Genomic DNA, 121,896 nt, shown 5'->3' with positions numbered 1-121,896 from the left:
CAGGAGGCCATAATAGATTATCACAATGGTCCCTTGTGGCCTTACAATCTATGAAGCTTTCGTTAGCAACCTGTCTTTCCTTTGCTAGACAACTGATTCTGCAGGAATGGAATACAACTGTCTTTAGCTTGTTGACACTATCCTTTGTAAAAATCCCTCCTTTAGTAAGCATCTATCCCCTCCAGTCTGAGACTCTGCTCTCACATGTCCCTCAATTTGGAAGCATCCTCATTCTAATCCCCCATGTTATCTGTGTTTCACACTAATTTGGAGTTCCGTTTCTTTTACTGGTGAATATTATTATTTTTCAGTAACAGAGTCATGAAGCGGAGGTTATAGAGAGATCCCGACACTTAAAAAAAAATGAATCCCAAAGTATTATATATGTTTTCTCCTTTCTGATCTGTGTCACACATTGAGCCATGGCAGACCGAAAAACATGCTCTGACAAGATCCAAAACATCCTGCCAGGGAACAAAATAGAAACCTTCATTGATATGGAGGATGTTCATGAATATGCTACAGTTTTGAAAGGTAGCTTTTCTTTTCCCATGTTGGGCTTGTTTTTTCCTGTCCCATCCATATGGTAAGCAGATCAGTGCAATTGCACAGAGCATTTGATCATGAGAGCATACTTTTTCATCACATGGAAACTCCAATCTGTTAGTGCTTCAAAGCCAGCATGCATTAAGGGAAGGGTTGTGAATTAGAAATCTCTATGGTGTGTGATTCTAGTGCTCATACAACTGGACAAAAAAGGAGCCTGTCAAGAGTGCTTCAGAAGAGCCACAAGCTATTTTAAGCAAAAAAAAAAAAAAAAAAACCCACCACACACACACACACACACACACACACACACACACACAGGACCTAGTGGATTTACTCCAAATTGTGGGCACTCGTGAATCAGCTTGTCTGCAGCCCATAGTGGATCCATCAGTTAGTTAGTCTGATGGCTTCTCATCATTTTTTATAAGGAGATTAAGTAAATGAGGAACAATATGTGGTATCTATGGCAGAGCAGAAGGGACTGATCAGCCTTCCCCTGTAGGGGTTTCAAACTCACTTGTTGACATTGAGCTGTAAAAGACTGATAAGGAGGCAGTGAATACTTTAGCTCCGTGCACTATAAAAGCTATAGTATGATTTCTACCTAAAATAACATCCTCTGGGCAACAAGCTCTTAGTGAACCACAGGGTTTTATTTTATTCTTTTTAAGTGACGATTATGGAGAATGTTCTATCACCCCTACTTGGCTCAGATTTTTTTAATTGTACAATGTTCAAGCTGATTTCTAGATATCATAACATGGTTCCCATTATAAAAGTGAACATGTTTAGGGAAAAATTGTCACTTCATCATCTCCTCTCTGGGGTAGGATGACACAGCTGCTCTGTTTTACCCCCTGCCAACATTGCTTAGATGTGTAAACCATCCCATGATGGAGTCTAACTTGCTACATCTCTTCCTGGGTGTATTCAGAACTAATACTACCATTACACCATCTTTATACCTATATAATTGTTAAAATCAATGACAAAATTGACCTAACTGAGTAGAGAACCAGGAGAGGTATTTACTGGTTTGTTTGTTTTTCCTCCTAGTGGTCCTGGAGACATTAAGCAACTCCGGGATAGTGAACTGGGTTATCTTCCAGCTTATACATTAGCAGAATTGTTAACCAAGTACCAACTGAAGAAACTATCTTTAAATTGCACAGTGGTGGTGTTGTCATGATCGTCATCATGTTAGCACCAGGGTATCAGACACAAGGTGGATGAGATAATATCTTTTATTGGAAGAGCTCTGTATGAGCTCGAAAGCTTGTCTCTCTCACCAACAGAAGCTGGTCCAATACAAGGTATTACCTCACCCACATTGTCTCTAAATTACACTGAGTTACCCCTCTGAAGGCAATAGGGTTACTTAGATGTGACCAAGTACCTACACTGAGGATAAAGGGTTACATAGATATAACTGAGGAGCAACAGTTGACTTACTAATTTTTTTTTTAAAGCCACAGATTGCTGATGCATGAGCCAGTAAGAACCAGGTTGACCTCCAAGTCTCAAAGAGGCTGCAAGGCTGGCAGGTAGAGACAAATCCCCATCTTATTTGTTGACTGAGCAAACTTTGTCTAGAAAGATTTGAGACACGGTAAACACAGAAATTTGTAATGCCAGTTTTATAGAAACACTTTCCAAAGTATAATACTTATAATTAGCCTTAGACTTTTTTCTTGAGAGACTGTATTTGGTCAAATCCATTATACATCACCTCCCCTCCCACCCCTTTCACCTGCACAGAAGAACCTCAGGAACGCAGAGGATGATGTTCCTATTCAAAGGGATAGATAGGAAGTTTGCTATATACCCCAGTTATCCTTTACTAGAAGATTCATATCTAAAACACTCTCTGCCCATGAATACCTGCTGGAGAGGTAGTGGCTGGGTTTAAAGCAGCTGGTCTTTAAGACTGTGAGATTCTAAAAAGGAACTAAGCGAGAAGAACCCAGATCAACCGGGAAGCACAGCTGGAGGCAAGCATGAGAGGCCGATGCCACAGCAGGGGATAGGCAATAATGTTGAGTTTGAAGTCTGTTCTGCCAATGGGGGGGGGGGATTAAGCCATTTTCAGTCTTGAGTATTAGGAACAGACTAAAGGAAGCCATTTTAGTCAAAGAGCAGCTGTAATTATTTTGCTTCTGATTGCAGTTGAGTTATGCTAACATTTAAGAAATCCTGATTATCCTCAAGTGAGGAATTTCAAACTTATTAGGACCAGATCCTCAGCTGGCAGAAGTCACTAAAGCTCCACCAAAATTTAGCTGAGCTACACCAATTGACAAGTTCAGGATTTAGCCTCTCATCTCTTCTACCTCTCCACACAGATTAAGAGGAGTCAAGTTTTCCTCCCACATTGTATCCTACTAAAGGTATCAGATACAAACAATAAGGGCTAAATTCCATTTTTGATAATAGCATTGCTGCAAGCAGAATTTGGCCTTTAGACATTGCACTTAGAAAAAAGGGTGCTGACAAGTTGAAAACTTTTATAACAGGCTTCCACACCCTATCCCATTGCAAAATTTTTAATTCAAGACATAATTAAATAAGCACTACACTAATAACTGGATAGAAAAGGCCAATGTTTCTCTTACATAATTAAATGATCAACACTAACCTCAGCCATGCTTAACTAGAAAATATTACCAATGACCTCATCAAAAAGGCAAACCATGATCCATCAGGAATAAGTCTATTCCAAAAGAATATAATATTGTACCTACTCTAAGAAAGAGAACCAAACATGAACAAAGAAAGCTCATTCCTAAATGGGAACAACAATCTTCTCCAGTTAAATAGACAGGAAAGTAAGAAGCTTGACTGTTTCACTGTGGTGCTATCCACCTTTCTTTAAGCAAAAACGGGAGATCTGATCTGTCTTCTCAAACTCTATCCTAATTCAGCAAAAATCATTTTTATAAATAAAGGCATGGGTCGAACCTCTCCAGTCTTTACTTTTTGCTTTATGGGCATTGACATGGCAGTTCAAATCACTCACTCATTGCATCCGATAAAGTGAGCTGTAGCTCACGAAAGTTTATGCTCAGATAAATTTGTTAGTCTCTAAAATGCCACAAGTACTCCTTTTCTTTTTGCAAATACAGACTAACACGGCTGCTACTCTGAAACCTGTCATTCAGTTCAACCACTACAGCACAAAATCAGGAGGCCTCATATCTGTGACAGCCCTATTTAGATGTCTTCACAGTTTTTCTGGCTTTTTAAAAATAAATAAAGAAGAGAAGAACTTGTAAAGTTCAAAAGTAGTTTGACCCTCTTACAATTCCTATTTATTCTTTTTTTCATAATCAAAACAAATAGGATTCCTGGTTGAATTAAAAAAGGTAAAATTCAGAAATAACCTTTTCTAAACAAGTATAATGACTGAACTCACTGCCACCACACAGTACAGCAAAGATCTTAATAGCAGTCAAAAGGATTGCACATTTCTATGCATAATTAAAGATTAGCCACTACCCTCTCCCACTTTTAATCCCTCCCAGCAGTACAAGTAGGGTGGTATGGTACAGTATGCCTACCAGCAAGATCTTTATAGCTGGTACGGCATACCAGAAAGACACAGGAGGAGCAGAACATGGGGTTGGTGGGTAGACCCCAACAAATAGCTCATCCGGTGCAGCTATACTGCCCCCAGCCCTTCCATGCAGGGTCTCCTCCATCTGTACAGCAGCCCTGCTGGAGGACAGGGCTGGGAGCAATAAAGCTGCACTGGAGGAGCTGCCAGCACGGGGCCGCCCAATGGCTCCACGTTCTGCTCCTTTCCACATGGCTCTCCTGGGAACCACAGTGGGGAAAGGAACAGAATGTGGGGCCGCCAGGCAGCTCCATGCCGGCAGCTCCTCTGGCATGACTGTATTGCCCCCAGCACAACCCTCAGCCCTGTCCTCCCCTGGGGCTGCTGCTGTACAGACAGAGGAGACCCTGCGAGGAAGGGCTGGGGTGGTAGAGCTGCACCGGAGGAGCTGCCAGCATGTGGCCACCCAGCAGCCCCACGTTCTGCTCCTTTCACCACTTCAGTTCCAAAGTCTCTGGCACAGAGCCCTCCCCTCCCTAAGTAAGGGGGGGTGGATTCATAGATACTAAGGTCAGAAGGGACCATTCTGATCATCTAGTCCGACCTCCTGCACAGCGCAGGCCACAGAATCTCACCCACCCACTCCGATGAAAAACCTCACCCATGTCTGAGCTATTGAAGTCCTTAAATCATGGTTCAAAGACTTCAAGGAGCAGAGAAGCCTCCCTCAAGTCAACCATGCCCCATTCTACAGAGGAAGGCGAAAAACCTCCAGGGCCTCTCCAATCTGCCCTGGAGGAAAATTCCTTCCCGACCCCAAATATGGCAATCAGCTAAACCCTGAGCATATGGGCAAGATTCACCAGCCAGATACCCAGGAAAGAATTTTCTATAGTAACTCGGATCCCATCCATTTAATATCCCATCTCAGGGGATTTGGCCTATTTACCCTGAATATTTAAAGATCAATTACTTACCAAAATCCCATTATCCCATCATACCATCTCCTCCATAAACTTATCGAGTAGAATCTTAAAACCAGATAGATCTTTTGCCCCCACTGCTTCCCTTGGAAGGTTATTCCAAAACTTCACTCCTCTGATGGTTAAAAACCTTCGTCTGATTTCAAGTCTAAACTTCCTGGTGGCCTGTTTATACCCATTTGTTCTTGTGTCCACATTGGTGCTGAGCTGAAATAATTCCTCTCCCTCTCTGGTATTTATCCCTCTGATATATTTATAGAGAGCAATCATATCTCCCCTCAACCTTCTTTTAGTTAGGCTAAACAAGCCAAGCTCCTTAAGTCTCCTTTCAGAAGACAAGTTTTCCATTCCTCAGATCATCCTAGTAGCCCTTCTCTGTACCTGCTCCAGTTTGAATTCATCCTTTTTAAACATGGGAGACCAGAACTGCACACAGTATTCTAGGTGAGGTCTCACTAGTGTCTTATATAACGGTACTAAAACCTCCTTATCCCTACTGGAAATGCCTCTCCTGATGCATCCCAAAACCGCATTAGCTTTTTTCACAGCCATATCACATTGGCAGCTTATAGTCATCCTATGATCAACCAATACTCCAAGGTCCTTCTCCTCTTCTGTTACTTCTAATTGATGCGTCCCCAACTTATAACTAAAATTCTTGTTATTAATCCCTAAATGCATAACCTTACACTTCTCACTATTAAATTTCATCCTATTACTATTACTCCAGGTTACAAGGTAATCCAGATCCTCCTGTATAATATCCCGATCCTTCTCCGAATTGGCAATACCTCCCAGCTTTGTATCATCTGCAAACTTTATTAGCACACTCCCACTTTTTGTGCCAAGGTCAGTAATAAAAAGATTAAATAAGATTGGTCCCAAAACCGATCCCTGAGGAACTCCACTGGTAACCTCCCTCCAACCTGACAGTTCGCCTTTCAGTAGGACCCGTTGCAGTCTCCCCTTTAACCAATTCCTTATCCACCTTTTGATGTTCATATTGATCCCCATCTTCTCCAATTTAACTAATAATTCCCCACGTGGCACGGTATCAAATGCCTTACTGAAATCTAGGTAAATTAGATCCACTGCATTTCCTTTATCTAAAAAATCTGTTATTTTTTCAAAAAAGGAGATTAGGTTGGTTTGGCACGATCTACCTTTTGTAAAACCATGTTGTATTTTGTCCCATTTACCATTGACTTCAATGTCCTTAACTAATTTCTCCTTCAAAATTTTTTCCAGGACCTTGCATACTACAGATGTCAAACTAACTGGCCTGTAGTTACCCGGATCACTTTTTTTTCCTTTCTTAAAAATAGGAACTATATTAGCAATTCTCCAATCATTCGGTACTACTCCTGAGTTTACAGATTCATTAAAAATTCTTGCTAATGGGCTTGCAATTTCAGGTGCCAATTCCTTTAATATTCTTGGATGAAGATTATTTGGGCCCCCCGATTTAGTCCCATTAAGCTGTTTCAGTTTTGCTTCTACCTCAGATATGGTAATATCTACCTCTATATCCTCATTGCCATTTGTCATGCTACCATTATCCCCAAGATCCTCTTTAGCCTTATTAAAAACTGAGGCAAAGTATTTGTTTCGATATTGGGCCATGCCTAGATTATTTTTAACCTCCACTCCATCCTCAGTGTTAAGCGGCCCCACTTCTTCTTTCTTAGTTTTCTTCTTATTTATATGGCTATAGAACCTTTTACTATTGGTTTTAATTCCCTTTGCAAGGTCCAACTCTACTCGACTTTTAGCCTGTCTCACTTGATCCCTACATGTTCTGACCTCAATTAGGTAGCTTTCCTTGCTGATCCCTCCCATCTTCCACTCCCTGTATGCTTTCTGCTTCTTCTTAATCACCTCTCTAAGATGCTTGCTCATTCAGCTTGGTCTACAACTCCTTCCTATGAATTTTTTCCCCTTTCTTAGGATACAAGCTTCCGATAGCTTCTGCAGTTTTGATTTAAAGTAATCCCAGGCCTCCTCTACCTTTAGATCCATAAGTTCTTCAGTCCAATCCACTTCCCTAACTAATTTCCTTAATTTTTGAAAGTCAGCCCTTTTGAAATCAAAAACCCTAGTTGCAGATTTATTTTTGTTAATCCTTCCATTTAGTTTGAACTGAATTAGCTCATGATCACTTGAGCCAAGATTGTCCCCTACAACCATTTCTTCTATGAGGTCCTCGCTACTCACCAAAATTAAATCTAAAATGGCATCCCCTCTAGTCGGTTCAGCAACTACTTGATGAAGGAATCTATCAGCTATCGCATCTAGGAAAATCTGAGCCCTATTATTATTACTAGCACTGGTCCTCCAGTCTATATCTGGGAAGTTAAAGTCTCCCATGATCACGCAGTTTCCATTAGTATTTACTTGATTAAAGACATTAAAAAGGGCTCTATCCATATCCAAATTAGATCCCGGAGGTCTATAGCACACCCCAAGCACTATGGTAGGAGAGGCTTTACTAGTTTTCTTCCCCAATGTAATTTTTGCCCAGATGGACTCTGTCTTATCCATTGCATCGCTTCTTATTTCTTTACATTCTACCTCATCATTGATATACAATGCTACTCCACCCCCTTTACCTTTGTTTCTGTCTTTCCTAAACAGCACATACCCTTCAATACCTGTAGTCCAGTCATGACTACTATTCCACCATGTTTCTGTTATCCCTATAATATCTGGTTTCACTTCCTGCACCAGTAGCTCTAGTTCCTCCATTTTGTTACCTAGACTCCTCGCATTGGTGTACAAACATCTTAATTTTTGCTATTTGGCCTTGCTCACACTTTGTACCCTATTAGGCACAGTCATTCTACAGCCAGTATAACCTATTAGACTAGTATCCACACCACCCTCGCTCCTTATATACCTTCTCCTACCCACGGTTGTATCCTTTCTTACTTGGATCATGGGAAGGGGACAGGGAGAGCATGGGGGCCCCAGGCTGGAGCCAGGGTGGGGAGGAGTTACATGGAAGGACATCTGAGGAGACGTGCCCCCCATTTGCTGCTGCCCCACCCTGTACCAGTAAGAAATTGATTCCACTTGCACCACTGATCCCTCCTTAAAACCCACTTTTGACACCTGAAAGAAACTAGCCATTGGAATGGAAGCAAGAGTACAGCGATGCATATTTTTTTCACAAAACAAGCGTGTGTACAGGTGCTCAGGTAGATCAGGGCTGGGTATTATGTAGGAAGCTAAATAGGATAGTATAATTTTGATTTTTCGTCTTCTTCCTTCACTCTTCCTCTGTTGCTTGTCTTAGGCCCAGATCCTGCTGTGAACTCCACTGCAACTGCTCAGAGCCACTGATGTCAATGGGGCTCCATACTGGCCCCTGCAGAGCTTACTGGAGCACTAGAAGTCAGAGTAAGCTTGTGGGGGCAGAAAATTCATCTTTGGACAGCACTGAACACAATGTTGATACTACAAGAATATTAATAGTTAATAAGCTATGATTACATTAGCTAGAACAAATACAAAAAGGAATATAAATCCTCATACTTCAGAGCATAAACTGACTGCCTGGGGTTAGGAAGAAGTTTCCTCTTTGGCCATATTACTGGACAGTTGCCCATTATGGGGCTTTTATGGCTTCCTTTGAAACATCTAGTACTGCCCACTGTCAGGTACAGGATGGTGGGTTGAATGGACTACTGGTCTGATGAGTTATTTAATTCCTATGCAATACCTTTTATAAGAAGGTCTCTGCTTGTCTCATTGTGCTACTATGAATTGCTTTCATATAGCACAGGGCATTTTAACACTAGAGACAGAAAAGTCCTTACCAATATACTCAGACACAAATTGATCTATGAACTCAGAATGCTTTTGTTTACAGCCAAGCACTGACCTTTGCATTTAAAAGATGCAGTATAAACATAAATCCTTGTCTCTCCCTAGCATGCTGTAATCTACCATCCAACCAGCACAAAGTCCACTTCCTTTATGATCAGCAATGCTTTAATGTTAAGGTATTCTGATAGGATTGTCTAGCTTCTAAATGCTAGTACCTTGATCTAGCTACGTATTTTGATCCCTACAATTTATTTTTAAATTCCTCGACACAAGTTGACATGAATGTTTGTTTACATCTTCACTTGAATATACACTGCTATTCACGCTGATGAATATTTGGTCTCTTTAAACCTCAGACAGTTTATGAAAATTAAGTTTGGGGTGAATTCAGAAGAAGCAATATCCAGATAAACATGTTATTTCAAAAGGAAAACAAAGACACAAAGGAGCCGATTGCCTATTCTGTTGCACCAATTTGGTACTGGTGTAGATTCATAGAAATCAGAGTTGCAATACTGTAAAACTGCCAAAATGGAATGGAGAACTAAGTTCTATGGGTGAAACCCTGGCCCCATTGAAGTCAATTAATGAATTACAGAGAAATATACCAACAAAAATTACCATTTTAAAGAGCAACTCCCTATCCACTTCAGTGTTCATTCTTGCACTGCTTTTGATTTTTCAAATCAAACAGCATCGCTGGGTATCATGGAGATGCTTGAGTCAGCAGTGTTTGATGTCTGTAGTAAAACTGAGAGGCCACTTACAGTTTAAAACACCATACAATCCGTTCCATACTTGCCTATGACTATATTTTTCAAATCAGTAGATTTTTATAACTAAAGCTAAAAATATTTTCTAAGTACCTGTTCAGCATTTATTATTTTTAACTGCTAGTCTCTCAGGACAAAAACCTCCCACCAAATCAGATGTAAGAAATAGGCCATTCTGTTCTTCTGAGTCTGCTATTTTAGCAACTGGACCTCAGGCATCTTGCCCATTATTGTACAGCCCTTTTAATAATTACTACTAGTTAGTGCCCACTATATTCATGTAAAGATAACATGGGCATATCCTTGTCCCATTTCCTAATCCCCACTATCACATGCAGAACTCCCCTCTGCATCTACTTCAGGGCTGCCCACACTAGGCAATGTCCCTGAATAAATTTCCCCTTGTGCAATCCACCCTGAAATGTTACTCAGGATCTTTCAGAACTAGTCTGAAATTACCACAGTTAAACCCAATAAAGAGAAGTGCCAAATACTACACTTAGGAAGGAAAAAACAAATACTCAACTACAAGAAGAGGAGTAATTGACTAGGTAATAGTATTGCTGAAAAAGATCTGGGGGTTATAATGGTTCACAAACTGAACATGAGTCATCAGTTTGATGCAGCTGTGAAAGGCTCATATTCTGGGGTTTAACAACAAGAAAGTCAATCATCCTGCTTTACTGGGCATTAGCGAGGCCTCAGTTGGGGTATAATATGTAAGAGTATTCTACATTGTAGAATATTCAACGAGCTGACTGAGGAGATATCTGAGCCATTGGAGATTATCTTCAAAAAGTCATGGAAGATGGAGAGGAAAAGGGCAACTATAATGTCAATCTATAAAAAGAGGAATAAGGACAACCTGGGGAATTATAGATCAGTCATCTTAACTTCAGTACCCAGAAAGATAATGGAGCAAATAATCAATTTGCAAACACCTAAAAGATACTTGTCACCTTATTAACAGTCAGCATGGATTTGTCAATAGCAAATCATGTCAAACCAATGAAATAGCTTTCTTTGACAGGTTACCAAGCCTGTGGGGGAGGGAGGGAAATTCGGTAGGATATGGTATATCTTGACATTAGTAAGGCTTTTGATACTGTCTTGAGTGACCTTCTCGTAAACTAGAGAAATACAACCTAGACAGAGCTACTACAAGGCTGGTGAATAACTGGTTGGAAAACTGTTCCTAGAGACTAATTATCAGTAATTCACAGTCAAGCTGGAAGAGCATATCGAGTGGGATCCCACAAGGATCAGTTCTGGGTCTAGTTTTGTTCCATATCTTCATCAATGATTTAGAGATTAGCATAGAGAGTACACTTAAAGCTAAGAGGGGTTGCAAGTGCTTTGGGGGAAGGATTAAAATTCAAAATGATCTGGACAAATGGTCTGAAGTAAATAGGATTAAATTAAATAAGGACAAATGCAAAGTACTCTACTTAGGAAAGAGCAATCAGTTGCAACATACAAAATGGGAAATGACTGCCTCAGAAGGAGCAGTGTGGAAAGGGATATGGGGGTTATAGAGGATCACAAGCTAAACATGAGTCAAAAGTGTAACACTGTTGGGGGAAAAAAAAAAACCCCAAACAGATATTCTGGGATGTATTAGCAGAGTGTTGTAAGCAAGACAAGTAGTAATTCTTCTACTCTATGCTGATTAGGCCTCAACTGGAGTATTGTGTCCAGTTCTGGGTGCTACATTTCAGGAAATGTGGACAAATAGGAGAAAGTCCAGAGAAGAACAAAAATGATTAAAGGTCTAGAAAACATGACCTATGAAGGAAAATTGAAAAAAAAATGATTCATTTAGTCTGGAGAAGAGAAGACTGGGGAGTAGAAGGCATGATAATTTTCAAGTAAAAAGTTGTTATAAGAAGGAGGGAGAAAATTTGTTCTCCTTAAGCTCCGAGGATAGGACAAGCAGCAATAGGCTTAAAATTGCAATAAGGGCAGTTTAGGCTGGACATTTGGAAAAGCTTCCTGTCAGGGTGGTTAAGCAATGGAATAAATTGCTTAGAGATGTTGTGGAATTTCTGTCATTGGAGATTTTTAATAGCAGTTTATACGGTCACCTGTCAGGGATGGTCTAGATCAGAAGTTTAACATTTTTCTTTGAGGCCCCCTCAACATGCTATAAGAACTCCAGGGCCTACCAGGGGGTGGGTGGCAGAGGAGAGAGAGGGAGAAGGCAGCTCTCACCATGCCTCAATGGGTCACAGATGAGAATACCAGATTCAGGACAAACTGTTGAGAAATAGGGTAGACTTACCACATACTGGTGGTTATTCTATCATTAGATATACCAAGCCAGTAACAAAAGTAAACTTCTTGTTAACCACTGTGGTGAGACGGAAGTCAGAGATGCAGTCTCCTTAGGCATTCCAGCCCTTATCTCACCACTCAGACATTGGACTCTATGATGAGTCATTACTGAAAATTTATTTCACTACATTTAGGGGCCTTCTAATCTCAAGAGATCAGCCACACAGCCAGGCCAATATATAACTCGGCTCTTACCAATAATCACACTCCTGTCAATCCTTTAGTAACCAAAATGTAAAGGTTTATTAATAAAAAATGTTTAATAAATATAATCATATAATACAATAATGGCAACGTTTTAATCATGTTTGTATAAAATCACTGCTAGACTACTGGCTTGTAAAGTCTCTCTGGTAATTTTCAAGGGATTGGAAGGTCCTCAGTCCAATATACTCCTCTTAGTTGTAAATCCACAATCCAGAGAATCGGGGCAGGAAAAAGGCGACATTGAGCCATTTCAGGGTCTTTTATACCCTTTGCCATGTGCCTGGAAATTTGTTTCAAAACAAGCTCACAACCCATTTTGTGGAAAGTTACTGGCACAAGATGGAATCTGTGGTCACACGAGCATATCACATGTTCTTACATGGCTCTGACTCTCACAGGTGGTAGCCTCTGGCCCTTTGGAGGCTTAGACATCTGCAGGAAGAGCCATCTGGGTCTCTTCAGTGGCCCATTTGAGAGCTAAGGGTCTCTAATAGGCCATCCAGCTTGAATGGTCCATTCACAATGGGCAGGCTAGACTGTATGTAAGCTGCCTTGTGGGCGTTTATCTAAGGAACAAACATTTGACATGCAAATATATAGCCAATATTCATGACTTCAGATACTATGATGATACATGGATTTAAACAGGATGATCTTATTGAGCAAATCATAACTTTTCCATTGACATCTTACATGACAGTTTGTACAAGATTTGTTGCAATTGTCTAACAATGGCAATATTATTTATAGAAATGGTCTCTGTTTGAATCCTATAGCATCACAGAGGTCTCAGGGCTCTAGGCTTCAGCTAGCGGTGGGGGCAGCTTCAGGGCTCTGGGCATGGTAGTTTGACTTGTTGTGGGCAGGGCAAGGCCCAGCAGAGTTCAGGCCAGCTACACATAGCAGGACCCAGGGAGGGAGAACCACCCCCGACTCAACCCAGCAGGCCACCCAGCCTGTCTGGGTTTGGGGGACATGAAATCAAAAATTATAATTCAAGTGTGGGGAGCACTCGGCTCAAAAAGTTTGAAAGCCACTCAGGCTACAGAGACGGGGTAGCTCAGGGCTGTGTGCAGGGAGCCCCACCCTCTCCCCGCAGTCACTGCTTCTTGAGAACTCAGCCAGGTCCCCCCCCACCCAGGGGGCTCTTACTGGCTGTGCAAGCTGTCAAAGGGATATGGGAACTGAAGAGCAGCTACAGCCCTAGGTATCAGCAGGAGGAGGAGATGGGGGGGGAGGGGAAGGAGTGCTGTGGCTGCCCTTTCCATAGCACTAGCCAGACCAGCAGCTTCTCCGCACTGTCCAGCTCCATCTTCCCACCTCTGCTTGGTATAGTCCACAAACTTTGTAAGGTTTCAGAGTAGCAGCCGTGTTAGTCTGTATTCGCAAAAAGAAAAGGAGTACTTGTGGCACCTTAGAGACTAACACATTTATTAGAGCATAAGCTTTCATGAGCTACAGAAGTGAGCTGTAGCTCACGAAAGCTTATGCTCTAATAAATGTGTTAGTCTCTAAACTTTGTAAGTGTACTCTCTATACCATTATCTAAAGCGGACATTGGAGGTTAAGAACACGTTGGACACAAACCTGCCAAGGATGGTCTAGATCAGGGGTCTCAAACACGCGGCCTACAGGGTTATTTTCTGCAGCCCACCAGCTTCCCGCAGGCCCCCCCCCCCGGCATTTAGCTAGAAAGGCTCCTGCCCGGCACGCACTGGGGGCAGGGCAGGCTCCCTGCCTGCCTGCCCGCCCTGCCCCCGTGCCACTCTGGGAAGCAGCTGGAGGCCCCCAGGGGTCTGTGTGTTGCCCTGGCCGCTCCTCCAGGTACCTCCCCCAAAGCTCCCATTGGCCACAGTTCCCCATTCCCGGCCAATGGGAGCTTTGGGGGAGGGACCTGGAGGAGCGGCCAGGGCAACACGCAAACCCCTGCTTCTCCCTCCCCTCCCCCCCCCCGCCCACAAGGTACCTGCCGCTTCCCAGAGCTGCACAGGGGCAGGGCAGGTAGGGAGCCTGCCCTATCCCCAGTGTGCGCTGGGCCAGACCCACCCCCCAAATTCCTCCTGCAGTTGAACCCCCTGCCCCGAGCCCCCTGCCACACCCTGACCCCCTGCCCTGAGCCCCGACTCACCCCTCCTGCACCCCAACCCCTGCCCTGAGCCCCCGACACACCCTACACCCTCAGGGGCAGGGAGGAGGTGGAGTTGGGGTGGGGATTTCAGGGAAGGGGTTGGAATAGGGCAGGGAAGGGGGGGGAAGAGGCAGGGCCTCACAGAAGGGGTGGAGTGGGGTCAGAGCTGGGCGGGGGGGGGGGGGGTCAGTGGTGTGGCCCTCGGGCTAATATACTAGTCCTCATTTGGCCCTTGTGGGCATTTGAGTTTGAGACCCCTGGTCTAGATTTACTTGGTCCTGCCTCAGCACAGTGTGCTGGACTTGACCTCTCAAGATCCTTTCCAGACTTACATTTCTCCGATTTGAGGAGCAGGCTCTGTGCATGAAGTTTTTTACATTCCTTTAGTAAAAGGCTGTTTAAAATTAAATTGATACAATTTCCCCTTTCTTGTATCTGAAAATCTCAAATAGTCTATTCAATGTTATTTCCTTCGGAATGTTGTATGGTGTATCTCAAAGTTCCCCTTAAACTCCACTTCTCCAGAGATCACAAACCTAGTTTCTGTAATATTTTTGAGTAACTAAGATGCTCTACTTTATCCTCCTCTTTCAGTTTTACAGTTTTATTCATTTCAGTGATATTTATTTTAATACTGGACTACAATTGCTCAGAACATTTCAAATATGGCCTTGCTAGTCCCTTATATTGCTGTGATGAAGTCATTTCTTCAACATAACATAGAGGCCCCGTCTTAAGGTGTCTGTTTGCTATGTCTACGGTTTTTAGATGTCTGCAAAACATTTCAGGGAGTTAAGCAATGCAGAAACCAGCTTTTTCTTCCAAGTTTTGAAGGAAATAACCATTTAAAGTGAAAAGAAAAAGGAGTACTTGTGGCACCTTAGAGACTAACAAATTTATTAGAGCATAAGCTTTCGTGAGCTACAGCTCACTTCATCGGATGCATTTGGTGGAAAAAACAGAGGAGAGATTTATATACACACACACAGAGAACATGAAACAATGGGTTTATCATACACACTGTAAGGAGAGTGATCACTTAAGATAAGCCATCACCCACAGCAGGGGGGGGGGGGAAGGAGGAAAACCTTCCATGGTGACAAGCAGGTAGGCTAATTCCAGCAGTTAACAAGAATATCAGAGGAACAGTGGGGGGTGGGGTGGGGGGGAGAAATACCATGGGGAAATAGTTTTACTTTGTGTAATGACTCATCCATTCCCAGTCTCTATTCAAGCCTAAGTTAATTGTATCCAGTTTGCAAATTAATTCCAATTCAGCAGTCTCTCGTTGGAGTCTGTCAAGAATTATAACATTCAAAAACCAGTTGGAGAACACTTCAATCTCTCTGGTCACTCGATCACAGACCTAAGAGTGGCTATACTTCAACAAAAAAGCTTCAAAAACAGACTCCAACGAGAGACTGCTGAATTGGAATTAATTTGCAAACTGGATACAATTAACTTAGGCTTGAATAGAGACTGGGAATGGATGAGTCATTACACAAAGTAAAACTATTTCCCCATGGTATTTCTCCCCCCCACCCCACCCCCCACTGTTCCTCTGATATTCTTGTTAACTGCTGGAATTAGCCTACCTGCTTGTCACCATGAAAGGTTTTCCTCCTTCCCCCCCCTGCTGTTGGTGATGGCTTATCTTAAGTGATCACTCTCCTTACAGTGTGTATGATAAACCCATTGTTTCATGTTCTCTGTGTGTGTGTATATAAATCTCTCCTCTGTTTTTTCCACCAAATGCATCCGATGAAGTGAGCTGTAGCTCACGAAAGCTTATGCTCTAATAAATTTGTTAGTCTTTAAGGTGCCACAAGTACTCCTTTTCTTTTTGCGAATACAGACTAACACGGCTGCTACTCTGAAACCTGTTATTTAAAGTGAATTCCTTTTTGTAATCTTACATTTCTCCTTCTCACTGCTGTTAATCTGAGGGAGAATTTAAGTTTTATCACTCTTCCTTGCAAAGGAAAAAGACTTACTAAGGGTCAGATCTTGCTACTGTTACTCACATTGAGTAGCTCAGGAGTAAGGAACTACTCACATATATAAATCAGACTACTACTGTTGCAGTAAGGTAATACTTGGCAAGAATAAGAGGGTTGAGTCTGGCCCTACGACACCATCATATATTATTTATATTGTGGTAGCACCTAAAGACCAAAAACAGTTTGTATATGTATAACAGGCACTGTATAAACATTTAAATAAGTTCATGCCCCAAAGTGTGTAGTCATCTAGTCCAAACCTTGCTAGTATAGTACAGCATTATTTTACAAATCTTAAGTCTCTCCCCTCCATAAGAACATCCTGTAAGTCTTAAATGCGTCATTCTTCATTATTTGAATCTCTTCAAACAAGGAATTATTCTGGCACAAGTACATTATCACAAAATTATTCTGCCAGATATAATTCATCCCTGAAATTAATTGGGCATGAGGCTATTTTAGTTTAAAAAGAAACTGTGCTTGTGTTACATAAATACCTAAATACAACAAATTCTTTAAAACTGCCCATCGTACAGCCTGTATATACATTGCTGTAGCATAGCAACTACTGTTGCATTGTAAAGAATCTGTGAAAACCGACTTACATTTGAATACATTGCTCCATCTTCATGCAGGAGATATTTCTCAACAGCAATCAAGTGTTCGAATTCAGATGTCCAACAAGGAAGTTGTAATTTCCTTGTGCTCTAAAGGGACAAAAAGCATAGTAATAAGCATGTAACTTCCTTAACTGTTCCTATAATATATCATGATAAATTTCTATAGAGAACTTTCCGATTATGGACTTTTCGACCAGGAAGTCAAATTTTCACAAAGGTCTCCTTATTTCCATATTGTATTCAAGATTACACAGAGAGAGCCAATATAAATTTCAATTCAAGGTATGATATTATTTATTCATTCAGCCACATATTGGAAAAACAAATTGTTTCACCTTGCATTATTGAATGGGTTTTAGATAAACGTGTTTTCTAAGTTAACTAATGTATTCTCCCAAATATGCATAGGGAATTCATGAAGGTAGCATGCATTAATGCAAATAGAAGCTGGGTGTATAATTCTTTGACGAATCAGGAAAATAGACATTAGGTATCTCAGAGCCTCCACCTTCTGGAAGAACTTGTATGTATAACACTATCCTTTCTGAAGGATATGATAGATCACAGGATTCTAATAAGATCTCCTACATTCAGCATAGTTTATTCTAGTATCAGGTTAACTAACTATGTTTCATTTTACAAGTTTTGAAAGAAAATTTGAGTTTAAATTCATCTATTCTTTTCAGCAATGCTAGAAATAGGGGTGCTGCTGCACTCCCAGCTTAAAGTAGTAACAACAGACACCAAATACATGTTTTTTTATCATCAGCACCCCCTCTATAAAATTTGTTCCAGCACCCCTGATTCTTTTTACATAAAAAACTAATGGGCTATTCTCTTCAGTCATATTTGAAAACCCACTAATTAAGCAACATATTTTGGAGAAGTTAACACAATGGACCCAGATCCTTACCTGATGTAACCTGGTATTACTCAATTGAAGTCTAGGAAGCTACATCGATTTCCACCCTTGAGAATCTGGCCCAGTAGCATGGATGACAGAATGCAATGCTATTATGTAGATCAGTGGTATGATTTCTAATTCTGTCCCTTATACTTACTAAAATTGTGTCTTGGAAGAGGAAATCATTCACTTCTAGTCTAACAAAATATGACTGATCTAGATAACAATGTAGGACTATCACAGAAACTGTTTCTTGCTCTCCCAACCAAACCCCTCCCACTGAAAGTACAACTATTACCTAGCCCAGAATAATCAGAATTTCTAATGTTAGTGTTACATTTGTCAGCCTAATCAAGCAAACTATGATTTCTTTAGCTTTCCTTTTCAATGTAGTATCACTGCTGTTTTCAGTTTTACATTATAGCCAATCCTTTCAATTTGATTAAGGAGACTTCACATTTAATAATAATTCTTAGCATTCACATGGTGATTGACATCTTCAAACTACTGAGCTGACATTACGGAATTAATCCCCACAATACCCCCATGTGAAATTTCCCTTCACTTTTATACTGAAATAGTATTTAAAAAAAACAAAACAAAAACAACCCACAATTGGAGCTATGTTAATTGTATTAATAGGAGGCCCTACAAGGAAAACTGTACAGAATGACTGCATAAGACATACTTGATAAGTATTTAGTATACATTTTGGGTCAAACCCAGCACTATCGTATGCTGTGTTAATGGGGATTAGAGCCCCTCTTTCCCCTTCAACATCATAGCAGGATTCTAATCTACTGTTAAGGAAGAACCAAGGATTACAGTGGTGGCCAACTCCATGATTTTGAAAAAGAGCAATCTGCTATTTTAGGGGTATTGTCCACTACCATTCAGGTAGGTCTGGATCTAAAACTCATTGGGTGAAGTCCTGCCCCCATTAAAGTCAATGGAAGTTTTGCCATTGATTTCAGGGAGGGCAGGATTTCAGTCACTGAAGTCAACAGGAATCTTTTCATTGACTTCAGTACGCTTTGATTAGAACCTCTGGGGTACATCTACATTTGGGAGGTGTGATTTCCAGCTCTGGTAGACTACCTGCACTAGCTCTCCTTGAGCTAGCATGCTAAAAACAGCACTGTACCTAGGATGGCATGGGCAGAGGCTCAGGCTAACCACCTAACAATATACCCACCTGGACTGGTTTCCTGCAGCACACATTCGTAGAGGCCTAGGTTGCCTTCTTTGAAGGAGCAGCAGCAGCAGACGCTCCCACCCCCAATGGAATTACTTACTGGAGACCATCCTGCTCTGCTCCAGCAGGAGGATTTAAGTGTCACCAGCACTGCTCAGCTCTACCAACCATCTGTGCATAAAGTTCTCATAAGGACAGTTTTCCCCTATGGAAGAGACATAGTTGACTCTTCATGGCTTGGCATTAGTTAAAATAAAAGGTCTACCTAGGTTTCACACTACTGTGACTCAAGTTTTACATGAAACTTTAGAGGTTAGTAATTCAGTTACTTGAATTTCTAGTGCTTTTTCTTAAGCTTTTCAACTAAAATAAAGCATTTCACTGCATAATAGATACAAAGCCACATTTTCTTACATGTTCACTACCATTAGAAAAGTGTGTTTGCAGATCTTTTTAGCCATTAAGTATATATTTCAAACTCAGTACTGTTACCAGATGTGTGGCTATTTAAAGCCTAGAACATCTTTACAATATCGCCAACTTTAAAAGGTTCACTTCCTGCAGGAGCACCTGCTCATGTCTGGATGTGGGATTAGCTATTGCCCCATCTGGCACCCCCTCCTCTCAAATTACTAACACATGATCCCTCACACACTCTCTTCATGATTCATCCCTCTAGCTAGGTCACTATGTAGGTAGTCCTCCTCTTCCATCATAACAGAGTTCCACACATCACAGTCTAAAGCCCTTAAAACAGGTCTTCAGCCCCAACTCTGGGCCCCACTGTCTGTTTACCCTCTTCGCTCAGGGCTTTGAGTGTCTCTACACTGGGTCCAAGCCCAGCAACCTATAACCAGCCAAGGCCTGCAAACTTGCTACTGTTTCCCTGGGATTCTTCCTACCCAGCCTTTCTTCCTCATAGCTTCTCTGAGATGATCCTTCTTTCAGGCTCAGAATCCTCAGGTTTCCATTTCTGTTTCTTCCTCGCTGTTCCTAGAGAGTAACTGTAGACTCCCTATCTATCCACACCTCTCTTTTACTACAAAACTTCCTATCTTTATAATAACCCAGCCTGCGCCTGCCCAGCTAGGCTTCATGTTCAGCTAAGCCTGGCTCTCCCTGCAGGTGCAGTAAATAACATAATTGACCTGCATTCACAGGTCTGCATTCAGGGCCTGTGTGGCGAATACCTCATCCCACCAACTGATAAAACACAATTATAAATTAAATGGATTCACCTGAAATTTATGAACTGGCATGCCTAGGGACTCTTTGTAATTGTTAATGCCAGTTTGTTCTCAAGAGCTTCGAGTCATTCATTGAGATATGCTATCCACATTCTTCACTGCAAAATCACAAACAGAAATTTTTGGTCTGACTTTCAGAGGGGTTAATTTTATTGAACTATTTTTTATTTATTTTATTAAACTATTTTTATTGAAGTGCAGGTGCTCAGATCCCTTGAAAATCACAGCCCTGCTGTATACTCCAAGTAATGTAATCTTGCCACATTTATGTTCTGAAATCAGTTTGGTACACACCAACATCTCTTTGTACAGTAGTCCTTTTCCAGTCCTTCCTGGAAAGCCACTCCTTTTTGTCACCTAGTAACTTTTTAATAGTCAACATCAAGCTCAGAGTTTCAGAGCTAGGTACTTGATTTTTCAGTAGGACTACGATGCAACATTTTTCTTATGCATTTTCCTAATTAAGTTACAGACTGAAGCTACAATATTTTGGAAGTGTTCTGAATGTGAGAAGTTACAATAATATTTTCTATATTTAAAAATGGAAGTAGCTGAATGCAAGATAACACCTGGTACAGATAAACCAAGTCAAGTACTGGAACAGATTTGGCATCTAAACCTAATGACAAGAGAAACACTTCTAAAGAGTGACCTTCAAGATAATGAAGATACAGCGGAGTATGTGCCTAGATTGATCTCTCTCATGCAAGAACTCAACAGTTCCCTCAGCCAACAGCTACAACACAATACAGAGATCCTACAAGACACTTGCCAGCTATTGAATACTCTTCAAAACAAACACAAGCAATTGGTTTCAAGTCAAGGCAAGTAAAGATGAGTTTAACCATAAAGAGAATTTATTTAATATATAGTAAGCCAAATTGCCCTCTGATGCTCATGTGAAGTCACATTTTACATTAATTCATTAATATTTGTTCTTTCAGTAGAATATATTTTACTTTTTTTTTCTCTCCATGTATTTTTCTAAAGAGAGAGTGATTTAAAAAAGGTTTCCAATTAGAATACGGAAACTTTATATTAATTCAGTTGAATTCATCTATATTGTTTTGCATTATTATTTGTATTTTAAAAAAAAAAAGTAAGGACCAATTCTTGGCTTTTCTGCCCTCTGATCCTGCATAACTCAAGCAAACCAGAAAGTCTTCCTCCAATCTTTCCTGAGGAAACTAAATTACTCTAGATTTTCCCCTTCTTAATGTACTGTTAAACTGGTCTGCTAATAGTATTTAATTACACAAATTTACATTTAATGGGTCAATTATGTGCTTTCGTGTGGGATTCACATTAAAAATTGTATCCTGAACAAAGGATAGCATGCTTTTGCAAACCAAAAGTCTCCCCAAAATCCCACCACATCAAGAATATTTAGCAAAATATAGCAGAAAAATACAATTTCTGCATTTAATAATATTTTAGTTTAGCACAGCAGGATTAAGAGACTGAGAGATACAATTTCCTGTCTCAGATCTTCAGCTATGCCCGTACTTATGAGTCTTAACTCTATGGTTTTCATAAGATATCCAAGATCATACAAGAGCTTTCTAGTGAGAAAAGACCTGCTTGCAATTTGGTTTTCCCAACTATGTATATGTGATCTGTATTAGCTACTTTTCATTCATTCAGAACTCTGATTCTCTTTTTCCAAAAAGATTCTTTTCCATAGTCTCTCTCTTTCATATAAAATAATGAGTTAGTAAAGAAGTTGGGAGACATTTAAACATAGACTGCCACTGTATTCTGAAACTGGGTTATCTCAGGTCAGAAAAACAAGGAAAGCACAGTCCTTAAAGTGATCACATGCTTTTAAAAAATGCACAGAAGGAAATTTCAAGGTTAACATTGTAACAACATGTGGAAAGGCTTTTTTAACACAATGTTGGTGAATACTCTAAAATTACTATGCATTGATATGGTTCAGCTTTTAAACACATACAGGTCAGGAAATTCAAAAGGTACATAGGATAGGCAAACCTCAGTTTTCATGGTGTCCTTCTCCCTTCCCCCTCCCCCCACTCAGTCTTTTGCAAGTAGTAAGTGTTGCAGATGGTGTTTCATCTCTATCACTTTTTTATTTGTATTGACTTGCACTGAATTTAACCTCAGAAACAAGCCTGTGAGTATCACACCACAGTAGTGAACAGAAATATGCTGAGAAATGCTCCCAGAGATCTGTAATGCATCTAATAAAAGAAGAGAGACAGTTCCAAAACTCTCCAATTGCTACAGAGTTGACAACAAAAGGCTTGAGGGTTGTTGTAAAAGTAATGCAAAGAAAGATGTTCAAGGATTTTAGATGTAAGAATTTCCAGGAAAGGGCGTAAGACAAGACAAATCAGGAAAATAAAATAATCCATTTTTCTTATAAGGTCACATTGTGACAGATATGGCAATTTCCTGTCATATGCTTGGGAGGCCTTACTGAATTAAGTTTATGTATCTTTGGAATCCATTGTGTTACATGCATGGTTTTTGTGTTATTGTGGGCTGGGATAGTATGTAATCTCTTGAGGGGCAGAGCTGTGAACAATGTTATATTGAACAATGTGCCTGAGAATGTACTTTTGGGACAAAAAAAAGTGTTAAGTGGTTTTCCTGGTGAATTCCTAATGGGAGGTGAATGCAAATTCCTCACCTCTGGTTATTTGAAAATACCCAGCCCTTTGAAGCTATGTCCTGAGGAGTGGGCCATTGTCTACTGACTGTCTTGTATACGAGGCCAAGATCTAAGGCCCAAGGTTTAACTGGGGAATACCTAATGGGAGCTGAATGCAAATCCCCCATCTCCAGTTATGCCAGAAAAAATCCAATAAACCAAAACCCAGCCTTTTGAAACTATGCCCTGAAGAATGGGCCATTGTCTGCTGATCACCTCATACATGAAGCCAGAAAGGCCCAAACTGTGTAAAGGAAAGACTGAACTATTCATGGTTGTTCTGATTCTGAATCTGAGAAAGTTATGAACTTCTAATCACAGGGCAGACCCAGTTATGAGTTTTGAAGGATTGACACCAGAACTCGAGACTTCAGCTGGTGTAATAAGCTTTTTAGCATGCATGTAGATTCTTTTATTGTTTTAAATTTGTTTTCTCTGTAAAGCTTTCACCTTCAGAGTAAATGTGCTTGCTTAGAAAGAGCTGTGTGATAACTTGTAACTGAGGGAAACACTGTTCATAGCTTCTGGAGAGAAAGCAAAATGCAGACAGACAATGTCCAATTTAGGCAGTCTGGCTTCATGGGAATATCACAGTGTGCAGCTTGGAAAAACCCAGATAGAAGGAAGAGAGAAGAGAGTCTCCATCCAAGAGATGCAGATTGAGGAGCCGGTAGCCTAGTGTGAGTGCCCTTGGTCTTTGTATAATGACAGGTTTCAGAGTAGCAGCAGTGTTAGTCTGTATTCGCAAAAAGAAGAGTACTTGTGGCGCCTTAGTATTCCTTTCCTTTCCTCCACTCCTTTTCCTTTTCTTTTTGCGAATACAGACTAACATGGCTGCTACTCTGAAACCTGTCATTATGCAAGGCACTGAATTTAGCCGTATAGAGTGGAAATCTGTCAACTTCATGAAAAAAACTCGTACAGATACAGACAGACATCATCTTCCTCTCCAAATGCAAACAAATGGACATCATACCGAAAAAATTTGTTAGTCTCTAAGGTGCCACAAGTACTCCTTTTCTTCTTGGTCTTTGTAGTCCTCTCTGTCCATAAGGGTAAAAATGTACAAGTCCTTTGTCCGTGACAGTAGTGAAACAAACCACCATATCATGTTCTTTTCTCCCACCTTGTTCAATTCACACTCTGCTTCAAAAACATTGTCATCCCCCTCCCTGAAATGAGGAAATACTCTGAAGTGTATGCCACCCACAGAGACAGGTACAGGGGGTTTGGTTTCATCTGCCAGCTTAGTTTTCCTGGCACAGTCTCTCCATCTCGAGCTGACATGTTCCCTGCCCTCTTTTCTCATGCTGGTGCTCCTCATGTTGGCTCTGGCTCTTCTTCCTCATCCTGGCACTGCCATTCCTGGTCTGTTAACAGCTGGAGTTCCAGAGTCATTCTGCCCCTCTTCAGCTTCTTGTACTCTGTCAGTCTGTCCACAATTTCTGTTGCAGTGGGGCGTTCAATCCCCATGAGACATAGTTGCTGCCTCTGGCAGCCTCTTCTCTGCTTATCTCCAGGGAGTTGGCTACAAGATTTTCCCCACCTGTTGGACCCTCTTTCAATGGGCTAGATGTTCCCTGCAAACCTGAACCATCATTTCTCTTCTCGTCATCAGAAAACAGCAAGTCAACAAGGTGCACCTTTGTCTACTCCTTAGGGTTGTACTGCCTTTCGCTACATGACTCTAGCTGCTGACTTTTCTTCAGCTGTTCTTAACCCATTTCCCCCCTCACCCAGTCTCTCTTCTCACTGTTCTTTTCCCTAAAACACCATGAGACTTTTTCCTCTGCGCTATTTCCTTCTGCAGTATTTGCTTTCACTGCTGTTGGAACTTCTGGCAGTTCACCCTGTCACAGATCCCTCATACACTGCCATCAGATATGACACAGTTTCAGGACAACTACACCTGCATTCCTCCCTCATAGTCCACCAAGTGCACCAAACTGGGATCCCATCCTCCTCCTTTTGAGTAGAGATGCGCATCTCTCTCCCTCCTAATAGGGGCTTTTCCAGGCTGCAAAGTTCCTTGCCAACACTGTGATATTCCCAGCAAGCCAGACTGCCTAAACAGACCAGCACCAATGCTTTATTTTCTCTCTAGAGGCTATGAACAGCATAATTGCCCTCAGTTACAAGTTACCATAAAGCTATCTGTAAGAAAGCACATTTATTCTTAAGGTGAAAGAAATATAGAGAACGTATTCAAAACAATAAAAGAACCTACACACATGCTTTAAAAGGTCACCCCAACTCCAACTTCGATCTCTGGTAGGTGTTAGTCCTTCAACACCCAGAACTGGGTTTTACTTGTGGTTACAAGTTCATAATTACTGCAGCTTCAGAATGAGTACAACCATGAATAGTTCAGTCTTTCCTTTACACAGCTTGGGCCTTTCTGGCTTCATGTATGAGATGATCAGCAGACTATAGCTCATTCCTCAGGGCATAATTTCAAAAGACTGGATTTTGGTTTGTTGGGTTTTTCGGCGTAACTGGAGGTAGGGGATTTGCATTCAACTCCCATTATATATTCCCCAGTAAAACCACTGAACACTTTTTGTTCCATAAATCCATTCTTGTCTGGCACATTGTTGAGTATAGTCCTTTGAACCCCCAAGTCTCACATCTTTCACTTCTACCTCTTTCAGAAGTTACGTAAACAATTAATGTAATACAATGGACCTCAAAGGTTCTTAAACTTAATTCAGTAACGTCTCCCAAGGATATGGCAAGAAATTGCCATACCTGTCACACAGTTGTTATAGGAACAACAACCAATTCCTGTGTTTCTGCAGAGGAGTGTTCTCAGCTTTCATCAGAAGAAATCTCCACCGTCTCTAGGTTTGATCCTACAAGGCACTTAACTTTAACCATGTGGGAAGTCTCTGTCACTACTCAGATACTTAATTGCTTTGCTGGATCAGGGTCTGAGTGGTCAGCGCCTTGCAGAATGAGGCTTTCTGGACAGAAAAGTAATTAAGATTGAATATTGGACTGCTCCTGAGCTAATTACAGCTATTATGCAGCAGTTTTCTGATTTGAATTGGTTGTCTTCAAGAATTTAGCTACTGTCTTATCATTAAACTAGTATTAATTAGAAGTTCTGGGAGGGCTGAGACTACACAGTTTTATAAGTCAGTATCCAGTTCTTCATAAAATAAGTCACTCAAATTCACTTTGCTATAGAAATAAATATTGTATTGTGTATTAAATAAAAAATGAAAGAAAAGAAACAGGATATATTATCCAATATGCATATACATAAGCCATTTGCATAGCTGTGTGGAGTTCCTTGTATATGTATTAGGTAATATAATGATATCCATGTCGGTCCCAGGATATTAAAGAGGCAAGGTAGGTGAGGTAATATCTTTTATTGGACTAAGTTCTGTTGGTGAGAGAGATAGAAGCTTTTGAGCCACACAGAGCTCTTTTTCAGGTCTCAGATTACCTTTTTCAGACTTAAGAAGATCTCTGTGGGACTCAAAAGCTTGTCTCTCTCACCAACAGAAGTTGATTCAGTAAAATGTATTACTTTACCCGTGTTGTCTCTCGCGTATGTATTGACTTTTTTTGCACACTATCATTAATATTTCAGTGACACTCAATTAATTACATTTTTTTTTAAGAGATCATCACTCTTGTGGGTTGTCTTCGGAAAATAAATGAACTCTTTCTGGATACAGTTACACATCTTCAAGAGGCAAAAAACAAATTTTATGACATTAGATGCAGACATGATGATAAATTTCAATCCCAGATTGTTCAAGATGTTTCCAATGGAATAGTTGTGTGTGAAAGAGAAACGACACATTCTGGGAAAGTATCTGCTGGTGTAAGTCAGCAACTCCAAGTAACTTCTCCCAGGAATGAAAGGAAAAGTCCGAACCATCACCAAGTCCAGTCAAGTGAAAACAAAACAGTAGAAAAAGAAACTGCTATATCATTAAGTGAAAAAAATCCTGATCAAGAACAGGCAGTAAGCAGAGACCTCCCAAAGCTAATGGAAAATGAAAACCACAAGCTCCTACAGAGTTCACATACAGAGCAAAAAGATTACAACAGAAAGGAGGAAAGTCATGGAGCAAGGTCTTATAATAAGAAATGCCCAAACAGAGCTTTTCAAGAAGTTCCCGGGAGCAATGGAGATGATATAATTGTATCTGGAAAGTCCGAAGATATCTGTAATAGATCTGTAATCAATCTTTCTGATCAAGAACAGGCAGTAAGTGAAGAACCCCCAACTCAGATGGAATATGAAGATCACAAACCAACAAAGAATTCATGTGAAGAAAAAGATGACAAGAAAAAGGAGGAAATTTATGAGATTACTGGGAACAACAGAAACAATACAATTGAGTCTGCAAGGTCAGAAAATATATGCAATACACCTGCTATGAATCTTTCAACAAATGATTCAGAAGAAGTGGAAAGATCAAGTCCCTGGATGAACAAAAAGTAAGTATGAAAAAGTTGACTATTTGTAAACACACATCTGCGTGCACTCCAGCCATTGGACATGCATAAAGGGCAGTTCACCCTTTAGTATGGACACTAAATAAAAACGTAACCCAGCATTGAAGATTTTAATGTAGCTTCCTGAAATCTTGAGCACATAAAGGGTCAGATTCAAAACTTATAGAAATCAGTAGAAAGATTTCATTGATTGATGTCAATGAGCTTTGGAGCAGGTCCCAAAATTAGGCAGTTTTCCAATAATTTGTAACATACATTTTTAATCAGAGTTACTTATATTTTTCTAGATCCTATGCACTTGTTAATTAATGCAAGGTATTACTGATGAGTTACCTGGGGGCTTTATAAAAACTGAAAAGATAGGTGGATAATTTGGATATATTTTATTATTTAAATATATTAAATGCATATATTAATTGGTTTATTGCTTACATAATATAGGACAAAAAAAGCCCAGAGAATAATACTGTGTATTTTTCTGCAGATTTCTAGCAGAAGTGAGTGGTAAGATTGAACCTGAAGTTGCCTGTCATATTACAGCACCTTCCATCACTCTCGAAAATTTAGTATGCAGGATCATCAATGACATAAGTTCCTTGGTGGTGGAAGATTCTGAGGAGCTGGTCAGCAATGTCATCAGTGTTGCGTGCTTAGACCACAGGAAACTAATCCCCTTTCCTATCAACATTGCAATCCCATTCACTGCACGCTACAGAGGAAATTATCGAGACATCATGGTGAAGGGGACCAATATGAACTTTCAATCAAGTTACTTAACTCCCATTTCCTTTGATGGGTACCAGGGAAACCAGAAGGTTGGTGAATTCTTATTTGAGTATTATGAAAGGGTCTATTGTGGCTGAACAGTTAAGATCGAGTTAAATTTTGCAATTAAAAGGAGTGATTAATAAGCCATGCTTTCAATCATGAATTTCATATATTGCCAAGGTTACCTAAATACGAAGACCCACATTTTCTAAGGTGACCACTAGTTTTGGGTGCCTCAAGCTTCATGTGCTAATTCACGCCCCCAGAACAACCCCCAGATAGGGAGGCATAAAGGTGACCTAAAGCTGCCTATCCTCCTTTCCTTCCATAGGTGGCTCAGAGCATAATTTGATTCAGTGTGGATCTAGCCTGATTTTTTTCTAGACTAAATTGTATTTCTCTCTCCAAGATTCCCCGTGGTTCCTTGGATACAAAACTCACCAATTAACATCTTCTCTTCAGAAACATTAATTGGAGAAGTACTTTGCCCCAGAATACAGATGACTCTACAGTTTTGTTTTGTTTTAAATGGGAGCATTTGTGTGAAGTTGACAATTCTTTGGTAAATGAAACAGGGGAGAGATTATTTTGCATTTAACCTAAAGAAGAGTAACAATTATATCTGCATACACCCACCCTCCCACCTACTAAACATAGGATGCAACCTTGTTAATAGAAAAGGAGTACTTGTGGCACCTTAGAGACTACCAAATTTATTTGAGCATAAGCTTTCGTGAGCTACAGCTCACTTCATCGGATGCATTCAGTGGAAAATACAGTGGGGGAGATTTATATACATAGAGAACATGAAACAATGGGTGTTACCATACACACTGTAACCAGAGTGATCTCTTAAGGTGAGATTTACCAGCAGGAGAGCTGGGGGGGGGGGGGGGGAAGAGAGAGGGAACCTTTTGTAGTGATAATCAAGGTGGGCCATTTCCAGCAGTTGACAAGAACGTCTGACGAACGGTGTGGGTAGAACAAACATGAGGAAATAGTTTTACTTAGTATAATGACCCATCCACTCCCAGTCTCTATTCTAGCCTAAGTTAATTGTGTCCAGTTTGCAAATTAATTCCAACTCAGCAGTCTCTCGGAGTTTATTTTTGAAGTTTTTTTGTTGTAATATTGCGACTTTTAGGTCTGTAATCAAGTGACGAGAGAGATTGAAGTGTACTCCTACTGGTTTTTGAATGCTATAATTCTTGACGTCTGATGTGTGTCAAAGCAGCATCACTTGCCCCATAACCTCAGCCGTGCAGAACACAATGCCATCCACAGCCTCAGAAAACAACTCTGACATCATAATCAAAAAGGCTGACAAAGGCTTTTTGTCATCATGAACAAGACGAAATATGAACAAGAGGCTGCTAGGCAGCTCCCCAACACCACTTTTTACAAGCCATTATCCTCTGATCCCACTGAGGGTTACCAAAAGAAACTACAGCATTTCCTCAAGAAACTCCCTGAAAAAGCACAAGAACAAATCCGCACAGACACACCCCTGGATTCCCGACCTGGGGTATTCTATCTGCTACCCAAGTTCCATAAACCTGGAAATCCTGGATGCCCCATCATCTCAGGCATTGGCACCCTGACAGCAGGATTGTCTGGCTACGTAGACTCCCACCTCAGGCCCTACGTTACCAGGACTCCCAGCTATCTTTGAGACACCACTGACTTCCTGAGGAAACTACAATCCATTGGTGATCTTCCTAAAAACACCATCCTAGCCACTATGGATGTAGAAGCCCTCTCCACCAACATTCCACACAAAAATGGACTACAAGCCATCAGGAACAGTATCCCCGATAATGTCACGGCTAACCTGGTGGCTGAACTTTGACTTTGTCCTCACTCGTAACTATTTCACAATTGGGGACAATGTATACCTTCAAATCAGCGGCACTGCTATGGGTACTCGCATGGCAACAGTATGCCAACATTTTTATGGCTGACTTAGAACAACGCTTCCTCAGCTCTCATCCCCAATGCCCCTACTCTACTTGCGCTACACTGATGACATCTTCATCATCTGGACCCATGGAAAAGAAGCCCTTGAGGAATTCCACCATGATTTCAACAATTTCCATCCCACCATCAACCTCAGCCTGGACCAGTCCACACAAGAGATCCACTTCCTGGACACTACGGTGCTAATAAGCGATGGTCACATAAACACCACCCTATACTGGAAACCTACTGACCACTATACTTACCTACTTGCCTCCAGCTTTCATCCAGACCACACCACACGATCCATTGTCTACAACCAAGCTCTAAGATACAACCGCATTTGCTCCAACCCCTCAAACAGAGACAAACTCCGACAAGATCTCTAACAAACATTCTTACAACTACAATACCCACCTGCTGAAGTGAAGAAACAGGTTGACAGAGCCAGAAGAGTACTCAGAAGTCACCTACTACAGGACAGGCCCAACAAAGAAAATAACAGAACGCCACTAGCCATCACCTTCAGCCCCCAACTAAAACCTCTCCAACGCATCATCAAGGATCTACAACCTATCCTGAAGGACGACCCATCACTCTCACAGATCTTGGGAGACAGACCACTCCTTGCTTACAGACAGCCCCCCAGCCTGAAGCAAATACTCACCAGCAACCACACAACAGAACCACTAACCCAGGAACCTATCCTTGCAATAAAGCCCGTTGTGAACTCTGTCCACATATCTATTCAGGGGACACCATCATAGGGCCACACTATCAGAGGCTTGTTCACCTGCACATCTACCAATGTGACATATGCCACCATGTGCCAGCAATGCCCCTCTGCCATGTACATTGGTCAAACTGAATAGTCTCTACATAAAAGAATAAATGGACACAAATCAGACGTCAAGAATTATAACATTCAAAAACCAGTCGGAGAATACTTCAATCTCTCTGGTCACTCGATTACAGACCTAAAAGTCGCAATTAAAAAAAAAGCAACAAAAAAAACTTCAGAAATGACTCCAGCGAGAGACTGCTGAATTGGAATTAATTTGCAAACTGGATACAATTAACTTAGGCTTGAACAGAGACTGGGAGTGGATGGATCATTACCACAAAGTAAAACTATTTTCCCATGTTTATCCCCCCCGCCCCCCACCGTTCCGCAGACGTTCTTGTCAACTGCTGGAAATGGCCCACCTTGATTATCACTACAAAAGGTCCCCCCCGCCCCCGCTCTCCTGCTGGTAATATCTCACCTTAAGTGATCACTCTCATTACAGTGTGTATGGCAACACCCATTGTTTCATGTTCTCTATGTATATAAATCTCCCCACTGTATTTTCCACTGAATGCATCCGATGAAGTGAGCTGTAGCTCACAAAAGCTTATGCTCAAATAAATTTGTTAGTCTCTAAGTGCCACAAGTACTCCTTTTCTTTTTGCGAGTGCAGACTAACACAGCTGCTACTCTGAAACCTTGTTAATGACACTGAGCCTTATTCATCACTGAAAGTTACTGGAGTAATACAGTAGAGAACCAGGCTGTCAAAGTGGTAATAACATTTAAGTTATTTGCATTTTGCTTCTCAGAATATAGTTAGTTCATCCACCGGAAATGATAATCTACTAACAATTGTAGCATCCTTTTTCTCCCACAAAGGGTACCTTTGCAGAGGTGAAAATTTGCCAGCTTGGTATTTTTTCTGTGGTTTCATGCTTAAAAAAAGAAACATTCACCATTCCAAAGAGAGGGCTCTCACAAAAGCTAAGCATGGATTCTAGAATCTCTTTCTACTACCCTCCAGAAACGTTCAGTTCTCCAGTGACCATGCAGTTAAAGGTAAGTGTGAAATATTCATATTTTTGTTTGCATCATGTCCATGTCGCATGAGTAGTTCCAAAGAGAAACCCACCATAATGATGAAGGCCTCCGAACAGTGTTATTACTGTGGTTCCACTGCATAGACAACTAGGTGGATATGGAGTGGACATTAAGAGGGACTCTGCAACCTTTATGCATAACAGACCTGGGCTTCATGTCAACTCCAAACAGGCCAACCTGAAAGGAGGCTAGGGGGGTTTTAGCAGGACATCCACGATTATATGCATCCTGTGCATAGGGGGATGTGTGGGTTACAGCCCAGGGGCAGGGATAAGAGTCAGATAGACATGTGAGGCTTGTCTGACATCTGCCTACAACGGAGAGGTGGATTCCAAGCCAACACAATTCTTGTAAACTTCCCCTGGAAAAAGCCTGTCTACTTCAGCTTTACATGTGGATGTTTTTCCACTATGAACAAGGAAGTCAAAACTATGTGAAATGGATCTTTTCATCTTAAGCATGGAGTAAGAACAAAAATACTTTTTACTTCACATTTTGAGACCATGAAAAAGGCCACTTACAATAAATTGCTCACCTTCATGATCAGCCTTTCTACAGAGTAGAACCCTTGAGGAATAATAATAACTTCATTAGCATAAGCATGCAGACTTTCTTGCTGCTTTATATGAAAGTGTCCAATATGTATTTGAAAGAGGTCAGTCACTTCATTTTTGAGTGGTGGCAAAAACATAGATAACATTTGTTAAAACCATTTAGTGTCGTAGTAAACATATCATCTGCAGTGTGACAAAGTTCCTGCTCTACCTTGGTGGTTCTTGCACTTATTGGCGGATATGCTCACCTTGGAGCTTCATGGCAGCCCTCAGCTTGGCCGTTTTTCTGAATTCACAGTCCAGGTCGACTCCTCCTGTGTCTGACCAGGAGTTGGGAGGATTTGGGGAGAACCCAGGCCTGCCCTCTACTCCAGGTTCCAGCCCAGGGCCTGTAGAATGCAGCTGTCTAAAGTGCCTCCTGGAACAGCTGTGCGACAGCTACAACTCCCTGGGCTACTTCCCCATGGCCTCCTCCCAACACCTTCTTTATCCTCACTATAGGACCTTTCTCCTGGTGTCTGATAATGCTTGTACACCTCAGTCCTCCAACCGTCTGTGTTCTCGTTCTCAGCTCCTAGTGCCTCTTGCTCCCAGCTCCTCACACACACACCACAAACTGAAGTGAGCTCCTTTTTAAAACCCAGGTGCCCTGATTAACCTGCCTTAATTGATTCTAGCAGCTTCTTGATTGGCTGAAGGTGTTCTAATCAGCCTGTCTTAATTGTCTCCAGAAGGTTCCCGATTGTTCTGGAACCTTTCCTGTTACCTTACCCAGGGAAAAGAGACCTACTGAGCCTGGGGCTAATATATCTGCCTTCTTTTATTCTCCTATAGCCATCTAGCCCAACCCTGTCACAGGAGATATAAATGAAGCAGTAGCTATTTGTATGCTTGCTATGTTCTGGGAAACAAGATAGTTTCCAACAATAATAATAATTATTATAATTAAATCTACACAGTGCATGAAGTCTTTGGGTCAGGCAGTGGTGTATTCTTAGGCAAATTTTCTCCGCTCTGATCTATTCCCTTTGAGCTAGTCTGGAAGTGCAAAAGAGTCATAGTCTCCCTATAAGACAGTGGTTCTCAAACTGTGGGGCATGCTCACCTGGCGGGTGCAGAGGAACATTTTTTTGCAGGGTGTGGCGCGTCTGGTGGAGCTTGGCCAGCCCTCAGGGGCAGGTTGAAAGCTGCCTAGTCCTGCTGTGCCCCCAGATCAGCTTCGACCCCACCTGCAGCTCCATGCTGCCCCCAGATGCGGCTCCACTCTGACCCCTGTTCCAACCCCAGCCCAGCTCTGATCTCAGCTGCAGTTCCACTCTCCCCGCTGCTCCACTCTAAGCCCCAGCCCCAGTTCCACTTCACCCCTTGCTCTTCCAACATCCCAGCTCTGATCCCAGCTCCGTTCCACCCACAGCCCAGCTCCAGGCCCGGCCCAGCTCCATTCTGCCCCCTGCTCTGTTCGCAGCCACAGTTCCACTCCATCCCCTGCTCCACCCCAGCCCAGCTCCATCCCCAGCTCAGCTCCAACCTCAGCTCCGCCCCCAGCCCAGCTCTGCCCTCATTCACTCTCTGCCCCAAAGCCAGCTCCGCCTCTAGCCCCAGCTACTCCCCCATCCCCAATTCTGCCCCCAGCAGAAGTAATGTAGTAGTAGAGGGGGGTTGCAGACAGATTCCATTACTGGTAAGAGGGGGCATGACAGGAAAAGTTTGGGCACCACTGCTATAAGTCCGATGCTGGGAATCATCATGTGTGGATGGCCCCAGCAGGCATAGAGCCAATAAAACCTGTTCCTATTCCTTCCTCCTTAGAGTCACAAGCACATAGGGTGTTCCTAGAGTAGGGAGTTCAGGAATGGCTGGACTATGATATGCTTCAGATATTCCTAGATAATATATTGCTCCTAGGGGATTATAGCTGGTCCAAAGTTAGAGAACTGGAAGGCTGTTGTGCTAGGGACAGAGAATCCGGGAGAGAAAACTGGTTACCTTATAGATTCACTGATCTGGTGCATTCAGAAAATCTGACCCTATTTTTTGCAAATATGTGTAAATAATTACTTTTAATAATAATGATATGAATACTCTTGTCCTCACCTCCATCCTTTCTCAAGCAAAACTCCCAGTGTAGTCAGTGAGAGTTTACTCTGACTAAGAACCTCAAGATTTGACCTAGCTGTAATATGTAAATGAAAACATTAACAAGTTAAATCAGAGCATGAATTTAAAATCCTTGGCAAGTAGAATGTGTATTAAAAGAGTCATAAAAAATTAATATAAGAGTACAGACAAAAAGGTAGTGTATAAATTCTACCTTTTAAGACAATCTCACACACACTAACAGGAGTCCAAATTATTTAATTAACAATGGCAACAGTTTCTGATGACACTGTTACAAAGCACTTGGTTGTGCATATGGTAAAATGATTGGGAAAGGAAGAACCTTAGAGCTCATCAGAGTTAAAAAAAAATATCTAGATGGTGTCAATTAAAAAATGGCAAGAGATTTTGTGAAATGCAACTCTCCTCCAATTCCTGAAGTTAAACTAAAATGATTTTTTAAAAAAGCAATGTTTAAGTACTTGTACATTAATTATTCTGTTACTTGCTATACATAGGTCCAGCCAATTGAGCCACCACTGGTTTCCATATTAAAGGCAAAATATGACATGTACCATGCAGTAGTGTCTACTAGCCCACTGGTTCATATCCAGCATCCTTCATCCCAGCCATTTAAAAAGTCAGTCAGTGTTATTCTACCCTGTCCTCCAAATCCAGAAAAAAAGAGATTGGGAGATGCAACAGAACATGGAAGAGCATCTAGTGCAACTGTAACCAGGGTTACAACTGCATATCATCTTCGGTAAGTGAGAACTTCTACCTACAAATCCAGCAAGATCAAGGCATCAACAGAATTGCAAATAGTCCTGACTAAACCATTTTTATATTAAAATATATTCTTCACCTTAAAGTGTTCTGAAGGTGTCCTCTTCAAAAAATATAATTGGCCAGATTTTCAACTGATGTAAAACAACAGAGCTCCATTGACTTCAATGAAATCACCCTGACCTACACCAGCTGGGGATCTCACCTAGTGTTTTTAACCGAAGATCGGGAAAAATTGAGACATATGTAGTAAAGAAGAATTTTGCTGTTTTCATTTTATTTAACTCCAGATTTTGCCACCTTGACTCACATTGAGTAGTATTTTATTCCATGAGTAGTCCAGAATACAACTCAATATCAGTCAAGGGGGCAAAATTTGATTCTTAACGTGTAGCTACAGTCATGTCCAGGATTCACCCTTCACTGCTGTAGATGGCTGAGTTTATTTCCTAGCAGAACAAACCAAAAAAACCACTCACTCTAAGTCTTGTTTCCTACTCAATGCTTCTTCATGGCCATTAATGACATCAAGTACAATGTGAAACAAATAGTCCAAAGCACAGAAGGATCAATATTTCCAGCTGCCAAGGACAATAACCTTATAATGGGCAGGTGTCCAGCCTGGTTTCTGGGCTCTACTCTAAAAGGTCAGAAGGTTATATGGGTCAAGAGTTCCAAAACCTAGTGATTTTTTGTGTGCCTTAATTTCACGGTGCCCAGCACTGCTCAGCTTCATGGGTGCCAGGTTTATATGATTTTTGGTGATGTCCAGAATGGATCCAAGCAAAGCTGTCCCGTCCATAGGACGGACTGGGACAACCATCCTGGACCCCGTGCTTTGGGGGGCCCCACATGTCAGGGGAACATGAGGTCCAGAATAGCCTGGAGGATTAGTGCGGGGCCTGGTGCTGGCAGCAGCAAGTGACGCAACCTGGCCCAAGCCTACTCTGCCCAGCCCCCGGCATTATTTGGGGGATGGGGTGGAAGCCAGAAAGAGGTGGAGTGGGGGCTTGAGGAAATAGGGTGGAATGGGGGCGTGGAGGGGGCGGAACAGGGCCAGGCTGGGTCAGGTCGCTTGCTGCTGCCAGCATCAGGCCCCCCGCTAACCGTCCAGGCCACCCTGGACCCAGCATCCCACTGAAGCGCAGGACCCCCCAAAGTGCGCTAAGCCCAAACACTGGTGGAGCCAGGCCCATGTTCCTAAATATTGGTGGAGTACAGGCACCACAGGCCCATATAACTCGCCCCTATGCTCAGCTTGATCAAAGGGTGGACCTACAGCACCACAGTTCTTTCTGAAAATCAGCCCCTCCCACTTAGAAAATAGAGACAACTATAATCACTAGTCACTTTTGGTAATCTTGGTGACAATTCCTAATAGTAGTTCTTAACTGGCAGGTTAATGAAGTGCTCCTGACAACGAAACCCTCTTGTCTGCTTCCCTAGGTGAAGGCCTGGATAAAACCCTGTAGTAGGAACAGAGGTAGTGGGATTTCTTTTTACGGACCAGTTGGAGCAGGTTGCTGTCAGCCTAGAAATGTTCCTCTCCTAAACCCCAAAGAGATGGTTTAACCAATCCTACCGATCCTTTGAAAATTATAATATATATTCCATAATGTAAAGTCAAATAGACTTCCACACAAGCAGGGGTTTAGGTGGTAAAGGGAATAACTGTTCCAATTTTTCACTTCTGGAAACCTCCTTAGATCACTTTTTTAAAAGGATGAAGTCTCATTCTAATCCCTTGTAGACCCTCATCCTCATCATAGATGCACGCTGTGATTTAGCAAGGTTGGTCATCACTGCTTGTAGAAAGTTCTAAACTGATATCCTGTACCAGGGGTGTTTGATGGTACACAAATGCTTGCATCTCACCTGCCCACACTTAGCAATGCTGTCAGCCTAGAGCTGTGTAAACTACATGACTTGAACTTCAGATGTATCTGAATTTATGCTAGGTTCTAATTTGAAGTGTGCCTGTAACATGGATTCTGTTCCTTGAAGACCCAGGATACTTCATTACTTCAGTTAGTACAAATATACCTATAATGCAGAGGAGAAAGAGAGTGCTCTGTACAAAACAGAGGTCAAACTAAAATGTCTCAAAACACAATTTAATGTGGCTGAATAACTTGATTCAATGGCCTAATAATAGTGAGCCATAGTTTTAAGCTTTTCTGCTCCTATACAGTACATAGTGTTCAAGGCCTGGATTAACACAAAATAAAACAACAAACTGCAACTTATTTTCACGTATTCCTAGTACTTTGAACCATTTTAAATTTAAACAATAAATTTCTTAGAACTCTTTAAAGCATAATCTTATACCACACAAATGTAATGTAGAGCAGAAAGATACTCAGGGTCTATACAAAACTGGGCTCAAACTAAAACAAAACATCTGAGGGACACAGGTATGGGGTGGGGGGAGGAGGGAGGTAGTTTGTCCAAAAAGCTCAGCCATTGAACATACATGTCCATGAAATACTGTGCAGCGTCTATATAATCTTGATGCAAACTCTTTTGCTTTCTTTGGATATCTGCAAAATTTCTCAGGCCATTTTTTATAGAGTGTATTTAGGCTTTTTTCAGAACACCTGATTCAGAACACAGCTCTATTTGAAGACCATAGGACGTGAAGGAGCTTAGCTATTTTGAAAATCGGGCCCTTAAAATTCAAGCTTTGTTCATAGGGATAGGCTGGGTGGAGGAAGTCACATTGTGGTTTTTTGTGACCCTGATTGAGTCTGTCCCATGTGATCAGACTGTTCACTCCAGTTCAGCAGAAACTATTTTAATTTTGTTCTTCCTTGATAAGTGGCCTTTCTGCTGAGGTCTCTGATCTAGCCTAAGAAGTCAGAAGTAAACCATGTCTCCTAGCTGCTGTGTTTCTCTGGCTCCGATAGACAGCATCTTAGTGTGTTATTGTCTGTAATTTCCCCAGTTGTTGTTAACTGTCTTATTATGAGTTTATATTTTGGTTCACATACAAACTATAACTAGTTTTGGAAGGCTAGTTTTATTTTCCCCAAGATCGGATTTTTGGTTTTACACAGGGCTAACGTGTATTTCCACTTCTGGTGAATCAGTGCAAATCAGATGACCCTGTCAAAAGCAAACCTTGATATAAGTTTTGCTCAATATTAGACTAGAGGTTAACTACATTCACTTGGACATGAACCTTTCCAAACTACAGAGCCTGAGTATACCCGCAAACCAGTCCATACATTCCATTTTCTAGATGCAGTTTTTCAGTAAGAGAAAAAACCATCCCAGATGGTCTGCAGCTAGGCAGATTAAAGAGAAGGGAAAAGACACTGCTATAACACAAGTATTTATTATCCACAGAGCTTTATTTTAACCTTTGTAATGATTTCACCTGTCTTGTGGTTGTCCAGGGCAATGAGTGCCTCTGTGAGAAAACATGGAGAAAATCTTGGTGAATCTTTGAAAGTATTGGGTTACAGAAGCAAAGAAGAGGAGTGGGTTGTGCTTGATGATGTTATTGTACAGAATGCACGAAACGGACTTGTATCATTTGAAGTAGATGAGTATTTAGAAAGGTAACATAGAAATAATTGAATGAAATTATTTGGGTAAAAGATTCATATCCAAAGAAATTAAAGAATGGGAACTTACTAGAGTTGAGAAATCATTCACTAAGAGTTATTTTACTTGCCAAAGTTTGGCTCTTCCAGTCTGTAAATGTTTCATGAGATACAGGTGTCTTTCTTAGATTTGTATGTTATGAACAATTATGCCAAAAATTATTTTGGTAAATAATTTTTCATCTGTATATTGTGCACAAACATAACACAGAATGCACTTGACATTTGAAATTTAAATTATAGTAATTAATTTTGATTGGACAGTATTTCTGCTCCCTGATTGGATGAGCATAACTCTCAGTTTTAAGATTTCAAGTTGACATATATTCTCCAGTATTCACTTAAAATTCTGTGTTTATGTAAAGATTCTGCCAACAAACTTTGTATGATAGATCATGCCTGGGAACCAAAACAACCTGAGTCTAACCACAGTTGACTCAAATGCATTTAAACCTTTGAAAATCAATTTGTGATTTGTTTTCCCCAGAATTTATGCACATGACTTCATACATATTGGGTTTAGTGCTGCAATGTTTATGCAGGATAAACCCCTATTGATGTCTATGGGAGTTCTGCAAAAATAAGGACTGTGTTCTCAAAACCTTGAACATTAGAATAAAGACCTTATTGTGTCGAACTGGGAAGTATTTGGGAGTTTGGTGAAAGTGCAGATTACTATGTACATGTGCAGCAATTACCTCTGTCATTCACTTTAGTTTATTACTATATCATTTTGAAAGCAAAATAGAGGATATTTTGATATGCCCTAACACTGAACACCTAACAATTAAGTTTCATACAAGTAGCAGCAAGTTGTTTATCTTACTCATGTCAAATATCCAGATTTACATCTGAGTCTGTTGTTAGAGAGGCTTATCATATCTTGCATTATTGTTCCATCCAACTAAATAATCTAAATGGCTCTAGAAGTGAAAAGCTCTGTAAACACATCAGGAAGAAACATGGAAAAAAACCAGTTCCCTACATACTGAATCATAAATATATTGCTATTAAAATATGTAACAAAATTGCCTCAGTTTCATCATATCTTAAAAATATAAAATGAAACAAATATATAAATTTATATGGTTTTAAATACTTATTTAAAATCTTTAATTTAGTATGATATAAAGGTCTGAAATGAGACTGATTTTGTATTTATCCTCTGTAATGTACATACTACATTTTGTAATTACAATATAGTTGATCAAATATGAGAATATATATTTCAGCTGAAGATCCTACATACTATATATTAGTAATCATTTCTATAAATTTTTTTATACACATTAATTCTACTTCCCTCAAAACCAGTTACCCTCTTATTCCAATTACAATATTTTGATTCATCAGCTGGGTTTTGAGTCTTCATGAGAACTGAAATAACATAGGGATTAACGTACTTGAACTGACCACTGAGAATTTATTCTAATATTCTGTGTAACAGTAGTCAGTGCCACTGGTGGATGTTTCAGATGGAGATATAACCTTCCCATTACAATCAAGACCATTTAGTTATTCAATACTGTATTGTAAGAGAGCAAGAAAATTCTTTCCTACCCCCAAGTTGTGGTTATCTTATGCCCTGAAGCATTAGTTATTCATATACATATTCAGCCTTTCATATTTTGTTTTAACTCAATAATATCCTCTGGCAACAAGATCCAAAAGGTACACAGCACAAAAGATGTTTTGTTTTCCTTTCAAATTTACTACTAAATGGCCCAGTTGGAATCAATGGGATTTTTGTTGAAAGTCAGTGGGACTTAAGATAAGTGCCAAACTCACAATTGAAAATTTTACCTATGACCTTCAGTGAGAGAAAAATGAGGTATAACGGGGGAATGTTTCAATAAAGCTTTCAATCCTGAACAGCTTGACTTTTGGCCTGATGTCATACCCCAGGAAACTAATCTGAGCATTTGTTTCCTACCTTGAGGAGGAAAAATGTTATAAAATGGTCATCAGTTACCTGAACCATTGTATTATCTTGCTTGATAAGTTGCAAACAGTAAATAAAACGATTTATAATTCAATAAAGAATTAAGTGTCACCTCGGGGACTACTTATTTTCTTCTCTCTTCTTTTCTTCTTAATGCAGCTTTATTGTCATTCGCCTCTCATTTGCCATGGACAATACACATCTAGTTCTATTTATGCAGGCTCTGGAGGAAGCCATTTGCAGCACCATGGCTAATGTCGTACTATATCGGAAAAAAGAAAACCCTCATAAAATAGTTGTTTTACTGGTTCTATACAAAGAACTGAACTTGGAGCTGCAAAACCTACATAAGGAGGGATACTTTGGTCCTCCAGAACCAACGCAACAGTTTCAGCTAAGAGAAGGAGAGCAGATTCATTTTAGATTTAGTGGCAACATATTTGCCTCAGGTAAACTGGCCGTTTCTTCTACATAAATACAACCTATCAAGGGAACGAATCTCATATAATATAGAACTTTGTCTTGCTTCCACCTGTTGCAAATAAGTGAGCTTGCATTTAGGTAATTCTTTGAAATGGCACACTTCACTATTGTCATTCAGTCCTTATTTTTTATAAACTTGTAATTCAATAGGCAACCACTCCACTCTGATTACATGAAAAGAACTTCATATGGTGAAATCCTAGCTCTCTTGACATTAATTGGTATTTTGTCAATTACTTCAATAGGGTCAATATTTTACCCATAGCCCTCCTTTTTCTACTAATCTTCTTTTATGGTCATTTTTAAGAACATCTCATTGGGGTTAAATGGATTTTAAATAAAAAAGGACAGATTCTGTTCATTTACATCAATGTAAATCTGGAGTAACTCAATTGACTTTAATGAATAGTGGCATCTATGGCATATTAATGCTGTTGTTGGTGGCCCTCTGAATTAATTAATGTGATGATGGCCTATTGTTTAGAAATTTCACAAGTGCTCACAGTTGGTCTAACTACTGTCATTCACTATTGCCATGGTAAAAACTATTCACTACAGTGGGAGCAGAGGTAGCTCAACACTAAGCACTTTTGAAAATCCTAACCAAAATATTTATGCTCTTCTTTGCCAGGTTTTAAAATTAATTATGAGTGTGTCGTTTACCACCTTCAGAGGTCACATTGTACACATTACATAAATTCTTCCAAGGGGAAACCCATCCAAAGAAAATCAGTGTGAAAAAAAATAGTATTAGCTTTGCAAGTATATTGCATAGTTATACAAAATATGTTAAGAAAATCTTATGGTTGCAGAGTTAAGTACTCCAAAAACAGGGAAAGCAAAACTTATGGATGTACATGCAACTCTTCCCCCTTTCTGTAGTCATTATAATACAAGGTTTACTTACATGATAATACACATCTCAAATAGTCATGTTTCAGTTGGGTTAAAGTCCTGTAAACTGATGAGTATAGCAACCTCCCTTCATTCAAGTTAAATGTAAGAAACAATAGCAGCCTCAAAGAGGGGCATCCAAGGCGACTCAGAAATTTGAGCTATGTAGGTGGAGAACTCTGCTGGCTATTGTTTGGGCAAGAATAGGTGTGAGAGAGCCGGAAACAGGAGAGTGACATGGAAGGAGCAGAGAGAGTCAAACATAGCCTGAACAAGCAGCTGGTAAAACAACCCTGGAAAAAGTATACTGAGAAAACATTTGGGGGGGTGGAGTGGTAAGGGAAGGATGGAGGGAGTGCAGGCTGAAGGAGTTTGCACCAGTGTGCAAGGAGAATGTCTCCTGTTTTTTGGTTTCTCTTGTGTTCAGGGAAACAAGACTTTGTCCATTCTTTGTAAATAAACAAGATTTCATCAAAGGTACCTGATTCCATCATCAGTTTTCCCTCTCAACTGGAACATCCTGAAGGGCCCTGAAGTTTGACCAGCTGATCACCTCAAAAAGTGTAACATTTAACAAAATAGTACACATTGTTTCCTAGAGCCTTAGATACACTATTTTCTTCTGCTTGTGTTAATTTCATTGTCAACATGGACTTTCATTTCTTGTCTCTCCATGGTTTGTATTTCATTAATTTTATCATCTCCATGTGCATTGCTTTTAAAGCAGCAACACATCTCTACTTAGAGGCACTTTGAGGCAGCTAACTGCAAAGATAATGTAACCGTTAATTTAAGTGGCTAGGAAAGTTTAGCTGTTGCTCTGTGTTTCATACTTAGGTCCCAGGCCTGAATACAGTTTGTTTTGTATGATTTTATTTGTACAAGTCCTATTGACTTATCTTGCTCCCCAAAAGATTTTGTGTTTATATACCCTAGAATCAGACATTCAAACTCAGTCTAAGAAATACATCTTTTTATAATGAATACAGATGATGGGAAGAATTTTGGAAAAGCCTACAGGCTTACTTTTCATTCACAAAGAAAGCCCAGACTGGAGCTCCAACTCAAAGAAGTGGATGAATTTGGTAATTACAGCTCACCTCATTACAAGGGAACTGCAGTATTTTACAAAATGAGCAGAGAAACAGTAGCCAAGAACTGGGATCAACCCCTTCTGCCTGATGACTATCAGGACCAGTCACCTTTATGCAAGTTAGCACTAACCTTACCAAAGGTAAGTTCCACAACTCCTTACTATTTGAAGTCTCTCTCTTCCAGACATTTTTGTGAGATTGATATATCTTTTATCAGTAAGGATCCTAATTTGCTTTACAAACTACAGTCAGACACAGAAATAACCCATCTATAAAATGTCACTACTGGGAGCAGGGGTGAAACATAGTAGCTTTTTCACCTTGCACAGCTCCACCGGGTATTAATTTAGAACTGGAAATAAAGAATCTCATTCAACTGAAACTGTGGGGAGAATTCCCCAGTTGAAGTTTATCCAGGACACTGTAATTCATCCCCTGGCCCCTGCTCTCCAAAACATACTATGCAATGGCTACAAGTGGTCAGTATCTGAAGTTATTATTAAATATAAGGGGGCTAGATCATGCCTTTAAGGCAGAGACCAGTGTTTGGGAAGGTGCAGATCCACAATTTCACGGGGAGCTCACGGAAGAATTTAGACTATCCATTTTCCTTAAGTATCCATAGTTATACGGTCATCTTTGAACTTGAATACTCTATCCCCTTGCATGCCCGGTAAGTCTCTGTAATTTTGTCATTTGTGTTATTAGCTTTTCTCAATCTCTAAGACATGCATAAGATTTTCAACAATCTTCTCTCACTTTGACCATTGTAATGTCACTGTGTTGCCTCCTCAAGACCCAGATCTCCAGATAAAGAAATTCCAATTGACGTCCAATACAATATTGTATCACCTTCAGCGTCAAACATCTCTACTCCATCTCCCAATTTATTACAGAACTCTTCTGTTTGTTTTTAAAATCCTCCCCAGATTTGCTGCAAGACCTTGTGAACCATGATGTAAACTGCCATAGCTCCATCAAAGTCAAGGCCAATTTACATCAACTGTCAATGTCTCTATTTTCCATTGTACTCTTCCCACGTTTATAGCACTAGTCTCCCACCATTGTCCCTTTACATAGTTTCACCACTCTTGCTATGAGTCCCTTTTCTGCAGATCTGAAACAGCCTTCTTTGATGTTGTTTCCCCATTACCATACTCTTTATTTCTCTCTCCCTCTGCTATTTTTTGCTATCTAAAGGTTGAAACTGAATGATTAAGTTGTGTACATTTTTGCACCAGGATAGGTTTTATTTAAGTGAAATATAATACAAAATTCTGTTATAAAAGACAATATACTCCTTTGTCTTTTTATTTATTTTAATTTTTCAGCAGAAAGTTAGCCTTCCTTCAAAAGCAATCTACAACAGTTATATGTGGCACTTCCCTGGAGAGTCAAAGGGGATGCTTAAAGAAAATCTGTTTATTTGGACCCAGAGGCTTCACTTTGTTCTTTCCCTCCCCCCCCACCCCAATTCTGTGGTTTATTCCATTTTCTTTCATCTTGGTGCATAAGAATCATGTTATGGATGACATTGGATAGTACTTGCAATAAACCACATTTGCAGCTATCAAGTGCTTCTGCTTTGCTTTGGTACTTAATCACCTGCCAAGGCCTTTTATTGCTTTCTGTATTCTATTGCAAAGAACATGAGCCCTTAAATGTCCCAATTCTATCAATTTGCAGTAATTACATGTGCCCCCACTCCCCCCCCCCATTTGAATGTATGGTCATCTTTGCTATCAATACAACCTTCCATTCCCAGTGTGCTGAGGAAGTTAAGGCTGAACTGATACCAATGGTTATGAAAGAAGCAAGCACAGGAACACTGGTAATTTGGTAGTTGCTCTGTAGTGACTGGAAAACTGTGCTATTATTGGAGAGACCCCCCCATAAAACATGTCCCCGGAAGTAAATTTTGCGGGTTCAAAATCTAGATCGAGATATTTAAAAATGAGCCCTCTCAATCTGAATAATTTCAATAGAGGGGCCTAAATTGAGGTATAGAAAAACAGTCTGCTTAGAGTGGTTTCCTTAGACGCCATCATGGGGAATTCTGGCTGAAGCAGCAAACAATTTCTCCTCGAGTTCCCAGATAAACACCTGCAGTAGCAGAACATCTGCCATCCTCAGAAAAGGTGCAACATGTGTTCCCCCTTCCTATTTGGCAGCAGAGCTGGCTTGTGTGGTGCGTGGGAGCCATGTCCCTTTTAGGGTGCTAGCAGCACAAGTAATTTAACAGGTACTGTATTCACTAGCCTCACTGTGGCTTGCCTTTTGCAAATGGGCACAAGTGATGGGAAAATCTGCACAGGGCCAGCCACCATATGGCTCAAAGCATCCTAATTCTATACCTGCCTCTTGAGAATTCAAAGTGTGTAATCAGGCTGCTTTAAATAACTCTGAAATTGCAGTATGTGCATTTATTCTACAGATTAGAATGGAATAGACCAGGAATAACTCTGGTCCTTCCTTGCTTATTTGTAAGCATTGATGAAATGTCAGAGTTGTAGTTCTTCTGTGGATCTAGAATAAAAGTTAACCTTTTTTCTACTATGCAGTTTCTCTATTGAATATAGCAATTTCAAAATTCCCTTGAGCAAGATAGGCCTTATTTACTTTCAAAATGTGTTTCTTGATAGGAAATATATAACAGACATATGTAATACATAACTTCAGGGGATCAGTGCAAGCCTTGGGTTTCCAAAGAAACTTCCTCTAGTTGGTAGTGATGAGTTTACTTAGGAGAGACTGAAAGGGGTCAGATTCTGCCCTGAATGAAAATATTAATACAAAAAAAAGTAAGTTCTTGTAAATGCTCAAATATGGCAAGATTTGCACTTCATTTCCCCCCTAAAAAATGAAATGCTTCTCTACAAAAGACTATGAGTAGAAAAAATAGCATCAATCAGATCTCTCTCTCTTGCAAATATTTTTTGTGTACAGAACCAACATCTGTTTAGAAACAATTGGCAAGAATTGCCATTTTAAATTGCCTTCGGTCCTTCTTTTTAACCTTAGCAAGAAAAAGAACAAATACTGGAAATACTTTAATTAATTCAACTTCAGTCTCTTAAAAGACATTGGTTTATGTCAGGGGTCAGCAACCTTTCAGAAGTGGTGTGCTGAGTAATTTAAGGTTTTGCGTGCCAGTAATACATTTTAATGTTGTTAGAAGGTCTCTTTCTATAAGTCTATAATATATAACTCAACTATTGTTGTATGTAAATTTTTAAAAATGTTTAAGAAGTTTCATTTAAAATTAAATTAAAATGCAGAGCCCCTCGGACCAGTGGCCAGGACCCGGGCAGCATGAGTGCCACTGAAAATCAGCTCGTGTGTCATCTTTGGCACACGTCATAGGTTGCCTACCCCTGGTTTACGTGCAAAAGGGCAATGGGAATGTCATATGCATTTTAGTGGTAATGAAACCCACATGAATACAGAGTTAGACTTTGGCCATGTCTACACTACAAACTGTGGTTGATGCAAGTTACAGTGTCATTAAGCCACGGCAATTAGCATATCACGTGTGCATGGGGATACTTGTCTCCTTGCGTCAGCACTGCACATCCACACACAGAGTGCTTATATCGATGCATAGTGCAGTTCACCATGCATAGGTATCCCAGTGTGCAACTTGCCAGTGTCCAGCATATAGTCTTTTAGGAAGTTTTGGCAATGCATGGTGGGATTGAAACAAGTCATGCAGGGGTGCCTGGAACCAAGGGATCAACTTCTCAATGTATAACAGTCTCCATCTCATAATTTTCAAAACTTTTTCAAAATTCCAAAAACCTGTACTGCCCTCCTCACTGTCCACCATCTTTGACAGAAACATGGAGCCTGCACAGCTCTGCACTATTGTCATAAGCATTGCAAGAACAGGATCCATGATCCTCCGGTATTTGCTGAGCTGCAAGAATGAATCAGCAGGGAACATGATGATTTCTTGGAGGACCAATTGCTGAGGGATATAGTGAGAACCAATTCAAGGTGATTGATGGCCTTCACAGTGCAGCTGCATATGGTGGAGTGCCATTTCTGGGCTTGAGAAACAAGCACTGACTGGTGTGATTGCACTGTAATGCAGGCTTGGGATGATGAGCAATGGCTGCAGAACTTCCAGCTGCAAAAGGCCACATGCCTGGATCTCTGTGCCATGCTCACCCCAACCCTCCAGTAGGGACATCAGAATGAGAGCTGCACTAATAGTGGATCAATGATGGTGATTGCACTGTGGAAACGTGTAATGCCTGATTGCTACCAGTCAATGGGTAACAGTTTGGAGTTGGAAAAAACACTGTAGGGCTCTTGTCATGAAAGTATGCAGGGATGTTAAATCAACTCTACTATTCAGGACTGATTCTCAGCAACATGCAGGAGATACTGGATGGATTTTCAACAATAGGGCTCCCAAACTGTGGTGGAGTGACAGATGGCACGCATATCCCTATATTTTGGCACCAGACCACCTTGCCACAGAGTACATCAACAGAAAGGGCTACTTTTCTATGAAAAGAAAAGGAGTACTTGTGGCACCTTAGAGACTAACAAATTTATTAGAGCATAAGCTTTCGTGAGCTACAGCTCACTTCATCGGATGCATTTGGTGGAAAAAACAGAGGAGAGAGAGATTTATATACACACACACAGAGAACATGAAACAATGGGTTTATCATACACACTGTAAGGAGAGTGATCACTTAAGATAAGCCATCACCAGCAGCAGGGGGGGGAAAGGAGGAAAACCTTCCATGGTGACAAGCAGGTAGGCTAATTGTTTCATGTTCTCTGTGTGTGTGTGTATATAAATCTCTCCTCTGTTTTTTCCACCAAATGCATCCGATGAAGTGAGCTGTAGCTCACGAAAGCTTATGCTCTAATAAATTTGTTAGTCTCTAAGGTGCCACAAGTACTCCTTTTCTTTTTGCGAATACAGACTAACACGGCTGCTACTCTGAAACCTACTTTCTATGGTTATGCAAGCATTGGTGGATCAGCAAGGATGCGTCACCAACATCAGGGTGAAGTGGTCACAGAAAGTGCATGACACTTGTACCTCCAACTACCAGATGATTATTAGCAAATGTTGAAATGTCAATCAATAGTAATTTTGGGAGACCCAGTCTACCTCTTGCTTCCCTGACTCATGAAGTTGTACACAAGCCACCTTGAAAGCAGCAAGAAAAGATTCAGCTACAAACTCAGGAGGTGCAGAATGAGAGTTGAATGTGCTTTTGGTAGATTGAAAGGCTGCTGGCATAGTTTACTCACAAGATTTGATCCGAGTGAGAAAAATATCCCAATGGTTATAGATACCTGCTGTGTCCTGCATACCGTGTGTAAAGCAAAGGGGGAAAGTGGCTATCTGCTAAGTTTGAACTGCCAGACACAAGGGATATTAGAAGAATTCAGTACAGAACTATGCAGCTTAGGGAAGCATTGAAGGAGCTCTTATTTTAACAGTCAGCCACAATATTGTGTTGTGGTGTACTGTGCTGTATCTGGCCTGGCTGTTTAGGAGCCTGTTAGGAATTGTGTGGTGCTTGATTTATGATTATTACAGTGCGTTTGTCACTGATCCCATGAGGTGTGTCACACTGTAGAGCAACAAGTGGGTGCTTTAAGAATTGGTAGGCACTCTGCAACATATGTTGTGAACTAATAAAAGATGAATTATGTTCCAAATAATAGAATTTTATTCGGTAATAAGATTAGTGAAACAATCCAGAGTGGCATGCAGGGTGGTGGTAGGGTCTCTGCCAAGTCTGACATGCATCATTATAAAAGTGGCAGGGCTGCAGCTTGGCACAGCATTGACAGAAGGCCTCCTTGGCCTTCTGGTATGCCTGCCTCAGTTCCTTCACTTACACACAGCACTGCTACTGGTCCCTGTCATATCCCTTCTTCTGCATCCCCCAGGAGATCTGTTTATAGATGTCAATATTATTATGGCTGGTCCAGAGCTGTGCTTGCTCAGTCTCTTCTCCCAAAGGCACAGAAGATCTAATATCTCCTGTCTATTCCAAGCTGGGGCATGTAGGCAACACGGAGGGTTAGGAAATTACATAAAACAATGGAGAGTGGTTAGGTGTGCTCACCAAGCCGGGCACTTAGGAAAGGGAATTTAAAAAATGTGCAGGGCTTTAAATGGGAGAGGGCCTTCCAGTCTATGTAATCCCTGGACAGAGGAGTTTACAACTGAGACCAGAGCGATCAGTGTTGGATATTGTGGGATAGCTGCTGGAGGACTGTTAGGGTCAACATAGTTAACAATGTGTACACTTGTGCTGCATCAACCTCAGTACATCAATCATCAGTGCTGCTCAGGTTACCAGGTTACCATAACTTGGTACTTACATTAATGGGAAACAAATGTAAGCGTAGACACAGTAGTAGCACAAGTAGGTCAACACAAGGCAGCTTACGGTGATCTAACTTTGTAGTATAAACAAGGCCTTTGTCCTTTCTTTTTGGCTGACCAATGTGAGTGGTTTATGAGTTTATGTTCCATATGGGGAATTCCACTGCTATGAACCGTAGACATTTAGGATTCATAGTCCCAAGCATGGGGGAAGTATAATCAAAAGTGTTTTTGTCCTCCTTTACTGCCTTGTCAATGTGAAGTTTAAGGCTGCTGCTATTTCCAGCTAATAGGTTTAGTTCAAGCAGTACAGGACTTATATTTTGATTGTTTGATTCTGGATTCAGTCCCTGCTAACAACCCATCCAAGAGGCTGCTACAAAGAGATATGAGCCAAAGAAAGAAACACACTTGCAATAGTTCGTGCACTGCTGAATTTGAGTAAGCACCAGGCTTTTCCTTCACTTTGTTTTGACTGAAAGTCAAAATCTGGCTTACAACAAAAGCCAATCATTTTTGTATTTTTATCAATTTATGTCATATTCTTTGATCTTTATATGCGATTTGGGATAGCACAGCAAAGCTAGGATGATTTGTTATTTTTATAGCACCAAAAATTCTGCTAGGCATTTAACAAAATACACAAAAAGAGATTCAGTCCCTGCCCAGAAGAGCTTACAGGGAAGTCAGTAGGCACAGGTCGAGAGTGAACAGTTTGACTCATGCCATTGAAAGTGAGGGCAACAGAGTGAAAAACAGAATGGCATAGCAAAGGACAAGGGTTCCATGAGTCTGATAATATGGATTACTCAGTTTAATATTCTAGTAGCTAAAAGAAAGATTTTGATTAGCTAAGGTGCTTTATACCCTGCTCTAAAATTACTAACATGGCAAAAAGAGCTGTAGGCCAAGTTTTATAAAACATTCATCTAATTTTTAAGCTCAGTGGTGTGATCCACAAATTTAATTATATGTAAGGTCCTTCCCATTGATTCAGCTTCTAAAGTAAAACTAGACAAGCAAGGATAGGTATGCATATAAGTCAGGGGTGGGCAAACGACAGCCCGCCAGCTGTTTTAATCTGGCCCTCAAGCTCCCACTGGGGAGCAGGGTCTGGGGCTTGCCCTGCTCTGGCGCTCCAGCTAGGGAGCAGGGTTGGGTGCCATTCTGCACAGCTCCTGGAAGCAGTGGCATGTCTCCCCTCCAGCTCCTACGCCTAGAGGGAAGCAAGGGGGGTCTGCTCTGCCCACTGCCCCCACCCCAAGTGCTGCCCCCGCAGCTCCCATTAGCCAGGAACCACAGCTAATGGGAGCTGCAGGGGTAGTGCCTGCGGAAGGGGTGGCACACTAAAGAGCCGCCTGGCTACACCTCCACGTAGGAGCCGGAGTGGGGACATGCCACTGCTTCCAGGAGCTGCTTGAGGAAAGCACTGCCTGGAGCCTGCACCCCTGAGCCACCCCCAACCTCCTGCCTCAGATTGATTCCCCTCCTGCCCTCCAAACCCCTTGGTCCCAGCCCGGAGCATGCTCCTGCACCCCAAACCCCTCATCCCCAGACCCAACCCAGAGCCCTCACCTCCCACCCCCGCCCACACCCTGAACTCAATTCTGGCCCCACTCCAGAGTCCTCACTCCCTCCTGCACCCCAACCCCAGTTTTGTGAGCATTCATGGCCCACCACACAATTTCATATGCTTACAAATGCAATTACAATAGCAAATGTTGATAACTTACTGCAGGCAATTTCAAATTCCATGTGATGTTAATACACAGTGTTTGATGTACTTAATGAAGCAGTTACAATACCCTTATCACATTAGTGTGCAGAGAATAAAATTGTCATTTCATCAAGAAATTTAATCAGTTACTTCCCCCCCGCATGCACAGTTAACTTCCTGCCTATATTACACACTTGCCATATTACAGTAAGTATATAATACACTTCTACTGCATTGTTTCTTCAGAATATATAACCCACTTCTGTTTATCAGATACACTGAAGCCATATTGTTTCTTCTCTACCCAGTTCTATAAGATTTACATTAATCCTGTACAGCGGTTATACTACCATGCATCTCACAGGCACAGTAAACACAATGCTCATTCTACCTGTACTGTCATCTCTGGCATATTGATAATGCAGAGTGTATACATAGTATTGGTGTTATAAGGATAACACTACAGCCCAGTCTATTTGTAGACTACTATTCCGGTTGTCATAGCCCCTCTGAAAGGGTCCTGTCCTTTTAGCAGCATAAGTATTAAAGCCCTAAGCACTATTATATACGTGGAGTTTATTTTTGCTTTCAAGATGTATCTTTCTTTCCTCTTTGGTTGATTTGGAACAAGAGTCACACTAGTAGTCAATACAGAATGTTGTTTTAAATTATTAGTACTTTGTACTTCCTTGCTTCGGATGAGATTTTCAGAAGCATTCAGCATTAGCCCTATACTGTTGCCACCAGTTTCAATGGGAGCAGAGTTATGCCAACCATAGTTCCTGATCTTACAATAATTCAATTTTGCAAAGCAATTAAAATTAGTAAGCTTTTCAGTACCAAACACAAAAAAACCTCTTCCCTCTCAGATGGTGAAAGGAGAGTCAAACTGTAGAAGACAGACAGGAAAGTAAGTGGCTTATCCTATCACTTAACAGCACTTCAGAATCCGAGCCTCACCCCTTGGGCACAGCTGTATCTAATTTGGAGTTCACTCAGCTTGCTGTCTTAAGGAAGGGAAATAATTATTTTCTTTAAAGGCAGAGGGGTTCTTGTTTCCCTTGGCTAGTTCACATTGTATAAGACTTAGATAAATGCTATCACGCTCCCTTCAGAGAAACCACCTCATGGTTGTCTGGCTAAGGACTATAACATCTTGCTTTTTATGAAGAGGATAGAGCAGCTTTGGAAAACAAAATTTTTAAGTTATATGACACTCTCATATATAATATACAAATGCTGTCCACAGTTAGTTTTAGTGAATCTCTTACTTTTGGTCATAATGAAAGGTACCAGTCTATCTTCCAAAAGGTAGTCCTGAAGCTTGTGTCATATTTGGATTAGCTTGACATCATGTTGTGGTCAGTCATCCTAAGATCATAGGATATCAGGGTTGGAAGGGACCTCAGGAGGTCACCTAGTCCAACCCCCTGCTCAAAGCAGGACCAATCCCAATTTTTGCTACAGATCCCTAAATGGCCTCCTCAAGGATTGAGCTCACAACCCTGGGTTTAGCAAGTGAATGCTCAAACCACTGAGCTATCCCTTCCCCCTTATCATGGATGATAAGTCTTTCAGATGGTGAAAAAAAATTCTCTACTTTTTTTCCTGTATTCTTAGGGCCCTTCATTGACGATTTTTATTTTATTTAATTTTTCCTGAAAATTTATCAGTGTTATTACAACCACAACAAAAAACAGGGGGCAATCAGTTCAAAAAACTATTAATTTTTCTGTGTAAATATCACTGGCATCTAGAGGATGTTAAATTTCACAACAATTAAAACATCTCACATCCACCACTATAATGTAGTTACCCCAGAATTGCTGTAGCGTAAATAAAATGAGAATCTGGCCCCTCAGTTCATGTATTTTTCTCTATAATTACTATTTGGAACTGTAAATAATTACCACTTTGCTCTCACAAACTTTGAATTTAGTTTAAATATTGTTTGTGGATTAAGCTTCATATTCATGAAAGTGAAAGACCAATAGCAATAATAAAGGAAAACACTAAGCAATTATCTCAGTACAGAAGCCACCATTATTTTGACCCACAACACTTTATGACAGTCAACGATGTCCCCTAAGCAGACACTGTTTGGTTGTTTGGTGACATGAGCAAATGGGATCTCTCTTAAAATGACCCACTACTTACCCATCTGACAATATTTTCAGTTATTTGTATTCAGCTCCCCCTTAAGTGTGTTTAATTACCGTGATATGATAGTGAGTTAGTATGTGGTGCTAGTTTTCCCTATATGCCCAATCTGCACCCTGTAAAACTTTGGGAGAAAAAAAAAACAGCCACCAAGCTCTTTGCACAAGAAGCATTCTGGGCAGTAATCTCTGCCCAAAAGAATATTTTTTTTTGAAAGTTTGAGGCTAATATTACATGTCATTTTTAAATTATGAGACTTAACCATAACTATTTTTCAAAAAGTTATGTCCCCCAACTCTCAACCCCAAATTTAAACAAAACAAAAAAAAACACCACGCACACCCCAAGAAATGCAAAAGCTTATGTGTTTTAGATGCTAGTGGTGAAATCCTGGCCTCACTGAAGCCAGTAGTTTTTCCAGAGATTTCTCTGAGGTCAGGATTTCACCTTAATGCTCATTGAGAATAATTGCATAGGACAAAATTATTTTCACCAAGTTGGACTGCAAACCAATTTGAATTATTATAACTTCTGAGAGCACTCTTTGTTTTACACCCACCTAATGTATTTTTTATTTAAAGATATTACTCACCTTTATTTTATTTAGATTCAAAATAAAGAGATGCTTATCCAAGGCTCTAGGCACCCTAATACACCATTAATAATACATGTAATACAATGAAATTCCAGTAGCATTAGATAATTAATTCAACAGGATTTCAATTTAATTCAACCTACAGAGACCCCTTTTCAGTCTTCCTTATTATATGAAGCATATCCCCAGCCCTCTCCAAAATCCCTCTCAGCAGATTTCTTTGATACGTACACTGACCATTGGAATTCTAAGTGTCAAAATCATTCTTCCTAAAAATTGTTGGACCCAAACCTTGTAACCCCTTCTTCACATTGAATAGTATCTTCCTCCACAATTAACCTTGGCCTTAATTTCTCTCTTCCACAGCAGACCTCTTTGGCACCTCCATTATGGGGAGAACCAGTAATGGTGGAAATGAAATACACCATGTACTCCTGCCAGCTCTGAGCGTTAGCTGTTTTCTCAATTTTAGTCAGAATGACACTGAGAACTGGCCATATCCCAGGCCTTAATAAGTTAAATATTATCAAAAGAAGTTGCTGATAAGTCCAAACTTAAGCAGAAGTTTGAAAACTAAGTTACGTTTTGGACTTTCTAGTGTTGTATTCATTTTTTTTCTTATTTTTCAATATAAAACTCCTGAAAAATGGGTTTCTAAAAAAATAATGAAGGTGTCCAAACCACCTTCTCCTCACATTTATATTTTTATGTGCCACAATATCACAGAATATCACATTGGTATTCAGCAGCGCAATCCAGTGATGGAGCTCTCTCGCTTTAACTGCATTTAAGAATTTTGTTGCCTATTGTGACACTCACCTCTAGTGGGTACCTCCTGTTAGCTGGATGTGATGCTGCAAGCTCTCCTGCCCCAGGCACCTTTGTAGGTTGTTGACCTCACTAGGTAGGTCTTCAGTAGTTCAGCCCTCCAGACAAGCCACAGAGCCTAAAATGGATGAACCCCTTCCAGGATAGGGAAAGTTCAACAACCTGACAGCCCTCACCAGGATATTCAGCCCTGTTTTTGGGGCCTTTAATTCCAGCTCTTTGCTTGGGCTTCTAAAGGAGACTTGTCCCCTTCTCAGGGCTTAGGCCACTGCCCTATGGCCGGTGGGGGGACCTAGGCCCAGGGACCCTTCTCACAGCAGCCACCTACTGCTTCCTTCAGTTACCTGATACTATTCTCTGGGCCTTTTCCCATGTAGCCCCTTTGTCTTCACCTGTACCTAAGTGCTGAAGTTCTTAGAGCCTCTTCCTCCTCACTGAATGCAAATATCACCAGAATTCATCTACTGGTTCTCTTTTTGAGCTCTTGTGACCAGCAACAAGAAGTTAACAAGCACGCACCAACCCAGGAACTGACCTGGGCAGGATTTGCAGTTCCTTTTATCTGAGCCAGCTGGGCTCTGATTTGCTGATTCTGAGCAGCCTTTCTAGGCAGGCCTGGAGGATCCACCTTCACTGCCCCTTTCCTGGGGCAGGGAGTGGTAGGACCATGGGGCCTCCAGAGGGGAGCCTCAGGGGCCTCCAGTGGGGGCCTCAAAGGGCCAGATATACCCCCATCACATCTACCTCAACTTGTTCCTTTTAATTCAAAGAGAAAACAATAGGCCTGTTTCTGAACTCAAGTCTACTGGTCTAAATCAGGACTAATTGCATGGGTGTAAAAGTGGAGTAAATATGAGGAGAAATCAATCAAGTGATTCCAAGAGGTGATTTCCCACCTCCTCTTCCCCCCCCCCCCCCGTTCTACTTCTACTGCTCTAGATGCTAGTACAGTCTGGTTGTGTGTAAGGGGTCCAACTCACTGACACTTTTGTAATTTTTATTACTGAATAAATGGAATGGCTATCAGAGTGATTTGCATGTACTGTACTGTATTATAGCAATATCTTCAAGCATTGTCAAATTTCTATTCTGCTACAGTTTTATCCCTAATGACTGTCTAACAGTCAAACAGCATATGATCCTATGCTTCAGAAAAGCAGCTGCTTTTGCTAATTGAATGGCTTTCTAGGCTAGAAAACCGTTTATGACTATTCTAGTACCTGCATGCTCAACTAGAATATTTAGAGTCAAAAGTCAGTGCAGTTACACTCTGGGTGAAGTTGATGTTTCATCATAGATTTTAGTCTTTTAATGCATATTTAAAATTTTTACATCTACATATTACATTAATACACATCATTTTCACTTTTTTTTTAATAAAGCTGAGTATAAAGTGGTTCAGATTAAAGCCAACCCATAGGCAATTGAGTTCATCTACAATTACTATCTGTGGAAACCTTTTTCAAAAGTTTGAGGCCCTAAATCCCCATTAGCAAATTAAACTCCATGTTTAAATATAACTGCTTATTTGAGCAAGACAAAAAGAAAGACCATTGTCATCTTGAAAGAAGAACAATGCCCCCCTCTGGAAGAGATTCTCATTCCATTTCATTTAATACTTTATTTTTCTAGCACTTTGTGATCATTTTATTTTGGTACAACGCCACTGACTTCAAGGGAGTTGCATTGCTGTAAAACTTGTGTATTACAATGATGAATTAGGCCCTCAGATGCATACAAAATTGATTGGGTTTTGCACTGCCATGCACAAAATCCACATTAGGATCCCTACCTTCTGGACTGCTAGCAATCAGCCTCAGGAGTTGAGGCTAAATCTCAGGTGAGTAGGGAACTCATGGTTGTGGTGGCTTTTAGAATACATAACTCAATACCTATAGACGTCAGTTCCTTCTTTCCAATTTTTAAGAAACATTTGAAGTCTCTCTTTTCAAAAAGGTTGTTAACGTAAGGTCAGATGGTGGCCAAATCATGCAGCGCCATGTTAGTAGTCCCCATATTGCTGTTAGAGGGAGGTAAGAGTAGGGGCAACATACCGCTAATTTCCCCATCCCGAGCAAGTAAAAGGGAGCAGGGAAAGGGGAATAAAGCAGGTAATACTTTGGCTCTGTTCCCCAAATCAGTGAATCAAGGGCGGTAGGAAAAAGATACTGCACTTTATCATTGAGAATACAGACCATTGCTTATAATGATCTTTTTAATGTGTTAAAATTACATATTGCGCCAGACAATAAAAGAATAAGTGTAGCTGCAATGGTATTAATCTATACATCTGAGAAGTTTCACACATTTCCTCATTTACAACCCACAAAACATTTTCATTAGAGAGTGTGCCCTTCCTAAAGCTTGTGCTATGAAATTAATAAGCCAACAATTTCTAGGTATGTGCTAGGTATCATCATCTTTGTAAACAGCGACACTAGCACTTGCTTGTATAGGTTGAACCTCTAGTCCAGCACTCTTGGAACTAGAGAATTTGCTGATCCACGGGAGATCAATGCAGAGTGCCAGCAGGTCTTCATACACACAGGAAGTAAGGGTGCAAGGGGTGCTGCAGCAACCCCAGGCTTTGCGCCCAGAATGGCCCCGTCTGGAGGTCCGGCCGCCGGCTCCAGGTCCTCTCCTTCCCTCCCAGAGCTGGAACGCCGTGAATCTGCTCTTTATGGCATTCCGGAAGCCCTGGGAGGGAGGCAGAGGAGTTGGTAAGTGCAGGGCCACTGGCACACAAGGAGCTTGGTGCTGGTGGATGATCTGCACCCACTATTTTTAACCCATGGCTGATCCAGCTCTGGAGCACCCACAGAGTCGGCACCTATGCTGGACCAGATGTTGCTGGACCAGAAAGTGCCAGATTAAAGAAGTTCAACCTGTACCAAGTGCACATGGGTGCACAGACACGTTTCTTTCAGTATCTGAAATTAGACTCCATTCCTTCATATTATATATCCACATACACACACCCCTTCACAATAGATTTGTCATGACACAGACAGCAATGTGAATCATATTTTAGAACATTTGCTACTGTGCACATCTGCACAAATGCAGCAACTTATTCATAAAAGATACCCAAGCTATATACACACACATATATATAATAGCTTTAATCTAGATCAGAGTTCTCAAACTTCATTGAACCATGACCCCATTCTAACAAAAAATACTACACGACTCCCAGAGGGGGGCCAAAGCCTAAGCTCCCCCTCCCGAGTCCCTCTGCCAGAGGAGGGGTAGGGGAGGGGAGCACAAAGCCTGAGCCCCCTAACGGTGGCGTGGGTCCAAAGCAGAATCCCAAGGGCTTCAGCTCCAGGCAGGGGGCCTGTAACCTGTGCCCTGCCACCCAGGGCTGAAGCCCTCAAGCTTCTGCTTCGACCCCAGGCAGTGAGGCTTGGGTTTTGGCCCTGGGCCCTAGAAAGTCTAAAGCCAGCCCTGGAAACCCCATTAAAATGGGGTCCTGACCTACCCTGGGGTCCCGACCCAAAGTTTAGAACTGCTGATCTAGATAACGTGAGTACCAGAGCACCGAGGCCCACTAAGAACCCTGGAAAATTACTTGAGTAGCTAGCCAGTGCTGAAGCCCATGCTGCCACACCTTCACCTCTGGATTAGCTAGCTAGATTAAAGCTAAATTGGGCATGTCTACACAAGCTCCAAATCACACCTTATGATTGCAGTGTAGATGTACTGTCAAGTACAGTGGGCCCATTGTCAGCTGCTGCAAGAGACATAGCTTCAATTATTTCATTTGGAGTATGCAGATTTACAGTAGCTTTGAATCTGGCCCAGTATGTGGTAATGGCATAAGCAGCACTCTGCTTGAAATGTTGATTTACTGTTTTCCATCCTCATATCCCCCTCCCCAGGCAGATTTGTTCATTCTCCCTCCCTAAATACTTTTTCTTTGGTAGCATGAAAAATCAATCAACCGGCCACAAAGCACAAAAAGAATTTCTACTGATTCATCAGGTAAGAGCTATTTTTTGCACTAGATGGTTAAAGTTAAAGTTACACTAATCTAGTTGGTGCCAATATTTTCATTTATTAAACTGTCCCTTTCATAGTCAGGTCAGAAGAACGTAAATATATTAAATGATATTAAAGGAAATGAAAAAAATGGCTACTGAGAAACTTTACCAGGGAAACAAATAGCTTATATAGTCCTGTGAAGGGGGTCAGCTCATCACTGGTGCCTCCTCATGGCTTGGCATGGTGTGGCAGCCCTCTTGCCACAGAGGTCTGCTGCCGCTGGTTGCTCCACCTCCGCAGTGGCCTGCATCTTCCAGTGACGTGGCTCTCTGGAGGAGCCTTCAGGCAGTGGTTGTCAAAGAAGTTCCTGCCTTCCCTCAGCCCTTTCCTCTGGAGCTGAGGGTTGAAGGCGTGTTCTCTTCCCTGGTCTGTTGTAGAAAATATTTGAGCTGCTGCATTTTATTGCTGATTTCTTCTACACAATTTAAGTATAATGATCATTACTGAGTCAGGGAAGTTAATAATCAAAGTTTGTGCCAGAGTGCAAAATTACAGGCGTAGATGGGGTAAAATTCTAACTCTGCTTAAGTCAAGTGCAAAACTCCCACTGACCTCAATGGGAACAGGATTTCACACATAGGCTACAGTATGTTCAGCTTTGGAGATCTTTTTAAAAATTAGGTTTCAGAGCAGCCGCCGTGTTAGTCTGTATTCGCAAAAAGAAAAGTACTCCTTTTCTTTTTTAAAAAAATTAAAGATTTGTCTAGGAGAAGGCATCAGGAATAAATGATTTTATAGATCTTTTAAAAATATTTGTAATATTTTTAAAAGACTAAATAACACCTTTTAAGCATTTACATTTTGACTAACAGAAGCCCTGTGGGATAACTTGCTGTACTGGCTTGCAGAGGAGCTCTCAGAAGATAATGCATCATTGCTCTCTCTACACCTGCCTATCCGTCGGAGCACTCTTCAGCTTGTTAGACTGAAGTGCCCTGATAATCTAACAAATCAGATCTATGAGCTTCTTTGCTTCTGGAAAAAGAATCTTCCAAGATCAGCTGATAAACAGCGACTCCTATCTTATTATCTTCGTAAGAGTGGCAGAAGTGATCTTTCAGAAGAGCTCAGGTTCAAGTGGGAGAATAAAGCATTCACTTGGCAAAAACACTGGTTTGAGATGGACAACCGAAAGACGGATTTCTAGATGTTTTCACCTTGGGAAACTTGTATAACTGTTCTGGATATCCAGTTATTGGAGCTCATGTTATTAGAATATCCCGAAGTAGCTATCACATGTAAGAAAACTACAGCTTTACAATAGGAGTAAGAGAAACAATCTATTAATTCTTCAGGTTGAATCTGTCAACCACCACTTTTTTAAAGCAATTTAGAAACAGCAAAAGAATTAATTTGGTCCATTCAGTGAGACATAAGTGCAAAAATATGCACTTTTTTCCTTAAAAAAGAAAAAAGCCCATTAAAACCAGATTACATTTAAGTGGTGCCAATCATTTTGTCAATAGCAATTGAATCTAGCTATCTTGTATTTTGGTCACTTACAGTGCTAACACATTAGTCGTCAATTAAAAGCAATTATTTTGAGTACTTTCTCTCTATAGTTTCTTATTCTGCAGCAACTCTAGATCCAGATATCGTAAAAATACATAGCTGAAACTAGCATAATGGGGCGGTCCATGACGAGAGCTCCTAGGTGCTACAGTAATACAAATATAAATCGTAATCACAATCATGAAACTATTGTGAGAGAACTTTAACTTTACTTTCAAATTACAAGCATTCTGTGCTACCACCTACATTCTACCACAAGATGGCCTCTGTGTCTAGTATAAAGCTTATTCAATTAAGCTTCAGCTGCAGAAAAATACAATAATAAAGGATAACATGCAATTTCTATGCAAGTTTGATTCTTTGATTCTCCAGTGCTCTGCACCTTGTGCAGTCATTTACATCTATGCAAAGAAGTGATAAGGTTGGTTTCAATTTCCTGCTCCTCCACAGGTTCCCTCTGTAATCTATCATAGGTATTTACATGTGCATCATTGCCTTAGTATCTGAGTTCCTCACAGTGTATTTATACTCACAACACTCCCTGTTATCTATGGAAGTACTATTATCCCAATTTTAAGGCTGGAGAACTGAGACACAGATGTTAACCGTCTTGCCCAAGATCGCACAGAAAGTCTGAAGTGGAGCACAGAATTGAAATTGAGTCTCCCAAATCCTAGGCTAGTGCCCCAATTCCTGGCCACGTTTCTCATCCTTGACCTTAGACAAGTCATGTAGTTCTCCTGTTGTAAAAAAGTGGTAATTATTTAAGTGGGGTGTTGTGAGAATAACTACATCCTCAGATAGTACAGCAATGGGCATCATATCAGAACCAAGGATATATGGATAGAAAGTTGATGTAAAAAAATGCTGTGGTTCGGGTTTGTGTGCACTTCACAAGTATGACTAGTGAAGGTGCAAAGCAATGGCGAGTCAGACCCATTACAAACTTTTAATGTAGGCTGGCTTCAAACAGATGTATAGTTTAATTACGTTGGATAAACCATCTGCACAATGTAATCAATTGGGAAATTTACCAATGATAAATTCACAATGTGTCATTTCTAACCTAAATTGTGTTTATGGATAAAATTCTGACTTTTGGACTTTTTGAAGAGTAGGTCTTGAAACCATTTATAAACAAGATAATGCTATGCAAGTTTTTAGGGCTTCTCTAACATTTCAATAATAATGCTTATCTTGCTTTTTTAATCACTTTCAGATCTATGAATGAAAAGCCGCTAGCAATGCTAGCTATAGTTATTTTAACTTCTACTGTAAAAAAAAAATCCACTTTAAACAACAATGCCATAGGTGCACTAGCCTATCAAAAATTTCAGATATGGTGAAGCTTGCCTCAACTTTTATTCTGTGTATTGGATAAAGCCAAACATTTTATGTTGTTTAAAATAAAATAAAACTTACTGTAATGTTGGATGGGTTTACTTTTAATTTTATTTCCAAGGCAAAGAAAGAAGTCTCAATAATTAGAACCAATAAATGTTGCTTTTGCAGTGTCATCTTCGAGCTCCTTACACTTTGACAGCTTCTAGTACTTGGAACAAATCCTAAAGTCCCACATGGTATTAATACCTAATAGCTGAGACGAGCATTATCAACAAACAGTGGACTCAGGATCAGCTCCGACATTAGCCTTTATCCACCGTCTAATACATTAGTAGACAAACCTAAGGAGAGAGAGTGGGAAATTTCAGAGAAATATCCTACTATAATGTGTTTGGATTTTCTGGAGGGAGGACTAGCTATTCAAAGGTATAAATATGGACCCACTGGTTACTTGGAGAGCAAAAGGTTTACTTTCAACAGCAAAATCAAACAACTCCACACTGTTTGTGGTACACAGAAAAGGAAGAAAGATTCTCTAAAGAGACCAGCTGGGCAGGATTATCACTCCTTGAATCTTGTGTTCCCTAGGGTAAGACAGGCAAGACAGCATCATTCCAAGCTTCATGCTTTAATCCGTTAGTGACTGGGGATTTTCAGTTTTTAATGACAAGAAGCAGAAGACCCAGGACTGAGAATCTTACAATATAATCCATCTCCATACAACAGAATGATAAGATAAGGAACTTTCTTTTTGCCCTACATACTAGTGAGGATTCTAAACAAAATCTTTACTGGAGGACTTCCTGTTAGCAAGTTCACTAGGTGGCTGTGTTCTTTCCATGTCTCAGGTCAGAAGATTTAGGAGCTATTATGACAAAAGTGAGAATTGCTTGAGGGCTAAAGAAGTACATGCAATAGACACAGGTGAAGTGGCTGTCATTAAGTCTCTCTAGCTTTCTGCTGTAACAGCATTGCATCACTAATAAAGTTCATATACATATAAGCAATCCAAAAGTCTTGAACATGAGAAATGAAAATAAAGACTAGATATATACATGAAAAGTACATATGAGCTTTATCTGAATGGAAGCTGAGAGAAATCTATATGAAACAAGCTGAGAAATAGGAGAACAAAGATTGTATTTCTAGAGCTGGGCAGGAAATTGTTTTCCCATCCCAGGAACATTTTTGAGATTTGGAAAGTTTTTCTCGTCTGGAAAGCTTGAAATTTTGAAAGGTTTTGCAAAGTGACCATCCAAACAAAAATAAAAATTTAGGTTCAGGTCAATTGAAACATTTTGTTTAATTATTTCTGTTTCCTTTCAATTTTGACTGTAAAATGTTATTACTATAATTAGCTTAAATTTCTAAACAAAAAATAGTTTCACATCAAAAAAATGGAATTTTGCATTTTGAAAGTCAAAGTGGGACATTCTGACATTTTCAAAACTTTTTCCAGGCAATATTTGAAACAATAAATTTGTCAAAACTGGCCCTTTCCCATGATGTTTCATTTTTGACGATTCAGTATTTTCCAACAACTACCACTTTGTCAAAAAAATTCCTGACCAGCAATATTTCTTTTCTTTTCAGCGTCTCCCCTTCTGTTGTTAGGGGTTTCATTCAAGTTAAGTTCAGAGGTGTATAAATATCAAGCACAACTGAACAAAATACAAATTAGACCCAAATTCAGATACTAAGAGAGGGAAGGATACCAACATGACGGCTCAGACAGAAGAGCCATTGCTTACATTTATGAAGATCAATAGGACATAATTAATAAGTAAACAAATTTCAGGTCAAAGCATAGCCTACACCAGAAGGATGAGGTGAGCTTTTCTCCATCAGCAACATTCAAAACCATGCTTTAGCAATTTATAGCCATGGATGATTAGATTCAAACCACAGTCGAATTAAAATTGACCATATGGAGGAAAACGTGACAGCCACAGTGCTCGAATCTTTATAGGAAAGAGCAATGACCAACTACTCAAACTCGTATTTAAGAGGTGTCACCCATAGGTTGCTATCAGACCTGCTCCAGGCACCAGCAAACCAAGCAGGTGCCTGGGGTGGCAAATGTAAAGGGATGGCAGGACATCGGGCTCTGGGGTGGCAATCCGTGTTTGGTAGTAAGGTTTTTAGTTTTGTTTTTTTTGCCGCTTGGGGCACCAAAAACACTGAAGCCGGCCCTGGTTGCTATGACATTGGGCTTCCTGAGTAATAACCATTCCTCATACTGACCTCCAGATACAGATTTATCATCTAATCGAATCAAATATTAGCTCTTCGGTAGGAGTGCACTCTGAGCTTAGACTCACTGAACTGAAAATAGGTGGGCATTGAGGGGTACAGAGTCTACCTAGGGCTAAATTCTGCTCTGTTATATGTATGTAACCCCATTGCCTGCAGCGGGGTAGCATACATTTAACTGAGAGCAGAATCTGAATTTTACTGAGTAGCAGAAATAAATTAAAATCCTATCCCTAAACAAAGAGGAGTTACTGCAGGTTTGTCCAGACAGAGAAGTGTAACTGTGAGGGAACAGCCATACCAAAGTGAAATTTGACTGAGCCAATGCAGAAGCTAGTTACTTAGTACTAAACAACTAAGTATACAAGACAGACAGAGAAATGCCCAAACACTGACTTTTTACAGAAAGAATTACTGATTGTATTTAGAGCTTCCACAAATGGTTTTGTATATTTTTTATTTTTGGGGGGGGGAAGGGGAGAGTTACAGAACACTACAATTTTGTTTATTATTCTGACATAAGACATTTTAAATACACATTGTTGTCATACACCTTTCCCTTTGCCTCATAAAATGTGTCAGTGAGCCATTTAAGAATATGGGGTTTTGAAATTTATTTATAGGCTTTTTAGATGGCAATCATCCTCCACTAGCCAAATGCACAGAAACAAACGATTTGATCCTCAAAAGAGGCTTTTAATATAGGAAAGCACTGTCCTCATAAAAATATAAATAAATGAGGTACAGAGAAATGAATTAAGGTGGCATATCTACACTGCATACTTATTTCAGCAGCATGCAGAGTACATGCATGGGGTGCCCCAAAGAATGGGTATAAATAGCAGCATAGATGGTACAACACAACTTGGGTGAGTAAAGTCATGCCAGAAGCCTGTGGGTGTGTACCTGTGTATACCCTACCTACATGACTCTACTCACCCAACTGAGCCTCCCCATCTACACTGCTACTAGCCAGGTAGTGTCCCACCGCCTCCCTACTGTTGTAGCCTGCTGTTCATAACTACACATTCACTACACACTGCCGCCACTGATGTGCAGCGTTTACATAGCCATAGAGTAAGACCACCAACATCACTCAGCACCCACACTCTAAATCCAATTGCTGAAACTGACCAAAATGTTACAGACCACAGTGAGGATTCACAGGTCTTGAACCCAGGTCCACAGGCAACCTTTGTATCCTGTCTTGCTAGTAACAGGTAGGCCGAGTGGCTGATGGAACTCCAGCTTCCTCCACAGGCACAGCTAACAGGTGTTCTGATTGGAGGAGTACCCACTAACTGGTTCAGCTGTGCTATTTAACCCAGAAGGCAACACAGGAAGTCATCTGTGCAACTGGGTGAGTTTGGGGTTGGTTGCTATGTTGGACCCGCCTTCTTGCCTGAGCCCCACTCCCCAACTTTGCACCTGGCTCCTGCCCCTGGTCTCCAAGTCTGGCACCAACCCTTGCCTTGACTCTGACCGATACCAGCTCTGATCCTTGGCTGATTCCTGACTAACTCCTGCTCCAACCACTACAGATGACTGCCTTCGGGGTGGGATACATGGGGAAAGATGGAACCAGCAGAGCTCCCGTTCTCCACGGGGTGCAGAAATCACCAGAATGGGCATCCTGCTTTCAGGTGGACAACTAGGTGGTGACAGGGGCCCAAATTACACAGCTGACAACCGAGAACTAGATACTGTGGGAATAAGTACTTCAACTTTACAAAGAGAATGTTGTAGGAAAAAGGAGGCTGGACAGCTATCTTTTTTGGATGGTTTAGACACAACAAATCCTTCAGGGAGTTGAACTAGATGACCCTTGTGTTCCCTTCTAACGCAATGATTCTGTGATAAGAGACAGCCTAAAAACCCACTCCAATGACTCCCTTAAAGTCCCCTGGGTAGGGAGTGCCCTCAGAGATTATCCATGGGTCTTTTACCTGATCTATGGGTCCTAGGCAACTTTCACATCCTGGCAGCCCTTCTGAGGCTTGCTAGTAACTAGTGAGTTGAGTAGCTAACAGAACCCTGACCTTACCAGTGGTACCACTCCTAGGTATCCTGATTTGAGGACCACCCAGCCCCACCAATTGGCTCAGCTGTGCTACTTAAGCCAGAAGGTGACACAGGAAGTTGTCCATGAATTGGATAAATTCCTCCCTGCCTTCTTGCACGACTCCTGGTCCCTCCTGGTTGCAGTAATGCACCCATAGTAATTCCAGCCTGGAAATACCCCATTCAGGAGGGAGAGAGAGAGAGAGATGTAGGTCTCCACCAAGAGAAGTGATGGTGGAAGAGCCTGGACCCGAAAGTGGATCCCCTTTATGGGCCACAGAATGGAAATCTAGGTGCAGTTGTTGTGACAGACTTGTCCATCATGCTTATAAACCTGTCTGCCAAATGCCTTTAGGGATGAAGGGGAAGCTATCTCAAGGGATTATTGTGATGACTCATTCAGGCAATTAACAGAATTTCTGAATGATTTTTTTGTACTTAACATGAGAAAGTACAAAACATGCAAGACATGTTTTTGTGGGAAACAAAGCATTTTATTTTACTCTGAAGAAGGAAGAACAATAGTGCTGTCACTTAATGAGAGGTTGTTATTGCAAGTTTCTGTCCAGACACTAAGGGAAAGTAGCTGTATACCTGAATTAATTAGGGCAGCAGCTCCTCTTATATAAGACGTGCTTGTTAATGAAGGTGTTTAATAAACAGTGGTTCCCATTTTATTGATTATATTACAGTCAGTCACTAAAGATAGAGATCCATGAATAAGTCAAAACTGTTGAAAAATGCATTTTGGTTACATGTGATGTAGAATATGATCACATGTGAATGTATTGAATGCCTTAAATTAAAAAAAAATCTGATCTACAAAAATATATATACTATACATTAACACTATACATTATACTACATACACTATACATTAACTGGGAGAATTGGCTCCATCTACTACTCTTAAACAGCTCCTTTTCCTCCTCACAGGATGGCATTGTTATATTTTGGCAAGAATAGATAACTCTCATCAAAATGGTAATTTTGGATAGCATTCAAAACAGGTGTCCTAAAGAAGCGCATGCTGAATTTTTGACCCAAGTTCAATGTCGTCCACTCAGCCTGTCTGTTCAAATGCACATCCTGTTTTAAATCATGGCACGTGACCATAGTAAACAATTGTGGTAAGCCTCTAGGTTAAAAGTAGTGTAAGGAATGCAAAGAGTGACTTTCACCTGATAAAACTTAGCACATCTACTCAATTGGTCTGGAAAAGATTCCGTTTTCGATCATGTATTTGGGTTACCTCTTAGAGATTTTTGAAAAATTCTCTCAATTTGTGAAAAATGTGGGGGGAAAAAATCTTTCAAACTTACCACCGTTTTAAAAATACCCAGCTACACACTGCCTACAGACTCCCTGGAAGCAGCTTGAATCTCATCTTCGGGAATGTGCAGGTGCCATACAAGTTTAAACCATTCACTTGCCAGGAGACAATTAATTCATGAAGATAGCTGCTGTATCCAGCAACCAGCTGACAAGCAACAAGGACAGGATTAGCTTCAACATGCAGCCCACAGACCGAGAGGAAAATGTTAAAAATTATAAAGTTTTAATTTACAGCCAAGAAAACCTGATCCTAGCAACTATTACAGTTCTGGTTCACTTGGCAAAGTTGTGATGGTCCCCATTCAAGTCTTGGCTGCAGTAATGCAGCCATAGTGATTCCAGACATCTTCAGGAGTCTGCTAATTGGTTAAATCTGCTCACCATTTGTTGACGCAAGAGAGATAGCGCCTGTGATGCTGACAGACCAGCTCAGGTCAGAGTTAGAACAATTCATGTGGCTGTGAATCTCAAAGTAGCGTTAAGTGTACTAATTCATGTCTATGTTAGAATAGTTCAAAAGAATGTTATGGTATTGTTTTTCCTGTGAATGCTATTTTTGTACTTAGCCCTAGATCAAAGAAGGTATTAGCATTTAAATGAGGATTTACTTAAAACTGCACGAAAACTAATGAAGGACTGTTTCTGGCAATCACATTGTTCATAAATAAGGCTATGATTTAGTCATGGGTATTTTTAGTAAAAGTCAGAGAGGTCATGGGTAATAAACAAAAATCATGGCCAGAGAGCTGTCCATGACTTACTAAAAAAAATACCTGTAACTAAATCTTAGGTGTTGGGGAAGAGAGGATGTACCAGCAGATACTGCTGGTCTGTGGGGGGCCCTCTGGGTGGGACGGGGCAGGCAGAGAGAGGTGGTCCAGGGCACTGCCAGCACTACGGGACTGCTGCTCCAGGGTAGCGCCCAGGACCAGATGCCTGGGGCCACCTGAGCAGCAGCCAATTCACCTGGTCCCTGGGGCCCCAGCTGCAGAAGTCACGGAATCAGTGACCTGTGTGAAATACAGCCTTATTCATAAAAACTAATGAAAGATGGTCTGGATGGCTATAAATAAATACTTTATAAAAAGAAAAGGAGTACTTGTGGCACCTTAGAGACCAACAAATTTATCTGAGCATAAGCTTTCGTGAGCTGCAGCTCACTTCATCAGATGCTGTAGCTCACGAAAGCTTATGCTCAAATAAATTTGTTAGTCTCTAAGGTGCCACAAGTACTTTTCTTTTTGCGAATACAGACTAACACAGCTGCTACTCTAAATACTTTATGTATGTCTCTGCAATTGGATTGCCCATTAACTGGGATTGAAGCCTTCAAACTCGAAATGAGAAGCATGCTAAACTTCAAAGCATGGGTTGTTGAATTCAACAAAAGGAATTCCCAGACTGTCTGCATTGCTGATTTTTCATCAAAGAAAGGACCCACATTGTTTAAGACACCAGTCCACTTGTTTTCTATGAGCAGGACCTATATATACAAACTGATTTAAAGGAATGATCCTGTATATCTGGACTGATTGATTCTGACAGGGAAATCCTGAGCAATTGGACAGAAGTGCCCAACCCTATTTTGGACAACCTTGAGAGACTTATGTAGATCTAGCAGGTATGGAAACTACATCTCTGCTATCATTTAGACTACCACTTAGACTCACCTGTAATGAATCTTACTTGCTTTAACCTCTCAATAATTCATTTCTTTTTCTTAGCTAATAAATATTTAGTTTACTAGAGAAATTGGTTATAGTGTTGTCTTTGGTGTGAGATCCTGAGTATCCACTGACCTGGGGTAAGTGAGTGGGCCTCTGGGGTGAGGAGTGATTGTTGGTTTTAATAACCTTTTATCACGAAGTCCAGTTTGTCTGGGAAGCAAGATGTGCTGGAGAATGTAAAGGGGACTGTTTGTGACATTATAGTAATACTAGTACAGTGATTCAGGAGTGTATAGTTACTGGCTTGGTGAAATCTAATTCTAGAATATGCCACCAGTTTGGGGCAGCTGCCCTGTTTTCTGACAGTGTGTCCTGAGATTGGTACTCTCAGTTCTGAGCCATTTCTCAGCAATTTGTCCTGATTCAGGTATTTTAAGCTGTGAGCCACTGACTCACAGTGACAGAAGGTCAACTGTGAAATTGAAAATAAACATGGACAATAACTAAACATAGAAGTGTCAGTGGCAAAACCTGTCAATGTCTTATGTAAAGTGCCTAAATTTGCAGGACACTGGATGGAAGGCTTCAAATTTAACCATTCCAAAGTCAATGTAACTGACAACCCTATGGATATCTAACATTTTCTCCTTGAAATCTGCATCCTGTGTCATGAACATAGGAACATTAAGGCACATGGTCTCAGCTCCTATAATTACAGTCAGATTTTCAAGAAAACTCAGCATATTGTGTGCACAGTGGGTGCTGAGCTCTCTTGACAAATCTAACAAAGCATCACAATGGGAACTACTAAGTGTTGAACACTACGGAAAATCTGGTCCTTACTTCAGGTGCTGTCAAATATAAAGGGAAGGCTAACCACCTTTAAATCCCTCCCAGCCAGAGGAAAAAACCCTTTCACCTGTAAAAGGTTAAGAAGCTAAAGATAACCTCGCTGGCACCTGACCAAAATGACCAATGAGGAGACAAGATACTTTCAAAGCTGGACGGAGGGGGGGAAAACAAAGGGTTCTCGGTCTGTTTTTTCTTTTGCTGGGACCAGAGCAGGAATGCAGGTCAGACCGACTGTAAAGGGTTAATAAGCAATCTAGTTAGATATGCGATAGATTCTGTTTTGTTTAAATGGCTGATAAAATAAGTTGTGCTGAATGGAATATATATTCCAATTTTTGTGTCTTTTTGTAACTTAAAGGTTTTGCCTAGAGTGATTCTCCACGTTTTGAATCTGATTACCCTGTAAGGTATTTACCATTCTGATTTTACAAACGTGATTCCTTTACTTCAATTAAAATTCTTCTTTTAAGAACCCGATTGCTTTTTCCTTTTTCTTAAGATCCAAGGGTTTGGGTCTGTGTTCACCTATGCAAATTGGTGAGGATTTTTATCATGCCTTCCCCAGGAAAGGGGGTGTAGGGCTTGGAGGGATTTTGCAGGGAAAGACATTTTCAAGTGGGCTCTTTCGTGGTTATAGTTTGTTAGACGCTTGGTGGTGGCAGCAATAAAGTCCAGGGACAAAAGGTAAAATAGTTTGTACCTTGGAAGTTTTAACCTAAGCTGGTAAAAATAAGCATAGGGGATTTTTCATGCAGGTCCCCTCATCTGTACCCTAGAGTTCAGAGTGGGGAAGGAACCTTGACAGGAGCTGGGCATTTCTGAAATGTCCGTACCTGGTTGTGAGTGCTGGAGTTACTTTGAAAATTTGGCCCTGGAGACAGCAGAATACCCTATTCATTAAGTTCCATCCCTTTAGTCACCAAATCTAACTGTATTTCCACATCTTTAGCCAAAGTTTAATTAATACTAAAGCCCAATTATTCCTCCCCCCTATAATTTTTTATAAAAGAAACTGAAATATCAAAATGACTCACTGACAGATCTATAAGAGGAGGCAGCAGGCAGGGCAAACTTCTGAATAGAAACTACAGTCCAGAGAGCAGCTTGAAAATACTTCCTGCTGCCACTAACAATATGGATCTCCGGTAGCCTAGCATTTTTGACAGTCAAGTTTCAGATTAAAAAAGATCCAGAAAATAGATTTTACAAAACAGCTTATATGAGCACATCTAATGTTACAGGAGACCAGAGGGTTATGGCTTAATCATCGTTTTGAAATATCCTTAAAATACGTGACTGATTCAGCACCATCAAGTTGCACTCACTGATCACTTATGTGAGCATGAATCTAGTACTGTTACCCTCCATCTCTTTTCCTCCTGTTTGCTAGAATCACTTGTTGCATCATATTTTTAACTAAGCTTTGATCCTGCAATGAGTTCCTCTCACTAGGTCCATTCACCACAGCAGCACCTGTTAACCATCATAGGGATTAGCTCTGGCAGCTGATGTGTCATCTCCTGATGATCTCTCATCATCATTGCCTGCAGACCCACCTCAGTCCAAGTACTGCAGCGTCCTCTTCATGAGTTGACCCTCCAGCCATGTCACCATCCATGTTTTCCCCCTGCTGGGAAGGGAAGGGGAGGGGAAGGGAGGGGAGGATCTCCATCAAGAGTCAAGCCACTTCCCCAGTAGCGGGTAGGGGGGGGACCTGAGCCTGCCCACTATTCTGGGTCCCAGCCCAGGGACTCAGTGGATAGAAGCCTCCTGCTAGGCCTCTTTAACCTTCGTCTCTGCTGCTTCAATTCCGTGGGCCACTTCCCCAAGGCCCCAGCACCTTCTTTGCCCTGCAGCTCCCTCGTATGTGATCCCACTGGGCCCTGAATGGCTGCTCCATGTAGCCACCCTCTAATTGGCTGCTTCCTATACAGTCTACACTGCTTGGAGGACTCACCTCCACTGCTCCTTTCTGGGATGGAGTGGCAGGCCCATGAGGCCTCCATTAACGCTTTCCTCTCCAGTGTGGGGTGTCCACCTATCTGTCCCATTTGGGCAGACTCCAGTGCCCATGCAAGTTAGGGTTCTTATTGAACAATTTGAAGGATCAGGACATTAGATTTTTAAGCTCTTCAGGGTAGGGGTCATGTCTGCTTATGTTTCTAATATAATAGGACTGTTGGGTGCTGCTATTATATAAAGAATAATAAATAAGAAATCCTAGGTAGGGTTTGCAAGGCTGGTAGTTAAACATTGCTAATTTACATATCAAGTCATTGACTTTCAGCTGACGTAGATCATGTCCAGATGGTTCAGTAGGAAAACAGTTTTAAAGGACAATCAGGTAAAAAAAAAGTATTTTTATAATTGACAAACAATTATGAAATGAATACACCTGTACTATGCTATTATAATCACTAGATAGGCATTCAAAACAACTCATTGTACACAGAGTTTTGGATTCATAGATTTAAGACCAGAAGGGACCACCATCTTCTAACCTCAGCATAATGCAGGCCAAAGAATCTCACCAAATTATATCTGCAACCAGCCCATAACTTTTGTTCGAGCTACAGCCTCTCTTTTTACATCAAGACTGGATGTTTTTCTAAGACTGCAAGTAATGGAACATCTACTACATTCCTAGGTAAGTTGTTCCAATGGTTAATTATCCTTTCTGCTAAAAAAGTCCAAGAAAACTGGCTAGAATTCTATCCAAATTGGGAAGTCTGATCACAATTGAATGTATTGATATCTAACAGCTTTAAAATATACATGCCTACTCCTTATCACACCAGCAGATGTCATACAAGGGCTTCTGGACAAATATTGCTTCCTTGTATTTTCAATTCTGAAGCCAAGGGGTGAAATAGTTATTAATACTAACAGAGGTCTCTATAGGAGATTGAAGAATGTAAAGCACCAGAAGATTTAGATATTAGGTTGTTTTCTGCAAGTAACGCAAGTGAAATTCTTGCTTTCAGTGTAGAAATTCCTTTCTACATTTTAACTTTAAAACAAAGTGACATTTTGGTGTTGTGCGTGCGTGCAGAGAGTGAGTCAGAAGAATTAAAGATACTGGACCAATCTTATTTAAAAAGTATTCTGGTTATTTCCAGAACTACATGGAATCTGTAATTAACTAGAAATTCAATATTGCAGAGTCCACTTAAAAAACCAGGAGGTGCTTGAATATTCTTATTTTTTCATTTGTCTAAATAAATATACCTTAGATTAGAGCTGAGTGAATAATGCACACAAAAACATGAACTTCCTCTTCTACAAATTCATTCTCTGTGTGTTTCACTTTTCATCTTCCCCGACTCACTCTGGTGCTTACAACTGCAGGCTCATTTGCTCTACTTTTTACTTCCTTCCCAAATCCTCTCCAACTGCTCCCTCTTTGCCCAGTGTCTTGCCAGTTTCTTTGTTTACGAGGAGAAAACAAATGCAGTTCAGGAAGAGCTCTCACATCTCATGATTCTTCACTCCCTTCCCCCCCACCCCATACTTGTAGTCCTGGTTACCTCCTCTTCTGTGGGCATATGTCAGAGTGTGGGGGAGTCAGGGTCCTGCACTCTCCACTTCCTGTGATTCACCATGACTCTCAGCCAGCCAGCAAAAGAGAAGGTTTATTTGATGACCAGGAACACAGTCTATAATGGAGCTTATAGATACAGTCAGGTCCATCTGGGGAGCCCAGACCCAGGTTCTGGGCCTCCATCTCCCCAGCCAGCTCCAAACTGAATCTCCCTCCAGCAGTCTCAGCCAGCCACACCCCCTGGCTCCTCCTTCAGCCTTTGTAAGTTTCCTGGGCAGAAGCTGTCACCTGGCCCCAACCTCTTCCTGGACTCGGGTTACGAAGGGCAGCTGCCATCCTTTATCTGCTGGCTGTCAAGTATCATCCCTCAGTGAAATCATACCCTTACACCCCACCACCATTTAGTATTAATGCAGACAAGAAACTAGTAAAACTCCCTTACTCCTTCACAGCATAATTTGGCCCACAGTGTGATGAAATTTAGACAGAAATGGGTCTTCATTACACAAACCCAAAGACACTCTGGATTAAGATTTCTACTGTATAGAGGCTATATGTATTACAGGGTTCTGAAACTTTTTTGGCATGCAATTCTGATATACAATAGAACTTTTACCTTTGAATTTTCCTTTTAGCCCTAATCCAACAACCTTTAATGAGTTTTGCCTGAGTAAATAACGCTGGATTAGTTTCTAGATCTAATGGTGAGTGGGAAATTACTGATTTTTTCAGTCTAAAGTCTAGAGACATTTACTGTTTCAAAAATCATTTGGTTTAGTCTTCTAATACCTCACATTCACACACACAAAAGTGCTTAATACAGTGTACATGGGTACCATACCAACAACAAATTAGATGAGGAAATATAAATCACATTTTAATTGAACCAGTTTAGTGCTAGTGTAGATGGGGACAAGATGACAGTTCAACTTGTCCTCCCACTGCTATCCTAAAGTGCATTGGTGACATTTAGAAATCTCCAAGACTCTACTGCTTGTGTAAACTGTCATGAAATGACAGAAAAATACCAAGGGGTCATTGCAATAGAAATGACTTAGAACAATGTCGGGCAAAAACCACTCTCAACTGAGAGATCTTCAATTCTCTAGTGTAGACACAGTTTATGGGCTTGTGGCTTTTATTTAAAGCGCCTGTTCTTGCGACACTGAAGTCAGTGGGAATAGAGCTAAGCCCTAAAAAGAAGAAATGGAGTGGGCTCAGTAGTACATCTGTAAGTATGCATTATTTACTGGTCAATCCACATCACTGTACTCTGCATCTCTCTGGGCACCTCTCTTCACTTCACATTACACCTTGTAAATTTCACATGCACAATGTCCTGAAACTGACAAATGGTGGCATCAATTCACACCTAAATATAAATGGATTGATTTATGGTTTCTAAAATAAAGGCTCAGGAAAAAATGCTATCTAGTCTTTTGTTCTTTGTTTTCTTCCAATGACTGGTAACCATAGTTACACCATACAATAAATTGATCTTTAACTTAAGTTCAATGATTCTATAACATGTCTGTTTACTGTAACTGATTTTAATATGAAATCCCAAAAAGGTAGACAAGTAATTCATAGATGAAATGGAAAACTAACTACTAGTTAAAGTTATTTAATAACTGTTGGTTCTGGCAATTTTATAAAATACAAGTGCTTGGTTGAATGGCATACTTTCTTTACCTGAATAGGCTGACAATAAATTTTAATCATACTAAGGCTGTCAAGCGATTAAATTTTGATTAATTGCACTAAACAATAGAATACCATTTATTTAAATGGTTTGGGATGATTTCTACATTTTCAAATCTTCAACACAAAATACAAAATGTACAGTGCTCACTTTATATTAATATTGGCACTGTAAAAATATTTTTCAATTCACTTAAGTACAGTAGTGCAATCTCTTGATCATGAGAGTTGCTTACAAATGCAGAATTATGCACAAAAAATAACTGCATTCAAAAATTAAAATGTTGAACTTTAGACTAGAGCCTACATGTCCACCCAGTCTATTTCTTTTTCAGCAAATTGCTCAGACAAAACAAGTTGTTTACATGTGCAGGAGATAATGCTGCCTGCTTCTTGTTTACAGTGTCACCTGAAGGTGAGAAAAGGTGTTCACATGGCACTGTTGTAGCCAGTGTTGCAAGATATTTACATGCCAGATGCGCTAAAGATTCAAATATCCCTTCATGCTTCAGCCACCATTCCAGAGGACATGCATCCAAGCTAATAGTGGGTTCTGCTCGATAACAATCCAAAGCAGTGCAGACCAACACATGATGATCATCCTCCGAGTCAGATGCCACCAACAGAAGGTTGATTTCTTTTTGGTGGTTTGGGTTCTGCAGTTTCTGCATCAGAGTGTTGCTCTTTTAAGACTTCTGAAAGCATGCTCCACACCATGTCCCTCAAATTTGGAAGGGGCTTCAGATTCTTAAGTTTTGGGTTGAGTGCTGTAGCTATCTTTAGAAATCTCCCATTGGTACCTTCTTTGCATTTTGTCAAATCTACAATGAAAGTGTTCTTAAAACCACCAATATGCTGGGTCATCATCAGAGACTGCTATAACATGAAATATGGCAGAGTGCAGGTAAAACACAGAGCAGGAGACATATAATTCTCCCCGAAGGAGTTCAGTCACAAATTTAATTAACACTTTTTTTAAACGAATATCATAAGCATGTCATCTGAAATGGTGACCAAAGCATGAAGGGGCATATGAATGTTTACCATATCTGGCATGTAACTATCTTGCAATGCTGGCTACAAAATTGCCATGTGAACACCAGTTCTCACTTTCAGGCGACATTGTTAATAAGAAACAGGCAGCATTATCTCCTGCGCATGTAAACAAACTTGTTTTGTCTGAGCTGAAGAAATAGGACTGGGTGGACTTGTATGCTCTAAAGTTTTACGTGGTTTTGTTTGAGTGCAGTTATGTAAAAAAAATCCACATTTGTAAGTTGCACTTTCACAATAGAGATTGCACTACAGTACTTGTATGAGGTGAATTGAAAATAGTGGGTTTTTTAAAATCATTTTTACAGTGCAAATATATGTAATAAAATATGAAGTGAGCACTGTACACTGTATTCTGTGTTGTAAATTAAATCAAGACATTTGAAAAATGTAGAAAAACATCCAAAATATTTAATTTCATTGTATTCTATTGTTTAACAGTGATTAAAACTAATCCTTTTAAAAAATTCACTCAATTGCAATTGATCAATCATGATCACATGAGTTAACTGCAATTAATTGACAGCCCTAGTGCATACTAATTTTAATGAACTTTCCAATGTCATTCAAAACATTTTATGTAAAACGAATTTGTTAGTGGTGATACCTTCACCCATATGCTTTTTAAATTTATTTAAATTTATGGTGGATACAAAATGGCTTTTTCATTTTCTTTTAAATCACTTATTTACTAAAATCATTTCTAATACAATCAAGTATTCAAATATGAACAAATACACCCCTAACATGACAAATTCTCTGCAATTTTTTCTTAATAATAAATATTTTTGTCTTAGGAGTCTTAAATTGGAGACTGAGGAAAAAAGGGTAAATCTTTAGTTATTGCTGATTTTTGTTCCAGGGATGGGGTGCTGTCAAGGTCTTTATTTCCTAGCTAACCTGACCACTTTATTGTAAGTTAGGCATTTAATGGTTCTGAAGCATCTAAGAAAGGTAGAAAATTATATTTCCAAATTAGCAGGCAAGTAACAGTCTACTTGATGGGGCTAAATCATGGCCTTGTGGTCAAGGCATTGGACTGGGACTCAGGAGATCTGATTCAATTCCCAACTCTGCCATAGACTTTCTGCATGACCTTAGACAAGTCACTTAATCTTTCTTTTCTCCCATCATTTGGGCTGCCAACACTTAAATTACTAAAAATATTGGGATTTTTAACTCTTGGATATCCACTTTGAGACAACACTGGGATGTGATTTTCAAAGAGTGGGGTGATCAGTTGGCAACAATATTAAAATCACTACAAATCTGAGACTTATTAGAAGCCATGACCTACAGATAAGAAAAGAAAGGACTGAATTTTCAGCATCACTCAATTTCTCCAGATGGTAACTGTGTATATATTAGGTAAAGTTTAAGGTAAGGCTTGTAAGTACACTCATTGAAATCAAACTAAGTTCTCATTGACTTGGGTCAGAACCCAAATGGACTTTGTTTCAGGCCAAGGTGTGCTGGTCTTGTGCCGGTACGCAAGGAGAAAGCAAAAGGAAAGTGCTAGTGTCCTAAAAGGGAATAGGGCAGGAATATTGGCCTTGTCCCCTCCCCACCCCCCGCATCGTGAATTAAATAGGATTGGGTGAGTCAGTTCTGTAACAAGACAGCCAGCTCATACCTGTCAACTTGGCTGCATTTTTTGAGCCTCAGAAAACTTATTTCTATGTTTGGGTGTGTCTGTAATTTCCAGTTGTGCTCCTACTACTGGCTGTGAAACAGCCTAGACAGTTCACATAGGTATGACAACATTTATCCATGCTGATGGTGGACAACGTATCTGGGGGCATAATGAGCCACTAAACAAGCTAAGTTTTTGTTGCTTAGACACAGGAATTGCAACTCCATTCAAAAGTAAACACACGGGCAATTGTCTTGCCAATTTTTTTCAAGGACAAAATTAGTAAGGAACAGTTACTTTCAGGAATCCATGAAGTTATTAAAATTAGCATGGAAAACAGATGTTATGAAACTTGTATTGGCTGCTTTGGCTTTAATGTAGTTTTGATACATTTTCAAATATTGAGAAAAATGGATCAGATCCTTCATCCTTATGTGGCTCCTTTGAGACACTTCATTAGTCCAAAGGGATCAAACTGCTTTAAGACAACAGGGGAGTATCCCCGCAGCATAGGGGAATTCCCAGGTAGATTTCCAGGCTTTACACCACTCACCCTCACAAACTCCGATGTAGGGAGAAAAAATACTGCTGTGCTCCAAAAATCCCTGGTTACTATAATGACCCTGTTGTGGCCATTGAAGTCTTGAGGTTGTTTAAGATGTGCTGGGGCAAGACTGGTTTCTGGCTGACCTAAGAATAAGGGGAATAAATGTAAGTCAAATTTGCTTGTCCCCACACCTTGAGTGCTGTATCAAGCATAGCAAAAAAGAAAAGGAGTACTTGTGGCACCTTAGAGACTAACAAATTTATTAGAGCATAAGCTTTCGTGAGCTACAGCTCACTTCATCGGATGCATTTGGTGGAAAAAACAGAGGAGAGATTTATATACACACACAGAGAACATGAAACAATGGGTTTATCATACACACTGTAAGGAGAGTGATCACTTAAGATAAGCCATCACCAACAGCAGGGGGGGAAAGGAGGAAAACCTTTCATGGTGACAAGCAGGTAGGCTAATTCCAGCAGTTAACAAGAATATCAGAGGAACAGTGGGGGGTGGGTGGGAGGGAGAAATACCATGGGGAAATAGTTTTACTTTGTGTAATGACTCATCCATTCCCAGTCTCTATTCAAGCCTAAGTTAATTGTATCCAGTTTGCAAATTAATTCCAATTCAGCAGTCTCTCGTTGGAGTCTTTTTTTGAAGCTTTTTTGTTGAAGTATAGCCACTCTTAGGTCTGTGATCGAGTGACCAGAGAGATTGAAGTGTTCTCCAACTGGTTTTTGAATGTTATAATTCTTGACGTCTGATTTGTGTCCATTCATTCTTTTACGTAGAGACTGTCCAGTTTGGCCAATGTACATGGCAGAGGGGCATTGCTGGCACATGATGGCATATATCACATTGGTAGATGCGCAGGTGAACGAGCCTCTGATAGTGTGGCTGATGTGATTAGGCCCTATGATGGTATCCCCTGAATAGATATGTGGACAGAGTTGGCAACGGGCTTTGTTGCAAGGATAGGTTCCTGGGTTAGTGGTTCTGTTGTGTGGTGTGCTTGCTGGTGAGTATTTGCTTCAGATTGGGGGGCTGTCTGTAAGCAAGGACTGGTCTGTCTCCCAAGATCTGAGAGAGCGATGGCTCATCCTTCAGGATAGGTTGTAGATCCTTGATGATGCGTTGGAGAGGTTTTAGTTGGGGGCTGAAGGTGATGGCTAGTGGCGTTCTGTTGTTTTCTTTGTTGGGCCTGTCCTGTAGTAGGTGACTTCTGGGTACTCTTCTGGCTCTGTCAATCTGTTTCTTCACTTCAGCAGGTGGGTATTGTAGTTGTAGGAATGCATGATAGAGATCTTGTAGGTGTTTGTCTCTGTCTGAGGGGTTGGAGCAAATGCGGTTATATCGTAGCGCTTGGCTGTAGACAATGGATCGAGTGGTATGATCTGGATGAAAGCTAGAGGCATGTAGGTAGGAATAGCGGTCAGTAGGTTTCCGATATAGGGTGGTGTTTATGTGACCATCGCTTATTAGCACCGTAGTGTCCAGGAAGTGGATCTCTTGTGTGGACTGGTCCAGGCTGAGGTTGATGGTGGGATGGAAACTGTTGAAATCATGGTGGAATTCCTCAAGAGCTTCTTTTCCATGGGTCCAGATGATGAAGATGTCATCAATGTAGCGCAAGTAGAGTAGGGGCATTAGGGGACGAGAGCTGAGGAAGCGTTGTTCTAAGTCAGCCATAAAAATGTTGGCATACTGTGGGGCCATGCGGGTACCCATCGCAGTGCCGCTGATTTGAAGGTATACATTGTCACCAAATGTGAAATAGTTATGGGTCAGGACAAAGTCACAAAGTTCTGCCACCAGGTTAGCCGTGACAGTATCGGGGATACTGTTCCTGACGGCTTGTAGTCCATCTTTGTGTGGAATGTTGGTGTAGAGGGCTTCTACATCCATAGTGGCTAGGATGGTGTTTTTAGGAAGATCACCAATGGACTGTAGTTTCCTCAGGAAATCGGTGGTGTCTCGAAGATAGCTGGGAGTGCTGGTAACGAAGGGCCTGAGGAGGGAGTCTACATAGCCAGACAATCCTGCTGTCAGGGTGCCAATGCCTGAGATGATGGGGGCGTCCAGGATTTCCAGGTTTATGGATCTTGGGTAGCAGATAGAATATCCCAGGTCAGGGTTCTAGGGGTGTGTCTGTGCGGATTTGTTCTTGTGCTTTTTCAGGGAGTTTCTTGAGCAAATGCTGTAGTTTCTTTTGGTAACTCTCAGTGGGATCAGAGGGTAATGGCTTGTAGAAAGTGGTGTTGGAGAGCTGCCTAGTAGCCTCTTGTTCATACTCCGACCTATTCATGATGACGACAGCAGCTCCTTTGTCAGCCTTTTTGATTATGATGTCAGAGTTGTTTCTGAGGCTGTGGATGGCACTGTGTTCTGCATGGCTGAGGTTATGGGGTAAGCGATGCTGCTTTTCCACAATTTCAGCTCGTGCACGTCGGCGGAAGCAGTCTATGTAGAAATCCAGGCTGCTGTTTCGACCTTCAGGAGGAGTCCACCCAGAATCCTTCTTTTTGTAGTGTTGGCAGGAAGTGAAGAAACAGATTGACAGAGCCAGAAGAGTACCCAGAAGTCACCTACTACAGGACAGGCCCAACAAAGAAAACAACAGAACGCCACTAGCCATCACCTTCAGCCCCCAACTAAAACCTCTCCAACGCATCATCAAGGATCTACAACCTATCCTGAAGGACGAGCCATCGCTCTCTCAGATCTTGGGAGACAGACCAGTCCTTGCTTACAGACAGCCCCCCAATCTGAAGCAAATACTCACCAGCAAGCACACCCACACAGAACCACTAACCCAGGAACCTATCCTTGCAACAAAGCCCGTTGCCAACTCTGTCCACATATCTATTCAGGGGATACCATCATAGGGCCTAATCACATCAGCCACACTATCAGAGGCTCGTTCACCTGCGCATCTACCAATGTGATATATGCCATTATGTGCCAGCAGCAATGCCCTCTGCCATGTACATTGGCCAAACTGGACAGTCTCTACGTAAAAGAATGAAAAAAGAATCTCTCTGGTCACTCGATCACAGACCTAAGAGTGGCTATACTTCAACAAAAAAGCTTGAAAAAAAGACTCCAACGAGAGACTGCTGAATTGGAATTAATTTGCAAACTGGATACAATTAACTTAGGCTTGAATAGAGACTGGGAATGGATGAGTCATTACACAAAGTAAAACTATTTCCCCATGGTATTTCTCCCTCCCACCCCACCCCCCACTGTTCCTCTGATATTCTTGTTAACTGCTGGAATTAGCCTACCTGCTTGTCACCATGAAAGGTTTTCCTCCTTTCCCCCCCCTGCTGTTGGTGATGGCTTATCTTAAGTGATCACTCTCCTTACAGTGTGTATGATAAACCCATTGTTTCATGTTCTCTGTGTGTATATAAATCTCTCCTCTGTTTTTTCCACCAAATGCATCCGATGAAGTGAGCTGTAGCTCACGAAAGCTTATGCTCTAATAAATTTGTTAGTCTCTAAGGTGCCACAAGTACTCCTTTTCTTTTTGCGAATACAGACTAACACGGCTGCTACTCTGAAACCTGTGATTATGCAAGGCACTGAATTTAGCCGTATAGAGTGGAAATCTGTCAACTTCATGAAAAAACTCGCACAGATACAGACAGACATCATCTTCCTCTCCAAATGCAAACAGATGGACATCATACCGAAAGGACTGAAGGTAAAAAATCCATTACAATCTACATACCACACAGACTATGCTGACAGCTTGTGCCACACACTCCCAAGGAAACTGCGGAACCACCTGATCAACATCCTCTACAGCAAACAGGGAAAGATTAAGAATGAGCTCTCAAAACTGGATACTCTCATAAAGAACCAACCTTCCACACAAACTTCCTCGTGGCTGGACTTTACAAAAACTAGACAAGCCATTTACAAAACACACTTTGATTCTCTACAAAAGAAAAAGGACACTAAGCTATCTAAACTATATGCCACAAGGGGCCACAACAATGGTTCCTGTAACCCACCCAGCAATATTGTTAATCTATCCAACTATACTCTTAGCCCAGCGGAAGAATCTGTCCTATCTCGGGGCCTCTCCTTTTGCCCCTCCACCCCCACGAACATGATACAGTTCTGTGGTGACCTAGAATCCTATTTTCGACGTCTCAGACTCAAGGAATATTTCCAACACACCTCTGACCAACATATTAACCCACAGAGACCTTCCTGCCAACACTACAAAAAGAAGGATTCTGGGTGGACTCCTCCTGAAGGTCGAAACAGCAGCCTGGATTTCTACATAGACTGCTTCCGCCAACGTGCACGAGCTGAAATTGTGGAAAAGCAGCATCGCTTACCCCATAACCTCAGCCATGCAGAACACAGTGCCATCCACAGCCTCAGAAACAACTCTGACATCATAATCAAAAAGGCTGACAAAGGAGCTGCTGTCGTCATCATGAATAGGTCGGAGTATGAACAAGAGGCTACTAGGCAGCTCTCCAACACCACTTTCTACAAGCCATTACCCTCTGATCCCACTGAGAGTTACCAAAAGAAACTACAGCATTTGCTCAAGAAACTCCCTGAAAAAGCACAAGAACAAATCCGCACAGACACACCCCTAGAACCCCGACCTGGGATATTCTATCTGCTACCCAAGATCCATAAACCTGGAAATCCTGGACGCCCCATCATCTCAGGCATTGGCACCCTGACAGCAGGATTGTCTGGCTATGTAGACTCCCTCCTCAGGCCCTTCGTTACCAGCACTCCCAGCTATCTTCGAGACACCACCGATTTCCTGAGGAAACTACAGTCCATTGGTGATCTTCCTAAAAACACCATCCTAGCCACTATGGATGTAGAAGCCCTCTACACCAACATTCCACACAAAGATGGACTACAAGCCGTCAGGAACAGTATCCCCGATACTGTCACGGCTAACCTGGTGGCAGAACTTTGTGACTTTGTCCTGACCCATAACTATTTCACATTTGGTGACAATGTATACCTTCAAATCAGCGGCACTGCGATGGGTACCCGCATGGCCCCACAGTATGCCAACATTATTGGCTGACTTAGAACAACGCTTCCTCAGCTCTCGTCCCCTAATGCCCCTACTCTACTTGCGCTACATTGATGACATCTTCATCATCTGGACCCATGGAAAAGAAGCTCTTGAGGAATTCCACCATGATTTCAACAGTTTCCATCCCACCATCAACCTCAGCCTGGACCAGTCCACACAAGAGATCCACTTCCTGGACACTACGGTGCTAATAAGCGATGGTCACATAACACCACCCTATATCGGAAACCTACTGACCGCTATTCCTACCTACATGCCTCTAGCTTTCATCCAGATCATACCACTCGATCCATTGTCTACAGCCAAGCGCTACGATATAACCGCATTTGCTCCAACCCCTCAGACAGAGACAAACACCTACAAGATCTCTATCATGCATTCCTACAACTACAATACCCACCTGCTGAAGTGAAAAACAGATTGACAGAGCCAGAAGAGTACCCAGAAGTCACCTACTACAGGACAGGCCCAACAAAGAAAACAACAGAACGCCACTAGCCATCACCTTCAGCCCCCAACTAAAACCTCTCCAACGCATCATCAAGGATCTACAACCTATCCTGAAGGACGAGCCATCGCTCTCTCAGATCTTGGGAGACAGACCAGTCCTTGCTTACAGACAGCCCCCCAATCTGAAGCAAATACTCACCAGCAAGCACACACCACACAACAGAACCACTAACCCAGGAACCTATCCTTGCAACAAAGCCCGTTGCCAACTCTGTCCACATATCTATTCAGGGGATACCATCATAGGGCCTAATCACATCAGCCACACTATCAGAGGCTCGTTCACTGCGCATCTACCAATGTGTATATGCCATCATGTGCCAGCAATGCCCCCCTGCCATGTACATTGGCCAAACTGGACAGTCTCTACGTAAAAGAATGAATGGACACAAATCAGACGTCAAGAATTATAACATTCAAAAACCAGTTGGAGAACACTTCAATCTCTCTGGTCACTCGATCACAGACCTAAGAGTGGCTATACTTCAACAAAAAAGCTTCAAAACAGACTCCAACGAGAGACTGCTGAATTGGAATTAATTTGCAAACTGGATACAATTAACTTAGGCTTGAATAGAGACTGGGAATGGATGAGTCATTACACAAAGTAAAACTATTTCCCCATGGTATTTCTCCCTCCCACCCCACCCCCCACTGTTCCTCTGATATTCTTGTTAACTGCTGGAATTAGCCTACCTGCTTGTCACCATGAAAGGTTTTCCTCCTTTCCCCCCCTGCTGTTGATGGCTTATCTTAAGTGATCACTCTCCTTACAGTGTGTATGATAAACCCATTGTTTCATGTTCTCTGTGTGTGTATATAAATCTCTCCTCTGTTTTTTCCACCAAATGCATCCGATGAAGTGAGCTGTAGCTCACGAAAGCTTATGCTCTAATAAATTTGTTAGTCTCTAAGGTGCCACAAGTACTCCTTTTCTTTTTGCGAATACAGACTAACACGGCTGCTACTCTGAAACCTGTGATTAAGCATAGCACAGTTGGTCCCAAAGATCTAGACCTAAGAGGTTTTGAAATTATTGGGTTTCTAAAGGCAATTTCTAAATAAGCCTGTTTATAAAACTGCAAATATTACTAAAATCCAAAATTAGAGCTTGTATCTTTTCCTAAGAGTAGTGTGGAGCATAAGGATTTTATTTCTAAATAACCTTACACTCCACACTACTCTTAGGAAAAGATACAAGCTGTAATTTTGGATTTTAGTAATATTTTCCTGTTTATACCAGGATTTCTGAAGCCAATTCGCAGATACATTAATCACACAAAACATTCCTCTCATTACTATTTTTTAACTCAACTAGAGCCTGGGGGTCTCAGGGAAGGAGCAGTGTCCTAGAGTGACAGGAAGTCAGCCAGCCCTAGAGGCATGGAAGGAAACTGAAACTGAGTTTGCTCACCAGCTAGTTTGATGACACAATGCAGGAGATGGATGAGTGAAATAGGAAGTAAAGAGGGAAAGGCCAAGCACAAGCACAATGGTGAGCAAAGTCTAGTATGATAACCAGTAGTCTCAGCTCACCTGCTGCCTAGCCAGGTATGAAAGTTAGTTATCCTACCCACAGACAAGTAAACCAAAATATTCTGTGAAATCCTGGCTCCATTGAAAACAATGGGAATTTTGCCATTGGCTTTAATGAGGTCAGAATTTCATCCAAAGTTTCTTAAACTTCAGGCTGTCGTGCTTAAGCCTGCAGCTGCTCTGCATACTGAATTTGCATTGGATTCAGTGAGAGTGTCTACATAAACGAGGTACAGAATTGGGTCCATATTTTATATAGATGGTATTGTTCATACAAACTTATCTGCCTTGGGGATGTATAAGATTACAGATAGCAGGCAGGATATGGTCACTACAGGATGTTACAGAAAATTACTGTGTAAAGACACTGCATGATAAATTAAAACATCCCTTTAGAACACCAACAACAGTGGAGAAAAATTAAGAAGCTTAAGAGAGAAAACAAATCTGGAAAAGAGATGGAGGCTTAGTGTTAAATGGTAATAAGATACCAAAGATTAGTTAATTTTGCAGAGTACTTTTATGGTGAAAGTAGTAAGATGACTTGTGAACAATGAAAATAATTTTCTATTAATGTTAGTTTGAATCTGAAAGCAAATTAAAGTTTATCCATATTCATGATCCTTTCATGTTTGTTTTCCATGAACATATGTACTCAAGTATTACTGCATTACTTAACCAAAGGTAAGTTTTATCTGAAATATTCACCAAAAGTACAATCTTAAAATGTATAGTCAGTTGTGAGAATTACAGTTCTGACCGTGTTGGTCAGTTATTGATGCACATGCTATTGGTTCCATTCCCTCACTGGAAGATTTATATAGCTATCCAATAGAGAGTGGATTTCAAATTGTAGTGTTGGACAGCTACATAAATCTTCCTGACAGAACTGAAACAATACCAATAGACAGCACAAACTGATTATTCACACAAGCTACTGGCAAACAATCTATAGACAAGTAGTTATTCCCTGAAGAGGTTCATGAAAATTTCAAACACAATAAACTGAGATTTGAATGATTTGTAAACAGGAGAAAATAAATTTGTTAAATTCATTATGAATTTTTTTATCTAGCTCTACTGGTATGATTTTACAGCAAGTTCCAAATTGCAGGAACTGCTGAATGCTTATGCCAACAATGCTGCAATTGTGGGAAATGGCAAGGAGAGCATTAGGATGCCAGTGCTAGAAAAGCGGAACGAATGGATAAAAGATTGGAGACAGAAAAGGTGCCTGACTTCGTTCCCACTAAAGGTATTGGGAATTTTAAAAACAAAATTTTGAATTTGCTCCTGAGATGAATAGAAAGAAGGCCACCTCATTAAATAAAATACAAAAAAAAAAAGATACACTTGCAAGAAGATCTTAGAGCCAAAGACACATTTGTCCAGTTCCTCCAGATTGATGAGTTACACTTGTCAGAAGTGCAGCAGGGTGATGGAGTGGCAAAAGTAGTACTAAATGACCTTTGTGACTTCCTGGCCTTATGGCTGGTAACACCAGTCTGACCATAGCAGAAAATGGAGCACACAGCTTGAAGATTAGCACCTGCACAAGACTGAGCAACTGCCCACTTGGGCCATTTCAGTAGCCAGACTTCATCTGGGTTCAGGGCTACTCCACCATGCTCCCTTTGCCTTGGCCATGCCAGGAGCCAGAAAGATAAGTGGCAAAAGAACTACTGTACAGCTCCATGCCGCTATAATTGTGTAGGAGGTTACCATCTAAGGTTAACGTTTGCTTTGAGCCTGCAGAGCAGCACAAAGCAGACTTAACCAGCCAGAGAATCTGCTCCTGTCAAGGTTGCTTTTGATTGGGTTGCAGGGTGGGGAAGGGGAGGACACCTCAGCTATTTTTCAAGAATTGAATATACCAGTACACAATGGCTGAGATTTAAACAAATGAAATGCCATATTGTTATGGACAGACCACCAGTCTCAGGTACTATTCATGACTGAATTTAGCCTTCAAGAAAATTCAAAACAGTTTTGAAAGGTCTGAGAACAAAGCACTGAGAGGAATGCTGGCTGTGAAAAAACTAATATTAAAACCAATCAACATTACTTTGTACTAGGAGTAAGAAGTGAATATATGCAGTAAGCGAAAAGAAATGAAACAGCAAAGCGGCAACATTCTAGCAACATTTGGGGCTATGCATTAAAAGGAGAAATCTTATCCAAATGTTCGGCAGGTCTTGAAAATAAGTAAAGCAGAGACGGATCAAAGGGAGGACAAGTGCAGAAGCTTCCTAGAGGTTGAGAGGTTTGATTAATGTTTAGAAAGTATGCTAATGTTGATATGAAAATGTCTTGTAGAAATTTCAAGAACAGCTCAAATGCTTCTCCAAAGATTATGCAAATCCTGATTTATAGTTATACCAGTGAGACTTGCACAGTTTTCTGTAAAAACCATGAGCACCCAATGACTTTACAACTGTCATTATGTTCCAAATCATGGCCTCTTGGAACTTTTTGGCAATAATGAGATCCTGGTGCTCTAAAAAGTACAGTTTACTGCTACTTCAGCCAACACCTTTTGCTGTTGAGCAGTAAACATGCCTATGGCATAATTTCTTTAGTTTTTATTCCATCCAGAAGGTGATGGTGATGCATACACATGCTATTAAGTTTCCTACAGTATGCTAAACTCCTGCATAAGGAGGACTATCTTTGATCTGTAAGAGGAAGAAAATATTTATCATTTTAAAAATATGGAGCTATAGATAAATACAAAATAAAGTATGTTAGCACTTTATGCTGTAAAAAGTGATTATTTCTTCTGTTAGCCAACATGTTCATATTACAAAATATATATAAAAATAACCAGTGTCTGCGTGAGTCTTTGAACCAACTTCCTCAGGCAGGGTTCTTAAGGTAAATTGACGCACAAAATGAAGGGAGAGAGGAACGCTGCCACAAAAAACTTGTCTGACGGGAGATTCAGATTTGAAACAAACAATGTAACTTCCTCTCCAGCAGGGACTCTAACCTTTTGAATCAAGGAAAAGTCAATTAAAGACTGAGTTTCTCCCCTGTTCTCTGCAAAATGTAATTTGCATTTTAACACCTTACTGCTGTGCCAAAAATGTTGAAGTGAAATGTTTCAAATAAACTTGTCAACCATAGCAGAAGGCCGATTCTGGCATGTTTTGCAGTTTACACCACTTTCAATTATTGTAGTCTGTTAAAGTACATTTCTAACTGAAATTTTAGTTCTTTCAGCTGATATAGCTTAAGAATCTGTGGCAGGTTCTTTTGATCTTGTATACATTTCTGACTGCAGCCTATTTAGTTTCTCTCCAGTAAGATTTCTCTGTTGGTTCTACTTCTGAACTGTAGTTCCTGCATCACAAATATGCAGACCGATATGCAAGGCCTACTAGACACCTGGACAGTCAGCAATTCAGAATTCATAAGGCAGTCAAAGCATCAAGTGCTGCAGAATAGGCATGAGTTCTGACCCACCTTATTATAAAACAATCTGAAAGAGAATACCTCAAGATTTTAAATATCTAGGGCCTCAGTCTCAAGTGCAACACAGCCACAGTGCACTTCACAAGGACCCCTAAAGCCGATGCAACTCCTTCAAAGAGAATGACCCCCATGTAAGGGTGATTTTCCAGTGATGAAGAGCTCTTGCGGCATTCCCCATCCCTGCTGCTGGCACAGGTTAGCTGGAAGACAGAGGTCATCGTTCTGAGATGAATCTGCATCATGACATCCTTCAGGTGTATTTTTGGCCCCTTGTGGCAGTTTGCAGCTGCCATGAGTTTCAGGACCTCTCAGGCAGCAGTACTGCCTAACAGGGGTAGCAGCCCTTCATACAGCTGCACCAGGATCAGGCAGAGCCAAGATGAGATTTAAGCCACTTTTGCACCTTCCCCTCCACTGATCTGCTATAAATTTGATCTCAATATTGAGACACGAGACTCTACAAAGCAAAAAGGAGGAAATATTGTTAGGTTGTAAGACGAATGAGGCAGAGAATAGTACTGGACATTAGTATGGTATTTCCATATTACTCAGCAATATGTACTAACATTTAGTATAGCATTTCCTGTCTTGACAGGATATTTGTTAGTCTAAGGTGCCACAAGTACTCCTTTTCTTTTTGTCTTTTGAGTGTTATATATGAGTGTGGGGGTTAGACTAAATGACCCTTGCAGTCCATTTTAACCCTATGATTCTATATACCAATTGATGGTGAACCCTGCTCACCCCATCTCAAAAAGATTATAGCCAAAAGGAGCCACAGAAGAGCAACAGAAGTTATTAGGGGCTGGAAATGTCTTCTGTAGCAGAAGACTATCATTTAAAGGCAAACAAGTTAGAGATAACACAGAAGTAGATAAAGTACTGTTTGCAGCGCTGTTGTAGCCATGTCGATGCCAGGATATTAGACAAGGTGGATGTCAAACATACAGCTAAGGGTAGCATAAAATCCCTCCTTTACCTGTAAGGGGTTAAGAAGCTGAAGTAACCTGGTTGGCACTTGACCAAAAGGACCAATAAGGGAAGAAGCTCCTTTCAAATCTATGGGGGGGGGGTAGGTTTTGTTTGTGGGGTCTTTTGTTGTTCTCTCCAGAACAAAGACCAGGGCAGGAAAAAATCTCCTAAAACCCTACCTGAAATAAGCATCCAAGATTACAAATTGTAAGTAACAAGGAAAGGTGTTAGCATAGGGAAAATTCACAAGCTAAAACAAACAAACAAAATCTGAGAGAGGTTTATTCCTGTTTTTTGTAACTTTAAAGTTTTGCCTAGTGGGGAATCCTCTGTGTTTTAAATCTTATTACCATGTAAAATTACCTTCCATCCTGATTCTACAGAGGTGCTTCTTTTACTATTTTCTTTATAATAAAGTTCTGATTTTAAGAATCTGATTGGTTTTGAGTGTCCTAAAACCCCAAGGGTCTGGTCTGTGCTCACCTTGGTTACCCATTTGGTTGGTAAATTATTCCTCAAGCCTCCCCAGGAAAGGGAATGAAGGGGCTTGGGGGGGGGGATATTTTGGGGAAACAGGAACTCCAAGTGGTCCTTTTCCTGAATCTTTGTCTAACTCACTTGGTGATGGCAGCGATACCACCCAAGGACAAAGAAGAATTTATGCCTTGGGGAAGTTTTTAACCTAAGCTGGTAGAATTAAGTTTAGGGGGTCTTTCATGTGTGTCCCCACAACTGTACCCCAGAGTTCAGAGTGGGGAGGGAACCCTGACAGTGGGTGAGGTAATGTCTTATTGGAACCAACTTTTGTTGGTGAGAGATAAACAGCTCTGTGTGGCTCAAAAACTCCACCAGCATAAGTTGATCCAGTTTAAAAAAACAAACAAAAAAACAAAAAACACATTACCTCACCCCCTTTCTAAAATAAGAGGGCCATTTGAGCTTGAGAGTTCCCTGAGCCATTCACCCACCTTTTCTAAAATAAAGAGGGCCATTTGAGCTTGAGAGAGTTTCCCCTGAGCCATGGGTTGGTACAGAGCTGTGCCACCCCAGGTGGAGCCCTGAGATAAAACTGACAATCACCATGTTCTTGTCTTGCTCTAGGAGAGTAAGGTGAGGAGTGGAAGGAGAAAACTTATTGCAGCCATTTACATGGTGCAATTTACTCAGACATGTGCACACACCTTTCTAGGCAGGATATGGAGAAAGAATGGAGCCACGGCTCTGTCCTTGTTCTTCCCCACTCCATGACATATGGGAAGAGTAGCAGTCCCCTGTGCCAAGTCTGGAGATCTGGGTAAATCCTGCGTGCCCTTAGACCTCTGTATCTGCTTAGAGCTCATGGCAATCTAGCCCATAAAGTAAATCAATGTCCTTTTTACCATATTAAAAACACTAGACCAGTGGCAGTAAAAGGGAACACATTAAAGTTGAGAGAGGAAGAAATATATTTTATAAAAGAATTGAAAATTAGCCTCACTGCCACATTGGAGCTCCCTGTCAGATTTCAGTGAGTCCAGGAACTCAACAGGATTAAGAGGATTAGAGAGTTATATGAATCATAAGAACATTCACAGTTATATTAAGGTAAAAAAATCCTGTAAGGGATATGAGCCCTCATGCTTCAGGGCATAAACCAACCACTAATTACCTGGGATTACGAAAACATTTCCCTACAGGGAGGTTATTCCATCACTGTATGCTACAGGTTTCAGAGTAGCAGCCACGTTAGTCTGTATTCGCAAAAAGAAAAGGAGTACTTGTGGCACCTTAGAGACTAACAAATTTGTTAGTCTCTAAGGTGCCACAAGTACTCCTTTTCTGTATGCTACAGGAGTTCTTGCACCTTCCTCTAAAGCAGCTGGTACAGTGTCAGACATAGGACACTTAACTAAAAGTACCACCAGTCTGATGCCACTGGCACTTCAGATATTTCTATGCTCCCAAAAGAATGTAATGTGTGCGCGTGAGAGAAGAGTGCTGGACTAAGTGACCTCCATTTATAAATATGGAAATAAAGCTTAACTATGGGTAAGGCTATGATTTTGTTATGGAGATTGTGGAAGTCACAGAATCTTATTTCCAAAGATGTCTGTGATTTCAGCCCACAGTGCCTGGGAACCCAGTAGTTCCTGGTGGTGCTGTGTGGGACCCTGCAGCTCTGAGCTATGGGTGGGGGGGTACCCTGCAGCTCCCCATTTTGTCATGCATATTTTTATGCAGTCACGGATAGGTCACGGGCTAAGCTGTGCGGCCATCCAGCAGCCTATTAAGCACCGGGCAGGTGCTCAGAGAACCTGCCAAGCTATACCAAGCTAGTAACAAAGGTAAACTTCTGTCTTGCGACACAGGTTAACAAGAAGTTAAAAATGCAGTCTCCTTAGGCTCCCAGCCCTTCTCACCACCTACACACTTGACTTTATGTTATGTTGAGTGGTTACTGAAAATCAATTTCAAATAAAAGGCTCTTCTGATCAAGAGATCAGCTACACAACCAGCTCAATATGCAACTCAGATCTTAGTCAATAATCACATTCGTGTCAATCCTTTAGAAATCTAAAGGTTTATCAAAGAAAAGAAGAATTAAAATAGTTAGCAGATCCTATACATACAATAATGGCAATGTTCTTATATCAGGTTTGTAGCAGTGATGCTAGAGATTAGCAGAGATTTTACAATCCAGCAATGTCCAAAAGATTGGAAGGTCCTCAGTACTTAATCAATATGCTCCTTCCAGTTGTAAATCCACAGTCCAGAGAAAGAGCAGGAAAGAGACAAGATGGACATGTTTCAGGGGTCTTTTATACCCTTTGCCATGTGCCTGGAATTTTACTGTCCCAAACAAAGCTCATAGCCCAGCTTGTGGAAAGTTACTGGCACAAGATGGAATCCAGGGTCACATGAGTATATCACATGTCCTTACATGGCTTGATGACTCCCAGGAGATAGCCGTTGGCCCCTTGGAGCATCTGCAGGGAGAAGTATCTGGGCAGAAAGTTTCTTCTGTGGCTCATTGTGAGAGCCAAGTGTCTTTGATGGGTCATCAACACAAAGCTGTCTGGCTTCAGTGTAGATTTTACCTGGTGGGTGTTGCCCCAGGAACTAATACATTTGGGATATAGCTATATAGTCAATATTCATAACTTCAGATACAGTGATACAAAGATTTAAACAGGATAATTCTGATTTAGCAAGTCATAATTTCTCATTGACACATGACATACTTTGTATAAGATTTGTCACAATTGTCTAACAGTAGCACTACCATTTTATGAATGGTCATTTCAGTCATACAGCACCACATGTAATCTGCATAGATTTAGAGGAATTACCAATTTTGTCTGTTAGACAGTGAGCACTGAGCATACACAAATCCAAATATACACAGAGTGGCCATGTGGTCTATACAGCAATGTATTATGAGTATCCATCATGAAGAAATGCAGTGTAATTGAACATCAAAATTGCCATATAAAACCAGATTCTATTCTCTTATCAGTTCCCAGACTCAGTAATACCATTCATAGTCTTATTTGGCAATTCAAGTTATTTTGTTTGTTTGCCATTTTCTGGGTGGAACAATTTTGCCAGAATTCCCTGTTTACTTTTAATTTCTGAATATTTAGATTCTGTCCCATGGGTTTTGACTCTCCATCTAGAGTGAACAGTTCTTTTGTTCTGCTTTACTAAACACTGAGTATTTCAGAATACCCGAGTTCACTTCAAAGACTCCTCTCTCTCTGAGAATCAGTAGAGCAGTTCAAGAAATGTGTTTCATTGTTTCTTTAGAAACAGAACTTATTTTCTGGAAAATTATGAGCAAAAGTCTAATTTTGTCTCCTCTTCTCTTTGTGAGGAGGTGAGATTTCACCTTACATACTTTACATACCTTATTTCTACTTCAAGATTTCAAGTACAATGCAGCCTTAAAATCCCCATTTAAATATAGTTAATATAGAGTAATAGTAAGCAGATGGACTTCCCATTCTGATCTGAACAGAATATAAATCCACTGTACCTAATCCAAACGTTCCCTCTTCCAGTAGTTTGGTTTTTTGCTAACTCAAGGCATGTCTTCACTGCAAAGTTAGCTTAAGTTACCACTCGAGTCCCACCCACACACAAGAACTCTTACCTTGAGTACAGTGGCTGGCCTGTCAGGGGACATAGGCTAAAGCAAGAGTTAACACAGATTGTCAGCTGCTAACATGACTGCTCTGCAATATCGATGCAGGCTAGCTCCACTGAAGTGCCTTTGGTCCTCCAATGCCATCCCACAATTCCCTCATGTGTACAGAAAGCATAGACAAGTTCTCCCACAATTCACTGGCAAAGAATTAATAAAGCAGCTCAGGATACTGCTGCACAAAGAGCCATGGAATATGCTTTCAGAAGTCCTAGTATCACACACGAGTGTGCACAGTGCCAGTGCTGATACAGCACCATGAGTGTTATTTCATAGTGTGGCTGCTCTCACTTGAGAGAAAAATTGAATTTAGATAACTCAAGTTCCCTCTGCAGTGATGACACATCAGATAATATATGGTTAAGTTCTCTCCCCAAACTTGGCCTGGCTTGGGTTTTCCCTGCATGACCTCTTCCATCCCTCCCCTAATTACCTCTGTCTGTGAGAGAGGCTTCAACCCACTTTATATTCTGGCTATAGTTAACAAGATGCATATGCCACTATGATGTAGCAATCGTTACTTTCCTCTTTATGAAGAGTTCAAGCACTTGATATCAGGATGAATCAATAGAGGAGGCCTGTATCCCTATCATGTCTGAGAGTCTGACATTCTGTTATAGTCATGTTTAAAGAAGTACATTACATACATGACAATTTAGCATACTGGGTATACAGTTCAATTTTAATTTGAAGTAAATATGTCACTGAAGTCCTTAAGAAATACTATAATGATTTCATGAAAAAATTGTCTTTCATCTCTCCATATTTCTTGCTGAGAACTCAGATTTGAAAAATGGAAAATGATCAATTTAAGCCACCAAATACAGAAAAATGTATAAACTATAAAGCATCTTAAAGTGCATTCACTTAATTTGTAATTTTCCCTTTCTGTAAGCATCCTGAGTTGCTTCGTTCTGAATGCAGAAGTTGAAGAGCTAAAAAAACTTGCTGCATCTGACATCATATGATGTTACATATGCAAAAGGAAATAAAATCTTTTCAACTAAAAATTAAATAAAAAGGCAACTAAATCTTCACATCTTATACTTCCTAAAATGGTCCAGATCTTCAACTGCTGCAAATGACTGCAGCTCTGTTGACTTTAATGAAACTGCTGATTTGCACCAGCTGGTCCAAGATGTATCTCCCTTCATATTGTAAGATCATACCCTGTACTACTAGTCTCATATAGTTGTGTTTGCTTCTAATACCCTCACAGATGTTTTTTCATGTACCTTTCATCTTTCTTATAGTTACGATTACTCACTTGGCTTTCCTATCAACACAATCACTAAAAAAAAAAAAGAAAAAAACAGTTCAGACAACACCAATATCCATCCCAACTGCAGTTGACATGTCTTATGAATCGTGTGTCAATTTTTTTTAAAAAACGTAACTCCTATGAGGAAAGGTTAAAAAAAACTTTGCATAGTTAGTCTTGAGAAAAGACTGAGGGGGGACCAAATAACATAACTCTTTGAAAACTCTTAAGGGCTGTTATAAAGAGGATGGTAATTGTTCTGCATGTTCACTGAAGATAGACTAGTAATGGGCTTATCTTTAGCAGGAGAAATTTATGTTGGTATCATTAGAAAGAATAGAAGAATAGTTGAGCACTGGAATAGGCTTCCAATGAAGGTTGTGGAATCCCATCACTGGAGGTTTTAAGAACAGGTTAGACAGGTCCTGCTTCAGCGTGGAGGGCTGGCTTAGATGACCTCTCAAGGACCCCTCCAGTCCTACATATCTAAATGGACTCTCACGCTCCTCATCTCCACAATAAAGCTCTTTCACTTCCAACCCATAACACATCTCAAAATTGCACTGAAATGCAAAACAAACTAATGTTAATGAAGTTTAAGAGCTCTTACCCAGAAAGACATTTAATGTAACATTTTATAATGTGTTATTTCTCCCTATGAGAAATGTCCTTGGAATATCTGACAACTGTACATATGAAACTTCTGATTTCCATAACTGGGAAAGACTGACCTCCAGCAAGCCTTATGGTCCCAGTCTGGCCAGTTACATGCCTAACTATAAGCACACAAGTAGCCCCCATAGGCACATGCTTAAATGCAGTGCTGAAATGGGGTCTAACATCCTCCCTTCATTCTAGAAAGTCTTCCAGGTTAAAGAAACTAATAGATACATCTTAGAAATTAGCTAGCTAGAAGAGGATAGCATCTTTAAAAAATTCTTTCAGAAAAAGGAAAATACAAAACACTCTAGAAACAGTAGGGATGTTCCTGAACAGTTAATACACAGTCAAGTTAAATTCAGCTACACTTTCCCAAAAAAAGTCAGTGAACATCAGTCTGAATATTAAACACTGTACATTTTGGCCTTTCAGGTCTTATAAATCATGTATAAAATCCAATATTACTTAGGGAAAGAAATGTATTAAATTCAATCTAATTAGAGCCCATGAACTTTGTGGAGCATGACATTTATCTTATACATACTGCAGTGTCAATATATACCAAGACTTTTATTACTATTAAAACACTACCAATTTATGACTAATTAAAATGAGTGAAGCAAAATGATAAAGAAAAACAACCCAAATTCAATCATTAAAATGAAACTCCAAAGCACAGAATAAATATAAAGTCACTTGAATGCACTGTCAGATCTTCAGTCATTTCAGGACATAAGCTATTCTAAATCAATGCACATATGCTACTGTGCCAAATTCATCCCAAAAGTTACATGAGGGATGACATTGGCCCATTGACTTTATTCTAGGATTTATGAGATTGTTCTTCAGTGTGTTATTTACACAAATGTAAGTTTGTCCACTTAATTGCAATAAATGGAAGTCTGCTATTATTCCAAGAATAATAACTTGACTAGATTTCCATTTGTAGTAGTTATGGACAAATATTAGACTTTATCATTCCTTATAGCTGACGTGATGCCTTCACTGAACAATATTCAATATCTAGGAAACAAACATCGAGGCTGGAGCGGTTTTAGATAAATGGATACTGAGGAAATATACCGTTGAGCATATATACAGAGACTGGATTGTATAAAATCATGGTGAATATCTAATGGACTTTGAACCCTTTGAAATGTATAATACATATAAACAATGAGTAGCAGTGCTTCTGGGTTCTTTACTTCCCCCTCTGCTTTTTTGCATCTTGGAAGCACTCTTTAGTGCAGGGGCTAACAGGCCATTATACAAGTCATACAAAGAATGGAGGTTTCTTAGTCTTTCCCCTCATGCACCCTTTGTGCTTGTGCCAGGGCCAGCCACAATCCAGCCCTTCATTCTTTCAAACTCTTTAATTGCTTGTGCTAGGAGCCTGGATTTAGGATTGCTGATTTATAAGAATTTGACCTAGTTGAAAACAATCAGCCAAGTCAGGTGGGAGAAAGAATTTAAACAGAAAAATGTGAATCATAACTGAACTGCTTAAGAATAATTAACACAATCCCACAGTAAATAAAAGGGTTACTCTGGTTTAATACAAAAACACCTTGATTTTGAGGGGAAATGAAAGTACTAATGCAAAATAATTTTTACACACACAAAAGGAAGCTGATACCAATGTATATAAATTAGAAGTTAGGAATTATAGCAAGTGGATAAGGGAAGCAAAAAGACAACAGGAAAAATCCATGGCCATGAGAGCTAAGGTCTATAGGAGTTGTGGTTTGTTGTTTTTTTTTCCCCAATGTCAGGAACAAAAGGATCCCTAACAATGGTATTGGCCCATTACTAGATGAAGTGATAGAATTGTCAATAATACATATTTCTGTTCTGTATTTGTGATTATATCTGGTTTATTCCCACCATTTGATGATGAAATACTTCCTATTTCAATAGAAAGGAGGATGATAAATGGCAGAGTCACAGAGTGGCTGGCCCCTGTAAATTAAGTAGGTCCAGTTCCCCTGTGCCAGAACCGATGTTCCCAATTTGGCCAAGTGAGAAGACAAAGGAACACCTGGGGCTCTCTCCTCAGATTCTCCCTAATGAGTCAGAGTTGCTTGGAAAAGATAGAATCTGTTGAGAGCAGAAAACTCTGAAGGCCTTTCTTGAGAATAGGGAGGAATTGGCTAGGAGACTGGCAGAGGGGCTAGTTTGCTGACTGGACCTAGAAGGCCAGTGTTAGGTGGCTGAAAATGGCTAGGAGAGAAGAGCCAATGGAGGAACTAGTCTGCAGATGTTCCTGAGCAAGAGATTCAGTGTCAGGAGGCTGAAAAGGGCTGAGTTATTGGACTGTGGGAAATGAATGCTAGTTGACTCATGGGTGAGGAGCTTTTTAAAAAAGTCACTGTACATTTCTAGGTTTTACTATAGGAATTGAGAGAACAGTTATTAGGAGGGTTCTATGTGTTATTGTATGGTACTAAATAAATTATGTTCAAAAATGGCATGATGAATGGACAATGGTAGAGTCTGTTCTTTTTATGGCTGGACTGAGAGTAAACTGATGCAGGTGCACCTGCTGGGTCATGACCTGCCACAGAAAGTGCTCCAGGCTGCTACTAAAGTTAGACATTTTTAAATAAGCGGGTCCAGATAACTTGTATCCAAGAGTTTTAAAAGAGCTGGATAAGTAGTTTGTTGGACCGTTAATATCGATTTTTACTAAGTCTTGAAACACTGGGAAAGTTCGAGGCCTGGAAGAAAACTAATGTTCTAAGAAGGGTAGATGGGATGACCTGGGTAAGTATTCACCTATAAACACACATTTGATATCGTTTACGTGACAGTTACAAGTGTCTTTATCTGCATCAGTAACCATATAGGGTTAGCTCATAACCCAAATACCCAGCAGTATAGCGTAGCGTAGTGTAGTGAGGCATGTAGACATAGACAATGGGACCTACATCGCCAAAGAGGAGGCTATCTGAGGCTCATTTCTGATCCGAGCGCTGAGACTGAGACAATTGTCAGAGACACCAGCCCACACTTGCCTCATGTGAGAGTCCCAATGAAGGGTGTGTCAACCTGTATAAGACTGAAGTCAACACAGCACAGCAAGTCCTGGCCAAAAGCTTCTCAGCCCTTTAATGAGATTTGGTAACCATAAGCGGGTTCCTCCTACAACCACAATTCTGATCTGTGTGCCTGCCTCAAAGGTATGACAAACATAATACACTAAAGAACCCCAAACCAAGCCTCCCAGCACTCTAGGAAAGATGAAAAAAATTGCTTGACTGCTCATGCCAAAATGCATTATATATTCTTCCTAACCCTAGAGGTAACCAGCCAAAGCACTCCAGGTGAATCACCATAGATTCCCCACATCCAGCAGCCATGCACAAACTACACCAAGAATGGAGTTAGGGTAGATTAAAGACTGGGCTGGCTGGAGCGCTCTATCTCAGGGCATGCATAGACCACATCCTCACCTGGAACTAAGCAGTGGGATTGAATAGCAGCCACAGGAGCCCAGCCTGGGCTAATCCTGGCTACTTGGTGGAAAAGTGTGGGAGCAGTTCATCCCTCACCACTGCCATCAAGGGCATGCCTGGGATGTCTATTCTGCAGCTGGAATGATCAAAGTACTGCCCTGATAAAGAGAAAAAGCACCAAGTTCACTTAATCTCCCCTCAGTATGTTTCAGTTCATTTAGCAGATGAATATTTGAGGTTTTGGGGTTGTGGTTTTCCAAAAAGAATTTTGGATCAGTTTTTTTTTTAATACATGTCAGTGTCAACCGACTTAATGTTTACAGGGTAAATTTCAATAGCAATGCAAGTGTTTATTATATACACATCACATAACTGGACAAAACCTGGCAATTTGCCATCTATTAGAATGAATATCTATGTTATGGGAGGCTTGCATTCTCATGGGTTCTGACAAGAGCTAATTAAAGTGTATAATGCACGAGAGGCACTGGGTAAAGTAGATGTGGGCTATTAACTTGGTTTATAGCTTTATTGTTGAGTTGTGGAAGTCTAAAGATGTAATATTCAGATTAAGTTCAGATATATTAAGTAAGGAAAACGAATCTAATTGTGCTTTGATTTGGTTCATACACAAACTTTCTAGGGAAATGAAAATCTAACTTTAATTCCCAAGTCTCACATAATAAATTGTAGATCATATTTTTCCATAGACCAAGATTTGCCTTGAAGCTCTTAAGTTTACCTAAAAGGGCTCTGATCTCTGCACTGGCTCCCTACTGAAATAGAACCGAGGATGTACCCCAACTCCTTCCATACACCCCACCTTCCTGACCCCATGATAGTGTTCCATGGAGAAATGAAACAGTTGACAAATAGGGGAAAGACTGCTGAGGTCAAGGGACAGAGCATTGAAGAGAAGTGGAGCTAGATCATGGAACTCATTAACAGAAGCTATAACTAATGTTATGCCAGGCATATTTCAAAAAGTACACATTTCTCCAGTGAGTCTGTGAAATCTCTCCAGTGATCTCACTTTACTTTAGGATCTGGAAATAGAAATCACTCTCCTTAATTATCCAAGTTAGAGATCGCACTCTGGGAGTAGCACTAAAATGTGTTTAGTCCATTTCCTTGGTCTTATAGGTGATCTGGGTCTAATTTTGTTTTTAAATAAAAATAGTGTTTTGCCTTTTAGAAAACTGTAAAGCTGAAAGCCTCTTTATAAAACTGACACTCTTTCCATTTCCCCTGTTCCTTTACTTTTCATGCCACACACATTTTTAAACACCTCTCATCTCTAACTAGGAGTTTAGAACAGACGTGCCTTCTGTTGCATTTAATAAAGGCTAAAATTTTCTAGAGTACCAAATAACTTAGGAACCCACGTCCCAGTTTCAAAAGTAATTTAGTTACTTAGGCACCTAAGTCTCATTGAAAGTCAGTCGGATTCAGGCTCCTAGGTGCCTAAGTCACTTCTGAAAACATGAGAAAAATGAAACATCTACAGGCTTGATGCCTTTTATCAGGCACAGAAGGGGCAATTTGCAACCCCATCTGTACATGTGCAGTTAGGATGGGAAGGATTACCTCCTGGAGGAGAACAGGCACCACAGCTCTTTGACAGAAGTTTGAAGCATTAATATCCTCTGGGCCTCCATTGGCTGGTCTGAAAAAGTCAATACCTGGGGTCACACTCCACTCCTTTGGTTAATCTCAGGACCAGTCCCCATGAGAGAGTAGGGGATCATAGGAGGCTTGCTCTGTAACTATTTTCCTCCAGGCATACCTTCTTCTGTTTGGGACTGTCATGTATTCCTTTTACACAGCAGGGCTGCTACTAGCAGGTCAGGCTTCTGTACCAGATATGGACTGGCTACAGAGCTTCCATTGTGGCAGGAGCTACTAGAGAGGTGTTCTTTTTAAGAGACTTTAATGCACTGCCAGGTGTGGTTGTCACTACTTCAGGTATGTCATGTGACACATGGGGTGGCCTTTGCATCATAGCACCACTAGTGGATGAACGTTTAATACAGTTTTAGCATTCCACCACAGGGACTGTAACAGGGTGGTTTACTCTTTAATGGTTAGTTGCCTGGGACCAGTCAGCCCTAGCTACTAAGGAGGCACACCTGAGCAGAGGTCAGCTGATTCCCCCATTAAAGAGCAGCAGGAAATGGGGGAGGCTTCTGGGAGTGACTAGGCTCCAGCATGGAACTCTCAGTTTTCAGGGAGAAGGCTCCAGTCCAGGCAGGCCTGGGAGGCCCACAGCAGGACTCACTTGGGACTTAAGAACATTTGTTTTGAATATTTTGTTATGTTAATAAATCCAACCCCAGGAAGGGGTATTGCTGAACTTAAGAAGAGTCTGTCTATAAAGGTGCCAGCAGAAGTCAGGCATTAAATCTGACCGTTAGTATTAACTAGCTAATAGGATAAGGATACCCCTGTATACAAATACTTTATAATGATAAAAGAAAGACCATACAGAACATTCTTTAGTATAAACTGCTTCACCTTATGCACTAGTTATCTGTGCTCATAAAGCACAAGAGCCTACATGAGAACAATGAATGTTGGAGATATCAAGGTAGGATGTGTGATATTGTACCTATTGTGTGGTTATGTCCTATCATCTAGCCCCCATGGAATCAAATTTAACAAGAGCTGAACAGTGTTTGGGACAGAGCCCTCACCACTCTTATAGAGCTCCATGAATAAAATACATACATATACATCCACACACAATAAATTGCAGGACTTCTACAACTTTAGGGGAAAAGGCTTGGCCATTTAATCTATGTGAATGTGACCAGGTTTACTCACCACTGAAGCACCTCCTGGCAACTGTCAAGGGAATTAGCCCTGCTTGCCAGGACACCCTCCTTTAGCATTGCCTTGCTGCCATCACTTTTGTTCCAGGACCCACACCACTTCCAGGTCTGTGGCATCCCCTTCAGTAACATTGCCCTCCAGCTGCACCACACTCTATTCCCCCACTTCAGGCCCACAATGCCATTGTCCAGCCACTCTCTCAGTGGCAACTTCAGTCCATTGTCCCGGGACCGCTTCTCATGGGGCTCCAGCACCCTCTTCTGACCAGGTCTCAGCCTACAGGCCCTAGCAGTCTGAAGCTCTCTCTAACTCCCCTAGTTGCTGCTTATAACACTGCTCTAGTTCAGGTACTGATACACCTTCCTCCTACTAGGAACCTCATCTTTTCCCCAGGAGCTCCAGTCAGCTACTGAACTATGGTCTGCCCGGTTTCAGAGTAGCAGCCGTGTTAGTCTGTATTCGCAAAAGAAAAGGAGTACTTGTGGCACCTTAGACACTAACAAATTTATTAGAGCATAAGCTTTCGTGAGCTACAGCTCACTTCATCGGATGCATCCGATGAAGTGAGCTGTAGCTCACGAAAGCTTATGCTCTAATAAATTTGTTAGTCTCTAAAGTGCCACAAGTACTCCTTTTCTTTTTATGGTCTGCCCTGCAGCCTCTCTTATATGAGCCTGCCAGGCCATGATTGGCTGCTTCTCTCAGCCCCTTTCTAATTGGCTGCCTCTGGCACAGCCTCCCTAGGGCTGCTTCTTAACTCCTTTTCTGCCAGTGAGGGGCAGCCAAACCATCACAGTGCACTAAACACATAGTTTTACACAAATGAGAAACCTATTTTTATTGACTACAGACAGTTGGAAATTTTTCAGTGAAACAGAATTGTGTTGGAAAATGCCACTAGGTCATATCCAAAATGTCTCACGAAAAACAGTTGAGTTCAATGAACTTCTGCTGAATTACAGGCAGGGTTCTGTTGGAATCCTGTCTGGTTCCCTGCCAATTCTCCTGGGGAGCTGCTGGGGAGCCTTGCAATGTGGACTGCTCCAAGGTCAGGAATGTTGTTTATCACTTTCTCTTATCTTTATGATCATTTTCCTTATCACCTAATCTCCTCTGTTCCCTTCTTGGACTACACTATTTATTTTAGGTCATAGGATTGATGAGATCTGTAAGAAATCTAAGGCTCTATGAAAGAAAAATCTACTTGATTTATCATCTGGCATTTGTTTAGTACTCCAGAGCCATCATCATAGCCTTCAGTAAACAGATGAACTTCAGGGTTACTTTCAATAGCAGACAAGAAGCTGAATACTAAATGTAGAATTAGCTGGTGATATGCAGGACTGGTAGCACCTGCCTAGTAAGATTGCCCAACAGTGCTCATTGTAAGGCCGTGTTTTTAGTTGCTTATAACTTTGCCAGACTAATGGTTTGGGCTGAAATTTTCCATATCAGGTGTCTGCCTCAGGCCATATTTTTTTCTAAAACATTTCAGCCAAAACAGCCCAGCCATCTCTGAGAATGAGGATAGGAAGAAAATACATTGTTTTGTCCATGTTAAAAAATGCTAGTGACCTTTTCTTCTAAAAGATCTAGCACCAACACCCCATCTAACAGGCTTGAAATTTGGCAAAGGGGTGGTCTCTGCATCAGGGATTGAGCCAGCTGAAAGTTTTCTAATGGAAGGGTTCCCTTCAGTTCCCCATCCATAAAATGGGGAGGATAATAATATCCCCTCCTCTCACACGCATGTTATGAAAATAAGTTAATGTTTGTGAAATGTTTAGCTATTATGGAGATGAGTGCGATAGAAAAGCCCATGAAGAAATGAATAGTGTTTTCAGAGCAAGGTTCAAGTGTGCAGTTGAAAAAGCATGGGACTACATATTGAGAAAACAAAATATTAAACAGCTGCTCACTGAGTGAGCACCATCCATTATGTGCACTAAATGAGGCAATGGCCCAATAGGAAAAAAAGTATGATTATCATGTAATTAATTGAAGTCTATATTATAATTTATATGCTCGACAGTTGCGTGAGGCAGCCTTAATTCTGGCATTTCCAAACTTGGGAGGGCTTGACTTTGCAATTTTATTCGATCAACTTCTGGTGGCAGAAGAGACATGCTCCTGAGATTCTCAGAGCTCTCCTTCAGGTCTGGGAAAGGTAAGCAGAATAATGTAACAGCTCATTACAAGTAGGGACAGATTATTAACCATAAGGGGTTGAAACATGTTGCAAGAAACCACTTAAAATGAAGAGGGCAATTAACACCTCTGCAGTCATAGGACAATAGATAATTAGTAGCTACAAATTATTCTAATAAGCCATAAAACCAGTATCTGTTGAGACCATGATTTTTAGTGGCTAGCTGAATCATGAATTTAAGTTCCCAGGCTCATCTTTTGAAGGTATTGTGCATGTTTCCTTTGAGGAGGAGGACTGAGAGTTATCACTTTGAAGTTTTCATCCATGGACGGTACAGTGTTTTTGCCTTTTATCGTTTTTCTGTGTTGAGTTCATTTGAGAGCACAGTGATTGTCTGGCTTCACCCATCTAGTTGTTGTTGGGGCGTTTGGTGCACCGGATGAGGTATACCATGTTGTGATAGAGATATCTAGGACCCATGGGTCTTGAAAGGTGTGTTATGGGTGGTACTGATCCTTGTAGCAGTGGAGATGTGGCTGCAGGTTTTACATCTGTTGTCCTGGCAAGGTCTGGTGCCACTTTGAGTTGATGTGTCCTTGTCTGTAGGGAACTTGCTTCTGATAGACCCTGCCAGAACAACAGATACAAAAGGGAATGTGAAAAAATTCAAACAAGGTAGGTCAGGATCAGTCCCTAACTTACATCCCTGTAACTCTTTTGACTTCAGCTATATTACTCCTGATTTTCACCTTTGAAACAGAGGGTAAGTTTGGTAAACTTTCATTTAGTCTTATTTCCATTCAAATGCTATAAAAGAAAATTATTAAAAAATAACATTAAAAGCAAAATTGGAAGTAGAGATGGAGTTAAGTTAAAAATCCTTATCCAAAGGATTCAGATATAGTCAACCACAAAATTTATTTTCATACAGGGATCCAGATTCTGAAAGGCCTGTGCTCTAAAATTTAAGAGGTATTGCGATCCTGGGCCTGATCCTGAGATCAGGCCCAGCTATGTCCAGTGCAGGAGCATGGTTTGGGGGTAGACACAGAGGTGGTTTTATGCCATCTTTCTTCTTCCCTGATCATAGGGACAACTTCGGGGGCAGTTCAGCCCACAGCACAATTTACAGCAACCCTGGACTCCTCCAATTTACACTATTGGTAACAGTCCCGAGGGACCATACCAGTGTCACAGCATCAGCAAAAAGAAAAGGAGTACTTGTGGCACCTTAGAGACTAACAAATTTATTAGAGCATAAGCTTTCGTGAGCTATGCCCCTTGTTCGTACTAAGCTGGGATGACCAGGATCTGGAAGGATAAGGCCTACCATGCCGACTTTACACCATACATAGACTATGCTGCACAAGAAGAATTCCCAGCTAGCAATTTGCATCACTGGTGGGACAAAAGAAGATGGAAAATTGTCCAGAACAATGCAGAGAATCTCACCCATTGTTTTCTAGTTCTATCTAGCTATTTTGAGATTTGAGACCCGTCTCTCACTGAGAATGAGAAAAGTAAGACATTTCACAATTAAGTTTTATATTTACTTACAATATTGTACGTGAAGGATTGCAAGATTTTAGTATCAGATAATACTATACATGATCATACATGATCATGCACAATGAGGTGATTTATGAACATACTATAATGGCAGTTCTAGCTCTGATTTAAAGAGCCTTTCCTTTGTTTGGCTGATGGCTATGTTGCAGCAATGAAATAATTCCTATACAGTATGCTGTCTTGGAAAGTACTTTTGGATCTATCTGGGTGAAATCAGTGGGAACCGATTGGTGCTCAGTGTTTTTCAAAAAGTTTCTATAGATGCCTTAATATGGACACAAGGCCCTATTTTATGTTCATTTTAAAAAATCTTGGGCAGAGATTTCTGTTTTGATTTATAATTTAAATTTTTAAAATAATCTCTCTGGTCAGAGAGCCTGTAGACAAAATTTCAGAAAAGGGTTTTATGGCCAAGTCAAGTGTGAAATTAAAAAAAAAAAAGGCGGATGGACTCTCTCTCTCTTTTATACACACACACACACACACACACACACACACACGCAAAAGAATTAGCTTGGAACCTTTGAACAGTTAACAGCAAGCACAGGGATAGACTCTCTATTTGGAATCTAGTCCATAGTAAAGGACAGCATCTTGTTTCGCTTCACCTAGAGCAGCCTGCAGGGGCTGAGATATAGATTTTGATTCAGTATCTCCCTCCTACAGGTCTCCTCATTGCTCCAGGTAGGGAGAAAACTATGCCTATAACTAATTAAGGGATAGCTTGTGACATTCTAGTTTGCTACCCTTTGCTTGCAGCTGCACTGTCACACTTTCCCTGGAGCACTCTGGAAGGGAGATGGTGAAACAATTACTCTGTTGCTCCATATGAGGGAGTACCCTTAAAGGGGTCTGGCACTGTGAATTTTCCCTGATATGCCAGTGGAATTACATCACGAGGCATTTTAGAGTCAAGGCTCACCCATTCCCTTCTTTTTCCCCACCTACCCCCACAAAAGAGATGTAGTGGCTCCAGGCAGCCTGCTTTCCCGCTACACTCAGGAAGCTGTGGTACAGGATGCCATCTTTTCTCTTGCAGCAGCATGTAGGATGGGCATGATCTAGCCCATAATAATCCAAAAAGAAAATATCTGAGTCCTCTGTAGGCACCACTTCTATTTATTCTTGGTTTTATGGTCCTGAAATAATAGCTCATAGATTATTTTTTTTTAAGAACCCGTCAATAGTGGAGCAATATTCTTTGTTACCACAGGGTGGCACCTTTTAAACTCTTAGCTGTATGACAAACTTGTCAACATATTTTTAAGCTAACTACATTATATAGGAGTAAGAGATATTCACCCAATTATTCCTAAGATTTTGTTTTAATCTCCCCCAAAGTATCTCATTTGGGGATAATAAATATTTTGCTATATGTTAGATCTAGGCACAAACTTTGGAAAGAATAATGTATTTGCTTAATTTATCTGCTTTTTCTGCCTATAGAATTCCATGAGAAGACCATTTTTTTAAATTTATTCATTATTTACATTTGTCCAGAAATTTTTTTAAACTCTGGTTAATTGCAGATTTAAAAATCGAGTTGCTTACTTAAGACAGGTCAGCTAAATCTAGTCGGATTGTTTCTGCTGTCTGACTGAATAAGCACACAAGCACTTCTGTGCTAAATGCTTACCAAAGATCATTTAAAATTTGGTTTCTCTTAATGTTTTGTACATGCAATTTTTAAATTTAGTATCCACTCATATTTCAGGCAACAGAAGTTGTTCACTTAAATGTTTATAGAAAATATATACAAAAAAGGGGTATAAACAGGTCTTCAATAATTTTTGTGACTAATAGATTTTTAACTGAATTTTTCAACTGTTTTCTCCTAACATTATTGTATATATACACACTATGGGTATGTCTACACTATGAAATTACGTCAATTTTATATGTCAATTTTTAGAAATCAATTTTATACAGTCAATTGTGTATGTCCCCACTAAGCTTCATTAAGTCGGCAGAATGCGTCCTCATTACCGTGGCTAGAATCGACTCACGGAGCGGTGCACTGTGGGATGTTATCCCACAGTTCCCGCAGTCTCTGCTGCCCATTGGTATTCCGGGTTAAGCTCCCAATGCCTGAGGGGGGCAAAAACATTGTTGCAGGTGGTTTTGGGTACATGTCATCAGTCTCCCCTCCTTCCCTCTCTCCGTGAAAGCAACTGCAAACAATCATTTCATGCTTTTTTCCCCTGGGTTACCCATGCAGATGCCATAGCATGGCAAGCATGGAGCCCACTCAGCTCACCGCTGTTGTGAGCATTGTAAACTCCTCGTGCATTATACTGCAGTATGTGCAGAACCGGGCTAAGAGACGGCAGCACGAGGATGATTGTGAGGAGGACATGGACACAGACATTCCGGATATGGCAATTGGGACATCATGGCAGCAGCGGGGCTGGTTGATACAGTGGAACACTGATTCTGGGTCCAGCAAACAAGAACAGACTGGTGGGATCGCATAGTCTTGTGGGTATGGGATGATTCCCAGTGGTTGCGAGTGGTTTCACATGCATAAGGCCACTTTCCTGGAACTCTGTGAGTTGCTTTCCCCCACCCTGAAGCGCAGGAATACCAAGATGAGAGCTGCCCTGACAGTTGAAAAGCGAGTGGCGATAGCCCTGTGGAAGCTTGCAATACCTGACTGCTACCGGTCAGTCGGGAATCAATTTGGAGTGGGCAAATCTACTGTGGAGACTGCTGTGATTCAAGTAGCCAATGCAATCACTGACGATCTCCTATCAAGGGTAGTGACTCTGGGAAATGTGCAGGTCATAGTGGATGGCTTTGCTGCAATAGGTTTCCCTAACTGTGGTGGGGCAATAGACGGAACGCATATCCCCATCTTGGCACCGGACCACCTTGTCAACCAATACGTAAACCACAAGGGGTACTTCTCAATGGTGCTGCAAGCACTGGTGGATCACAAGGGACATTTCACCACCATCAACGTGGGATGGCCGGGAAAGGTGCATGACCCTTGCATCTTTAGGAACTCCAGGTTGTTTGAGCAGCTGCAAGAATGGACTTACTTCCCAGACCGGAAAATTACTGTTGGGGATGTTGAAATGCCAATAGTTATCCTTGGAGACCCAGCCTACCCCTTGCTCCCATGGCTTATGAAGCCATACATAGGCAGCCTGGACAGTAGTAAGGAGCAGTTCAACTACAGGCTGAGTAGTGCAGAACAATGGTAGAATGCACCTTTGGATGTTTAAAAGCTCACTGACACTGTTTGTTGAGTAGCTTAGACCTCAGCGCAACCAATATTCCCATTCTTATTCCTGCTTGCTGTGTGCTCCATAATATCTGTGAGAGTAAGGGGGAGACGTTTATGGCGGGATGGGAGGTTGAGGCAAATCGCCTGGCTGCCAATTTTGAACAGCCAGACACCAGGGCAATTAGAAGAACACTGGTAGGCATTCTGCGCATCAGAGAGGCTTTGAAAACCAGTTTCATGACTGGCCAGACCACTGAATGCCTCCATGCATTAAGCTGTGCCCTATCAGTGTGGGAGGACTGCATAAGCTTGGAAAACATGTCATCACAAGTGCATTTTTTTCGCCTTCTAATCTGCGATAACCTCAGGGATGGAGATGATAGGGGGAGCGCAGAAACATTTGCACCTGCAGGGGGATAAAAAGGGAGAGTAAAATTTAAGATGACACATTTCTGAGAACAAAAGGGAGACGCTTTCACAGTGAATCAAGAAATTCACAGCAGACTGCACATGTACTTTAGGTACAAGGTTGCATTTTGCTTTTTATATTGAGCGCCTGCCGGTATGGTGACATGTCACACACAGCTGGGCAATAGAATTCAGTTTCCAGGCAGCCATGGTAAGCCAAAGGGTATGCGGGTTTGGCTTCTAACGCCTTCATAACATGTGGGAATGTTTTCAAACTGTAGCGTCCTCCTTTCCCATAGCAAGCAATGCCGGTTGGGTTTGCCCTTTAAAAGGAGGGGCTGTGGGTGGATGTGCAGCACACCCCCTCGCTCCCCATGAGGCTATGGGATGACCTCTTTTAGCCAAGTGCAAACAGCCAAGCATGAACAGGGTCCTTTTACTGTTCCCTTACAAAAATTCCCTTATTTCAACCAGGTGACCATGAATTATATCACTCTCCTGAGACTAACACAGAAAGAAAGACAGAATGTTGCTTGAATGCGACCAAAACCCAGGACCATTCACTGCCATGCTTCGTGCTGCAATGATTCCGGACTACTTGCTACTGGCTTGGTGTGGTAAAGTATCCTACTGTGGAGGACGAAATAAGGCAGCCCTTCTCAGAAAACTTCTGCAAAGGCTTTCAGAGTACCTACAGGAGAGCTTCATGGAGATGTCCCTGGAGGATTCCCGTTCCATCCCCAGACATGTTAACAGACTTTTCCAGTAGCTGTACTTGCTGCAAATGCATCCCAAGTCTTCAGGGCAAATCAAACATTAAACACTATTGCTTTTAAACCCTGTACTGTAGTTACAAAAGTGCACTCACCAGAGCTGCCTTCTCCACCTTCAGGGTCGGGGATCCCGCCTTAGGAGGGTATTGGCTCCAGGATGATGAAAAGGTCCTGGCTGCCAGGGAGAACAGATTCACCGCTTGTCTGCTGTGCATTCTCTTCCTTCCCCTCTTCCTCATCCACAAAATCCTCCTCCATGTTGTGTAAGACCCCTCCATTACAGGTGTCCACGGACAGTGGTGGGGTAGGGGTAGGGTCCCCCACTAGAATGCCATGCAGCTGATCATGGAAGCAGCATGTATGGGGCTCTAACCCAGAGTGACCATTTGCCTCCTTTGTCTTTTGGTAGGTTTCTCTAAGCTCCTTGACTTTCACGTGCCACTGCTGCATGTCCCTGTTATAGCCTCTGTCCATCATGCCCTGTGAGATTTTGGCATATATATTAGAATTTCTTCTTTTTGATCAGAGTTCTGCATGCACAGATTCTTCTCCCCATACAGCAATCAGATCCAGTGTTTCCCAGTCACTCTATGCTGGAGCTCATTTGTGATTCTGGGGGGACAGTATGGTCACATGCTGAGCTCGCCACGCTGACCAAACAGGAAATGAAATTCAAAAGTTCCCGGGGCTTTTCCTGTGTACCTGGCTAGTGCATCGGAGTTGAAAGTGTTATCCAGAGTGTTCACATTAGAACACTCTGGGATAGCTCCCGGAAGCCAATTACGTTGATTTGCATCCGCACTACCCCAAATTCTACCCAACAAGGTCGATTTTAGCACTACTCCCCTCACCGGGGAAGAGTACAGAATTCGATTTTAAGAGTCCTTTATATTGATGGAACAGGGTTGCTTATGTAGATGAATTCATTATAAAATCGACCTAACGTGGCTAAATTCAACCCAACCCTGTGTTGTAGACCAGGGCATAGACAAAACATTTCTTCAGAGGTTGCATTTTTTTCCCAAAGATACTGCTATCCCTTTTTTCTATCACACTCTGGGGGTTATGACAACAAAAAGCTTTGCCGACATAAATCCTTATCCAAAGCCCAGTGAAGTCAGTGGAAAAATTGCTATTGACTTCAGTGGGCTGTGAATCAGGCCTACAGAAAGAAGGTTTTGAGTTTAAATGAAGTACTTAGTTTCTTCCATTATTTAAAACAAACAATTATACTTACCTAGGCAGTGATATACTTAGGGATCATGAAGGATTTCAGTGTCTTTTATAGTGGCAAATAACATATAGGTTGCTGCTTGACTTTCTTTCTGTTTGGAATTACTGAAAGTAAAAATGAACATGCAAAGCTTTTGTCTTGTAAGATCTCAAGTCTAATCTTTGACCTTGTTATTAAAAGAGGGCTAATTTGACCCTTGGATGCCTAAACAGGGGAATCTCAAGTAGGAAGGTTATATTAGCTCTGCATTTAGCACTGATGTGACTGCTATTGGAATACTATCTCCAATTTGGTATCCAGCATTTACAAAGGATGTTGATAAATTGGACAGGTTCAGAGAAGAGCCACAAGAATGATTAAAGGATTGGAACACAGTGACAATCTCAAGAAGTTCAATCCATTTAATTTAACAAAGAGAAAGTTGAGAGATGACTTGATCAGTCTGAGACCTGAGACCTCAACAGAAATTTGAGAGAGGGCTCTTCAACCAAACAGAAAAAGGTATAATAGGATCCAATGGCTAGAAGTAGAAGACAAATTCAGACTGGAAATAAGGCATAGATTTTTGTCAGTGAAGGTAATTAACCATTGGGACAACGTACCAAGGGCTACCAAAGGGATTCTTTATCACTGGCAATTTTAAAAATACAATTGGATGTTTTCCTAAAAGATATACTCTAATTCAAACAGGAATTAATTCAAGGATGTCCTGTGTTATACAAGAGATCATACCAGACAATCACAGAAGTCCTTCTGGCCTTTGAATCTATGAATCTTTCATGTTAAAGGAAAACTGGATAAAAGATGGAATTTCAGGGCAGTGAGTGTAAACAAGAAATGTTTTTTAAAAGATTACTTTTCCCACTTGGTTTTGCAATGCACCAATGCCTTGTTAAATTTCTTGCTATAGACTTTGCAAAATTATCAGCTACAGCACTACTTTTAACAAAGCCTATGTATGTACAGCATTTTGCATCAGTGTTGGTAGACTGTTATTTTATAATTAACTTGCAATCACTGATTTGATAAATGTCAGTACTGCAGAGTAGTTTTTGTTGTTTTTTTTACTTGATAAATGAAGTGTAATTACTTGCAAACATACCTGCTGTGATATCTACATTTGTAGACCAGCAAAGCTTTGTAACTCATCTTTGCAAGTAAAATGAAGGTGTTTCATTTTTTACAAATGGAAGTTTAGATTAAAAAAATAGAATTCCACCATCAGTCAGCTCAGGAGATGACATTTTATAAAGTTGGTCCAAAACCCTCAGTTCTTCTTTCTGATTGAGAACTAAAACTGTTTGAACCAGGTAACAGGAGGAAATTTGGGTTGAACAACGCACATAGTAAAGAATGGTATTATACATTAATGTTTGCACAACCCCATACAATTGAGAACGGTTAAATGAATTTTATTTGATGAGGTGTTTGGTTTTGGTGTGGTTTGGTTTTAATGCTACAGGAAGTAGAGTGGTAGCTGGATTTTGTTATTTGTTATTGCATCTCTCACTTAAAACTACAGGATAATGTATATGAAATAGCGATGAGTCAACTTATATTAACACAGGTCAATCTATACTACCTAATGCAATGGGCATGGGTAGAATGCCCCCACAACCCAGTTATTCCCAGCTGTGGGTAGCCCTTTAAGGCTATAGGTAGCTGAGTGTAATAAAAATAATAATATCTCTCTCTTATGTAGAGCTTTTATCAGTAGTTCTCAAAGCTCTTTCCAAAGAAAGTGATCATCATAATCATCATCCCCATTTTATAATGGGCAAACTGAGGCACAGAGAGGTGGAGTAACTTGCCCAAGGTCACCTGGTAGAGCAATGGTAGAACTGGGACTACAACCCAGATGACTTGACTGTTAGAAACTTCCAGTTTATGCTGGAACTGTACCAGTTCTGGCCAGCCTAAGATTTTGGTGAGGCAAAGGGAGTGCAAAGATTGGTTAATAGCTCCTTTACCCTCCCCACCCTGTACTACACCTTCCTGTACTCAGTCATGCACAGCTCAGCCAGGCCAAAGAATCAAGCCTTTTACATCTCCATGTGCTGAGGTTGCTCCCTTCTACTGGTTATAACTGGACTGGAAGGGTATGCATCAATCAGCAAACCAATTGAGAAAGCAGACCTCAAGTAAAACTTCCTTTGACTGGAGGTATCAGGAAGCATTCAAAACTAAACAAGGTTGACACAATTTCCATTAATTAACATTAGCTGCTTTTAAACTATTACTTTAAAAGCATTTAACACAAAGCTCTTAATTATTGGTGGAAGATTCATATTCCTGATGTAACTCTGCACGGTGATTAAAATCCTTTAGTGCCTTCACAAAGGCTTTGGGAAAATGAAAATAAACTGATAGTCACTTTAAGGAGAAACTTCTAAGACTACATATAAAGGTCATTTAGTGATAATTAAATGTACTCTAATTCTAACTCTTAGCCTCAGAAAATATATATCCAATTCACAGATGAGTACACAATCCATGAATATTCACTTGATTGACTGAAAGTGAGTATTTTTCGCTAACAGGCTCTTCTAGCATAATCTCTTATTAAAATGAAAGACTGAAAACTCTTATTAAATAGCAGAGAATTAAAAATGTCAGCCCAATTAAGAATAGTTTGCACAGAAACACCATTATAAGATAGAGATACCTGCAATGAGCATTGGCTTATTTGCATTTCCACTTAGTCCAAAATTGACCCTAAAGATCATCTGATTCTTTTGTATTTCCTGTCTTTCAAAACCTATCAAAATGTTCAAACTGAAGAGAAACCAGTTTACCACCACTATGAATACTGGGGTCAGTTCCAATCACATTTGTTTTCCGATGGCCCAAATGGCTTCCTCTTATCATCAGCGTTCATGGCATTCAATACAGAATTATATTAAAAGATTATGTTTGATTTGGAATCCACACTTATCTGTACAATTTTAGGGTTAATAATGTTCTTAGTTTATGCATGGAACTTCCACAGGAATCAATGCAACTTTGCATTAAAAATTGAAGACGAATATGGCCTTGCCATTCAGTTGCACTCTGCAGGGAAAAATACAACATATTGTTTTTCATCTCAGTGCCCCTTTTTGGTGGTGTTGTTTTTCTCAAAATAAGAAATGCCAGTTTTGTTTTACAGTTCTAAATGTTAGTTTTATGTATCCCCCTCGAAAGGAACTAGTCATCTAGCTTTCAGCTAGGCTCCACTTATTGAAACATATGATGCAGTGATTTCCTTCTCAAAGTACCATTTCATTTAATACTGAACATTCAAAACTTCATACATCCAGTAAATTAATATTTCTGACAATGGATACACAGTTACACTATCCAACAAGTGTTCAAATTGTCAACATTTTAGAATTGCAATTAAATTTCCATTATTTCTTTGCTTTTTGTATTTTTTTTTAAAAGATGGTGGTTTGTGCAGAGTTGGTGAAGTGTTGAGCACAGGCCATGCAAAGCCAGTGGGTTTTCATGAAGTCTATCCTAAATAGGTCTGTTGCCTTAGTGAGGACATGGTCTGACAATGTGTCCAAGTATATCCTTATGTTGTGCCCCCCACAGTGCTCCCTATCCTCTGGATGGATAACGTGCTATTATGTCTGTCAGGGGAGACGGGAGCATCATTCAAAGAGGGCAGAATTAAGGTTTTGTAGTGGGGTGGTCTATATCTTAACTCTCTATTTTCTGATGTAGGAGCACTCAATATTTCCAAAGGGTACAGGGTATCCTTTCACTTCTTAACTGTACTGGCAGGTTACTCATCAATCAGTGAAAGGTATCCTTTCATTTTTTTTCAGCAATTTCCTTATTCTATGTAAAATATATGTAAAGTCTACTTGAGATTGATGCATCTTAATTGAGATGATAGTTATTAATCATTGCAAACATCACTTTCTGTAGAAAATGCCAAGATATGGGATCCCACACAATTGTCCCATCATATTAATCTCAGCCCATTAACTGTAATTAACATCAGTTTCCTTCATCACTATTGTTCTCCACTATACATGCAAGCTGCTCCTTGTTAAAGATAAGGGATTCATTTTGCATTTATTTTGAGAAAAGCCAGCTTTCTAGCAGCATCTTGTTTTGGAAAGTTCAGTGACAGCCACCAGCGGCGTGAAGCAGATTGCACACTTACTGGTGGTGAACTCAGAAACAAATAGAAAAGTATGCTGAGGTCAAACATTGTATTTCAGCAGTTTCACTTGGAATAGCTGATACATTTTAATCATGGCCAACATATCAACAGTGATCTCACTTTAGGACTTAGATCACTGGACATATTTTTTAGCAGGCCTGGTTTCTCCTAAACTGAAAGTGTGACTCAGTTGTGAATCAGGGATTTAAGTCATATAATGTTTTAACTATAAGGAAGAAGTATAAAGTAATATGGAACTTCTCTGTTCAGTTCAGTCTTTATGGCTTTTTAAAAACCATCTTTCCTTTTTAAAACAGAGAGACAATAGATTTTCCCAAGAAGATAGAAATGCATTGTTTTTCCTAACAATGAATTAATATAAATTCAGAGTTGTGGTTACTGCAGCAGTGACTGATGAGCTCATATTTTTAGTCAGATCAAGTGTTTTCTACTAACATACAAAGAGATTTGTTACTTTATTTAATGCTAGGCTTAACACTGAAGAGCTAAATGATAGGAAAGAGAGAAAAGAAAGATGACCTTGTGGCTGACATTGGACTGGGATTACATAGTTATTCAGGGAAGTATTTATACACATACTTAACTTGATACATGTGTTTAAATCCCATTGAAGTCCGATGAAGTGAGCTGTAGCTCACGAAAGCTTATGCTCAAATAAATTTGTTAGTCTCTAAGGTGCCACAAGTACTCCTTTCCTTTTTGCAGATACAGACTAACGGTTGCTACTCTGAAACCTGTCATTAAAGTCACTGGGACTTAAGCACATGCTTAAGTGTTTTGCTGGACTTCATGCTCAAGTCCCATTGAAATAAATGGGAGTCTTTCCACTGACTTCAATTAGAATTGGGTCTGGCCCTAAATCTCCCTGTGATTCACTTTCCCTGTTTATAAAATGGGGATAACAGTACTTTCATACCTACATTACAGCAGACTAAATATTGACATTTGAGAGGAGCTCAAATACTGCGGTGAGAAGCACAATAAAGAAAGCCTATACATAAAATAATGCAGTTTAAAAGGATGTCTATTCATATACATATGAATAGTGGAAGTTAAACTTAGGGGTTTCTCTAAGATATTAGTGATGGATGAAGGGAACTCAAACTGACTCCAGGTGAATTCCAAAACTTGGGGGAAATTAGAGATATTAAACAAAACCTAGACAAATTATTTTTGATAGTTGAAATAGGCAGTAAACTCTCATGGAAGGGAAAGCACTTATGCACATAGAAAAGGAAAAGCATGATGTGGAGTTGAGCACTGCAGCTTTGGTACATGTCTGAAGCTAGCAGAGGGTTCTCAAACCCAGTCCTCGCCTGCTGTTGCCTCTCCGTTACCTGCTTGTTTGCAGTGCATTTTTGTTTGCCTGCTTTTCCTTCCCTCATAGTGGTGGTTTTATTTTGCTTAGGTGGTTCTCTTGTGTGCTGTATGTGTGGGGGAATTGAGTTCTTTGGTTATAGGTCATCCCATATCTGCAAATATTCACAAAGTTAGTTTTAGTTGGTTTTAGGCTTTATTTCTATCATTTTTACTGATTTAATTTAAAATGAGACTATATTCCATGTTCTTTTTTGTCTGAGAAATCTTACAGATCTACTCTTACCATGCCCTGTAAGTCTTGCTAGTTTTTTCTCTAAGATGCTCCTACTACCCCCATGTCAAGCTGCCTTCCAAGACTCAAATCTGTTGAACAAGTCCCTCTAGGCTTAACTTGAAAAAGCTCTGGAATTCACCGCCATTCATCCATGAAGCTTCTGATACAAACGAGCCTGAAAACTGGCAACATTCATATACTTTTTTTCCCACTGATTAATTGGAAAGTAAAGCCAATGACTAACCCTGGACAAACATAGTGCATCTTCATCCAGAAGAGCAGATGAAAACCTCTCTGGGGGAAAAGGCAGAACTGAACATGCTAACTCATTTTCTAGGTATCTGGAATGTATTGCAATTCTTTGATCCACTTGGGAATCAATGATGCTCCCTCTCTGAGCCTCATACCCACCATATGGGGCTGGTACCATTTTTCCGCCCTGCAGCTTTGCCCCCTGGGTTGGACCAGTCCCTCATGGCGGGGCTCAGAGAGGGAGCACCACCGACTCACCTCAGAAAGCCACTCAGCCTGTCTGTGTTGCAGGGGACACCCAAAAAAATCAGGGTGCAAGGATGTGACCCCACAAGCCCCAAGAGATGATGCATGGAAGTGGGGAAAGTGATGAAAAATGGTAGGGGGCACAAATATGCTTGCTTCCCCCAGCATTAAAATGCCTAGTTACAGCTCTGCACCCTGGTCATTTGTTTCAAGTCTTCTGGCTTTTTGAGTATACTCCAAGGTCTGCAGGATTTTGCAGTTGATCTCATGATCTCTAAAGGTTTGTGGGATATGCTCCCGGCCTGGTTTGCAAAGGCCAGACCCTGCATCCCAGATCAAGTGAGAGGAAAGCATGTTAAAACTGACTGAATTCCCCAGCCTGGGTCTTTCTAGTGGAGAGTATCATTTGGCCCAGAAACCCTTATAGATGAGGCATGGTAAGAGGGCCAACTCACAAGTCATGTGCCTAAGGTGAAATTGAGGTTCCAGGCACTCAAGAAAATAAAGGATAAGAGCTAAGAAGAATAAGGCTATTATAATCCCAGTAATGTAATAAACTCTTTCTCCAGAAGAGCATATGTTTACAGAGAGGATGGGAGATGGACTAGGGAATCTATTTGTCTTCATATGTATACAAAACCTGTTCCCTTAAATAATCTGCACAACACTCTTGAGTGTAATTAACCATTGTGATGTGCTAGAGTACTGAGCACATTTAAAGAGCCTGCAATTTTGGTTTAGGCCCACATTTTTAAAAGTATTGAGCCGTTGTTGCACTTAGCATTGTAATGCCTAACTCATTTAGGAGCCTACATCTCAATTTCAAAGGCATTTAATCACTTAGGAACCAAAATCTGAACAACAGCCCATTACAATCTAGATTATCCCAAAATTTGTGGTATTGGATTCTGGGGGTTTGGATTCAGCTGATTGGAGACGTAAGGGCAAGACATTACTAAAATCTAAGTCTGAATACCAGCTGTCTCAAAGTTTGTGGGTGTTCATATCCAGGATTTTAGTTGAGCCCTAGCTCTGTTGAAAATCATCAGTATTATAGATTTTCTATTTGTTGTTGAGGAATAGAAAGAGGTACTGATTCAATATTGTATATAAAACATTTTTTCATTAGAATTTGAAAACAGGTTTGTTTGTTTTTTAAATGCTGCACTGTATTCTGTGGATTGGTTGAGATATGCTCTTTTTGTTTTCAGCTGACCAGCAATTGCTTCCTTGTCTTAAAAAAAAGAAAATTACTTTTCTCAAACAGCGGCAATGGAAATTGGCGTTATAAAAGGAAACCAACAACTTTCCAAAAGCTTTCATTTCCCTGTGCATAGCTGCTTAGGGGGAAAAGTTGCACATCATTACCTCTGTGCAGAACAAGTTAAGATTTCCAATTATTTTTAATAGTTAGGGGTAGTAAAAGAAAGAAGGATGAACCATCCTTGAAAGATTTGTGAAGGAAAATTTGATCTCTAAGTTAACATTTTTTAAAAAAATGAGGGGGGAAAAGAATGTGCTTTCTTTGATTGAATTCCAAGGCTTTATGAAAGTTTACATCAATTGATTTTGTGTGTTCAGTTCTGGACAGCTCACTAACAAAAAGATGGAGAGGGGATTCTGGGGGAGTTGCAAAATAAGTAAAGTGCTAGAGGAATTGATTTAGACTATTTTTCTTTTAAAAAGTCACTACATACGAGTGCCTTGGCTCAACTGTAATTCAGAAGAGGTTGGTAGGACAGATATGATAACTGTCTTCTAATATTTGAAGGCTGAAAGTACCAAGGATGGAGTACTATTATTTAAGATGCTAAGATGGGCTAGTTATAATAGTACAAATTTAAGAAAAAGCAAACATTTATACTGATTATATATTTAAAAAAATTGCCTATGAAATATATTAGGACCTGATCCCGTTACTGACTGTGCAGACACAAGCATCTGCCCACAGAATCAGCTGCAGGATCAGGGCCTTAGATTCTAGAATAGTCTCACTAGTGAAATGGAAGTTCTGCTACTTGTGATATTTCATAGAAGATTTGGCCCAAACACTAGAAAAATACTGTAGGAAAGAATTCTGCACTAAGAGGGGGTGGACTAATTGGGAGCCATCTTCATCTCTAGTATGATTGTCATGATTTCTCTCCCCTCTCCCCCACCCCCACCCTTGTTAAATTAAACTCTTTCCACTTCATTGCCAATATTGGAGCAAGAAAGTCCATGATGACTTATCCACCCAAGCCACTTTGTGCCTACTAACAATGCCTAAAGCTCCTGCCTATCCCTCTACCCCTACTCCACAGGGGAAATTGCCAGCGTATGTCTACACTATGAAATTAGGTTGAATTTATACAAGTCATTTTTGTAGAAAGCATTTTTATACAGTCGACTGTGTGTGTCCCCACACAAATGCTCTAAGTGCGTGTAGTCGGCGGACTGTGTCCACAGTACTGAGGCAACAGTCGACTTCTGGAGCTTTGCACTGTGGGTAGCTATCCCACAGTTCCCACCACCCATTTGAATTCTAGGTAGAAATCCCAGTGCCTGATGGGGCTAAAACATTGTCACGGGTGGTTCTGGCTACATATTGTCAGGCCCCCATTCCCTCCCTCCCTCCGTAAAAGCAAGGGCAGACAATCGTTTTGCACCTTTTTTCTTGAGTTACCTGTGCAGACGCCATACAACAGCAAACATGGAGCCCGCTCAGCTAACAGTCACCGTATGTCTCCTGACGGACATGGTACTGCATTGCTACACAGCAGCAGTTTATTTCCTTTTGGCAGCAGACAGTGCAGTACAACTGGTAGCAGTCGTTGACGTAGTCCTGGGTGCTCTTTTAACCGGGCGCCTGGGCGAACATGGGAGTGACTCAGACAGGTCATTTCCCTTGTTTGCTCTCATGGCAATTGAGTCCTACCGGCAGTGCACTGTCTTTTAATTTGCAGCCAGCAGAAGACTATGGCCAGTAGTCATACTGCACCGTCTTCTGCCGAGCACCCAGGAGGTGACCCAGGTGGCTAGCAGTCATATTGCACAGTCTGCTGCCAGCATGATGTATAAACATAGATGAAGTGGCTCAAAACAAGAAATAGACCAGATTTGTTTTGTATTCATTTGCTCCTCCCTTCCTCCCTCTGTGAAATCAACGGCCTGCTAAACCCAGTTTTGAGTTCTTTCCTTGAGGTTTTGAGTTCTATCCTTGAGGCGGCCATTCAGTTTCTCGCAAAGCCACCCCCTTTGTTAATTTTAATTTCCTGTAAGCCAACCCTGTAAGCCAACAGCAGACAATCGTTCTGCGGCTTTTTTCCGTGCAGACGCCATACCATGGAAAGCATGGAGCCCGCTCAGATCACTTTGGCAATTAGGAATTAAACATTAAACACCACACGCATTATCCAGCAGTATATGCAGCACCAGAACCTGGCAAAGCGAAACCGGGTCAGTCGGCGACATCAGTGTGGTGACAAGAGTGATGAGTACATGGACACAGACTTCTCTCAAACCACAGGCCCTGCCAATGTGGGCATCATGGT

The 121,896-nt window shown here is 40.8% G+C and overlaps 1 protein-coding gene across 1 annotated transcript; it reads left to right on the top strand.

Annotated features, from left to right (window-relative positions):
- The first annotated feature begins 20,408 nt into the window (after positions 1–20,408).
- Positions 20,409–62,293, top strand: DTHD1 (death domain containing 1). The gene is made up of 10 exons (XM_038400534.2): positions 20,409–21,145; positions 26,628–27,456; positions 27,959–28,289; positions 31,868–32,047; positions 35,259–35,503; positions 38,925–39,089; positions 41,236–41,525; positions 43,443–43,687; positions 59,141–59,198; positions 60,071–62,293. The coding sequence occupies exons 1-10, from the start codon at positions 20,863–20,865 to the stop codon at positions 60,403–60,405; spliced, it is 2,961 nt and encodes a 986-aa protein (XP_038256462.1). The 5' UTR covers positions 20,409–20,862; the 3' UTR covers positions 60,406–62,293.
- The last annotated feature ends 59,603 nt before the right edge of the window (positions 62,294–121,896 follow it).

This window comes from Dermochelys coriacea, chromosome 4 (genome assembly GCF_009764565.3).
Source record: "Dermochelys coriacea isolate rDerCor1 chromosome 4, rDerCor1.pri.v4, whole genome shotgun sequence".
Lineage (NCBI taxonomy): Eukaryota > Metazoa > Chordata > Testudines > Dermochelyidae > Dermochelys > Dermochelys coriacea.
The sequence above is the reverse complement of the archived record's forward strand: the minus strand, read 5'-3'. Positions and strand labels throughout refer to the sequence as shown.

Bases quoted from the DNA above. Each gene is read 5' to 3' on its own strand.
- DTHD1 (XM_038400534.2), top strand. From the start codon at position 20,863: ATGGAAGTAGCTGAATGCAAGATAACACCTGGTACAGATAAACCAAGT. The intron at 41,526-43,442 runs GTAAACTGGCCG...TAATGAATACAG, and splicing joins TGGCAACATATTTGCCTCAG to ATGATGGGAAGAATTTTGGA. The intron at 59,199-60,070 runs GTAAGAGCTATT...TTTGACTAACAG, and splicing joins AATTTCTACTGATTCATCAG to AAGCCCTGTGGGATAACTTG.